Consider the following 130,054-nt stretch of genomic DNA (forward strand, 5'->3'; position numbering starts at 1 on the left):
CCTTCTTGTTTAGCTTCTTGGGATGATAGAGCGGGAAGATGTGATGTCGCATTGTTTTGTGACATTGTGGTCCAAATCCCTCTCTGCCCCAGTCTGACTCCAGGGCCAAATGTTGCAGATAAAAATGTCTTGAATAGGGTTGACATTATTCAATGTTCAGCTTGTTAGAGAGGCATGTTAGAGAGCTTGTTAGAGAGGCCGTGCTTCTACACCTGCATTGCTTGCTGTTTGGAGTTTTAGGCTGGGTTTCTGTACAGCACTTTGAGATATCAGCTGATGTAAGAAGGGCTATATAAATACATTTGATTTGATTTGCATGTTTGTTCTACATCACATATGAAATCGTTGAAGTGTTGACTGGTAGACTGGGTCAAATCAAATCAAAGATTATTTGCTGTGTACACAGATGTTATTAAGGCAGGTGCAGGGAATTGCTTTTGTGTCTAGCCCTAGCAGTGCAGTAAATACCTAACAGTACAATAATAATACACAAATAATCCCAAGAAGAAAAAGAAGAAACAAGAGATTAAGAAATATCAGAACGAGCAATGTCAGAGTCCTGATATAAATGTGGTTTGTATAGACAGTATGGACAATATATAAGTAGGAAAAGGTATGTACAGCTCTAGTTATATAGGATGATGGCTCACTGTTCTGCAATAGAAACCCGTTTTCTTTGCTAGCCTCAGCATCCCTCTAATCTCTTCTCTGTGTTCCCTCTCTCTATTATTTTTCCTCCTGAATGGATGGATTCCTCTCCTCTCTTTGAGACTGAGAAAGAGCTTTATTCTATATATATTTATTCATTTCTGTGCGGTTTCTCTCATTTCAGTGGCTCTTTGGGATTATTATTGTCACAAAAAGATTTCTGGCAACATGCCAGAAGAGCTGAACAACAATATGGTGACTATATCAATGTATAATCCCATTCTTCTCATTTAATTCCTTCTACCAGCTGCAATCTTTTTTTCTTCCTTGTTTCCTTGTGACCCTTCTATTCCCCTTATTCTCTTCCTGGTGATCAGAGCCTGTCTCTCTCTCTCTAGCTCGCTTGCTCTCTCTCTCTGTTTATCGCTCTCTTGCTCTCTGTCCTCTCTAGGCAAAGAGGATGATCTGTCTTTTGAAAGAGGCCCAACCCCCTCTGCACTTGTCCACAGTTAGTGAAAGTCTGGGGCCGGGGAAAGCTGTCCAAGGTATTATCCAGACACTCACACGCACACACGCGCTCTTGCTCTATTTCTCTCTCTCTCACACACACACAGTCGCTGCTGCCAGCCCTCCACTTACAGCTCCAGCCTTTCAAAGCTGTTTTTCTTCTGGAGATCAGCACACGGTTTAACACCACACAGCTGCCACCGACGAGACTGAGGGAAGGAGAGAAGCGTGAGTAGAGGAAGTAGGGAGCGAAAAGGAGAAGCAGAGCAAGAAAATCTGTGTTTTCAAATACTCCAGGTTTTTTGAGTTTACTCCTCGGGACCATTCAAAGAAGAGAAGCGAGTCTGAGTTCACATGATATTATCCAAGTGAATGGGTTGCCATGGTAACTGACACTGGCAGCCTGACACGAGAAAACTCGATGTTGAATGGAGGAAGATCCTTGGTGGTGGCAAGCAAGTGAAAGTAACAGGGATTTGAGGGAGGCGAGAGGGAACAAGAGAGGAGTCAGTGGAGGAGCGCGGTGGAAGTCCAGAATGGAGGACGGGTTTTCCAGCTACAGCAGCCTCTATGACACATCTTCGCTTCTGCAGTTTTGTAACGGTAAACTCATCCTCATCCCTGGTTATCATTATGTGTGCTTGACATGACATGTCACCACTGCCTGGTTAAACTTATCACCAAAGAAGTAGTCCCTGCCGGCAGGGCTGTTGCATGTAGACATGAGGCTATTTTGGAGCTCAAGCTGGACTTGATGAAAGTGAAAGTTTATCCTTTGTGCTGAAAAGATGCAATCTTATGTGACAGACACCGATGGGATCGTAGGCTATAAGCTACATGACCCTAATTTAGACATAGCAGGGAACAATATTCAAATGTAGAGTTTAACCATGCAGAGATGCAGAGATTTGTCTTTCAAAACCTCCTGAGGAAATGTTTCTGCCAAGAATCTCAGTTGAAGGTCTCTGCGGCTGTTGTGTTCTTATGAAGCATTGTGCCTAATAATAATATGCCATTTAGAAAATGCTTTTATCCAAAGCCACTTACATTGTACATGTGGGTGGCCCCAGAGGGAATCAAACCCACAACCCTTGGTGTTGAAAGCATCGTGCTCTTCTGACTGAGCCACACAGTCTTCTCCCTGGTGTGCTGATTGTCATCAGTATCTAGTGGACAGTTCAAGTGTGATTTAACCTTTTACTGCAGTGAGCTAAATCAGGGTCACACAGAGTGTTTCTCGGTCGTCTTAAACAAATCTACTTTGAAACAAAAGTACACACCTCACACACATGGTTATGGGCTTAAATAAAAGAAGATACCTGTACCATGTCAGATATAGAGTTGAAATGTATTCAATTTTGAGTTGCATCACAATATTTGATGTACGTCACACAGAAGACTGAAATATAACAAAACCGTTTGAAATAGAAACATCAGATTTTCTGCGTGAAAAGTTATGTAATGTTTATAAATTATAAAATGATGAAAAATATTCATGACATTCCACCTGTGACGCCACTAGAGGGCAATTTGGACATTTGACTGCAGAAAAGTGTTTTAAGGGTGGAAGTGGAAGTGGAGTTGGGGTTGCAGGTTATTAGTGGAGTGAGTGAAGGTGCAGCGTGACACATCACTTTGTCACAACTAATCAATCTATTATCAACAAAGCCTGATGTCTGCTCGGATACAGGAAACACTGTCTGACACTTTATTTATAGCTCTGCTGAGCCAAAGGAAGTAGGGTGAGATGCTGGTCTTGGGCCAGTTTTGCGTTTTCCCAACTAATGATTAAGGTTAGAATTTGGATAAGGGAAGCTGATCCTCGATCTGTACCCTGGAGCAAAACAAAGAGAATACTTAAATTGTCTAACGATGTGGCTGATTAGTGAGTTATAGAAGGTTGGCAGTATAAAACTTCATTTCCATGGTTGGGAAATGAGAAAATCAATGACATTTACAAAGTCATGTCCCTGAACATGAACTAATACTGAAGTGTGCTCTGTGGTGTGCAGACATGGTGATGATGTCAATGATGGTCACGGATATTCTCTGGGTCATGTTGGATTACCTGAAAAACAGGTGTAGGCTGAATGTCAGGTTGGATCAAAATAAATAAAGCTTCATTCTCCAAGGATGAGTTGACCTTTTAGAGTGTTACGAATGATACTGTAATTTAAAGACAGAAAAAAGCCTACTGCAACATGTCATATATTGTTTAATTGCTGTCAACCTCAAGGGTGTTAATTAAAGGATTCACACACATACAGGACTATTGGGTCAAATTAGTGCAAGGGTCAAGACAAAATCCCRTTTCCCACTGTGTTGTCAAACATAAAAAATATTGTCTAAAGTCTCTGGGTTTTGAATGTTCTGAAGTCCCCCAAATGGCACCTACATGCATGCCCTAATCTGACATGGTTGACATTTTCTAATCATGTAGCGGTTAATGACTTTTCTGTGCAAGCGAAAGGCCAGTGAGTGCTTCAAACTGTTTACACTGTTTGTTATTACTTCAGAAAGTCTGGTTAGCTCCTACAAGCCAGAAGACGAAACATGCCAATCTGTTGTGACTCTTGCCAGGGATTTTCAAATGTTCTCTCACTAGAATGACTAAGACTGTCATACTGACTGAGAGGCTTGGTTCATATCAAGCGAGAGGACCTCATTGTTCCAACATACAACTTAATTGTGTGTAGTCTGAAGGCTCTGAAATCACCCAATGGTGTATTGGCCAGCTGTAGCTCTGCCCGTAAAAGTGATGTCATTTGTTCTTGAACGCTTCATGTGTTAGTGATCAGCCAACCAGACTAATGGCAGGGGAGACTGGGTCAGCGACTCAGCAAACTGGAAAAGCATGCTTTTGTCCCGAGGAGATCGGCTACTAAGGGAAATTATCCCCATTAGTAGCCTAGTAGTCCAATTATCAGGGAGTTGCATCTTTAGAATAGGATCTACAGTATTGAATGTATCCACCACAACTTATGAGTGCCTTTAATGAAGAATTGATTAAAGGTGTTTTTTGTTTTTTTGCTGTCCCTATCACTAGGTGTCTGACTTAATACTGACAGTGGACAGTGGATGATCTGGTCGTATTCACTTAGTGTTGTTATGACTGATCAATAGATTATGAATCAAAACAAGGTGGTCAATCCAGAGAATTCACTGTTTTACCCTTCAGATTTAACCAGACATCCTTATCACTTCCCTACACCCCCTCTCCTCTAGGGCCTGCAGTGCTGGCACTACCCGCTACATCACCAATGTCACCACGAGATTGGTAGTTGGCACACAAACAGTGTGACACGGTTCCCTCTCCTCTTTGGTTTCTGTAAAGCCATTAATGGAAGCACATGCAAAGGGATTAAGTCCTGCTCGCGTTACCAACAAACCAACAAAAACAGACAAACAAAAGGTTGGGCCAGGTCGGGCCAGCCCATGCCTGCCTACAGTCAAGGAATACTGACCTGTACCCAAATGTGCTCTCTGAGATTTCTACAGTTTTTTAGTTTCTAAAAATTCCTGTTTTGTTGGCCTCTCCATGTTGGAGTAATGTTGACTAATCCAACAGCACTGATCCTACTCTATCTTCTAACCGATGTGGTTCAGTGACCACCCTCTTGTGATGAGTAACCTTGCCAGAGACCTGGGGCCTCATTTATAACCGTTGCATACATTTCACACTAAATATCCTTCACCACATTAAAAGGCTGAAGGACAGCTTTTTATTGTTGAGCGAGTATTTCAGTTCTGTGGGTAAGATAACTCGTCACTGCTGATCAATTTTAAGGTTGGCCATTGATTCCCTTTAGTTGCATTGGGCTCTCTTTCTGACTCTTCTGGTGATTTGTTCTCTCTGTTTGCTTAGTTGAAGCCAGACTACACTGAAGGATAAAAGTCATTTTCTCTCTTGAATGGAGAGATATTCACAGAGGCGGTTTGGGCTGTTGTGGCACCGCCATGCTGTACTCTTCTGCCAACTTATCTAACCCCCTTTCTCCTCCTCTTCGGAGATAAGAGATCGCCGTTAATGTCCTATGCTGTCGTTTCTGTTGTAGAATACAAAGCATAAACACTGGAACAGACAGTTTGAACTACTTTGCAGATATGAAACCAACAGACACACATAACAGTCAAAAATATCAAATTCCTAGTTTATGCTGCAAACGCAACTTTATAAGATGTTTTAAAAATAGGTTCTATTTGACTCAAAATTCCATTCCATTAAGTAAGGGATTGTTGGCTGAATAGATGGATGCAGTTCAATACATGATTGATATATAGTGAAAATAAAATCCAAGAAAGTTTCCACATGCACAAAAAGCCTATTTCTGTCAGATTTTGTGCACAAATTTGTTGACATCCCTGTTAGTGAGCATTTCTCCTTTGCCAAGATAATCCATCCACCCTGACAGGTGTGGCATATCAAGACGCTGATTAATAAACAGCATGATCATAACAGAGGTGCACCTTGTGCTGGGGACAATAAAAGGCCACTCTAAAATGTGCAGTTGTGTTACACAATGCCATAGATGGCTCAAGTTGAGGGGGCGTGCAACTGGCATGCTGACAGGAATGTCCACCAGAGCTGTTGCCAGAGAATTTTATATTAATTTCTCTACCATAAGCCGCCTGCAGCGTCATMTTAGAGAATTTGGGAGTTGGTCCAATCGGACCAGGTGTAACCATGCCAGCCCAGGACCTCCACATGCGGCTTCTTCACCTGCGGGATCATCTGAGACCAGCCACCTGATGAAACTGTGGGTTTGCAAAACCGAAGAATTTCTGCACAAAATGTCATAAAATGTCTCAGGGAAGCTCATATGCGTGCTCGTCGTCCTCACCAGGGTCTTGACTTGACTGCAGTTCGGCGTTGTAACCGACTTCAGTGGGCAAATGCTCACCTTCGATGGCCACTGACATGCTGGAGAAGTGTACTCTTCACAGATGAATCCCGGATTCAACTGTATCCGGCAGATGGCAGATGGCGTCGTGTGGGCGAGCGGCTGGCTGATGTGAACGTTGTGAACAGAGTGCCCCATGGTGGCGGTGGGGTTATGGTATGGGCAACGAACACATTTGCATTTTCTCAATGGCAGATACCGTGACAAGATCCTGAGCCCCATTGTCGTGCCATTCAGACACTGCCATCACCTCATGTTTCAGCATAATAATACACGGCCCAATGTCGCAAGGATCTGTACACAATTCTGCATACTCATGCCAATTTGTGCACACAATTTGAGAGAAAGAAGCTTTTTGTGCGTATGGAACATTTCTGGGATTTTTTGTTTCAGCTCATGAAACATGGAACGAACACTTGACATGTTTATCTGGGCACAAGGCGAGACCCAGATGCAGAGGCAGATGGTTGGAGTCTTAGATGTTTATTGATCCAAAAAGGGGTAGGCAAGAAAATGGTCATGGACAGGCAAAAGGTCAAAACCAGTTCAGAGTCCAGGAGGTACAGAGTGGCAGGCAGGCTCGAGGTCAAGGCAGGCAGGTACTGAAACAGGCAAMGGTCCAAACCGGGAGGACTAGCAAAAAGTGAAGAGAAAAGGCACGAGCACGGGAAAAACAAAACACACTGGTTGACTTGGACATACAAGACAAACTGGCACAGAGAGACAGGAAACACAGGGATACATTCACTGGTGAAAACAAGCGACACCAGGACAGATCAGGATGTGACAGTAACCCCCCACCTGCGCATACCTGGCTGACCGGGGTGAAAAATCAGGAGGCATCTCACCGTATACGCTGGCTGGCCATCGATGACCCGGAGGGGGAGGGATGTGCCTAGAAACAGAAGACAAAGGACTGAGGCACGGGCTTAATCCTGGAATGGAAGATACGGAGGGTACGGGGTAACACAAGACAGACAGCAGTGGAACTAAGGACTCTAGAGATGGGAAAGGGACCATTGAAACGGGGGGACAGTTTGTGGGACTCCACCCTAAGGGGCAGGTCCCTAGTGGAAAGCCATACCCTCTGCCCAATGCGGTCGCGGGGAGCTGGGGTCCAACGACAGTCCACTTGTCGACGATACCTGGAGTTGGTCTTGAGAAATGCCGCCCTGGCTCTTCTCCAGGTACGTTGACAGCAGTGGACAAACATCTGGGCCGAGGGTACGCTGACCTCCTGCTCTTGTTCTGGGAAGAGTGGAGGTTGATACCCCAAACACCACTCAAAAGAGAGTCCTGGGAAGGGTGTTCTGGGCATACTCCACCCAGACCAGTTGTCGGCTCCAGGTAGTGGGGTTGGTTGAGACCAGGCATCTCAGGGTGGTTTCTAGGTCCTGGTTGGCTGGACGTTGGATTAGGGATGAAATCCGGAGGAAAGGCTGGCCGACGACCTAATAAGGCTGCAGAACGCCTTCCAGAACTGAGACGAGAACTGAGGACCCCGGTCGGAGACSATGTCCACCGGGAGTCCATGGATCCGGAAGACGTGCTGCACCATAAGCTGGGCCGTCTCCTTGGCAGAGTTTAGTTTGGGGAGAGGGATGAAATGGGCAGCCTTGGAGAATCGATCCACTACCGTCACAAATAAATTGATTTTGTCCCCCCACACCAAACGCGATCACGACACGCAGGTTAAAATATCAAAACAAACTCTGAACCAATTACATTAATTTGGAGGCAGGTCGAAAAGCATTAAACATATATGGCAATTTAGCTAGTTAGCTTGCACTTGCTAACTAATTTGTCCTATTTAGCTAGCTTGCTGTTGCTACCTAATTTGTCCTGGGATATAAACATTGAGTTGTTATTTTACCTGAAATGCACAAGGTCCTCTACTCCGATAATTAATCCACACATAAAACTGTCAACCGAATCGTTTCTAGTCATCTCTCCTCCTCCCAGGCTTTTTCATCTTTGAACTTATACGGTGATTGGCATCTAAACTTTCATAGTATTACCACGACGACCGGCAAAACAGTTCGTCTTTCAATCATCCACGTCGGTATAACCAATGAGGAGATGGCACGTGGGTATCTGCTTCTATAAACCAATGAGGAGATGGGAGAGGCAGGACTTTCAGCGCGATCTGCGTCAGAAATAGAAAGCACTTCTATTTTAGCCTTTGGCATCTCAGACGCTCGTTGGCGCACGCGGACAGTGTGGGTGCAATAATTGAATAACATGAATATCTAAATTTATTTTTGCAAAGCTCGCGCACGCGACATGTCTGGTCTGGTCAGCATGTCAGATTGACAGTGTTGCCATCCGATGGACGGAGCCCAGTGACAAAGTCCAGAGAGATATGGGACCAGGGACGATGAGGGACAGGTAGTTGCTGAAGGAGGCCAGAAGGAGCTTGCCGTGGAGTCTTGTTCTGAGCACACACTGTGCACGCGGTGACGTAGGCAGAGACATCAGGAACCATTGTGGGTCACCAGAAACGTTGTCGGATGAAGGCTAGGCTACGACGGGAACCTGGATGAATGGGCTCATTTGAGGAATGAGCCCATTCCAGGACGGGACTGAGTTAGGAACAAATAACCGGTTAGCCAGGCCCCCTTCAGGTTCAGGCTGGGAACGTTGGGCCTTGCGAACCAAGTCTTCAATACCCCAATCCACTGAAGCAGCAAGGCATGAGGTAGGGAGAATGGTTTCGGAGACCGAGGGTTTGGCAGAGGAACTGTATATGTGGGAGAGGGCGTCTGGCTTCACATTTTTGGAGCGTGGGCAGTAGAAAATGGTGAAGTTGAATCTGGTGAACAATAAAGCCCACCGGGCCTGCCTGGAGTTAAGGCGCTTGGCTGTATGGAGATATTCCAAATTGTTATGGTCGGTCCAGACCACGAAGGGCTGTTCTGCTCCTTCCAGCCAATCCCTACACTCCTCCAGCGACAACTTGACATCCAGGAGTTCGCTGTTTCCAACGTCATAGTTCCTCTCAGTCGGACTGAGACGATGAGACAGGAAGGCACAAGGATGGAGCTTCTGGTCCTGTGCAGATCGCTGGGACAGAATGGCCCCCGCTCCAACATCAGAAGCATCAACCTCTACCACAAATTGACGGGATGGATCCGGATGTACGAGGATGGGTCTTAAAGTCCCATACTCCTCTGACACAATGCTCTTTTCAGTGTGCATGATTGGCTAACCTTTTCTTCCACAAACAAGGCCTTGTGCACAAATAACAAACAGCCAGTTGTTCAGACAAGTCACAGCATTGTTGTAAGAGTTAGGATTTACATATGGTGTGGAAACCAACTGAGAAGGGTAACACTGGACAATCAGGGATGTTCCGAGCCAGATACTGTGTATGGGGTAGACCATATGAATTTACAGTGAATTTGGCAGTCTTTTACAGGCAGCTCGGTGGTAAGTCACATTCTGTATTTCATATTACAGTACACTTACTGTAATATAGTTATGGTATCAAAGCAAGTACTGTGTAATGACACACAGTAAAATTGACTGTGTTATACTGTAAAAAAATCGGGATGAATGAATGAAAGAATGGATGAATGAAATTCATTGACGGGAGGGGTTTGATTTRATTCATGTAAGAAATGCAACCTTGTTGAAAAAACTATCCCTATGGGGGCACAAGGAATGCATAAAAGCTGAGTCAAACATACTATTCTTTGAAGAGAAAGACTGAACTGAGCTACTTAAATGCTTTTGAAAATTAATTTCATTGATCTCATTCTCTTTATTCCCTTACCTGTGATAGTGAATGTTTTCTATCTTGATAGATTTTTCCATCATGTGAATATACACACAATCTAATTAGGAATCATATCTCTTAGCCATCTGCTAAACTGGGCTTTTCCCCATTTCCCCCTTGTATTAACAGATTTCAAACAATCAGCTCAGGGTGATACTCTCATCAGTATAAGGTTAATTATATCTCGTGTGATTAGTACTGGGCATTGAAAACATGGCATTGAATTATACATTTAAGCCAGGCCTTGTGATGGGCCATGGCTTTGGGGTGGGGAAATATGCAATTACATATAATTACACTAGAATTAAATAATTCACCTTGTCATACTAATTTAATTCATCCCCTTGTCATAATATTTTCAGTGAAACATACATCACAATTGGCCTACTGGTCTAATCATTTGCATACTTGCATATTAAACCCAAATACCAGATTTGAATAATCCTGATAGCTCCAGATTTAGTTATAAAACACCTTTGATTGTACAACTCTTGTGAGTAGATTGGGTCTTTACGTGTCAAAAAAGATACATGTCAAATAACACTATTTGACGTGTTAAATAAGCTTTTAATTTGACACGTCAAATAACACAATTCTATTAGAATGTTGTGTGTGTTAAATGTGCATTTGTAAGCCAAGCGCCACCACTATCAGTAGCACTGTCAAAGCTGTACAAAAAAGTCTGCAAACAAGCACACACTGGCCATGAACGATGTGTTTACAATAGCGCAATGGTAATAAGGTATTATTTGTTTGACCGCAACTTCTGGGGTAGCTAGCTTTAGCTTGGTACCTAGCTAGCACCAATACAACCAGCCTGAAAACAATGACCAGTAGAAACTGCAGTCATTTTCATTATCCTTAACAATGATTTAGGAATCCTTGTGAGTAAGTATTTGCTATGTAGCCAATTGTTGTTCGCCTATTGAAATTGAACTTCAGTTTATGAAAATAAATAGCTAGCCAGCTACTTAACCTGTTATGGCTGCAGGGGGCGTATTGAATAACTGGAAAGAGGTGCCCATTTTCAAACGGCCTCGTACTCAATTCTTGCTCGTACAATATGCATATTATTATTACTATTGGATAGAAAACACTCTCTAGTTTCTAAAACCGTTTGAATTATTTCTCTAAGTGAAACAGAACTCTTTTTACAGCCCATATCTGAAGTAGATTCCAAAAGCGAGGTCTCTCTTCAAGAGCTTGTCTATAAAAGGGCATGTCACTTAGGACTGTAGAAACACGTCATACACCTTCCCCTGGTGTTCATGCGGAAGTGAGAGCAGAAATGACTTGATTATCTCGTTCTGGGATTGAATACAACCTCTTGGAGTGAGAGGTACGCCATTATTTATTTTTTGGAAGGCGCGAAGTTGGACCTGGAATCGCCTCCTGGAAAACCGTCGTTATAGGTGAATATGATCTCCGGCTTCGATTTTATTTGATACATGTCACAATATCATCCTAAAGTATGTTTTTTCAATATATTTTAATTATATTATTGAAATTTATTCGGGAGTTTAGACGTGATGCGTTGGAGGAATTTGTTCAAGAAGGAGAGGTTAGCGCCGCACGGCCAGTGTGCTTGCTAATTCAAGAGGGAAATAGTTCGTTCTGGATCCAAACAAAGACGGTTCTGAACAAAGGACCCCTTGTACAACATTCTGATGGAAGATCAACAAAGATAAGGACCCAAGGGATGCGATTTCATATATCTGTCGAACTGTGCTATCGCTACCGTTTGTCTTGAGTCAATGCTGCTGTGTGTTAGCTATTGTAGTAAGCTAATATAACGATATATTGTGTTTTCGCTGTAAAACACTTCAAAAATCGGAAATATTGGCTGTATTCACAAGATCTTTGTCTTTCATTAGCTATCCACCATATATTTTTCTGAAATGTTTTATGATGTGTAATTAGGTAGTTGACGTTGGTGTCTGTATTACTCTGGCTACTCCCGTGCTATTTCTGACTGTAGCTATGATGGTAGCAGTAATGTAAAACTGATTTATAGCTCAAATATGCACATTTTTTGAATAAAACATAGATTTATTGTGTAACATGTTATAGGACTGTCATCTGAGGGAGTTGTTTTCTAGTTAGTTAGGTTGGCTTTGTGCATGCTACCTGCATGCTACCGGTGCTGTGAAAAATGTCTGTCCTCTTTTGTATTTGGTGGTGAGCTAACATAAATATACGTTCTGTTTTTGCTGTAATACATTTAAAAAATCGGACATGTTGGCTGGATTCACAAGATGTTTATCTTTCAAATGCTGTATTGGACTTGTTAATGTGTGAAAGTTAAATATAAAATAAAAAAATAGTTTTGAATTTCGCGCCCTGCACTTGAGCTGGATGTTGTCATAAGTGTACCGACCTCGGGCTTGCAGCCTTGTTGCCCAAAGCTAACGTTATAAGCAGCCAGCTAGCTTCATCTGCTAGTGACGCTCGACCGGACCGGGTTATGTGTTGTGAAATTAGCCACAATAAGGACTAGGCACAATAGTGGAATTTGCGGTTTGCCTTCAAAATAAAAGTACCCTTTTAAAAGTGATGCAGAAGGTTACAATTGTTGAATTATTCCATGTTTAGACTAGAAAATGTTTAACAAGGTTGGAATGTGAAGCAATGAAATGGGTTACCAGTCTACTCGGTGACACACACAGAACACAACTGTGAAGAGTTTACACAAATATTAGGGTTGTAGCTCTTATCGCGGGACTGTTGACTGGGTGAAATCACCTTCCCAGTCAGCCTATTGTGTGTATTGACATTCATATTGCACTGTACAGCTTTACCTAAGGATTGGGGATCAATGAAATGGGATATCAGTCTACTCAATACCCAAGATATTTTTTCCCAACGTCCTCCTCAGAGTTATCAGACTCCAAAACATCCACGCAGTATTGTTTTTGCTRGGGAATGGTGTTCAATACACATGGGTTGATAATAAATGTGGCTCAATTCACAGTTGTTTCAGAGTCCCGCAATAAGAGCTACGATGCTAATGTTTCTCTGGGTGTCACTGAGTAGACTGATACCCTATGTCATTGATCCACAATCCATAGGTAACGGAACCCAAACCGGCTGCGCGCGTGCGCCATCGTGCCCCATCGTGCGCCATTGTGCATGAATGTATTTTGTCCCCCGACACCAAACGCGATCACAACACGCAGGTTAACATATCAAAACAAACTCTGAACCAATTATATTAATTTAGGGACAGGTCGAAAAGCATTAAACATTTATGGCAATTTAGCTAGCTAGCTTGCACTTGCTAGCTAATTTGTCCTATTTAGCTAGCTTGCTGTTGCATCTCTCCTCCTTCTAGGCTTTTTCTTCTCTTGACTTCATACTGCGATTGGCAACTTTCATAAATTAGGTGCATTACCGCCACTGACCTCATTCGTCTTTCAGTCACTCACGTGGGTATAACCAATGAGGAGATGGCACTGCTTCTATAAACCAATGAGGAGATGGGAGAGCCAGGACTTGCAGCGTGATCTGCGTCAGAATATAACTGACTTCTATTTTAGCCCTTGGCAACGCAGATGCTCGTTGGCGCGCGCAAGCAGTGTGGGTGCAATAATTGAATAATATAGATTTCAAAATGTATTTTGCACGTGATGCGAGCGCTGTAGTCAGCCTGTAAGGCCGTACAGTGAAATAAGCATGCCCCCAATGCAATTCGAAAGTCTAATACTTCCAGTGTGATTTCAACAGCTTTTTGTCAAATTAACAAATTGTTGTCTTTTGTTGATTTTATATAATAACATTTCAACCTCATTTAGCATGAACAATTCAATTATGACATAATTCTATTTGTATTAATTTGCATCACTGTCAATGACTTTTATTTTGAAGGCTAACCGCAAAGTCCACTATTGGTGGCTAGCTTCACATAGATGGGTCTGACCACCATTAATCAAATAAGAACTGTTTTATAAATGAGGGGTATTTTAGATGATGACACCTAGCTATATAGTTAGCTAGCTAACTATAGCTACTGAAACAGATTATGACATTTTGCTGTGTTTTTGGTGAAGAACATTGTTTGCATCCATGAGCTAGCTAGCTTTCTTTTATGACCAGCACTGTAGGTGCGCGAGACAACTTTACCAGCATCATAGCATGCGTATCGATGAATCGTTGTGACATATGAAATACGAGTGATAGTGTAATCAATGTGTAATAACTACGTAAAAAAATTATGAACACGTTCAATTATTATGTGACGTGCAGGTATATTCAGGTCCTGATTGGTCAACAAGCTTAATTGACACGTCAAATAGTGTTATTTGAAGTGTGTCTTTTTTGACACGCAAAAGACCCAAACGGCGTTCCATAGAGGAGAGAGTCGGGCCGACCATTAGTTATAGGACTGATGCTATGCCCCACTTCTTAAAAATCAAAGCGGTGTGTGTGCGTGTATCCTTCACAGTGTTGCCATCGGGATTGTGCTGTACCCTCCTCCCATAGAAACGAGTGATGTTGCCTAATTTCTATGCTGTGGTCTCTCTGTTCTGTCTGGGAGCCATGAGGGATTGAGTAATTTACCCTAAACTGTGGCCTGGGCAAGGCTTTGAGCAGGTCCTAGCGGATGCAAGGATGATGTACAGTATGTAGAAAGGAGGGAAGGAGTTCTTAATCTGGTTAGAGACAGGATCCCAATATTGTACAATGTTACCAATCCCAGAGTAGCAATTGTAATACATAGTATTAGCTGTGCCTATTTTTGTTWGTCTCCAGTTTTACTAGTAAACGGGACAATTTTTTCCTTGTTTAAATGGTTGGCATACAGATTCGTTTTTTTGTTGGTGGCTTTACACCAGTCTGATAAATGTCTCTTCTCAGATGAGTCCATATTGCTTTACACACAATGCCTATAAAACGTGTATTTACTCTTAATAGGCAAGGATAGTAAAATAATTGCATTATAATGTCCTAGCACAGATGTGATTTAGCTTGACCAGTAATCAAGCGAGAAAGCTAACATTTTGTAGCATCTTGCCACTGAATCTTAACCCTTCATAAAGATGGTGCTGCAGTTGATAGTGGCCGATTTATGGCTCCTGACCAATTCTGCTATTTTGTGTGTTTTTTTACGCTAATCTGAACTTTTTTGTACGTAATGTCTCTGCCATAATGTCCCATGGACGAACACAGCTTCTGGACATCAGAACATTCAGGAGGCTGAAGAAATTGGCTTGGCCTTTAGACCCTCACAAACTTCAACAGTTGCACCATCGAGAGCATCCTGTTGGGCTGTATCACCTCCTGGTACAGGAATTGCACCGTCCTCAACCTCAGGGCTCTCCAGAGGGTGGTGCGGTCAGCTCAACGCATCACCGGGGGAACACTGCCTGCCCTCCAGAACATCTACAGCACCCGGTGTCACATGAAGACCAGAGAATAACATCATGGACCTCAGCCAACCGAGCTACGGCCTGTTCACCCTAATACCATCCAGAAGGTGGACACAGAACAGGTGCATCAAAGCTGGGACCAAGAGACTGAAAAACATCTTCTATCTCCAGGCCATCAGACTGTTAAATAGTCACCACAAGCTGGCCTACACCCAGTACCCTGCCCTGAACGTAGTCACTGTTACTATCTGGCTACCAACCAGTACTCTACCCTGCGCCTTACAAGCAAGGTTTGAAATAAGTTCTACCCTCTTGTGGCTTTGAGTCAGTGATTCTTATCACAGCATTATTCTAAAATTGARTGAATTGTTGTTTTTCCTCGTCAATCTTCACACAATACCCCATAATGACAAAGCAAAAACTGGTTCAATTTTTTATTAATGACATTTACATAAGTATTCAGATCCTTAACTCAGTACTTTGTTGAAGCACCTTTAGCAGTGATTACAGCCTCGAGTCTTCTGAGGTATGATGCTACAAGCTTGGCACGCCTGTATTTGTGGAGTTTCTCCCATTCTTCTCTGCAGATCCTCTCAAGCTCTGTCAGGTTGGATGGGGAGTGTCGCTGCACAGCTATTTTCAGGTCTCCAGAGATGTTAGATCGGGTTTAAGTCTGGCTGGGCCAATCAAAGACATTTAGGGACTTGTCCTGAAGCCACTCTGTGGAGTGGTTGAAAAGCGAGTTATATTGACTCCAACCGAAGTGTATGTAAACTTCCGACTTCAACTGTTTACATACACTTCGGTTGGAGTCATTAAAACTCGTTTTTCAACCACTCCACACATTTCTTGTTAACAAACTATAGTTTTGGCAAGTCAGATAGGACATCTACTTTGTGCATGACACAAGTCATTTTTCCAACAATTGTTTACAGACAGATTATTTCACTTATAATTCACTGTATCGCAATTCCAGAAGATTATATACACTAAGTCGACTGTGCCTGTTAACAGCTTGGGAAATTCCAGACAATGATGTCATGGCTTTAGAAGCTTCTGATAGGCTAATTGACATACTTTGAGTCAATTGGAGGTGTACCTGTGGATGTATTTCAAGGGCTACCTTCAAACTCAGTGCCTCTTTGCTTGACATCATGGGAAAATCAAAAGAAATCAGACAAGACCTCAGAAAAAATTGTAGACCTCCACAAGTCTGGTTCATCCTTGGGAGCAATTTCCAAATGCCTGAAYGTACCACGTTCATCTGTACAAACAATAGTACGCAACTATAAACACAATGAGACCACCTAGCCGTCATACTGCTCAGGAAGGAGACCCGTTCTGTCTCCTAGAGATGAACGTATTTGGTGCGAAAAGTGCAAGTCAATCCAAGAACAACAGCAAAGGACCTTGTGAAGATGCTGGAGGAAACGGGTACAAAAGTATCTATATCCACAGTAAAACGAGTCCTATATCAACATAACCTGAAAGGCCGCTCAGCAAGGAAGAAGCCACTGCTCCAAAACTGCCCCAAAAAAGTTTGACTACGGTTTGTAACTGCAAATGGGGACAAAGATCGTACTTTTTGGAGAAATGTCCTCTGGTCTGATGAAACAAAAATAGAACTGTTTGGACATAATGACCATCGTTATGTTTGGAGGAGAAAGGGGGATGCTTGCAAGCCGAAGAACACCATCATAACCGTGAAGCACGGGGGTGGCAGCATCATGTTGTGGGGGTGCTTTGCTGCAGGAGGGACTGGTGCACTTCACAAAATAGATGGCATCTTGAGGATGGAAAATTATGTGGATATATTGAAGCAACATCTCAAGACATCAGTCAGAAAGTTAAAGCTTGGTGGGTCTTATGGGTCTTCCAAATGGACAATGACCCCAAGCATACTTCCAAAGTTGTGGCAAAATGGCTTAAGGACAATAAAGTCAAGGTATTGGAGTGGCCATCACAAAGCCCTGACCTCAATCCTATAGAAAATTTGTGGGCAGAACTGAAAAAGCGTGTGCGAGCAAGGAGGCCTACAAACCTGACTCAGTTACACCAGCTCTGTCAGGAGGAATCGGCCAAAATTCACCCAACTTATTGTGGGAAGCTTGCAGAAGGCTACCAGAAACGTTTGACCCAAGTTAAACAATTTAAAGGCAATGCTACCAAATACTAATTGAGTGTATGTAAACTTCTGACCCACTGGGAATGTGATGAAAGAAATAAAAGCTGAAATAAATTCTTCTCTCTACTATTTTTCTGACATTTCACATTCTTAAAATAAAGCGATGATCCTAACTGACCTAAAACAGGGAATTTTTACTAGGATTAAATGTCAGGAATGGTGAAAAACTGAGTTTAACTGTATTTGGCTAAGGTGTATGTAAACCTCCGACTTCAACTGTATTACCGCAACTAACCGGTACCCGCACAATTTTTATATTTTTGTATTTCATCTTTATTTAACCAGGTAGGCTAGTTGAGAACAAGTTCTCATTTGCAACTGCGACCTGGCCAAGATAAAGCAAAGCAGTGTGACACAGACAACAACACAGAGTTACAAATGGAGTAAACAATGAACAAGCCAATGACACAGTAGAAAAAAGAAAGTCTATATACAGTGTGTGCAAAAAGCATGAGGAGGTAGGCAAGAAATAGGCCATAGGAGCGAATAATTACAATTTAGCAGATTAACACTGGAGTGATAAATGAGCAGATGATGATGTGCAAGTAGAGATACTGGTGTGCAAAAGAGCAGAAAAGTAAATAAAATAAAAACAGTATGGGGATGAGGTAGGTAGATTGGGTGGGCTATTTACAGATGGACTATGTACAGCTGCAGCGATCGGTTAGCTGCTCAGATAGTTGATCTTCAAGGTTGGTGAGGGAAATAAAAGTGTCCAACTTCAGCGATTTTTGCAATTCGTTCCAGTCACTGGCAGCAGAGAACTGGAAGGAAAGGCGGCCAAATGAGGTGTTGGCTTTGGGGATAATCAGTGAGATATACCTGCTGGAACGTGTGCTACGGGTGGGTGTTGTTATCGTGACCAGAGTGCTGAGGTAAGGCGGAGCTTTACCTAGCATAGACTTATAGATGACCTGGAGCCAGTGGGTCTGGCAACGAGTATGTAGCGAGGGCCAGCCGACTAGAGCATACAGGTCYCAGTGGTGGGTGGTATAAGGTGATTTGGTAACAAAACGGATGGCACTGTGATAGACTGCATCCAGTTTGCTGAGTAGAGTGTTGGAAGCTATTTTGTAGATGACATCGCCGAAGTCGAGGATCGGTAGGATAGTCAGTTTTACTAGGGTAAGTTTGGCGGCGTGAGTGAAGGAGGCTTTGTTGCAAAATAGAAAGCCGATTCTAGATTTGATTTTGGATTGGAGATGTTTAATATGAGTCTGGAAGGAGAGTTTACAGTCTAGCCAGACACCTAGGTATTTATAGATGCCCACATATTCTAGGTCGGAACCGTCCAGGGTGGTGATGCTAGTCGGGCGGGCGGGTGCGGGCAGCGAACGGTTGAAAAGCATGCATTTGGTTTTACTAGCGTTTAAGAGCAGCTGGAGGCCACGGAAGGAGTGTTGTATGGCATTGAAGCTCGTTTGGAGGTTAGATAGCACAGTGTCCAAGGAAGGGCCAGAAGTATACAGAATGGTTGGAGTAGCCAGGAGGAAGGCATGGCCAGCCGTTGAGAAATGCTTATTGAAATTTTCGATTATCATGGATTTATCAGTGGTGACCGTGTTACCTAGCCTCAGTGCAGTGGGCAGCTGGGAGGAGGTGCTCTTGTTCTCCATGGACTTTACAGTGTCCAAAAACTTTCTGGAGTTAGAGCTACAGGATGCGAATTTCTGCTTGAAAAAGCTAGCCTTTGCTTTCCTTACTGACTGTGTGTATTGGTTCCTGAGTTCCCTGAACAGTTGCATATCGTGGGGACTATTCGATGCTATTGCAGTCCGCCACAGGATATTTTTGTGCTGGTCAAGGGCAGTCAGGTCTGGAGTGAACCAAGGGCTATATCTGTTCTCAGTTCTGCATTTTTTGAACAGGGCATGCTTGTCTAAGATGGTGAGGAAATTACTTTTAAAGAATGACCAGGAATTCTCGACTAACGGGATGAGGTCGATATCCTTCCAGGATACCCGGGCCAGGTCGATTAGAAAGGCCTGCTCGCAGAAGTGTTTTAGGYAGCGTTTGACAGTGATGAGGGGTGGTCGTTTGACCGCGGACCCATAGCGGATACAGGCAATGAGGCAGTGATTGCTGAGATCCTGATTGAAAACAGCGGAGGTGTATTTGGAGGGCAAGTTGGTCAGGATAATGTCTATGAGGGTGCCCATGTTTACGGATTTAGTGTTGTACCTGGTGGGTTCCTTGATGATTTGTGTGAGATTGAGGGCATCTAGCTTAGATTGTAGGACTGCTTACCACTACTGGGTGTTAAGCATATCCCAGTTTAGGTCACCTAACAGAACGAACTCTGAAGCTAGATGGGGGGCGATCAATTCACAAATGGTGTCCAGGGCACAGCTGGGAGCGGAGGGGGGTCGATAGCAGGCGGCAACAGTGAGAGACTTATTTCTGGAGAGGTTRATTTTTAAAATTAGAAGTTCAAACTGTTTGGGTATAGACCTGGAAAGTATGACAGAACTTTGCAGGCTATCTCTGCAGTAGATTGCAACTCCTCCCCCTTTGGCAGTTCTATCTTGACGGAAAATGTTGTAGCTGGGTATGGAAATCTCWGAATTGTTGGTGGCCTTCCTAAGCCAGGATTCAYACACGGCAAGGATATCAGGGTTGGCGGAGTGTGCTAAAGCAGTGAGTAAAGCAAACTTAGGGAGGAGGCTTCTGATGTTGACATTCATGAAGCCAAGGTTTTTTCTATCACAGAAGTCAACAAATGAGGGTGCCTGGGGACACGCAGGGCCTGGGTTTATGCAGGGCATTGAGTCTGTACCGTTACCCCACTGTATATAGTCTCACTATTGTTATTTTAATGCTGCTCTTTAATTACTTGTTAATTTATTTTCTTATTCTTATCCGTATTTTTATTTTATTTTTAACTGCATTGTTGGTTAGCGGCTCGTAAGTAAGCATTTCACTGTAAGCGCTACACATTTTGTATTCATGTGACTAATACAATTTGATTAATCCGTACACCTATATGAAATCCCGCTACGACGTCCAACGAGCCATCAAACAGGCAAAGCATCAACACAGGACTAAAATTGAATCCTACTACACAGGCTCTGATGCTCAACGGATGTGGCAGGGCTTGCAAACTATCACGGATTACAAAGGGAAACCCAGCGACGCGAGCCTACCAGATGAGCTAAATGCCTTCTGTGCTCGGCTTTGAGGCAAGCAACACTGAACCATGCATGAGAGCACCAGCTGTTCTGGACGACTYTGTGATCTCACTCTCTGTAGCCGATGTGAGTAAGACATTATAATACAGGTTAATTTTTGCAAGGCTGCAGGGCCACACGGAATACCAGGACGCGTACTCAAGGCAAGCGCTGACCAGCTGTCAGGTGTCTTCACTGACATCTTCAACCTATCACTGACCCGGTCTGTAATACCAATGTCACACCCTGATCTGTTTCACCTGTCTTTGTGATTGTCTCCACCCATCTCCAGGTGTTGCCCATTTCCCCCATTATCACCTGTGTATTTATACCTGTGTTCTCTATTTGTCTGTTGCCAGTTCGTCTTGTTTGTCACGTCAACCAGTGTTTTTGTTCTCAGCTCCTGCTTTTCCCAGTCTCTCTTTTTCTTGCACTCCTGGTTTTGACCCTTGCCTGTCCTGACTCTGAGCCCGCCTGCCTGACCACTCTGCCTGCCCCTGACCATGAGCCTGCCGACCTGTACCGTTGCCCCACCTCTGGTTTACTGACCCCTGCCTGCCTTGACCTGTCTATTGCCTGCCCCTGTTGGATTATTAAACCATTGTTAATTCAACGTTGGCTGCATCTGGGTCTTACCTTCATTCCTGATAACCAACTTATTTCAAGCAGACCACCATTGTCCCCTTGCCCAAGAATGCTAAGGTAACCTAGCACTGATATATATAGCCATGAACTGTTTTGAAAGGCTGGTCATGGCTCACATCAACACCATCATCCCAGACACCCTGGACCCACTCCAATTTGCATACCGCCCCAACAGATCCACAGATGACGCAATATCCATTGCACTCCACACTGCCCTCGCCCACATGGACAAAAGGAATACCTATGTAAGAGTGCTGTTCATTTACTACAGCTCAGCATTCAACATCATAGTCCCTCCAAGCCAATCACCAAGCTCAGTACCCTGGGACTGAACACCTCCCTTTGCAACTGGATCCTGAACTTCCTGAGGAGCCACCCCCAGGCYCTGAGGGTAGTAAACAACACATCTGCCGTGCTGACCATCAACACGGGGGCCGTCAACTGTATGTGCTTAGACCCTCCTGTACTCCCTGTTCAACCACGACTGCGTGGCTGCACACGACTCCAACACCATCATCAACTTTGCTGATGACACGATGATGATGAMGCAGCCTATAGSGAGGAGATCAGAGACCTGGCAATGTGGTGCCAGTACAACAACCTCTCTCTCAACATCAGCAAAACAAATGAGCTGATTATGGACTACATGAAATGGAGGGGTGAGCACACCCCCATCTACATCGATGGGGCTGTAGTGGAGCAGGTCGAGAGCTTCAAGTTCCTCTGTGTCCACATCACTATGGAATTAACATGGTCCACACCCACACAGTTGTGAAGAGGGCACGACAGAGCCTCTTCGTCCTCAGGAGGCTGAAAAGAATTGGCATGGGCCCTCAGATCCTCAAAACGTTTTACAGCTGCACCATTGAGAGCATCTCTTACTGGCTGCATCACCACTTTTTACAGCAACTGCAAGGCACCTGACGGTAAGGCGCTATAGAGGGGGGTGAGTACAGCCCAGTAGCAACGGTCATCAACATTTTTAAAAACAATTCTAATAAATGCAACAGTTGATGAAGATACTCCAATCTTTTTGAATTTAGAAAATCCATCAGATATTTACTGAATTATAGCACATAAAACATTTTACTGGCATGAACAATTAATGAATGGTGTTCAGGGATTTTGGTGGGAATTCATGTACATAAAGGGGTGAAACAGGCCTCAACCACCAAAAGGCCGCTCCAGTCATTACCACAAGCCCGTTCTCCCCAATTAAGGTGACATCAACCTCCTGCGGTCTAGGCCTACATGCACTCACCTGCGCTGTCTAGACTGCCTCATTAATTACTGTTGTCATGTTCTGTTGTGTGTCAATTGCAGGATACCCTCAGATAAAAAATCAAGACGCTTGGCTCTAGATTATACCTATCTAGTGTATATATACTCTACATTGTTTGCAAGATCAGACATATATCACTATAATCTGAGTGTTCATTTTCAGATGTTGCATTCATTTCAGTGCATCTAATTTGTAAACATTTCAACTGTGTTAAATTAACAAAAAATGTACCCTGATTAAATAAAGTTATCTTTCTTCTCTTTCTTGTGATGTAAGTGTTGAGACGATGTGTTAAATCGCAGACAAAGCTTCAGCATTGTTATAGATGCAACAGAAAGACAATGTATTCCATTGAGCCCATTTCAGCCATTACCGGGGTGTGTTTGACAGGTCATTACAAACATTTCCGCTGTGCTAACGTTAATGGGAATAAATGACAGACACAAGCAAGAGTATGAAAGAGTCATACATTTTTGGGCACTAACTCTCCTGCACTGACTCTATGCACATACACTGGACTCTACCCACTCACTCACACATACTTACACTAACACACACACACACACTCCCATACACGCTTTCACACTCACCACATGTTGCTACTGTCTATTATCTATCCTGTTGCCTAGTCACTTTACCCCTACCTACAGTGCCAACAGAAAGTATTCATACCTCTTGACTTATTCCAGATTTTGTTGTGTTACAGCCTGAATTCAAATGGATTAAATAATATTTTTTCACTCATCTACACACATTACCTCATAATGACAAAGTGAAAACATGTTTTTTGAAATGTTAGCACATTTATTGAGAATGAAATACAGTATCTAATTTACATAAGTATTCACACCCCTGAGTCAATACATGTTAGAATCACCTTTGGCAGCCATTACAGCTGTGAGTCTTTCTGGGTAAGTCTCTAAGAGCTTTGCACACCTGGATTGTACAATGTTTGCACATGATTCTTTTTTAAATTCTTCAGACTCTGTTAACTTTCTGAACCACCCATCCCGGTATCGGGATAATTGTCATCAGCAACGCTGAATAGCATAGCGCCACAGTAAAATAATATTACTAGAAAATATTCATATTCATGAAATCACAAGTGCAATATTGCAAAACACAGCTTAGCCTTTTGTTAATCCACCTGTCGTCTCAGATTTTGAAATTATGCTTTACAGCGAAAGCAATACAAGCGTTTGTGTAAGTTTATCGATCGCTCGACAAAACATTAAGTACACTTAGCATCAGGTAACTTGGTCACGAAAATCAGAAAAGCAATCAAATTAATCGTTTACCTTTGATGATCTTCGGATGTTTTCACTCCCAGTTAGACAACAAATGTTCCTTTTGTTCCATGAAGATATTTTTATATCCAAATACCTCCGTTCGTTTGGCGCGTTATGCTCAGAAATCCACAGGAAAAAGCGGTCACGACAACGCAGACAAAAATTCCAGATAATATCCATAATGTCCACAGAAACATGTCAAACGTTTTTTATAATCAATCCTCAGGTAGTTTTTCAAATATCTATTCGATAATATATCAACCGGGAGTGTTGGTTTTTCAATAGGACCGGGAGTAACAATGGCCGCCTTTCTCTGTTGCGCAAAACTCACTCTGAGAGCCCCCACCTATCCACTTACGCAATGTGATCGTTCTCGCTCATTTTTCAAAATCAAAGCCTGAAACTATGTCTAAAGGCTGTTGACACCTTAGGGAAGCCATAGAAAAAGGAATCTGGTTGATATCCCTTTAAATGGGTGATAGGGATGCATAAGAACAGAGAGGTTTCAAAAACAGAGGCACTTCCTGATTGGATTTTCCTCAGGTTTTAGCCTGCAATATCAGTTCTGTTAAACTCACAGACAAACTTTTGACAGTTTTGGAAACTTTAGAGTGTTTTCTATCCTAATCTGACAATTATATGCATATTCTAGTTTCGGGGGCTGAGAAAAAGGCAGTTTCAAATGGGTACGTTTTTTAGCCAAAAACGAAAATACTGCCCCCTATACTTAAGAGGTTTTAAGGTGGTTGTTGATCATTGCTAGACAGCCATTTTCAAGTCTTACCATAGATTTTCAAGCGCTTTTTAAGTCAAATCTGTAACTAGGCCGCTCAGGAACTCCAGTGTATTTGGCCTTGTGATTTAGGTTATTGGCCTGCTGAAAGGTGATTTCATCTCCCAGTATCTGGTGGAAAACAGACTGAACCAGGTTTTCATCTAGGATTTTGACTGTGCGTAGCTCCATTACATGTATTTTTTATCCTGAAAAACTCCCCAGTCCTTAACGATTACAAGCATACACATAACATGATGCAGCCACTACTATGCTTGAAAATATGGAGATTGGTATTCAGTAATGCATTGTATTGGATTTGCTCCAAACATAACACTTTGTATTTAGGACAAGAAGTTAATTGCTTTGCCACATTTTTTGCAGTATTACTTTACTGCCTTTTTACAAACAGGATGCATGTTTTGGCAGAGCTTGAGAGGATCTGCAGAGCTTGAGAGGATCTGCAGAGAAGAAATGGGAGAAACTCCCCAGAAACAGGTGTGCCAAGCTTGTAGCGTCATGCCCAAGAAGACTCGAGGCCGTAATCGTTGCCAAAGATGCTTCAACAAATTACTGAGTAAAGGGTCTGAACACTTTTGTAAATGTAATATTTCAGTTTTAATTTTGAATACATTTGCAAGAATTTCTATAAACCTTTTTTCGCTTTGTCATTATGGGGTATTGTGAGTAGATTTATGAGGGGGGAAAACTATTTAATCAATTTTAGAATAAGGCTAACGTAACAAAATGTGGAAAAAGTCAATGGGTCTGAATACTTTCAGAATGCACTGTATATTTATGTATTATTACATATTTTTTTACACTTATGGGAATTGGCCATATATACAGTATATACATATTAAGCTAAAGAGAGGCTCTGTAGTCATTTAAAAAAGTAACCTCTTTAATTGGAAAAACTAGTTTTATATGAATTTGAACATGTACTCTTTATGACAGGATGATACAATTTTGTGAAATCAAAAAATATATATATTCACCAATAGAATTTAAATTATATCACTGCCAAAGTTTTGGCTTGATGGCCCAAAAAACTATCTCCATTGATCAATATGTAAAGAGTCATTTAAGAGTCCTCTGAAGGGCCAAAGGATTTCTTATGCTGAATTAACCCCTTTGGCCACCCAGTAGACTAGATGAGCAAAGATACAAATGTACTTACTGTATGTACAGTACCATTCAAAAGTTAGGACGCCCCTACTCATTCCAAGGTTTTTTCTTTATTTTTACTATTTTCTATATTGTAGAATAATAGTGAAGACATCAAAACTATGAAATAACACATATGAAATCATGTAGTAACCACTTTTTTTTTTTTTTATCTAATTATATTTTATATTTGAGATTCTTCAAAGTAGCCACCTTGCCTTGATGACAGCTTTGCACAATCTTGGCATTCTCTCAATCAGCTTCATGGGGTAGTTAATTGGTATGCATTTCAATTAACAGCTGTGCCTTGTTAAAAGTTAATTTGTGGAATTTCTTTCCTTCTTTAATAAAGCCGCATWCAACCACGTTCTCTTTTTTTGTTTTCTTGAGTAAAGCAAATCCAAAATGCAGGTGTTTCAGCCTAGCTCAGGGCTTTCTGTGGTGGTGGGGCAAACCAGCAGAAAATAGGAGCATTGCGCCGTGATTGGCTCAGTATTCTGTCACTCATGAGGTCCTTGCACAATCGCCTAGCTTCAGTCCTTTAGTAACCCTTTGGGTCCTACCATACAGTTATATTACAAGTGCCCTCCCAAGAAGGCTAAAGGTCATTGGCCACAGAAATTATGTCAAATCACGTTATATTTACAGTAGCTTTGATTGGACTGATCATGTCAATATCTTACTTTCACAATCTTAGCTAGCAGTCATCATCGTGAATCAATTCTACTTGCAAATCTGTTTTAATCCTTGTCACATGAAGAGAAATAATGAAGAGAAAATATAGATAAAACGTATATCGGTGCTRGTCGGGCATTGGACATAAACATTACACAAATCGCAAATTCAACAATGAGTTGTTTGGAAGGAATCGGTGACAGTGGCTAACCGCAAGCATTGCAACTGGGAAAATACATTCTGAATGGTCATCAAACTCGGAATTGTAAATATTTTTCTTTGATGACAAAATTTGCCAACGAAGGGCCGACGCGCACAAGAAGGTGAGTCCAAACATATCTAATATGCTGCTGCATAAATGATTCAATATGCCAGGGAGATATGGTCAACCATAATAGCTCAGTTTTTTTTTTGAAGGCAGTTAACAAGGCTSAATGAATTGTTTCACTGCCAGACAAGGCTCCGCTGATAGCCAGGTGTAGCGGTGGTAAGGATTCACTCCATTGTGCTGGAAAGAAAGCTCTGCTGTTTGGACAGCTTTATGTAGGCCCAAAACATTTGTGGGCACCACTTGTCGCCGTTATAGTGCAATTAATGCATTGTTTAGTGTTGTGTTGTGTAGTGGCTTTGCTGGCATGCATCTAAAAAAATACTGGGGGGAGTTTGCCCCACCAAGATTTAAATGATACAATCACCACTGGTGGGAACTCCTTCAAGACAGTTGGAAAAGCATTCCAGGTGAAGCTGGTTGAGAGAATGCCAAGAGTGTGCAAAGCTGTCATCAAGGCAAAGGGTGGATACTTAGAAGAATATCAATTATAAAATAAATGTTGATTTGTTTAACCCTTTTTTGGTTCCATATGTGTTTTTTCATACTTTTGATATCTTCACTAATATTCTACAATGTAGAAAATATACAAAATAAAGAAAAACCCTTGAGTGAGTCGGTGTGTCCAAACTTTTGAATGGTACTGTACTTGAAATACATTTTACGGGAAGTTAAATATATTGCCATGTATTTTTTTCCGTATGGGTAGCACAAAGCCTGAGCTCTGATGTCCAATATAGGAGCTTATCAGTGCCCAAATCTGCCATTTTCAACCTGTATACGGGTACGAGTGCTACAACCCTTGTATCTAGCCATCCCCCACAATCACCCAACTGTTAGTGTTGTCCCAGAGAAGTAGAAGCTACAATGTCAGTTGAAGTAAACAACACCTGCATCAATGAGAACACAAATCCAGCCCCTCAACCCGACTTGAGCTTATAGGGATAACCAGTGATCAAGATCAGCTCAGTATCCCCCTACTTAATCCTTTTCCTGCAGTGTGGCCTCTTGCTCTTTGACAGAAGCTTTGGAGAGGAATGTTATTGTCTCCTGTGTTCCTCCTCTGGTCTTGTGCCACTGAGCCTGGTGGGAAAAGGAGGGTTGGGGTGTGTGTGTGTGTGTGTGTACGGGGAGAATTATTGTGTGTGCGTATATGTGTGTGTGGAGGTGCATATATATATATATATACAATGCCTTGCAAAAGTATTCATAACCCTTGGCGTTTTATATGAAGCCACTAAATAAGATCTGGTACAACCAATTACCTTCAGAAGTCACATAATTAGTTAAATAAAGTCCATCTGTGTGCAATCTAAGTATCACATGATCTGTCTCAGTATATATACACCTGTTCTGAAAGGCCCCAGAGTCTGCAACACAACTAAGCAAGGGGCACCACCAAGCGGCACCATGAAGACCAAGAAGCTCTCCAAACAGGTTAGGGAAAAGGGTTATAAAAATTATTGGAAACTTTTAACATCCCACGGAGCAGCATTAAATCCATTACTAAAAAATGGAAAGAATATGGCATCACAAAAAGCCTGCCAAGAGAGGGCCGCCCACCACACGGACCAGACAAGGAGGACATTAATCAGAGAGGCAACAAAGAGACCAAGGAGCTGCAAAGCTCCACAGCGGAGATTGGAGTATCTGTCCATAGGACCAGTTTAAGCCGCACACTCCACAGAGCTGGGCTTTTACGGAAGAGTGGCCAGAAAAAAGCCATTGCTTAAAGAAAAGAATAAGCAAACACGTTTAGTGTTCGCCAAAAGGTATGTGGGAGACTCCCCAAACATAAGGAAGAAGGTACTCTGGTCAGATGAGACWAAAATTTAGCATTTTGGCCATCAAGGAAAACGCCATGTCTGGCGCAAACCTCTCATCACCCTGAGAACACCATGTTTTTCATTGGCAGGGACTGGGAAACTGGTCAGAATTGAAGGAATGATGGATGGCGTTAATACAGGGAAATTCTTGAGGGAAACCTGTTTCAGTCTTCCAGAGATTTGAGACTGGGACGGAGGTTCACTTTCCAGCAGGACAATGACCCTAAGCATACTGCTAAAGCAACACTTGAGTGGTTTAAGGGGAAACATTTAAATGTCTTGGAATGGCCTAGTCAAAGTCCAGACCTCAATCTATTTGAGAATCTGTGGTATGACTTCTGGAAAGATTTCTGTACACCAGCAGAACCCATCCAACTTGAAGGAGCTGGAGCAGTTTTGCCTTGAAGAATGGGCAAAAATCCCAGTGGCTAGATGTGCCAAGCTTATAGAGACATACCCCAAGAGACTTGTAGCTGTAATTGTTGCAAAAGGTGGCTCTACAAAGTATTGACTTTGGGGGGGTGAATAGTTATGCACGCTCAAGTTTTCTGTTCTTTTTGTCTTATTTCTAGTTTGTTTCACAATAAAAAATATTTTGCATCTTCAAAGTGGTAGGCATGTTGTGTAAATCAAATTATACAAATCCGCAACATATCCATTTTAATTCCAGGTTGTCAGGCAACAAAATAGGAGAAATGCCAAGGGGGTGAATACTTTCGCAAAGCCACTGTATATTATCATGTTTGTGGTAGTGTGGGGAATAGGAGTCTGCTGTGGAGGGTTCTGCCTCACACATCTTTTGACTCCTCTGGCTGAGATTGGGGGATTAGCTTAATAGCCTATATACAGTAGCTTTAACAACAGTCCGCCAATCTCCCCTGTGCTTGCTACTGGCTCAGGTTTCTACCGGCTCCTTGTACAGACCGACAGAGTGTTTTGACAGAATGGGGGGGGGGGGGGGGACAATCCATTGTGCTCATGCAAGGTGCACTTTGCATGCTAATAGGGTTTCCTGGCTTTTGGCCTTTTGGCTTTAGCCGCTCTATGGGGGACAGGTGCCAAAATTAAGTGGTTCCAAGGACAGCCTGTCAGCCTCTCTTGGTTTTCATCATCAAACCGATTACCAGTTTGTTGTATCCCTTCAGCCAGACCTTTTAAACACCACATAATGGTTCCCTTATCTATTTCATCTCTCCAGACGCACCAATATTCATCTGTGAGGTAACCTAGCATTGAGTTCCCAGCTTCCTCACGTTGGTCTTGGGAGGTCAAAACCGACCTGTTCCTTATTAAACCCCCAAACCGGCAGGGTGGGAGAGGGGGTGTTCGCTAACGCTTTAACATGTTGACCGCTGTTTGACCTGAGGAAGGATGTGGCAGATGTCAGGAGGATGGTTGGGTAGTCCTCCAAGGACATGTAGTGGGGTCCCAGGAGGGTAGTTGGCCCCTCGATAATCTGGAATCTATACCTCTCTCTTCGTTTTCCTCCTTTCTTCCCTGCTTTCCTCTTTTACACAGGTCATCTCTGATCCACCCTGCACTATTTAAGCCAGGGAATTTGTTAACCAAATGGACAAACTGTATTCTGTCCAGCTCATTGGCTAATACACCTCTATAAGATGACCCACCTCCTCTCAATGACAGCCTGGTTAGTTTAGGATTTTTTTACCCCTACTACGGTATGTTTTTTTTTGTTGATATTCAATAAACAGAGAGTGTTTGTGCCTAACTTGTAATGGGACAGGGCAGATACAGTGCATTCAGAAAGTATTCAGACCCCTTGACTTTTTCCACATTTTGTTATGTTACTGCCTTATTCTAAAATGTATTAAATCATTTTTTCCCCTCATCAATCTACACATAATACCTCATAATGACAAAGCAAAAACAGATATTTAGACATTTTTGCACATTTAATKAAAATTAAAAACAGAAATACCAACCTGACAGAGCTTGAGAGTATCTGCAGAAAAGAATGGGAGAAACGTTCCAAAAACAGGTTTGCCAAGCTTGTAGCGTCATAGCCAAGAAGACTTGAGGCTGTAATTGCTGCCAAAGGTGCTTCAACAAAGTCACAGATTCTCAATCAGGGAGTGACCATTCAGACACTGAATCTGGAGGTTGCTGAACTTTAGGTGTCATCCTACAAGCCAGTCAATTAATTGTGTTCGTGGCCTTGAGGAAAAAAGGTTAGAGGATAGGTTGAGTGAGTTAAAACCCCTTACACTTGGCCTAAATGGATAGGGCGAAATTCAAATGTTTCTTAAAGAAAAAATATGGAAAGCATAACCATGGTAGCAATTAAAAGAGAAKAGTCTGGAGATTATGTGAAAATTATTATACTAAAGGTGAGGACATAACAATTCATCTGACGCAAGATTGAAACAAAATTTTACACTGTTTATTTTATGCGCATTTTACATTTACTGTACTTTGATGCAGGGAGGTGATGGTAGTGAATTGGATAATTATCGGCCCATCTCTAAGCTCTCCTGTTTGGCTAAAATTCTAGAGTCATTGGAGAATAGGCAACTACAATCTTTTTTACCTGTTAACAATACTCTTTCTAGTAATCAATCTGGCTTCAGACCTAAACACAATACTATTACGGCCACTGTAAGTGTTGTAAAGGATATTACTAATGCCCTAGATAATAGAAAGTACTGTCCTGCCTTGTTCATAGATTTGTCTAAAGCTTTTGACACTGTAGACCATGCAATACTTTTGGGTAAACTGTCGTCAATAGGACTGGGATTGGATGCCTGTAGTTGGTTTCATGACTATCTAAAGGATAGAAGTCAGGCTGTTAGAGTCGACGGCATCCAGTCGGAGCCATTGGAGTTGGTTAAAGGGGTCCCACAAGGTTCTATACTTGGTCCATTACTGTTCACTCTCTACATAAACAATATCGGTGATGAGATAAGAAAGTGTCAAATTAATTTATATGCTGATGACACTGTCATGTACTCTATCGCTTCAACGGCTGACCAAGCATTATCACTATTGGAGACACATTTTAAGATATTACAAGGGTCTTTTATACAGCTGAAACTTGTTTTAATGCAAAGAAAACACATTTTATGATTTTTAATAGGTTCAAAAAGTTGGTTGAAAATAGACTTGCACTTACGAGCTTAGATGGTTCTCAAATTAATCCGGTCTCTGCATATAAATACTTAGGGATATGGTTGGATGATAAACTGTCTTTTTAAATGCATATTGACGAACTTTGTAAACGGCTAAAAATCAAGCTAGGCTTCCTCCATATAAAAAGGACATGTTTGTCCTCTACAAATAGAAGACAAATTGTGCAAGCTACTTTTATGTGTGTTATAGATTATGGGGATATTATCTACATGCGTACTACGGCATCAACACTTACATCGCTGGATGCTACTTATCATTGCGCACTTAGGTTTATTACGGGTGCTAGCTACAGAATTCACCACTGTGTTTTATATCAAAATGTGGGTTGGACTTCGCTGTCCGTGAGACGAGAACAACATGCTCTCGTGTTTGTCTATAAAGCAGTTCTGAATAAACTACCTTCTTATTTATCATCACTCATCAACATTAGAATTATAATTCCTAAAACCAGGTCTCAAGCATGGATTACACTTGAGGCCCATGTGATTTCCACAGAGTTGGGTATGGCTGCCTTTTCCTGTTACACTCCTTGCCTATGGAATAGCCTGCAGACTAAACTTAAACTTGACTCTTGTCCCCCTTGCCCATTTTAAATATTTATTGGAGGATTTTTTTTTTTTGTATTGCTTGTAACTGTTTCGGGTAATGCAAGTTCTTGTGCTGTTAGGAGAATAATTTATGTGTAAATGTAATAATCTGCTGCTGTATTTTTTTGTGTTATCTGTGATCGTTTTGTTTGTCTTTAGTTTCTTAGTCATTGTACCTAAACTGTATGCGTAAACATGTATACGCAGGGCCCAGCTGTAAAAGAGACCTTGGTCTCAATCTGTGTTCCTTGTTGAAATAAAGGTATAATAATAATAATAACGAAATCGGAAAATCTCTGTGTACATTCAGTAAAATAAGACTATTCTTTCAAAATTTGGGGTAGGTGCAACATACAACAAAATAATGACAAAGGTTTGAGTGAGAGGTCTTACTGATGTTTCCAAGTGGTCACACACCTCTCCAAAGTGTGCACAGRTCCTAAGTAATTTCAATGCACTTTTATGACTCAAAGAAGAGTCTTCAACTATAAGATGCTCTTTTGAACTCTCCTAGCTGTGCCGTTGAGGAACTAGAGCAAGCATACTTGTAGTCGTTTTGTTTGGAACACAGCCCTGCTTCCCCTCCTTTACCCAAAAACGGTCCATTATAGATCGCAATCTGTGTCAGGTGGCAATAATTTGAAAGCTTGTTCTATTGCCAACATGACTAGCTAAATTCAAAAATATGATCATACAGTGTTAGGCTTTCACAAGGCAATTCAGAGAAGCGGATCGACATTTGGTGCGCATAGAATGGAGTCATAAGTCCATTCAGATGCGTTGTCTGCGGCCAAGTTTCTTCACAATACAACAGACATAGGCTCTGTATATTACTTGAGTTTATGATATGGAAATGTGAAGTGCGCATTTTGCTTGCTTGTATGTCATCAAAGCGGTATTTATTTGAATCCTCAATGTCTCATCTTTCAAAATACATAGAGTCCTCGTAATTTACAGCATTTCCCTCACTGAGACAAGAAAACATTTGCTAAAGTTGCCCACTTATTGGGAGAGATGGGGTCAACTTCTTCTCGCTTGCAGTGCTCAAGTTGTCGTCAGTCAAAACCAATACAAGGCTGTGAAGCGAAGACCCTGAGCTCTGACATCATGTATAGCATGTTACTGTACAGCCACTGCATTCCAATTTAGGCGCATGTCAGTGTCCACATCTGCCATTTCAACCCATATACGGGTACCAGTGTAAACAGTTCCAATTGTAGTCCTCAACACGAGGAGACTTGTGTCAGGGCCCAATTTGACTATTTTACATATGAGATCAAGAGTCTTAAGTTAAACGTACATTTAGAACGCACTTTGTGCTAATCTACTGGGTGTTGCTTCAGTGAAGCCAGGCCTCCAGATGGATTTTGTGTGGAAATGGTGTCTATATTGTGACTCACTGGTCCAGAGAGATGTGATAGTATAAAACCCCTGCTGGATGTCAGTGTTTACAGTCCGGTTTTCTTAGGTCAATTGAGCTGTATTGTTTGGCCTCTCCAGCCTGTTAAAGGGAAATGCAATGAACATCCATCACACAACTAGGATAATAATATTTTCGCCGAGAGAGGCAGCTGCRTAGAAATATAAGAACATTCGGAGACAGGGTTAAAATATAATCTTAGAAAGCAACACAGATGGGTCCTCTGTTGCAATTTAACTTTAATTTCCCTTGCAGTTCTCTCTCAGTTCTCGTTCATMTATCGTTCATTTCTCATCTCAACCTCACCTCAGATGCTGGGGAATAAAATGATAAGCAAAGTGAGTCAGCGAGATGGTGAGAGCATGCAGCCTAGCAGGCAGAGTAAGTGTATTATTAATGAGGTTACACTGGGATACAAAGAGAGTCCCCTTCTGCTTTCATCCACAGCCCTTTTTATTCCTGTCTCCTCTGCTATACCATTGACAGAAGCTGTGAATTGGACAGGGGGGAGCGGTTAAGGTGCTATGTTGTTGATCATTAATGGCCTCGGGGTCTGGCATTTAAAGAAGCAGGCCGGTGGCCTTTGTCACCCATCACGACATTGGTTATTTTTGGAGAAAGGTAATCAGGTTGAGGAATATAGAGGGAATGTAGAGGATGGTGATGGATGTGTTCTGTAATGGACTCTGACACTTCTTGGGACAGCATCTATCCTTAATGGATTGATATTGACACAGGCACTGAGGGTTAAAACTTCTTATGGCTGCGGGGCAGTATTGAGTAGCTTGGATGAAAAGGTGCCCAGAGTAAACTGCCTGCTCCTCAGTCCCAGTTGCTAATATATGCATATTATTATTCGTATTGGATATAAAACACTCTGAAGTTTCTAAAACTGGTTGAATGATGTCTGTGAGTATAACAGAACTCATATGGCAGGCAAAAACCTGAGAAAAAATCCAACCAGGAAGTGGGAAATCTGAGGTTTGTAGTTTTTCAACTCATCGCCTATCGAATACACAGTGGGATATGGGTCATTTTGCACTTCCTAAGGCTTCCACTAGATGTCAACAGTCTTTAGAACCTTGTCTGATGCTTCTACTGTGAAGTGGGGCCGAATGAGAGGGGATTGAGTAAGGTCTACCATGACCTGAACATGCGCGTTCATGTGAGAGCGAGCTCTGTTCTATCGCATTTCTGAAGACAAAGGAATTCTCCGGTTGGAACATTATTGAAGATTTATGTTAAAAACATCCTAAAGATTGATTCAATACATCGTTTGACCAGTCAAAAGTTTGGAAATTCAAGGGTTTTTCTTAATTTTTACTATTTTCTAGAATAATAGTGAAGACATCAAAACTATGAAATAACACACATGGAATCATGTAGTAAGCAGTTTATTTATTTAGAATTCAAGGCACACTTAACCAGCATGGCTACCACAGCATTCTGCAGCAATACGCCATCCAATCTGGTTTGCGCTTAGTGGGAATATAATTTGCTTTTCAACAGGACAATGACCCAAAATACACCTCCAGGCTGTGTAAGGGCTATTTGACCAAGAAGGAGAGTGATGGAGTGCTGCGTCAGATGACCTGGCCTCCACAATCACCAGACCTCAAACCAATTGAGATGGTTTGGGGTGAGTTGGACTGCAGAGTGAAGGAAAAGCAGATAACAAGTTCTCAGCATATGTGGGAACTCCTTCAAGACTGTTGTAAAAGCATTCCAGGTGAAGCTGGTTGAGAGAATGCCAAGAGTGTGCAAAGCAGTCATCAAGGATAAGAATCTGAAATATAAAATATATTTTGATTTGTTTAACACTTTTGGTTACTACATGATTCCATATGTGTTYTTTCATAGTGTTGATGTCTTCACTATTATTCTACAATGTAGAAAATATACAAAATAAAGAAAAACAGTTGAATGAGTAGGTGTGTCCAAACTTTTGACTGGTACTGTATATATATTTTGTATTCATATAAAAAATAAAWAAATKCTACTTCCTGCAGCTATGGCTACAGCGGTGTTTGTCAGACCGAAAAATCGGTCTTCTCAAGAGAATGTCTGTAGTGTCCGAATGGTTTGGCCTGCAAACTAACATGACCCCTCTATGGAAAGATGAGACTCTCACGAACACTATGGTGTTATTTTGCTCTACGACCCACACAAGCACCACAGGAGTTGTTGCAAGTTGGTACCGCTGATCTGCCAACTTCTGTCTGTAGTGTCCAAACAGTTTCGGCTACACACTAATATGACCCTGCCAACYAAAGGTGAGACTCTCACAAAAACATACATCTCGGTTGTTTTGCTCTAGGACACCCACAAGCTTCACAAGACTCTGAAGACTCTGAAGGTAGCCCGGTGTCAGTTAAAACAAATTATGAAAGTACAGTGGGGCAAAAAAGTATTTAATCAGCCACCTATTGTGCAAGTTCTCCCACTTAAAAAGATGAGAGAGGCCTGTAATTTTCATCATAGGTACACTTCAACTATGACAGACAAAATGAGAAAAAAAATCCAGAAAATCACATTGTAGGATTTTTTATGAATTTATTTTCAAAATATGGTGGCAAATAAGTATTTGGTCACCTACAAACAAGCAAGATTTCTGGCTCTCACAGACCTGTAACTTCTTCTTTAAGAGGCTCCTCTGTCCTCCACTCGTTACTTGTATTAATGGCACCTGTTTGAACTTGTTTTCAGTATAAAAGACACCTGTCCTATTTTGATGATTAACAAAAAGTTTAACTTTTTGTTAATCATCAAAATAGGCACACAAGCCTTATTTTGATGTATTACACTTGTGATTTTCTGAAAGTTAAATATTTATAATTCTGTAYTTTGAATTTCGCACTCTGCATATTTCACCGGATGTTGYCCAGGTGGGACGCTACCGTCCCACCTGCCCATAAGAAGCACTGGCAAGCTATAGTCTTTCTAGTAGCAGGAATTTACAAGCAATGGTCCTTCCTCCTTGGGGACAGCTTACATTACAAATATCACTTGAGAACAGCCTAAATCAGTGTCAGCTAACCTTCTCAGGAACTGGTCAGCATCATCACAGGGAACGGTATCGGTCCATGGGCTGGATATTGAGAAACAATGAATGTACTGTCATCTTTCACGGAGGAGAACACTATGAGGTATATCACCAAGGTGTGTTTACTCTGACTCAATTGCCTTTATTCTCTCTGTTATTCAGCAGCCTGTTGTGTGTATAAGGAATTGTCAATTCCAGTGAGAGCCCAGGTGACATGAGTGAGCGGTACAATCGGCTAACCAATCGCAGTGGTATCAGGGCAGGCAGTCATTGTATCCATGCTCGTACCAAGCCCTAAGCAGCTGCTAGCACTGAGACTAGGGCTTTGTACTCCTTAGAGAACATCGCTGTCGTAGCAGCTCCGGCTTTACAGATTAATCTAAAAAAGGTCTATCAAATGAATCATTTATAACCTTAACAAAAAGCCTTCACATTGGGTTAGGCGACCATTTGTTTGAGTACTGTATGTTTAAAGGCCCAGTAAGTAAGATAGGCTTCTTCCTCTGTAAATATTTGTCATTGTGATTGATTCAGCATGCAGAATCTAACCTAGCTACTCAGTGGATGACAGTAGTACAAATCCAATTGAAATGGACAAGCCATGAAAGAAGACCACACCATCTTGATCTTGATGTTAATTCCCAGAATGTAGTCAAGGCTATCTGGCAGAATGGGCCAGTATGAAGTGGTATTGCATTAAGTGGTTTAGCCTGGCCTATCTCTCCAATGGAGCATTAATCAAGAGGGTACTGTAATGGCTGCAATCATTACTGTAGGGATGCCAAGTGAATTTAAAGTGGGGTGGCTGGAGGCCACGGGAGGGCATTGGTGCGGGGTTGGGAGGATGGGGGGGTGACTTTGTGTGTGGAGGGGGGGTGACTGTGTGTGTGTGTGCGCAGGAAAAGTGCTGGAGTATTTGGTCATTAGCAACCCGCTCATTTAGATATATTGAGTCCAGATTAAAAATGCACAAAACCGTATGACCGAACATATATCTCTACACTGTCTATATGCTTAACTGGTAATGCTGTCCTTGATGCGTGCACCTATTCTATTTACCATTACATTACCAGCCATATTAGATTGAGACTGAGATTTAACATGTTTCCATATTTTGTTTATTTATAAGAATCTATGCCTCTGTCTCAACTTAATTCAACACAGATAAAAACACTGTTTTGATTGCCTTATTACCAGCTGCTTCCTCCCTCTGCATAATTCATAGGGCGGTTGTTATCAATCTCCAGGGGAACACAACACTGATTCCCATTAATATTTCATCTCACTGACTTCAAAGTCTCAGCAGAGCAGACCCCTGGACTAGGCCAATATATTGGACATGGTTACTATGGTGGTGTTAAGCTCATTTGAACAGACAGATGGACAGACAGACAGACAAACGGGCCGGGAGGATAATAGATGGACTTACAGAGGTACGGACATGTACTGTAGGCAGAAAGACAGACAGACATGACAGAGAGCTCATGAATAAAAATGTCTTGTACCAAAAAAGCCTTTGCCCATTGTGTTTGAGGAGCGACGCTATAACCAAAACCATTCAAGGACGCAGAGAGAAAGCCATAATCAATATTTCTACAGATACCACTGCAAATTGTACATATTGCAACACTGTAGGTGTTCCACATCCATTGAGCCTGTGAGATACATGASAGCTCAGGCGAGACCACCAGTGTATTTGTGTGCGTTCAACCCATGCTATGTGTGCTCATTCCATGCTACATTTGTGTCCAACCCATATTAATTGTGTCTTTCTCTACCATCCCCAGATGACAGTGCGTCGGCAGCCAGCAGCATGGAGGTCATGGACCGCATTGCCTCCCTGGAGCAGCGTGTCCAGATGCAGGAGGACGAGATCCAGCTGCTCAAGTCAGCGCTGGCCGACGTGGTGCGCCGCCTCAACATCTCTGAGGAGCAAAACGCCACGATTAACAGGAGGGGACCCACTAAAGGTAACTGATGTGTCACACAAACGGGCACAGACAGATACACACACACATGTACATGTGTATGCGCACACGCATGCACACACATACAGGTATACACACATCCCAGGGAGGTTTAATTAACGTTTTGAGAATGGAAATGGTCGTTTATTTGAAGGTAATTAAATCATGTTCTGAGAACGTTTCAATAAAACACTGCTGGCTCAGGTTAACTTTTGAAAAACTCCAAGCACAGATAGGACACGTGGAAATTAATTTGCTTAGGCATTAATCATGCAAACACATTTCTTTTTTTTGTGGCACGGCATCAGTGCGATCCAAACCTATCATCTTCTATCCATGGAATTATTCCACTGGCCACCAGGATGGAGCTAGCATGACTTTTTTTTTTACTCATACAAAACTGTTCATTTTAGTGTATTCAATTAGTGGGTGTGGCCAACACACCTGAACACACTTAACAAGATAGACAGTAGAGAGAGTTTAGTTGACGCTTTTTTTTGTGTTCTATGTTTTTAAATAACATTTTTATAATGTTCTTTAAACGTTACTAATGTTTTCTTAATGTTCTGATAACATGACGTTTAAACAACCCAGAGAAAACCTGCAGTACTGAACTTCCCACAGAAGAACATTCATTCTTAACATTCTCTGAACTATTTGAGAACATTCCCAATGTCAAACCAGTTGGAGAACGCTCATAGGATATTACCAATAATTTTATTAAACGTAACCATGTCTGAACTTTTAGGAAACGTTCTTTTAAAGTAATGAAATACCAAGAAAATATGTTTTTTTGTCAAGTTCCTTAAATGTGCTGAGAATGTTCCAAAGCTAAGCAACTATTCTGCACCATTCCCAGAATGCTGTGGGAAGGTTGTATGCAAAAATAACCATAGGACAACCACACTCTCACCAAGCTCTAAGAAACATGTGGTTCTCAGAACATTATGTGCTAGCTGGGATAGAACATATGGATCTCACACAGCCACACACACGTGTAACCTTTTGGTTCCCTCCCATTCCAGTCCCATCTTCTCCTATTGTGTTTCTCCATCTATGGTATCTCACTGTTTACGCTACTTTCATCTTCCTGTCATCCTTTCCTGGACTCTATTGTTGTGGTATGTGTATGTACGGCTGTAGACCCAGCTTTGATGAAAAGGTCCCCATCGAAAGACAGCAATGATGGAAAGCCAGGTAGGCTCTGTCCCTTCTAACATGGCCTGTCAGGTAGGCTCTGTCCCTTCTAACATGGCCTGTCAGGTAGGCTCTGTCCCTTCTAACATGGCCTYTCAGGTAGGCTCTGTCCCTTCTAACATGGCCTGCTTTGTGCAACTCTACTGAGCGCTACTGTGTCTACTGTGTCTTTTTAGTACGGTTTACATTTTAGGACATCCCTACTCCCTATGACAAAATTCCATAGTCTCTATGACAAAAGTCCATAGTCCCTATGACAAAAATCCATAGTCTCTATGACAAAAGGGAGTATGGATGTCCTAAAATGTACATTGTACTACTGTGCACTAATGTCTACTAAGCACTACTGTGTATACTGTCTGAGCACTAGTGTCTACTGACATTGAGCACATTGTCAATGAAGGACATTCTGATGTTGTTGCACTAGACTGCATGCCACTCAAGTCCCCTTAACTCAGAGTGGGTGAGAGGTGGTATGCTGTGGAAACACTTGCATGGTTTTTCCTTAATTCTAGCATGTCCTGATACCCACACTAAATATCACATTATGTGTCTACAATTCACAGACAAACTTTGAGATGCTAGTTACTCGGGTCAATTTTGTCACAGAATGTATATTTTGACTGTATCTCAGTGAGATACAGGGTAAGTAATCGCTCCTCTGCTCTACACAGAGCCGAGCCATGGCACGCAAACACAGTGGTTCGTTTGAAATACACAGTCCCCACTCACTCTCTGACTGGTGCCCCTGTTTGATCTAATTCTGCTGTATCACACACACATACACACCACACACACACGCCAGCTGGCAATGCAAGCATAACAAAACTCACCAGCTTCTCTGCAGTGATAAATATTTCCAAGCCAATTTTAGGGCGTTCCTCTGACACCGCCTGGTATAGAGGTTCTGGATGGCTGGGAGKGCGGCCCCAGTGACATACTGGGCTGTACGCACTACCATCTGTAGCGGCTTGCTGTCAGAGGCCAAGCAGTTGACATACCAAGCGGTGATGCAGCCAGTCAAGATGGTCTCAATGGTGCAGCTATAGAACTTTTTGACGATCCGAGGGCCCATGCCGAATCTTTTCTGCCTCCTGAGGGGGATGAGACGTTGTCATGCCTTCTTCATGACTTTGTTGGTGTGTGTGGACCATGATAAATATTCAGTGATGTGGACACCGAGGACCATGAAGCTCTCTACCTGCTCCACTACAGCCCCGTTGATGTGGTTGGGGGCGTGCTTCGTCCTCCATTTCCTTGAGTCAGCTCCTTTGTCTTGCTGACATTGAGGGAGAGATTGTTGTCCTGGCACCACACTCCCAGGTCACTGACCTCCTCCCTGTCTAATCGTCGTCGGTGATCAGGCCTACCACCGTCCAGTCGTCGGCAAACTTAATGATGGTGTTTGAGTCATGCGCGGCCACGCAGTCGAAGGGTGAACAGGGAGTACAGGAGGGGACTAAGCACACACCCCTGAGGGGCCCCCATGTTAAGGGTCAGCGTGGCGGCCGTCAAGAAGTACAGGATCCATTTGCAGAGGGAAGTGTTGATTCCTAAGGTCTTTAGTTTAGTGATGAGCTTGGAGGGCACTATGGTGTTGAACGCTGAGCTGTAGTCAATGAACAGAATTATCACGTAGGTGTTCCTTTTGTCCCGATGGGATAGGGCAGTGTGGAGTGCAATAGAGATTGCGTCATCTGTGGATCTGGGCGGTATGCGAATTGGAGTAGYTCCAGGTGTTTGGGATGATGGTGTTGATGTGAGCCATGGCCAGCCTTTCAAGGAATTTCATGGCTACAGATGTGAGTGCTACGGGGCGATAGTCATTTAGACATGTTACCTTGGCATTCTTGGACACAGGGACTATGGTGGTTTGTTTGAAACATGTATGTATTACAGACGGGTTCAGGGAAAATCTATGTGGTCTCTTAAGTTCTAATCAAGAAACAAAAGCCTTCACACGGTATATGCAGCTGGAAGGGTAACGAACGCCATAGCAGCTGAAAYGTTGTATATGTGGGTGCAGTTATGAATTGACAATTTCTGAAGGCGATGTTCAATACAGTTCGTCGAATGCTTCAGCTCAGTCCCATGAATCTTCCATAAGTTCATTACTCATACACCTCTTGTGGAGGGCAGATATCCATATATTTTCAAGATTATAGAGGGCATCTGAAGAGTTACAAAATGTTGGACACTTTTCCAAAGTTCCCAGGTTTTTCAGAAGAACCCAGGATTTCAGAAAAACCCAGGAACTTTGGGAAAGTTTCTAGTATTTTGCAACCCTATATCTGAATTTGAAAATTCCCAATAGCTGACCACTGTGAAAAGTGTATTTTCTGCATGTTCCAGCTAGTTCAATGCAAAGCACCATTCACCCTGTGGTGCTGTGTGTGTTTGTCTTACAGCCAGACCCATGATGGCTGCCCTGCCTCTAAGACACACTGTCAGCAACGGCACTGTCCTGCCCAAGAAAAGCTGTGGCACGCTACCGTCCCCCACCGGCTCCAGGAAGGATGCTGCTGCACCAGCAACCAAAAGGTAAACACAGCTCAAATGCTCCCCATTACCTTCCCTTACGAAAAAAGATTGCAGTCAGAGAGCAGTATAACTCCAGTACACTGCAGTATAAATACAGCATGRTGCAAATAGTGCGACCAAAATAACAGTTTTTTTTACGACAGTAATTTTGCAGTGTAACTGCAGTTTTGTAAGGGTTATGGTAGAGGCCTAAGGCCAGGAGTTTTCCTGACCATGTGACCTGACCAGTAGGGCTAGTTTATGAGATATCTCTCAACATTATTTTTATGTTCTGAGTAAAACCAACTCTGTTTTAGTTTGGGTTTATTAAACCTAGGGGCTTTAAATAACTGGAGCAGTAATGACTGTGTTTTCTAGATTTTGTGTATTAATATTGTAATATAGTCAGAGTAAATTGTACCCTAAAGCTCAATAAGTGCACACTATTTAAATACACATTTCTTCCTCAACTAAAAATTCATACAACATACACACCGTTGGTGTGTTTATTTTTTTAGTCTGCACAAAGTCAACACATTATTTGATTCCTGCAAACAGGAATCTGTGTGTCTTTCACTGTATTACTACTATCTCCTCTGTGGCCTGTCTGCCTGTGCTCATTTTCCCCTCGCATAAGTGTACCCTCCTCTGAAGGGAGAGCCATTGACATGTCACATGAATAATAAACACAGGTACAGTGCTGTCACAGGCATCCCCATTTACACCACGGTGGCATTCAGAGACGCCATTGATTTACTGATTGGGGCTGACTGGGGCCAAGGGAGTGCAGGTAATAAATCACAACTGGCAAGGGAACAATAGGCACTCTTCCAATGATGTTCATGCCTGGAGTCAAATTATCATAATCCAGGACTGAGGAATGGATGGTATATGGATGAGACTATAGAGTAAATAGATATGAAGGGGAGGAGATGGAGGGTGGGAGGGATGGAGTTCCTAACATGGATGCAGTATAGGTGAACCTTCTCCAGACTGAAGCAATAGATATAGAGTGATATGGAGCCGACCAGGCTAGACTCGGTAACACACTAAGGCACAGGGGAAATGTCAAAGGTCTGTTGTGTATTAATAGGACTCGAAGTGTAAATGGTTTGTCCATGCATGAAGGATAACAATGAATCCCTGCACATAGAGGGCCACGTTGATTCGGCCTCCTTCAGCTCTTGACTCCTGAACTTTAAGTCTTTGCACAAAGGATAGCTCACCCACCCACACTTCCTAACTCTGTGTTATTTTAGGATGAGAAGGAAGGAAGTCTGCAGGAAGCAGAATTGTGTACATTGGAGACTATTGTTTGTATTTGTGCGGTGTTTCCCGATGTTTCCACAAGAGATCCCTTCATACAGGTAGACACACGCATATACTCATATTTGATAATAGACATACGGTATGTATTCCTATTCGTCACAAAACCGTTTTCACCATACCTCCATTCATGCCAGTTGATCTCTATCTCATTTATATGGCACTTTTGCAGTCTTAATCTGTAAAGATAATATCTATCAAACTGACAATTTGGTCCAAAACAAGACATGAGACATCCTCTTTGAACAAACTGGTATTGGCAGTTTGTGTCCACTAGCCACAATACTGAACTTGATTCAAATGGATGCAAATGTRATAGTCAACTACTGTATCTACACATCAATTATCTTAAAAATCACAGAGCGTGATACTGTTAAATCCCCAGTCTTTTTTGTCTTACCACCCATTCACTGTCTCCTTTTCCACTTCCCTGTTTCCCTTCTCGGTCATGCATGCCCCCTGTCTGTCCAGTCTCTCCAGTTTGTCTGGCATACCCACCAGACTTATCTACATCACTTCTCCTTACAGGTGAGAGTGTGGCCAAACTGTGACACCTAGACCATCCTCAAAGCTCATAATGTTACCTCAATGTTATCCATCCGTCATAGATCCATGAGTCATTGAATTAACAGATCATTTCTATGAACAATGAATAACAACATTCATCACAAAAACATCTCTCTCCCTGGAAAGCAGTGGCAAATGTTATTGTTACTGAGTGGACTATCCTGGTTAAATATTGACTACTGCGTTGTTGGGTTTAGAGCTTGGAAGACGTGAAACTTGAAACTTAATGAAATGAATGAATATCTCTCTCTCTCTCTCTCTGTCTTTTCTCTCTCTCTTTCTCTCTGTGTGTGGTGGGATTTAGATCAAATACAGAAGGTGCTGCTCCCATGCCAACCAAAGTTGGCAAAGAGACCAAAGGTTTCAATAAATCCCCCATGGCCTAATTAACTCCATTCCTGATCTAGGTATGCCTGCTGCCTGGCATATATCAACTAACAAAGGTCCCCTCACAAACACACGCAAGCACACACGCACACACACACAAACACAAACACACCAAGCAACACACACACACACCACACCACACACACACACAACACACACACACACACACACACACACACACACACACACACACACACACCACACACACACACACACACACACACACACACACACACACACACACACACACACACACACAACACACACAAAGATACACACCCGACCTGTGTTCAGGGGGATAACATCAGCTACAAACGGGAGGATTGAATGGACTTTGGTCTCACAGGCTGGATTAGACCTGGTAGGCCATTAGGCCATTCCAGCCAATGAACTGCTGATTGGGCCGTTCTTTTGTGAAGGCATTTTAATGGCCCGCTTTTTAACATGTTTCAACCATCTCCTCTAATACCATCATAAATGTGGCCATGAACGAGTCACAGGGAAGAGAGAGGGAAAAATCTCTCTCTGTCATGGATCAGTAATCTGGTTTCCTAGTATAGGGCCTTCTTTGGTGTATTATGATGGTCTGTACTTCCAGGGTCATATGAGGACTTGTAGTAGATAGTGTTATTTATAGGTTGCTGGTCTGATCTTTGCTTGACCTTACCCCTATACTCAAAATCAAGTTTGAAGTCTTTGATAGTTCCGATGATAGATTATATTTATTATAAGGATTTGCAACTGAAAATTCTCTGAGGGGATACAGCTAAATAACAGCCTATTTTAACACTATTCCCCGGACAATTAAGGCTATACTTCTTTCTTTCACCATTAGGTAATTGCATCATCCATTTTACTATCTCTCCCACTATCTCTCCCACAGAGAGATAAATCTTGGGTACTTATTTCATGAGATTACAAGTAAATAATCAGAATTCCTCAGACAATTTCTTTTAAGCACCTTTATTTATTCAAAATACACCATTAGGTAGATTTTTCATCCATTTTACCATCTATTCCTCCAGCACTATGAGGAGAACCAACTCCAACGAAACGATGGGTACACTGACGCGTAAAGACAGCGGCGACTCCAAGAGCAACCGCACCCGCACCGGCTCTACCGGGAGCAACTCCAGCGGCAAGAGAGCCAGCGAAAGGTACAGCCAGCCTAATAACAATAACTTATCCTCAACACCCAGACTTGGGTAGTGTTCAGTAGGCCACACCGTAGCAAAATGTTTTAAAACAGAAAACGAAAACAAGCATTTCTTATTGGAAACCTACCGGTTATAGTCAGTTCCATAATGATTCACCCTAATGCACATGACCCTGGGATCAAGTAGTGTTTGCTTTCTTTCAAATACTTCATCTGCACTTGATTAAACCTATCTGGCACATTGCCTGGTTTAGTGTTGACATTTTTTTTTTTTTACTCACTCCGCAGCAAACTTAAGGAGCCTGTTTTCAATGCAGGTAAGAGCCAACTATATCAGTGATGCCATGCACTCAGTGGCTCCCTGTAAATTTGAGATTTAAAGCTTTTGAGAGACATACCGTAACACAACCCTTGAAAATGTCCTTGCTTTTGTTTTGCATGATCTATAGACACATGATAGATGTTATCAACTGACCATTTGAGCCATTGTTCTGTTAAATGGTTGGATTCGTACAATTTGTCAGCATTGTTTGTCAGACGTGCACAATAAATGCAAGGTATGTTACAGGTTAAAGCCAGGCTAAAGCCAGGGCCTGTGTCCCAGCAGGCAAAACTGGTTGCAATGATGTCTTAGTCACATCATTTTGGGTTATAATGATGCGGAAATGAAATCATTTAAACCACTTTTGCCCACTTGGTCAATTCCCAGCTCACGGAGTGCCACTCAAGGATGTTCCGTGATGTGCTGTGATAGTATAGTGGTGACGTTTGTCTTGTAACGTGTTAAAAACGTTCATCCTTCAACCAATAATCATCCATCCCTCCATAATCACTTCCATCCTCCCATAAATTCTTACGAAGTATTTCAACCTCCGTTGTCATCTATGATTTCCTTACGAGTCATGCACATGTGCTATTTATTTATTTTACTGTATGAGTTTGTATACTGCAGTAGTAACAATTAAACACCACGAGATAAGATTAATTGTGATGAGAAAGAAGCGACTCCGGAATGGTATTGATTGCTGGGCAAATTAGACTGCTGTAGCCCATTAGGCTGATTTACCTGGTGTAATTCTCCATGATCGATCATCACCCCTCTGAACCTTACTTTGGCTGGGGGTTACTTTGGCTTGAGTGCTGATGAGCAGAGAAGATGTACCGGAACCACGATTAACGTAGTCTTGTTGAAGATTTTAATTCCTTATTGTCCTATAATAACCCGATCAAACCAGCATAGTCCCAGGGTAGTGTCATGAACGTTCAACCCGAAAGAGAAGTCATTCAGTCAATGTAAATAACTGATTAGACATAACAGCTATTGAGATGATACCTAAACAGTACTCACATATAATACGTGAAATTGTTGACTGTTTTTTAGAATCTCTCTATAGCCCATCATAAGCTAAWCTTCCAATAATCCTTAAAGAAACAAACAAGGGACACAAACAGTACATGCTTAGCCTATGGGAAATCATTAGCTGCTCCTGTTCAGACTGGTAGATCAGATAGATAGATAGATCGATACAGAAATAGATAGATACAGAAAAGACCTTAACCACAATAGCCTAAGTGTTGCCAAGAAGAGGCTGAGACAAGGCGCTTGCATAAAACGGAGGCGACACGAAAAATGTAATGGAAAAAGTCACAATGCTGAGTAAGTCCAGGTCAGGAACCAATGCAAAACCTCACCTGGTCCTTCTGTCCCCTTCTCTGTGAACTCACAAGGGATGCGACGAGTGACACACTGCAAAGGTAGGCCTTGGTCCTCAAGCCCCCTTACCTTAGCAGCTCTCTGGACATTGTGTTCTCCTAAGGCCTTAGAAGAAAACGTTAATATACACATAAATTTGCCATATGTGGCATGGAGGGGTTTTAGCCGACAGACTATCTCACCATCATGGGAATTGCGCCCAAGGATATTGTCTGGTAGCTAAAATCTCACCATGCGTAGTCGGACAGATATTACGTTGCACATATCTGCTGCTATTAGAGTTAGACTACCAGCTATTGTTCTTTTCTCATGCGAGAACGTATAGTAAAGGCTACTGACTCCTTTTGCCTTAGTGATTCATAGGCCCAATTCACAGAGAGCTGCCCCATGGTAGGGGTGGGGTTGGGTTGACAGTGAGTAACACTGAGAGTTTGAACTGTGTGTGGTTGATTGCAGTGCTGCTGTTACACTAGCTGTCAACCGTATTGTGGAATTGTCACTTTCTAGATGTGTTTGCTCACAGCCATGCAGCGCTCTTTTGTCCTTGTCACCATAGAAACCCCACCAAATATTTCCTGCAGTGCACACTAATCTTCTAAGAGGCCCTTTTCAGAYCACAAAGAGACGATTTTATTGTGCTTGTATTATGTATCTTCAAAAGGGCTGTTTGCATTACCAGCCGATGCAATGTCTTTACTTTATAGCTTTTGAAATCTTTAGCCATCTCTTGCATGGCCTTCAGTATGGGGTTTTGATGCATAGCTTGCGGATAATTTCAATAAGCCTGGCTAAAGAAAGATGAATTGAGAAAGAGACACGTTTGGAAGCAGTGTTGTGAAACTCATGGTCCTTTAGCCAGGCGGTGGAAAAAGAAAGAGAAAAAGAAAAGAAATGGCAGGTCCATGGTAAATGCTGGGTCAAGTAAAGTGAACATGTTTAAATAATTCATGCTGTTCACCTTGACGCCAGCAAAAGTAGACCAAAAAGAGTCACTTCGTTATGTCAGATTTATCATAGACAATAGTTATATGTTGAGCTGATGATGCACTCTTTTAGTAAAAGTCTGAAACGTGACTTGAAGAGTGAGAGCCCCAGTAGTTTAGCCCACCTGCGGTTGTTACCCAGTAGATACTGAAGCTTGTCTCGTACCAGTCCCGTGTTTTGTGGTCGTATGGTAGCATTTGTGGTAGCATAGCAGCCAGTTGTCGATCACATCTAACTTGGGTATATTCTACCAACCCCTCCTACCCATTCCTTCTGATCCCTCTCCAATTCTACCACCTCACCTACCTAGTAACCGTGCAGATATATCTGGCCCATCCGTCAAAAAGGACTGGAACCGCTGAGGCGCCCAAATCCACCTCAGCAGCCGTGTCTGGCCGCTCCTCCGCTCCCCCCGCTGCGCCTGACTCGAGGAGCGCGTCTGACAAGTCTGTCAAGTCCAATGGAGTCAGGAAGACCCCGACGTTTGCTCTCCCCCTGAGAAAGTCAGTCAGCCAGTCGTCCTACACCCCCTACTCCCCCTTAGACAAGCCAAGCTACAGGAGCCCCGTCAAATCCCCCAGCCAGTACTTCCAAATCTGTTACTAAGCTAGACCTATACCAGCTTTTGGAATTAGMTTGGAAGAGGTAACCGTCGATGTAAAAATGGATTTAAAAAAACATTCCTCTCATGACTGTCATGTTTCAGGGTTTTTTGTGTGTTTTTGGGATCTTTTTTGTTGTTTTTGGTCACACATTGACATGGTTTTGACTCTTATTTGTGTGTCCTCTGGTTGGTTTGTTCAGATTCTGTTTCTCATTCCCCTGCTGTGGCACCATAAGCCTATGTTTTTGCTTGTTTTGTCTTCTCGTGTTTACTTGCGTGTTGTACTGTATGTTAAACAAATGCTATGATGCTACGTAACAATGCAAACTGCCTGCTTTTCATTTTGCACCATTCATTGTTATTATCTGAATGTATTTGAAATTACTAATAAAAGGGAATCAAAAGCCTATCCATCTCTGTGTTTGCTAATCTATACTTTTCCTTACTAAATTAATTTACTCCTTTGCAACAACAAAAAAATGTGTTGCACATCAACATCTCATCACCATAACTGTTGATACTTCCTTTCTCGTTGCATCCTCCTCTCACGCATGAGTCTCCAAACCAAACTTTCATTTTCACTCCTCTCACACACTGTTCCCACCATCACCAACACTCCTCCTCGTTACCAATGAGTCATAACAAATTGTCCACTGAAAATGTCTGTTGCTTTTTTTAGAGGAAGGGTATGTGAAAATGTATTTGAAGGGACGACCCATCACCATGTACATGCCCAAAGACCTTGTGGAGACCTACTGCCTGGAAGCCAAATCGGACCTGCCAAACAAAAAGCTCAAACTGGACTGGGTGTATCCTTTTTCACTGTTGTAGGTTCAGACAGCTAGGTGTATTTCAATAGATAAGAAACTGTTTGTTACGTGGCATTACAACATTTGAGTTATGTTTATAACAATAGGCTTGAAAGTCCATGCTTTCAGGACAGAGATGTATTGTGACTCGCAAGATGTATCCCCCTATGTATTGTGAGGTTACACATTCGACAAAGTTATATTCTTACTGCGTTCTATTGCACAGGTGTGAAAGTCACATCTGGATGTTCCAATAAATCTTTTTCCCTAATCATGTCACGCCCTTGGGGTTCTCTATGGTGCAGTAGGTCAGAGCGTGACTAGGGGGTGTTCTAGTATTATATTTCTATGTTGGTGTGAGTATGGTTCCCAATTGGAGGCAGCTGATTATCGTTGCCTCTAATTGGGGATCATATTTAATGTGGTCCTTTTCTCACCTGCGTTTGTGGGATATTGTTTTGTGTGAGTGCATTCAGCACCACGTAGTTCACGTTCGTTGTATGTTTATTGTTTTTGTTTAAGTTTTCACTGCATATAAATATGTGGAACCCAACTCACGCTACGCCTTGGTCCGTCAATTATCACGACCATGACAAATCAATAAAATTGAATCAATCAAATGTATTGTTACGGCTGATTTCCTCCTCTTCGTCTGAAGAGGAGGTGTAGGGATCGGACCAAGACGCAGAGTGGAAAGTGTCCATGTTTTATTACGAAATAAACTGAACACTACACGAAACAAAATAACAAAGAGAATCTAACAAGAAAACAGTCCCGTGTGGCACGAACACTGACACGAAATACAAACACCCACAAACACACACGTGAACCCCGGCTGCCTAAGTATGATTCTCAATCAGGGACAACGATTGACAGCTGCCTCTGATTGAGAATCATACCAGGCCGAACGCACAAAACCCCAACATAGAAAACAACACATAGACAACCCACCCAACTCACGCCCTGACCATACTAAATAAATACAAAACAAGAGAAACCAGGTCAGGAACGTGAACAGAACCCCCCCCTTAAGGTGCGAACTCCGAACGCACCAGCTAAAACTCTAGGGGAGGGTCTGGGTGGGCGTCTGTCCGCGATGGCGGCTCTGGCGCGGGACGTGGACCCCACTTTAACAATGTCTTTGTCCCGCTCCATAATCGCCCCCGTGGCCTTCTATGAGGCGATCCTCGCCGCCGACCTTGGCCTGGGACCCTAGCCATGGGTCCCGAATGCACGGGGAATTCCGGCAGCACCGGACAGGCGGGAGACTCCGGCAGCGCTGGAGTGAAGGGCGCCTCTGGCAGATCCTGGCTGGCGGATCCTGGCTGGCTGGCGGATCCTGGCTGGCTGGCTTGGCGGATCCTGGCTGGCTGGCTCTGGCGATCCTGGCTGGCTGGCTCTGGCGGATCCTGGCTGGCTGGCTCTGGCTGCTCCTGGCTGGCTGGCTCTGGCAGCTCCTGGCTGGCTGGCTCTGGCAGCTCCTGGCTGGCTGGCTCTGGCTGCTCCTGTCTGGCGGACGGCTCTGGCTGCTCCTGTCTGGCGGACGGCTCTCGCTGCTCCTGTCTGGCGGACGGCTCTGGCTGCTCCTGTCTGGCGGACGGCTCTGACGGCTCGGGACAGACGAGCAGCTCTGACGGCTCGGGACAGACGGACAGCTCTGACGGCTCGGGAAAGACGGACAGTTCTGACGGCTCGGGACAGACGGACAGCTCTGACGGCTCGGGACAGACGGACAGCTCTGACGGCTCGGACACAGGACGGACCGCGCTGGGCAGGCAGGCAGCTCAGACAGCGTTGGGCAGGCAGGCAGTTCAGACAGCGCTGGGCAGGCAGGCAGTTTCAGATACAGCGCTGGGCAGGCAGGCAGTTCAGACAGCGCTGGGCAGGCAGGCAGTTCAGACTCTGGCTGCGCTGGAGAGGAGGAAGGCTCTGACAGCGCTGGACAGGTGGGAGCAACTGGCCCGAGGAGACGCACTGGAGACCAGATGCGTTGGGCCGGCTTCATGACACCCGGCTCGATGCCCAACCTAGCCCTACCAGTGCGGCAAGGTGGAATAGCCCGCACTGGGCTAAGCACACGTACTGGGGACACCGTGCGCTCCACCGCATAACACGGTGTCTGACCAGTACGACGCCCTCTCACTCCACGGTAAGCACGGGGAGTTGGCTCAGGTCTCCTACCCGGCTTTGCCACACTCCGCGTGTGCAATGCAGATGTAGAAGTACGGTGGCTAGGAAAAACTCTCTAGAAAGGCAGGAACCTAGGAAGAAACCTAGAGAGAAACCAGTGGCCCTGTGGCCCTGTCCGACGAAACCCACAGACAGTGCCAACCAGGCAGGATATAACCCCACCCACTTTGCAAAAGCACAGCCCCCACACCACTAGAGGGATATCAACAGATCACCAACTTACTACCCTGAGACAAGGCTGAGTATAGCCCACGATGATCTTCTCCACCGCACGTAAGTGACTCAACCCACTCAAGTCGAGTATAGCGAGAAAAAAAAGCCTTGCACAAAGTGATGCACACCTCCTAGGGACAGCATGGGAGAGCACTAGTAAGCCAGTGGCTCAGCCCCCGTAATAGGGTCAGAGGCAGAGAATCCCAGTGGAGAGAGGTGAGCCGGCCAGGTAGAGACCGCAAGGGCAGTTCATCACTCCAGTGCCTTGCCGTTCACCTTCGCATCCCTGGGCCAGACTACACTCAATCATAGGACCTACTGAAGAGATGAGTCTTCAGTAAAGACTTAAAGGTCGAGACTGAGTTGGCATCTCACATGGTTAGGCAGACCATTCCATAAAAATTCAGCTCTAAAGGAGAAAGCCCTGCTTGTGACCGTAGCGTACGTGTAGGTATGTACGGCAGGACCAAATCGGAAAGATAAGTAGGAGCAAGTCCATGTAATGCTTTGTGGGTTAGCAGTAAAACCTTGAAATCAGCCCTAGCCTTAACAGAAAGCCYGTGTAGAGAGGCTAGCACTGGAGTAAAATGATCACATTTTTGGGTTCTAGTCAAGATTCTAGCAGCCGTATTTAGCACTAACTGAAGTTTATTTAGTGCTTTATTCAGGTAGCCGGAGAGTAGAGCATTGCAGTTGTCTAATCTAGAAGTGACAAAAGCATTGATTAGCTTTACTGGATAATTTGTGTACAGAAAGTTTCAGATTTTTGCAATGTTTCTAGGATGGAAGAAAGCTGCCCTTGAAATATACTTGATATGTTCGTCAAAAGAGAGATCAGGGTCCAGAGTAACGCCAAGGTCCTTCACAGTTTTATTTGAGACAACTTCTTCCGAGTTTAAAAGGAAAAAATGGGCCGCCATCACCTCCTTATGTCTGAAACACAGGCTTCCAAGGTAGGCAATTTTGGGGCTTCACCATGTTTCATCGAAATGTAGATCTGTGTGTCGTCCGCATAGCAGTGAAAGTTGTCATTGTGTTTCCGAATGACATCACCAAGAAGTAGAATATATAGTGAAAACAATAGTGGTCCTAAAACGGAACCTTAAGGAACACCGAAACTTACCATTGATATGTCAGAGGGCAAACCATCCACTGAAACCATCCTAATCATTCCTAATGCACACTACAGTACCAACCCAACTCCCTGCATACAGCAATTGCTCAAGTCCAGAAGCCAGCAGGCTGAGCTGAAAATGTAGTCAGCTCCCTCTTTTCTCCTCTCTTTCCCTGATGGAATCAACCCCCATTTCAGCAAACAGAGGAGATTATAATGGGTATAAAAAAATAWATATTTTTGAATCACCAGGATCAGGATGAAATTATGAGTTTTCTGTGCTGTCTAGTGTTTCACTTGAGTTGACTGTGGATTTTCCAACAAAGGACAGATAAATAGAACTGACTTTCAAATGACGCCACCGTAGTCTATATTTACAACCTATCATACAGGCAAACGATACGATTGGTATCTTACTGAATTTTCCATTTGGAACTCAGAAAGATCTGTATGATAGGTTGTAAATATAGACTACGGTGACGTGAGGGGCCAAGCAGCTTTTATTTAAGTGCCTCATTGAATTCAATCAAACTATATTGGTTAATATGTAAGCTAAAGTTGATGTCCTATTGAAGTTATGTGGATCTTGACCTAGATGCCCAGTTATGGGTACAGGGGACGTGACTGTCGCTCTAACCTGTACCTGTTACCCACGGGAGAGACGGTGTACTTCATTGCATCAGTTGTGGTGCTGTACAACGTGGACGAGCAGCTCCAGAGACACTACACCGGGCACACTGATGACATCAAGTGGTGAGAAGAAACAGAATGTGACAACACTTTATTTCTCCTGTACTGTACAACCTTTATCTGTGAAAGAATTTTGACCTGAGCTGGACGTGTGATTCTGTCCTAAGATGGACACTGTACTCATCAAACACTGCTTTATTTCACCTAGCTACAGTATAAATCATTTTCACCATCATCCATGTATCGAGAAATGTATTAAGCAATTTAAAAAAAAATGGATCTACAGTATGTTTCTAGTATCCAAAGTTTGAAGGGCTTTGCAACCCACCTTGTTGCACAACTGTGTCACGCTACCTTTGATATAAAATACTCCCTATTTCGGTACAGCCAGAGCTACCGTGACACCACTGCTTTAATCAGTATTCTCGTATAGTCCCACGGAATAACCCCTTCATCACAAGGCAGGCTAGGATAAACAGGTGGCTGGTCTGCGGCTGCTTTGTCCTCAGTGATAGCGTTGGCCAGGTAATTATCTCAGACAGAAAAGGGGTGGTCCGTGATATAATAAGCTGAAACTGGAGGGGTCGCCCTGGGGTCATGCTCATAATGAATAATTAGAGTTGAGTCAAGACTGGGCATAGAAAGATGTTAGCTTCCTTTTCACTGTAGTACTGATATTCTTGACTTTCATTTAGGCATAGTGCCCTTCTGTTGTGCCCTTCTATCAGAAGCTGTCAGTAACAGAAGGGGAAGAAGGGGATAGTCTTGTCAACATCAGTAAGAATCAATCACACATGACTTAGGCTACTGTAACTGAATCCCATAAGCTTCAGTCTGACAGACTAGAACAACATCGATGCTATACTAGCAACTCATAGATTCATACTACACAAAACACTTCTCTTTGATATGCTTTGAGGTCTCTGTGGGTTTTCATCATCGTTCAAACCGGCCTTCAGATGTTCAAAGTGTTTGCCGTCTCTCTGTTCCTCTGTTTGTGTTCTATAGTCTGGCTGTCCATCCTGATAAAATCACCATAGCAACGGGACAGGTGGCAGGCACCTCTTCTGAAGGCAAAGTAAGTGACCTCTCACCCTTACATAACTTTGAACCTATGAACAGTTCACTTATTTAATAATACGAAATAATGTGTGTGTACGTGTGTGTGTGTGTGTGTGTGTACTGACAGCAGTTGGCTCCTCATGTGCGGGTCTGGGACTCAGTGAGTCTCAACACCCTCCACGTTCTGGGAACAGGCTTCTTTGACCGCGCCCTGGTTTGCCTCGCCTTCTCAAAATCGGTAAGCTATGGACCCTTTATGAAAACAATCGTAGCTGATATATGAACCAGATGTTGAGTGTGCTTTGACTGGTCAGAAAAGCTTTCTTAAATAACTGAGGACAGGGCTGATCCCTCTCTCTGTTGGTCTGTGCAGAACGGAGGCAACACTCTGTGTGTAGTAGACGACTCCAACGACCATGTGCTCTCTGTGTGGGACTGGCAGAGAGAGGAAAGACTGGCTGATGTCAAGGTGAGTGTCTGTGTGTCCGACTGGGGTTTGAACCTGTGCGCATCAAGACTTTGTTAGCCCTCTAAACTAATGCCTAGGCATTAGCTCGGGGATTCAACGCGAGTCTTCAGGTCTCGGGAAYGCTTACCTGGCTTTGGAGTTGCTCTATTGATCCTCATAAACGTTTGACACGTGTAACGATGATTGTTTCTGTCCCATTACAGTGTTCCAACGAGGCAGTGTTCGCTGCCGACTTCCACCCCACTGACACCAACATTATAGTCACGTGTGGGAAGTCACACCTCTACTTCTGGACACTGGAGAGGGGTACCCTTACCAAGAAGCAAGGCTTGTTTGAGGTATGACATGAGATTTCTCATTTATACTGCCTCATGTTCGCTTGCTTGATTATCTGAGTTTTTAGAGGAAATGTATTTGCCAAAATCAATATAATTTATGCCATTTTGCAGAATGTTTTATCTAAACTCAATGTAGCTTGAACAGGCTGTGTTGCTTTTGCTCTTTAGTTCTTCAGCCAATGTTAGAGAATGTCATATTTTCAGGTTTTCAATAGTTAGTTTCTCTGTAGTGTTGTTGAAGCTGCATGTCTGTTTTCTGACAATACAACTCTGTTTTATCTCTGCCCCCCAAGTAAATAAAGCCATATTTATGTTCCTTGCAGAAACAAGAGAAGCCCAAGTTTGTCTTGTGTGTGACTTTTTCAGAAAATGGAGACACTATAACTGGAGACTCAAGTGGAAATATACTGGTGTGGGGAAAAGGTAAAACTGTCATTCGATAGAATGAGCCATCAAACTCAAAAGGGTTCTACCTGGAACCAAAAAGGCTTCTTCAAAGGGTGGGGGACAGCCAAAGAACCCCTTTAAGTTCCTTTTTTCTCAGAATGCAGGTCCCTGTCCAGTTGTGTTTATTACATTTACATTTTAGTCATTTAGCAGACACTCTTATCCAGATAGACTTACAGGAGCAATTGGTGTTAAGTGCTCAACGGGGCACATGGACAGATTTTTCAGCTAGTTGGCTTGGTCATTCAAACTAGCGACCTTTCGGTTACTGGCCCATTGTTTTCCCCCATTTTGGCTCATCAAAAGACTCTTTATTATGAGAGAGTTGTCAGGTGGCTGGGGTCAGAATATGGTCATGCCTAGGATAGAACAACAAGGCCTGTCTTGTGAGTGAACCGCTCCTGACCATGTGTTGTAGAACAAACAGCTAGCTATCTTCTGCCTTCTCCAATGGTGTTTTGTCTTTCTCTCTGTTTTACAGGCACTAATCGAATTAGCCACGCTATTCAGGGTGCACACGAGGGGAGCATCTTTGCACTGTGTATGTTGAGGAACAGCACACTGGTGTCAGGGGGAAAAGATCGGAAACTCCTCTCTTGGGATGGGAGCTACCAGCAGATCCAATCGGTTGAGGTGAGACACATTAGGATTCGTGTACATACACCCAAAAAAGTAGTCCCGTGATATAGGCCATTTCCATAGTACACTTTTTATGAATACACCTACAGTATAAGTGCTTCCGAAGGAGACTGATTCTGCATACTGCAGCCCTGGCAAAAGATGATGCTAGCTTTTTCAGAAATATGGGGGTTTTGGTTGATGCATGTACACAGTAAGTATTTATGTAAACAGTAATACCAATGATTTGTACAAGGAAAACAATGTTCTCTTTTACAATTTCCCTTCTCCGTACCCCCCACCCAGCCATCTGTAAAAATCAAACATGGATAAAATAAAGAAAACAACCCTCACATTTACGGTGGGAGGAAGCTTACCACAATAATATTTATTTTCCCACCTTTCCCAGGTTCCTGAGTTATTTGGCCCCATCCGCACTGTTGCCGAGGGCAAAAGGGAGAGTGTGCTTATTGGGACCACCAGGAACTATGTTCTACAAGGCAGTTTATATGGCGAATTTACCCCCATCACACAAGTGGGTAAAATCAGAGCCATATATATATATATATGGCTGCTGGTATAATTATCTGACATTCTAGTTCATGCAGACCTAGGGTGTTTGGTTATTTAGTAATGTCCAGCATCTCCTGGATAGCATGTTTGGTGCATGTATCAATGCTAATGGGAACAGATGGACCCAGTTAGAGGAAAGTACAGAATGGGACTACATTAAGCAAGTATTTGACTCTTTCTAGCAACTGATTGCCAACGATGCTAACTATGCTCCCTAACTCTTCCAGGGTCACACCGATGAGCTGTGGGGGTTGGCCYTGCACCCTTGGAAACCCCACTTCCTCACCTGTGGCCACGACAAGCATGTCAGCCTGTGGGACGCCTCCTCGCACCAGCCTGTCTGGACCAAGACTATGGAGGTAGAGAGGCAGGCAGTGCTCCCTGGGGACAACTCTGAGCCTCACACGTTATACTCAGTTAACATGAAATGTATGAGTAGAAGGGCCACAAGCTCAGCTTGTTGACTGATATGTTTGTGCTGTACAGCCAACAACTGTCACTGTCTATGCATTCGTAAATCAAGTCCTTTCAACCATCGAGCATCTGAGCTTATGATTGATTGTGGGGGAAAGGGATTGGGTGAGTGAGTGAGTGAGTGAGTGTGTATCCCACATCTATTGCTAGGGGGTAAGGATGTTAGCGACAATATAGGATGAATCCCAAGTGTTTGCAAAAATAATAATTGCTTCACAAAAATGTAATGCAATGGCAATCCAGGTTATAGGTAACAATCCTTTAAACTGTCAAAATTATTGCGCATATTAATTGTTAAAGATGGAAATTAAGATACGCAACATTTTTGAATATACTGTAGTTTTTTAGTAGTTATATACAGTTGAAGTCGGAAGTTTACATACACTTAGGTTGGAGTCATTAAAACTCGTTTTTCAACCACTCCACAAATGTCTTGTTAAGAAACTATAGTTTTGACAAGTCGGTTAGGACATCTACTTTGTGCATGACACAAGTCACTTTTCCAAAAATTGTTTACAGACAGATTATTTCACTTATTATTCACTGTTCCAGTGGGTCAGGAGTTTACAAGTTTACACCCTGGAGTTGAATGTGCCTTTAAACAGCTTGGAAAATTCCAGAAAATGATGTCATGGCTTTAGAAGATTCTGATAGGCTGGTGTACCTGTGGATGTATTTCAAGGCCTAACTTCAAACTCAGTGCCTCTTTGCTTGACATCATGGGAAAATCAAAAGATTCAGCCAAGACCACAGAAAAAAAATTGTAGACCTCCACAAGTCCGGTTCATCCTTGGGAGCAATTTCCAAACGCCTGAAGGTACCACGTTCATCTGTACAAACAATAGTATGCAAGCATAAACACCACTGGACAATGCAGCTGTCATAACCATCAGGAAGGAGACGCGCTCTGTCTCCTAGAGATGAACGTACTTTGGTGCGAAAAATGCAAATAAATCCCAGAACAACAGCAAAGACCTTGTGAAGATTCTGGAGGAAACAGGTACAAAAGTATCTATATCCACATTAAAATCTAATAAATCAAGTTTATTTTATATAGCCCTTCGTACATCAGCTAATATCTCGAAGTGCTGTACAGAAACCAGCCTAAAACCCAAACAGCAAGCAATGCAGGTGTAGAAGCACGGCGGCTAGGAAAAACTCCCTAGAAAGGCCAAAACCTAGGAAGAAGCCTAGAGAGGAACCAGGCTATGAGGGGTGGCCAGTCCTCTTCTGGCTGTGCCGGGTGGATATTATAACAGAACATGGCCAAGATGTTCAAATGTTCATAAATGACCAGCATGGTCAAATAATAATCAGGAGTAAATGTCAGTTGCTTTCATAGCCGATCATTAAGAGTATCTCTACCGCTCCTGCGGTCTCTAGAGAGAGAAGCAGGTCTGGGACAGGTAGCACGTCCGGTGGACAGGTCAGGGTTCCATAGCCGCAGGCAGAACAGTTGAAACTGGAACAGCAGTTCCAAAAAAAAGAGTCCTATATCGACATAACCTGAAAGGAAGGAAGAAGCAACTGCTCAGCAAGGAAGCAAGGAAGAAGCCACTGCTCCAAAACCCCCCCAAAAAATCCAGACTATGGTTTGCAACTGCACATGGGGACAAAGAGCGTACTTTTTGGTCTGATGAAACAAAAACAGAACTGTTTGGCCGTAATGACCATCGTTATGTTTGGAGGAAAAAGGCGGAGGATTGCAAGCTGAAGAACACCATCCCAACCGTGAAGCACGGGGGTGGCAGCATCATGTTGTGGGGGTGCTTTGCTGCAGGAGGGACTGGTGCACTTCACAAAATAGATGGCATCATGAGAACGGAAAATTCTGTGGATATATGAACAACATCTCAAGACATCAGTCAGGAAGTTAAAGCTTGGTGGCAAATGGGTCTTCTAAATGGACAATGACCCCAAGCATACTTCCAAAGTTGTGGCAAAATGGCTTAAGGACAACAAAGATCTCACCTCGTGGGGCATCAATGATCATGAGGAAGGTGAGGGATCAGCCCAGAACTACACGGCAGGACCTGGTCAATGACCTGAGAGAGCTGGGACCAACAGTCTCAAAGAAAACCATTAGTAACACACTACGCCGTCATGGATTAAAATCCGCAAGGTCCCCCTGCTCAAGCCAGCGCATGTCCAGGCCCATCTGAAGTTTGCCAATGACCACTTGGATGATCCAGAGGAGGAATGGGAGAAGGTCATGTGGTCTGATGAGACAAAAATAGAGCTTTTTGGTCTAAACTCCACTCGCCGTGTTTGGAGGAAGAAGTAGGATGAGTACAACCCCAAGAACACCATCCCAACCGTGAAGCATGGAGGTGGAAACATAATTCTTTGGGGATGCTTTTCTGCAAAGGGGACAGGACGACTGCACCGTATTGAGGGGAGGATGGATGGGGCATGTATCGCGAGATCCTTCCCTCAAGTAGAGCATTGAAGATGGGTGTGGCTGGGTCTTCCAGCATGACAACGACCCGAAACACACAGCCAGGGCAACTAAGGAGTGGCTCCGTAAGAAGCATCTTAAGGTCCTGGAGTGGCCTAGCCAGTCTCCAGACCTGAACCCAATAGAAAATCTTTGGAGGGAGCTGAAAGTCCGTATTGCCCAGCGACAACCCCGAAACCTGAAGGATCTGGAGAAGGTCTGTATGGAGGAGTGGGCCAAAATCCCTGCTGCAGTGTGTGCAAACCTGGTCAAGAACTACAGGAAACGTATGATCTCTGTAATTGCAAACAAAGGTTTCTGTACCAAATATTAAGTTCTACTTTTCTGATGTATCAAATACTTATGTCATGCAATAAAATGCAAATTATTTACTTAAAAATCATACAATCTGATTTCCTGGATTTTTGTGTGACCTATGATAAAATTACAGACCTCTACATGCTTTGTAAGTAGGAAAACTGCAAAATCGGCAGTGAATCAAATACTTGTTCTCCCCACTGTAATTGCAAAGAAATATATGGGGGACTGGAAGTGATGCAGACAATTAAAAAAACAAGGCAGAGTTCATCTCAGCCTATGCTTCCCTCCAGTCCCTCGACTTCTTGGCACTGACGGAAACATGGATTACCACTGATAACACTGCTACTCCTACTGCCTCTCTCTCGTCTGCCCACGTGTTCTCGCACACCCCGAGAGCTTCTGGTCAGCGGGTGGTGGCACTGGGATCCTCATCTCTCCCAAGTGGACATTCTCTCTTTCTCCCTGACCCATCTGTCTTCGCCTCGCTCCTTTGAAATCCATGCTGTCACAGTTACCAGCCCTTTCAAGCTTAACATCCTTATCATTTATCGCCCTCCAGGTTCCTTGGAGAGTTCATCAATGAGCTTGACGCCCTGATAAGTTCCTTTCCTGAGGATGGCTCACCTCTCACAGTTCTGGGTGACTTTAACCTCCCACGTCTACCTTTGACTCATTCCTCTCTGCCTCCTTCTTTCCACTCCTCTCCTCTTTTGACCTCACCCTCTCACTTCCCCCTACTCACAAGGCAGGCAATACGCTTGACCTCATCTTTACTAGATGCTGTTCTTCCACTAATCTCATTGCAACTCCCTCCAAGTCTCCGACCACTACCTTGTATCTTTTCCCTCTCGCTCTCATCTAACACTTCCCACACTGCCCCTACTCGGATGGTATCGCGCCGTCCCAACCTTCGTCTCTCTCCCGCTACTCTCTCCTCTTCCATCCTATCATCTCTTCCCTCTGCTCAAACCTTCTCAACCTATCTCCTGATTCTGCTCCTCAACCCTCCTCTCCTCCCTTTCTGCATCCTTTGACTCTCTATGTCCCCTATCCTCCAGGCCGGCTCGGTCCTCCCCTCCTGCTCCGTGGCTCGACGACTCATTGCGAGGCTCACAGAACAGGGCTCCGGGCAGCCGAGCGGAAATGGAGGAAAACTCCCTCCCTGCGGACCTGGCATCCTTTCACTCCTCCTCTCTACATTCTCCTCTTCTGTCTCTGCTGCTAAAGCCAATTTCTACCACTCTAAATTCCAAGCATCTGCCTCTAACCCTAGGAAGCTCTTTGCCACCTTCTCCTCCCTCCTGAATCCTCCTCCCCTCCTCCCCCCTCCTCCTCTCTGCTGATGACTTCGTCAACCATTTTGAAAAGAAGGTCGACGACATCCGATCCTCGTTTGCTAAGTCAAACGACACCGCTGGTTCTGCTCACACTGCCCTACCCTGTGCTTTGACCTCTTTCTCCCCTCTCTCTCCAGATGAAATCTCGAGTCTTTGACGGCCGGCCGCCCAACAACCTGCCCGCTTGACCCTATCCCCTCCTCTCTTTCCCAGACCATTTCCGGAGACCTTCTCCCTTACCTCACCTCGCTCATCAACTCATCCTTGACCGCTGGCTACGTCCCTTCCGTCTTCAAGAGAGCGAGAGTTGCACCCCTTCTGAAAAAACCTACACTCGATCCCTCCGATGTCAACAACTACAGACCAGTATCCCTTCTTTCTTTTCTCTCAAAACTCTTGAACGTGCCGTCCTTGGCCAGCTCTCCTGCTATCTCTCTCAGAATGACCTTCTTGATCCAAATCAGTCAGGTTTCAAGACTAGTCATTCAACTGAGACTGCTCTTCTCTGTGTCACGGAGGCGCTCCGCACTGCTAAAGCTAACTCTCTCTCCTCTGCTCTCATCCTTCTAGACCTATCGGCTGCCTTTGATACTGTGAACCATCAGATCCTCCTCTCCACCTCTCCGAGCTGGGCATCTCCGGCGCGGCCCACGCTTGGATTGCGTCCTACCTGACAGGTCGCTCCTACCAGGTGGCGTGGCGAGAATCTGTCTCGCACCACGTGCTCTCACCACTGGTGTCCCCCAGGGCTCTGTTCTAGGCCCTCTCCTATTCTCGCTATACACCAAGTCACTTGGCTCTGTCATATCCTCACATGGTCTCTCCTATCATTGCTATGCAGACGACACACAATTAATCTTCTCCTTTCCCCCCTCTGATAACCAGGTGGTGAATCGCATCTCTGCATGTCTCTGGCAGCATATAGTGTGGATGACGGATCACCACCTCAAGCTGAACTCGGCAAGACGGAGCTGCTCTTCCTCCCGGGGAAGGACTGCCCGTTCCATGATCTCGCCATCACGGTTGACAACTCCATTGTGTCCTCCTCCCAGAGTGCTAAGAACCTTGGCGTGATCCTGGACAACACCCTGTCGTTCTCAACTAACATCAAGGCGGTGACCCGTTCCTGTAGGTTCATGCTCTACAACATTCGCAGAGTACGACCCTGCCTCACGCAGGAAGCGGCGCAGGTCCTAATCCAGGCACTTGTCATCTCCGTCTGGATTACTGCAACTCGCTGTTGGCTGGGCTCCCTGCCTGTGCCATTAAACCCCTACAACTCATCCAGAACGCCGCAGCACGTCTGGTGTTCAACTTTCCCAAGTTCTCTCACGTCACCCGCTCCTCCGCTCTCCACTGGCTTCCAGTTGAAGCTCGCATCCGCTACAAGACCATGGTGCTTGCCTACGGAGCTGTGAGGGGAACGGCACCTCCGTACCTTCAGGCTCTGATCAGGCCCTACACCCAAACAAGGGCACTGCGTTCATCCACCTCTGGCCTGCTCGCCTCCCTACCTCTGAGGAAGTACAGTTCCCGCTCAGCCCAGTCAAAACTGTTCGCTGCTCTGGCACCCCAATGGTGGAACAAACTCCCTCACGACGCCAGGTCAGCGGAGTCAATCACCACCTTCCGGAGACACCTGAAACCCCACCTCTTTAAGGAATACCTAGGATAGGATAAAGTAATCCTTCTAACCCCCCCCCCCTTAAAAGATTTAGATGCACTATTGTAAAGTGGTTGTCCACTGGATATCATAAGGTGAATGCACCAATTTGTAAGTGCTCTGGATAAGAGCGTCTGCTAAATGACTTAAATGTAAATGTAATTACATCGATGGAAGTTACAATCTATCTGCAATATTAAAGCCGATCTACCCCCTAAATAAATTAAAAAATAATAAATAAAACTGTCATGCCAAGTATGTTGGCTATACAGCACAAACATATCTGGGACCAGGCTACCACAAGCTTTTGCTGACCACATGATCTGATTCAGAACAACTCTGTTTTTGCCCTAGTTATAATAGTGGAGAAATGCGTAGGGTACTATCTAAACCCTTTGTGTTAATAAATCTCTCAAAAAGCTTCAGTCTCTCTGTGTTGTAATAGATCTTCACTGAGGCTGGTTATTTGGGTGCGGTAAAATGTATTAGGATGCAGTACTGAAATTAGACATCCTTTGTTTCTTTCATTTACAGGACGCAGCTCAGTCTGCTGGATTCCATCCCTCTGGAGCAGTGGTTGCTATAGGAACGCAGACCGGCAGGTGAGAAAGTACTGCTCGAGGAGAATATTGTTATGACAATTAAATCACAAAAGCTATAGAGATCTGCCAGTAATAATAATAACACATGTAATTTGTATAGTGCTTTTCATTACAATATGAATCTTAAAGGGGTGTTGTGAAACTACAGGAGAGATGTGATGTGGATAATCATGAGAGGATGGATAACTTTCATCATACAGGTGGCTGGTGCTGGATACTGACTCTAAGGATCTAGTCACAGTGCACACAGATGGGAATGAACAGCTGTGTGTTATACGCTTTGCACCGGGTAAGTGTTCTTAAGGCTCTTATATTGCTGTATTACTTGTTCTAAGCATTCATGAGGCTTTATTATGACTTATAAAAATGATTATAATAGGTTACGTCTCTCTATGTAGCAAATCTTGTAAATGAAAATAGCTGTAATTTAGTCAGGATCAGATGATAGTTTAAATTAACGTGTTGTGAAATTTATGAAGATGTTAATCTCATCTCTATTTCTTCACCGCATAGACCCTTTTTAAGCGCATGTGTTTCCGCATGGACCCTATTCCTGGGGGGGGGTCTACTAAGCTAACGTATCTTATTGTTTTAAGATGCTCATACCAACAATAATTTAGCTATTTAATTTTGCATTTTAAGGACCCCTTTGGGTATCAAAATATACATAAAAATTATGTATATATATATATTATTTGCTAAAACATGTAATTTTATGTTAGCCCATAGAAACACATTGAATAACAGATTCATACAGTAAAAAACGAATCTAAATTAAGTTTGTTTTGAASTGTCTGTCCTATATTTGAAAGATCAGGGGGAATTTTTTTGTTGTTGTTTTTTTACACATATTTAACATATTTAACACATATTTTAGGCACTAAACTACTTCCATATGAACTGAGTGTATAAAACACATAAAACACTTTTTCCATGACCAGGTGAATCCAGTAAAAAAATAAATAGGGAAGTATACTCTGAGTCTAGAAAACTTTAGGCACACCTTCCTAATATTGACTTGAACCTCCTTTTGCCCTCAGAACAGCGTCAATTCGTCAGGGCATGGAAGTGTTCCACAGGCATGCTGGGCCATGTTGACTCCAACCTTTATTTAACTGGGCAAGTCAGCTAAGAACAAATTCTTATTGTCAATGACGGCCTAGGAACAGTGGGTTAACTGCCTGTTCAAGGGCAGAATGACAGATTGTACCTTGTCAGCTCGGGGATTRGAACTTGCAACCTGTCAGTTACTAGTCCAGCTACCCTGCCGCCCCAATGCTTCCCACAGTTGTGCCAGCAACATTCACCCTCGGAATGGCACACAATCACAATCCATGTCTCATCTGTCTCAAGGTTTAAACATCCTTATTTAACCTGTCTCCTCCCCTTCATCTACACCGATTGAAGTGGATTCAACAAGTGACATCAATAAAGGATCATAGCTTTCACCTGGATTCACCTGGTCAGTCTATGTCATGGAAAGAGCAGGTGTTCTTAATGTTTTGTACACTCAGTGTAGATTGACTGTGATACGGATACATGCAGTTTTATTTATGTCGGGGACATTATCTGTTCTAACCTACATTTCCTGTCCCTATTCCTAGATGGCCATTTCCTGGCGATCGGCTCTCATGACAACTACATCTATATCTACGCAGTGGGGGAGAGCGGCAGGAAGTACAGTCGAGTGGGAAAGTGCTCGGTGAGCACCTTTTTATTTTTAGTACACCCCTCTTCTCCTCAGCATCACATCAGGAGGGCGTGCTAAATTATGAGCATTCACAGCATAGTGTATTATGGTTTAAATAGGCATTCAAAGTCAGGGTCGAGGGGGAATTGCAGTGAGATTGCCAAAATATATATATTTTTTTAAGTTCATCCCAAAAATGTTTTGGGGGAACAAAACATGTATTATTCTATAATAATATTAATTATTGTATGGGACAATATACAACGTTTTTGAGAAAGATAATTTTAGTAAATTGAGTAAATGTATTTCTTGGTTCTCTTCATTTTTATGAGAGATGAAAATGTAATGGATGATTATTTGTTGATATTATTACGTTTATTTGAACAAGGACAATGTACAACAGAACATACTTCTTAGTACACTTGAGAAAAGATGCATTGTACCCAGTGGCAATTTTAGCATGTAAACCTTGGTGGGGCAAGCTCCACAAAAAATTGTAGATGCATGCCAGGAAAGCCACTACACAACACGACACAACAATAAAGAATACATGATTTGGACTAACGGTGACTAACGGTGCCAACAAACTGTTATTGGGGGTCAATGTAAATAATCCGGCTGGCCATTTGATTAATTGTTCAGCAGTCTTATGGCTTGGGGTAGAAGCTGTTAAGGAGCCTTTTGGACCTAGACTTGGCACTCCGGTACCGCTTGCCTAGTATATAGTTCCTGGATGGCAGGAAGCTTGGCCCCAGTATGTACTGGGCTGTATGTACTACCCTCTGTAGAGACTTACGGTCGGATGCCGAGCAGTTGCAAAACCAGGTGGCGATGCAACCGATCAGGATGCTCTTGATGGTGCAGCTGTAGACATTTTTGAGCATCTGGGGACCCATGCCAAATCTTGAGGGGGTCTCCTGAGGGGGAAAAGAGGTTGTCGTGCCCACTTCACAACTTTCTTGGTGTGTTTGGACCATGATAGTTTGTTGGTGATGTGGACACCAAGGAACTTGAAACTCTCGACCCGCTCCACTACAGCCCTGACGATGTGAATGGGGGTGAGTTCGGCCCTCCTTTTCCGAACAACTCATTTGTCTTGCACACATTGAGGCAGAGGTTGTTGTCCTGGCAACACACTGCAAGGTCCTAACCTCCTACCTATAGGCTGTCTCATCGTTGTCGGTGATCAGGCCTACACACTGTTGTGTCGTCAGCAAACTAATGATTGTGTTGGAGTCTTGCTTGGCCACGCAGTGTGGGTAAACAAGGAGTACAGGAGGAGACTAAGCATGCACCCCTGAGGGCCCCTGTGTATGATCAGCGTGGCAGATGTGTTGTGGCCTACTTTGCCACCTGGGGGCGGCCCGTCAGGAAGTCCAGGATCCAGTTGTTGAGGGAGGTGTTTAGTCCCAGGGTCTTAGCTTAGTGATGAGCTTGTGTGCACTATGGTGTTGAACGCGTGAGCTGTAGTCAAAGAACAGCATTTTTACACAGGTGTTCATTTTGTCCAGTGGGAGAAGGGCAGTGTGGAGTGCGGATTGAGATTGCGTCATCTGTGGATCTGTTGGGCGGTTATGCGAATTGGAGTGTGTCTAGGGGTTTCCCGGGATGATGGTGTTGATGTGAGCCATGAACAGCCTTCATAAAGCTGTCCAACAGCGGAGTCCCAATAGCAGTCCCTACCCCTTACCACTGTTACACCTGGCTATCAGCAGAGCCTTGTCTGGCTGTGAACAGTTTCATTCAGCCTCATTTACTGCATTTAAAAAAAACATAGCTGATATGGCTGACTTGCTACACAAATGTGGTTTCAACTATTGAGATGTACAAAACTATGGCATAAGGGAACGATGAGGGGATAAAAAGGCAATCCGTAATTTCGATTAAGACATTAATGAGCGAGCTAGGACGGACTAGTCAATGAAATGTTACAGCAGACAGAATTCAGAAACATGGCCGTTCTTACAATATCTCCCTGTACAACAAGTCAGAACCTTAGCATAAATAAAGGGGGCATATAGGCAGACAATGAAAGCTCTTAAGATATTCGATGATGACATTTCTCTGAAAACAGGCTTATAGGCTACATGTGCACCACCAAGTCAGTTGGGCTAAATTATGAGGGGAAAAGGGACCACATTGTTAGGGTGAGGCACATGGCGACTAACAGCTTCTTACAAAAACATACACTTAGTATTACTTTCTTAGCTACAGTATTACATATCTCCCTGGCATATTACGTAATTTATGCTGCAGCATACAATACATTTTTGGACTCACCTGTTGTGTTGTGCTCACTTAGACAGGAAGGAGGAGCGGCGGTCCTTCGTGGGCAAATTTTGTCATCAAACTTTGTTATCAAAGACTGGCATTCTTTGGATTTATGGTGCTTTCAAGACAACTGGGAACTTGAAATCAAACTCAGTGAACTTCAGGTCGGAACTCTAGAAAGAGGCCCGAGTTCCTGACTTGGATTTCCGAGTTGGATGACCGTTCAAAATGTATTGAGGAGAGTTCCCAGTTGTCTTGAACTCACTGAAGTCTGAGATTTACTAGTTCTGAGTTTCCAGTTATTTTGAAAGCGGCAGAAGTCATGCTGGATTGACAGCATTGATAATGTTGAATGTTTCTCCTTTTAAGCTTGGAAAAGAGACCCTTAAACCCAGACTTGGACCACACATCCACTCCACTGAGTAGCAGGCTAGTGATTGCTTTGCAATGCTTGCAGTTAGCCACTGATTCCTTCCAAACCACTCATTGTTAAATTTGCGATTTCCAACTTGTTGTGTAATGTTTATGTCCAATGGCCGATGAGCACCGATACCTTTGATCTGTATTTTCTCTACATATGACAAGGATTGAAATGAATTTGCCAGTAATTTGCTGACTTGATTCATGATGATGACTGCTACCTTGCTAGCTCAGTCCAATCAAAGCTACTGTAGATATAACGTGATTTGATGTAATTTTATCTGTGGCCAATGACATTGAGCCTTCTTCTAATGTAACTCCATGGCAGCATCCAAGGGGCTTGAATTTTTTAGCTCTCCCCGTAGATTTTGTGGGGATGTATTGTCCCCATGAGTGACAGAACACTGAGCCAATCACGGCGCAACTAGAGAACATTACCAACCTCTACGCTAATTATTTTCCGCTGGCTGCCCGAACACCACAGAAAGCACTGAGCTAGGCTAAAACATTTTTTACATTGTTTGCAAACTGATATGTGACACGTATTAATGCTAAAATAACATGCAAAACAGGCACCACATTTATTTATTATCACTCATGCCCTGTGGATGGGGGCATTGTCATCAAATGGGGCATAGCCATGGTAGCCAAAATAATAGCCAAAATAATGCATTTTTATACATGACCCTAAGCATGATGGGATGTTAATTGCTTAATTAACTCAGGAACCACACCGGTGTGGAAGCACCTGCTTTCATTAAACTTTGTATCCCTGATTTACTCAAGTGTTTCCATTGTTTTAGCAGTTTCCTGCACTGTATATTCAGACACAATAAAGAGGTCAGGAATGGTGACATGCTTTTTCCTTATGGAAAAATGCATACCAACAGTTTTGTTCACATTTAAACTAAGACATAACTGCTGTGATACATGATACATGACTGTGATACATGAGCCAAAGCTTCAGTTAGCTTAGATGCAACTTCTTCTGCAGTTGTGGCATGTGTGTATATAACAGTATAATCTGCATATATGTGTATATCAACACCATGACACACATGAGGCATGTCATTTATATATAAACTAAAGCGTAAAGGCCAGTTGCCAGACAATGAGACGTTCTGTTTGATTCTAACACACTATTCTGTCAGATAAATAATAATCTATCCATTTTAAAGCATTGGGGGAGAAATTACATTCAGCTAGTTTAGAGAGTAGAATTCTATGATTTACAGTATCAAATGCTTTTTGCAAATCTAAAAACACAGATCCTACCACTCCKTCTTTGTCAAGTTTAACCTTCTCCCAAAAATAACAGTTTTCTGACTGTAATGAGAAWTCACTAGTATTCAAGTGATCAGTCAATTACTCAGTAACTACCCTCTTTCCAGCCTTTGAAGTGATTGGCAAAATACTTATAGGTCTATAATTATTGACCATAAAACAATCAGCAGACTTGAATACAGGGGTAACAACAGCTGACTTCCATTCCCTTGGGAATTTATGGGAAATGAATCAAATCTGTTATTGGCAGGGGCGCAACATTCTGAAATTGCATTCTGAATCCCCCCCCCCCCCCCGACCCCGCCCACACACACAGTTTTATAATTGGAATGTGATACAAACGAGGAAACTGAGTGCTTTAGGACCATGCGGGTGTCTCAGAGCGGTCGGGTAGGCTGTTTGGAGTGTTTATCCGACTGGAGAGAAAAAAGAAACAAAAAATATATATCAAAAATATGCCCCTCCACTTCTAAAACCAACGATGTGCCCCTTGTTATTGATGATGTTAAAATATCTTTATGTGTTTTAAAGAACGCATTATCAAAACCATAGACATCTTTGGCTTTAGAGGTTTTCAAGCTGCTTAAGAGTTTGTTTACTTTCACCTCAATAGTTGGAATCGTATCAAACATTTTGAGGGAGTCATCACACCGGGTGATACATAACTCGCTCACTGTAAACTTTTGCCCCAGATCTTGTACAGACTGAATAAAGAAATTGTTAAAAGTAGTGGCTATAGAGTAGCTATCCTCGATTAATCTTCCATTAACTTTCAGTTTTATACCTCCTTTAATTTGTCTCGCCTCTTGCCTGTTAAACTGTCTATTTTTATCAAAATTTGTTTACAATCACCTTTCGCCTCATTTATGATGTTAATGAAAAAGTTGGCTTTGAATTTCTTAACTCGGAGATTAACTTGTTCCTCAGCACTCTGAATATCATTCTGTCGCCATCTAGTCCAGTTTTGGGCTTTCTTTAGTGCAGCATACATTTTTTTAGTTAACTGCCACAGGGTGTCATTTAACCAAGGCTATTATTTATATTTTTCTTTCATGTAATTGTCTTAGTATAATATGTTTTCAAATTAGTGAGCGTTATTTTATTATATCACAATTATTTTCTAGGTCCTTGGATGTCAAGACATCATCCCACTTGATTCTCTTTAAGTCATTTTGAAAATGGACCGAGTCTCTTTTTGGTGTACAGTAGACAGAGGTTTGCCTTCTTGAGGGGTTTAAATTTAATCTCTGTTTTGAAAGCTTTCTTGCAATCAAAGTTAAATTATGATCTGATAGCCTAGTTGTCAAATTGTATTTAGAGTAGCTGCTCTTAGCAACATCAATGTATTTACATACACTAGTGTTGCTTTCAATTGTATTCGGTTGCACAAAAACAGTCTGCGGGAAGCCAGAAGTTAAATACAATTCCATTTCAACTTACTGTGCCAGTCTGCAGGAAGCCAGAAGTTAAATACAATTCCATTTGAACTTACTGTGCCAGTGGGCAGGAAGGTTGGTCATTATGACGAAGGTAATTTTAGACAAAATATCTAAAGGATCGTATTATTAAACTGACTTTCCAAACGTGGGTCTGTAGTAGACCTACTTCCTCTCTGCTTACCTCATGTCAATATAGAGGGACGTACATTTTCTCCTTTCCTTCACTCTTGATTGCATGTGCTGCCATAGAAAAAGAATGATTGAGCTATATCTATCTTAATCCACTAAATCCTGGCATTGTATAAATACTAGCAGGAGTTGTAGATTGTTTTTTCAGAAAGAAAAAGAAAATTCAGATTGGAATCTACCAGAAGTTGTTCGAATTGGCCACGTTATGGTGTAAGACTTCTGATGTTCAGGTGCCCTCCAAAAATGCCATTCGGTTTTAATTTAGGGTCCCACAGGACCTTAGCATGGTTCACTGTTTGAAAGGTGTTAAAGGGCGACTGCACCTCCTGATTTGGCATTGTTTTGAAGATTGCTCATTACGAAAAACTAGTGGCCATGACTGAAGCCAAACAAGTCGTCTTGGGGTGTGGTTTGGTGTGGGTGTGATATGTTCGCATATCGTACCCTGGCAGGCACTGTTGTTTGTCCCTCCAGAGTCACTGTAGCAACAACATAGCCACTTCCTCAAAATAGTAATTTCTTTAAAATAGTCAGAATTAATGTAATACAAATCAAGAAATCTGTAATTAATTTAAAATGTTTTTTCAGAGAAGGTTTTAGTAGTGCAATTTTACATCTAGCTAAGGTGTTTGGGGCAGTATTTCTCAAGTAAAAAAATMTGCATGAAAAATGAGTCAGTGCACTGCATACAGTCTATCGAGTTGGCAAAGTCTGGCTGCGTGCTCTGGCCTGATTTCTGAGAACAATAACATGCCTACAACTTCATCGTCTGCAAGCTGTCAAACTATCGTGAATAAAGCACAAACTACATGCTGTTTATCAGTGCCCGAAATCAGTAAGTTCCAACTCTGTGTTTTTCAATGAAGCTAGCAAGTAGTAGCTGGTAGGCACATTGAGCAGCCAGGCCACAATCAGCTTATCAAGTCACTGAGTGGCTACATGTGTGCTTCAGTGCCGTTTAGACTACATCGGAGAGTGGATAAACCACCTCTGCCCTCCGTTCTATTGGCGAAAGTGCAATCACTGGAGAATAAACTGGAAGAGCTCCGTTTGAGACTATCCTATCAATGTGATCTGAAGAAGTGTAATATCCTATGTTTCTCCTATGTTTCTCTGAGTTGTGGCTGAACAACGACATGGAAAATATACAGTTGAAGTGGGAAGTTTACATACACTTAGGTTGAGTCATTAAAACTCGTTTTCCACAAATTTCTTGTTAACCATCTATAGCTTTGGCAAGTCGGTTAGGACATCTACTTTGTGCATGACACAAGTAATTTTTCCAACAATTGTTTACAGACAGATTATTTCACTTATAATTCACTGGATCACAATTCCAGTGGGTCAGAAGGTCACATACACTAAGTTGGCTGTGCCTTTAAACAGCTTGGAAAATTCCCCAAAATTATGTCATGGCTTTAGAAGCTTCTGATCGACMAATTGACATAATTTGAGTGAATTGGAGTGTGGATGTGGTAGTTCAAGGCCTACCTTCAAACTCAGTACCTATTTGTTTGACATTGTGGGAAAATCAAAAGAAATCAGCCAAGACCTCATAAAAAAATTGTAGACCTCCACAAGTCTGGTTCATCCTTGAGAGCAARTTCCAAACACCTGAAGGTACCACGTTCATCTGTACAAACAATAGTACACTATTATAAACACCATGGGACCACGCAGCCGTTATACCGCTCAGGAAGGAGACGTGTTCTGTTTCCTAGAGATGAACGTACTTTGGTGTGAAAAGTGCAAATCAATCCCAGAACAACAGCAAAGGACCATGTGAAGATGCTGGAGGAAACAGGGACAAAAGTATCTATATCCATAGTAAAACGAGTCCTATATCGACATACAGTGGGGAGAACAAGTATTTGATACACTGCCGATTTTGCAGGTTTTCCTACTTACAAAGCATGTAGAGGTCTGTAATTTTTATCATAGTACATTATATGAGAGACGGAATCTAAAACAAAAATCCAGAAAATCACATGTATGATTTTAGAATTTCATTTGCTTTTATTGCATGACATAAGTATTTGATACATCAGAAAAGCAGAACTAATATTGGATTCAGAAACTTTGTTTGCAATTACAGAGATCATACGTTTCTGTAGTTTCTTCTAGGTTTGCACACACTGCAGCAGGGATTTTTGCCCATCCTCCCTACAGATCTTCCAGATCCTTCAGGTTTCGGGCTGCTTCCGGCAATACGGATCTTCAGCTCCCTCCAAAGATTTCTATTGGGTTCTGGTCTGGGGACTGGCTAGGCCACTCCAGGACCTTGAGATGCTTCTTACGGACCCACTCCTTAGTTGCCATGGCTGTGTGTTTTGTGTCGTTGTCATGCTGGAAGGCCCAGCCACGACCCATCTTCAATGCTCTTTCTGAGGAAGGAGGTTGTTGCCAAGATCTCGCGATAATGGCCCCATCCATCCTCCCTCATACAATAGGTGCAGTCGTCCTGTCTTTGCAGAAAAGCATCCCCAAAGATGATGTTCCACCTCCATGCTTCACGGTTGGGATGGTGTTCTTGGGGTTGTACTCATATTCTTCTTTCCTCACAACCCGGCGAGTGGAGTTAGACCAAAAAGCTCTATTTTTCGTTCATCAGACACTGACCTTCTCCCATCCTTCTCTGGATCATCCAGATGGTCATTGGCAAACTTCAGACAGGCCGGACATGCACTGCTTAAGCAGGGGGACCTTGCGTGCGCTGCAGGATTTTAATCCATGCAGCAAGTAGTTGTACTAATGGTTTCTTTGAGACTGTGGTCCCACTTCTCTTAGGTCATTGACCAGGTCCTGCCGTGTAGTTCTGGGTGATCCTCACCTTTCCTCATGATCATTGATGCCCCCGAGGTGAAATCTTCATGAGCCCCAGACCGAGGGTGATTGACCGTCATCTTGAACTTCTTCCATTTTCTAATAATTGCGCACAGTGTTTCTTTCCCACAAGCTGCTTGCCTATTGTCCTGTAGCCATCCCCTTGTGCAGGTCTACAATTTTATCCTGATGTCCTTACACAGCTCTCTGGTCTTGGCCATTGTGGAGAGGTTGGGATCTGTTGATTGAGTGTGTGGACAGGTGTCTTTAACTAGGTAACGAGTTTCATATAATTTTTTAATTTTTTTATTCACCTTTATTTAACCAGGTAGGCTAGTTGAGAACAAGTTCTCATTTGCAACTGCGCCTGCCAAGATAAGCATAGCAGTGTGAACAGACAAACAGAGTTACACATGGAGTAAACAATAAACAAGTCAGTAACATGGTAGAAAAAAAGAGAATCTATATACAATGTGTGCAAAAGGCATGAGGTAGCAATAAATCGAATAATTACAATTAGCAGATTAACACATGGAGTGATAAATCATCAGATGATCATGTAGAAGAGTACTGGTGTGCAAAAGAGCAGAAAAGTAAATAAATAAAAGCAGTATGGGGGTGAGGTAGGTTAAATTGGGGTAGTTTACAGATGACTTGTACAGCTGCAGCGATCGGTTAGCTGCTCGGATAGCAGATTTTTAAAGTTTGGAGGATAAAAGTCTCCAACTTCAGAGATTTTTGCAATTCGTTCCAGTCGCAGGCAGCAGAGAACTGGAAGAAAGCGTCCAAATGAGGTTTAGCTTTAGGGATGATCAGTTGATACACCTGCTGGAGCGCGTGCTGCGGTGGGTGTAGCCATCGTACCAGGGAACTGAGATAAGGCGGCACTTTACCTGCATGCCTTGTAGAGACCTGGAGCCAGTGGGTCTGACGCGGACATGTACGGCCGGCCGACTAGGGCATACAGGTCGCGGGTGGGGTCGTATAGGTGCTTTAAACAAACGAATGGCACTGTGATAAACTGCATCCAGTTGGTGAGTAGAGTGTTGGAAGCTATTTTGTAGATGACATCGCCGAAGTCGAGGATCCGTAGGATAGTCAGTTTTATAGGGTAAGTTTGGCGGCGGTGAGTGAAGGAGGCTTTGTTGCGGATAGAAAGCCGATTCTTGATTTGATTTTGGATTGGAGATGTTTGATATGAGTCTGAAGGAGAGTTTGCAGTCTAGCCAGACACCTAGGTACTTATAGTGTCACATATTCTAAGTCGGAACCGCTGCCAGGGTGTGATGCTAGTCGGGCGTCGCGGTGCAGGCAGCGAACGGTTGAAAAGCATGCATTTGTTTTTACTAGCGTTTAAGAGCAGTGAGGCCACGGAAGGAGTGTTGTATGGCATTGAAGCTCGTTTGGAGGTTAGATAGCACAGTGTCCAAGAAGGGCCGGAAGTATATAGAATGGTGTCGTCTGCGTAGAGGTGGATCAGGGAATCGCCCGCAGCAAGAGCAACATCAATTGTATACAGAAAAAAGAGTCGGCCCGAGAATTGAACCCTGTGGTACCCCCTAGAGACTGCCAGAGACCGGACAACATGCCCTCCGATTTGCACACTGAACTCTGTCTGCAAAGTAGTTGTGAGCCAGGCAAGGCAGTCATTAGAAAAACCGAGGCTACTGAGGCTGCCGATAAGAATATGGTGATTGACAGAGTCGAAAGCCTTGCGCAGGTCGATGAAGACGGCTGCACAGTAATGTCTTTTATCGATGGCGTTATGATGTCGTTTAGTACCTTGAGCGTGGCTGAGTGCACCGTGACCGGTCGGAAACCGGATTGCACAGCGGAGAAGTACGGTGGGATTCGAGATGGTCAGTGATTCGTTTGGGACTTGGCTTTCGAAGACCTTAGATAGGCGGCAGGATGGATATAGGTCTGTAACAGTTTGGGTCAGGTGTCTCCCCTTTGAGAGGGGGATGACCGCGGCAGCTTTCCAATCCTTGGGGATCTCAGATGTACGAGAGAGAGGTTGAACAGGCTGGTAATAGGGGGTGCGACAATGGCGGCGGACAGTTTCAGAGATAGGGGTCCAGATTGTCAAGCCCAGCTGATTTGTATGGTCCAGGTTTTCCAGCTCTTTCAGAACATTGCTATCTGGATTTGGGGATAAGGAGAAGCTGGGGAGGCTGGGCGAGTAGCAGCGGGGTGCTTGGCCAAGAGTTGGAGTCCCAGGAGGAAGGCATGGCCAGCCATTGAGAAATGCTTGTTGAAGTCTTCGATTATCACGATTTATCGGTGGTGACCGTGTTACCTAGCCTCAGTGCAGTGGGCAGCTGGGAGAGGTGCTCTTGTTCTCCATGGACTTAAAGTATCCAGAACTTTTTGGTTTAGAGCTACAGGATGCGAATTTTGAAAAAGCTGGGCTTTGCTTTCCTGACTGACTGCGTGTGTATTGGTTCTGACTTCCTGAACAGTTGCATATCCCGGGGGTCTTCGATGCTATTGCAGTTCCGCACAGGATGTTTTGTGTGGTCGAGGCAGTCAGGTCTGGAGTGAACCAAGGGCTATATCTGTTCTTGTTCTGCATTTTTTGAACGGAGCATGCTTGTCTATAATGTGAGAGAGTAACATTTAAAGAATGACCAGGCATCCTCAACTGACGGGATGAGGTCAATATCCTTCCAGGGTACCGGGCCAGGTCGATTAGAAAGGCCTGCTCGCAGAAGTGTTTTTAGGGAGCGTTTGACAGTGATGAGGGTGGTCGTTTGACCGCGGAGTGGCGGATACAGGCAATGAGGCAGTGATCGCTGAGATCTTTATTGAAACAGCAGAGGTGTATTTGGAGGCGCGTTGGTGCAGGATATGTCTATTAGGGTGCCCATGTTTACGCGATTTAGGGTTGGACCGGTGGGTTCCTTGATGATTTGTGTGAGATTGAGGGCATCAAGCTTGGATTTGAGTAATCAGGTAATGAGTGGAGAACAGGGGCTTCTTAAAGAAAAAGAAAGTTGTGGGCGGATTTTCTACTGGTTGGTAGGTGATCAAATACTTATGTCATGCAATAAAATGCAAATTAATTATTTAAAAATCATACAATGTGATTTTCTGGATTTTTTTTAGATTCCGTCTCTCACAGTTGAAGTGTACCTATGATAAAAATTACAGACCTCTACATGCTTTGTAAGTAGGAAAACCTGCAAAATCGGCAGTGTATCAAATACTTGTTCTCCCCACTGTAACCTGAAASGCCGCTCTTTGCCTCTCCTGAGTCCGTATGGGAGATACAGCGACAAGACTGTAACTACCAATTGGATACCATGAAATTGGGGAGAAAAAAACAACAACAAAAAACAACAACAAAAAACATAGAGATCCATACAAAGCTCTCCCTCCCTCTCCCTTCATTTGGCAAATCTGACCATAACTCTATCCTCCTGATTCCTGCTTACAAGCAAAAACTCTAACAGGAAGTACCAATGACGCTCTCAATATGGAAGTGGTCTGAGGAAGCAGATGGTAAGCTACAGGACTGTTTCAGTAGCTCAGACTGGAATATGTTCCGGTATTCATCCGATGACATTGAGGAATTTGCATCAGTCACCGGCTTTATTAATAAGTGTGTGTGCAGTGTCCGTACGTACATATCCCAACCAGAAGCCATGGATTACAGGAAACATCTTAACCTATCCTAAAGGAGTGAAACACTAATCCGGACTAAACAAACAGGCTAAACGAGTGAAACACCAAACAAACAGGCAAAACATCAATGCAGGACCAAGATCGAATCTTATTACACCAGCTCTGACGCTCTTCGGATGTGGCAGGACTTGCAAACTATCACGGATTACAAAGGGACACCCAGCCGCGAGCTGTCCAGTGATGCGAGCCATGTGGACAAGGAAAGCAACACTGAACCATGAATGAGAGCACCAGTTGTTCCGGACGKCTGTGTGATCACGCTCTCTGTAGCTGATAAGACCTTTAAACAGGTTAACATTCACAAGGTCACAGGGCCAAACGGATTTCCAGGACACGTACTCAGGGCATGAAAGCACGCCCCCATTCATATCGACGGGGGTTTTGGTGGAGCGAGTTGAGAGCTTCAAGTTTCTCTGTGTCTACATCACTAAGGACCCATCATGGTCCAAACACAATCGTAAAAAGGGCACGACAACGCCTCTTTCCCCTCAGGWGGCTGAAAACATTTGGCATTTCCCCTCAGATCTTCAAAAAGTTCTACAGCTGCACCATTTAGAGCATCTTAATTGGCTGCATCACCACTTGGTATAGCAACTGCTTGGCATCTGACTGCAGGCGCCACAGAGGGTAGTGCGTACGGCCCACTATATCACTGGTGCTGAGCTCCCTGCCATTCAAGACCTCTTTACCAGGCGCTGTCAGAGAAAGGCCCTAAAAATGTTACCTTACTGTGATTGTTTTCAATAAAAATATTCAACAACAAAAATTGCTTCTTAGCAAAGAGCAATTTCTCAAACAATAATTTTTATAGTACTGTCAGGGAGTTGGGAGGGGAAAAACTGCAAAGTAGCTGTTATTGGCAGAGAGGTTTGGAAGTCTCTTTCTTATTTGTCTATTAACACATTTAATAGACCACCCAACCAAAACAGGTTGACATTTCAGCCGGTCTTTTCAAACAGCTCTTACACTCAAAGTGCATTATCATAATTTTCACAATTTCACAGTATTATTCTTACCTCATAGCGTGGAAATATATACAGTACCAGTCAAAAGTTTGGACACACCTACTCATTCCATGTTTTTTCTTTATTTTTACTATTTTCTACATTGTAGAATAATAGTGAAGACATCAAAACTATGAAATATCACATATGGAATCATGTAGTAACCAAACAAGTGTTAAATAAATCAAAACATATTTTATATTTGAGATCCTTCAAAGTAGCCACCCTTTGCCTTGATGACAGCTTTGCATACTCTTGGCATTCTCTCAACCAGCTTCATGAGATATTCACCTGGAATGCATTTCAAATAACAGGTGTGCCTTGTTAAAAGTTAATACAGTATGTGGAATTTCTTTCCTTCTTAATGCGTTTGAGCCAATCAGTTGTGTTGTGACAAGGTAGGGGTGGTATACAGAAGATAGCCCTATTTGCTAAAAGAACAAGTCCATATTGTGGCAAGAACAGCTCAAATAAGCAAAGTGAAACGACAGTCCATCATTACTTTAAGACATGAAGGTCAGTCATTGCGCAAAATGTCAAGAAATCTTTGAAAGTTTCTTCAAGTGCAGTCGCAAAAACCATCAAAAACCATGATGAAACTGGCCCTCATGAGGACCGCCACAGGAAAGGAAGATCCAGAGTGACCTCTGCTGCGGAGGATAAGTTAATTAGAGTTAACTGCACCTCAGATTGCAGCCCACACAAATGCTTCACAGAGTTCAAGTAACAGACACATCTCAACATCAACTGTTCAGAGGAGACTGTGTGATCGATTGCTGCAAAGAAACCACTACTAAAGGACACCAATAAGAAGAAGAGACTTGCTTGGGCCAAGAAACATGAGCAATGGACATTAGACCGGTGGAAATCTGTCCTTTGGTCTGATGAGTCCAAATTGGAAAATTTTGGATCCAATCGCCGTGTCTTTGTGAGACACAGAGTAGGTGAACGGATGATCTCTGCATATGTGGTTCCCACCATGAAGTATGGAGGAGGAGGTGTGATGGTGTGGGGGTGCTTTGCTGGTGACACTGTCTGTGATTTATTTAGAATTCAAGGTACACTTAACCAGCATGGCTACCACAGCATTCTGCAGCAATATGCCATCCCATCTGGTTTGCGCTTAGTGGGACTATCATTTGTTTTTCAACAGGATAATGACCCAACACACCTCCAAGCTGTGTAAGGGCTATTTGACCAAGAAGGGGAGTGACGGAGTGCTGCATCAGATGACCTGGCCTCCACATTCACCCGACCTCAACCCATTTGAGATGGTTTGGGATGAGTTGGACCGCAGAGTGAAGGAAAAGCAGCCAACAGATGCTCAGCATATGTGGGAACTCCTTCAAGACTGTTGTAAAAGCATTAGAGGTGAAGCTGGTTGAGAGAATGCCAAGAGTGTGCAAAGCAGTCATCAACGCAAATTGTGGCTTTAAAAAAAATGTGTTTAGACTTTTTTTGTTTACTACACGATTCCATATGTGTTATTTCATAGTTTGATGTCTTCACTATTATTTTACAATGTAGAAAACAGTAAAAATGTAAGAAAATTACTTGAATAAGTAGGTGTGTCCAAACTTTTGACTGGTACTGTATAAAACACAAGAAAATAACTGTTTTGAATGCACTGGTTCTTTAACGGTTCACTGTTTCAAAACTGCAGGGTTTTTTCACATATTTGTTATACTTTTTATGTTCCAAAAATTAAAGGTTTTCACGTTTTGAACAAATAATGTTCAGCAAATGTCTTATCTAGTGAAGTTCTTCTGCAGCAGGGTTCTCTTGCCTTTGTACTACAGCTGCATACTATCTCTCTCTGTCTCTCACTCTCTCTTTTTCTGTRTCTCAGGGCCACTCCAGCTTCATCACCCATCTGGACTGGTCAGTGGACTCTCAGTACCTGGTGTCCAACTCAGGAGACTATGAGATACTCTATTGTAAGTATGGTCATGTTCAGTAAAGCAAACTGTAGCAAACTGTTTTGCAACTGAAAATGAAAATCTGTGTTCTTATTGGAAAAGTTCAGATAGCACCTCCACATTTCAATCCGCTGTGTGTCGTTCCAGGGATCCCATTAGTGTGTAAACAGGTGGTGAGTGTGGAGACCACACGGGACATCCCCTGGGCCACATCCAACTGCACTCTGGGCTTCCAAGTCTTTGGTGAGCAATGCAGCTGGATTTGTATTTGCTGGACACATACTATATAATGTCTCGGGGACAGATGGACGTAACATAGGATGGTATCGTAGCGTCTGTCAACAGACTGTGGGATGTGACAACTAATGAGGAACTTCAACGTGCACATATTTTTTTGTCACTGGTCATTTGGACTAATCACGATTTTGCATCTTTCAAATTTCTGAAGGGAAGGGGCCATTTGACCCATACTTTGGCTGAGAGATTCATTTATGGGGGTGGAGACTTTGTTTGTCTTGTCAGTACTTCTCCCCCCAGAACCTAATCGAGCATATGATGCAATTACAGTACGCAACATTTTTGTTCTGGGTTTCCAAGATTACATACTGTATGACCATTCACTTTGAACATTTTGTGTAGGGTATAACATAATGAGATAGATACTGTAACTCTGGTCCTGATCCACAGGGTTATGGCCTGACGGCTCCGACGGGACTGACATCAACGCCGTCTCCAGATCCAATGAGAAAAGGCTGCTCGTCACAGGAGACGACTTCGGAAAAGTCCACCTTTTCTCATTCCCCTGCTCTCAATTCCGGGTYAGATTGAAAATCTATTGAATATTTTGATGAGAAGAGACTGTGAAGATGATGTGAGGCCATTGATTGCAGTTTGATTGATTGATTGATTCTCTTCTTCTTCCAGGCTCCCAGTCATGTTTATGGCGGACACAGCAGTCATGTGACCAACGTGAAATTCCTGTTTGATGATAGTTGCCTGGTTTCCACTGGGGGCAAGGACATGAGCGTCATGCAGTGGCGGGTAGTGTGAGGCGGCCATTTTGGGGCAACAGACAGACAGTTTCTTTATGGATCAGGGTAGGGTGGGTAGGGGAAGGGTAGGGTGGGTAGGGGAAGGGTTGTACTCTTAGAGGCTTCCCTGTACAATGAGCTTATGATGAAGTTGCCCCTAGAAGCTGATCTTGGATCAGTTTTGTATTTACCCCATTAATGGGTTAGGATTTGGGGAGGGCTGATTCTAGATCTGTTCCTAGGGTTGACTTCACTACAGAGTTGAGATTTTTGGTGGGTGGGATGGGTCGTGTGTGGGTTGGGGACGAAGAGCATCGCAACAAAAGGATGATACAACAGGGAGTACCTATTGTTTCGTTTTTTATCGTTCCGTCTGTCTCCTTTATTTTGTATATTTCACACCTCAGGAAACCAATAGAAAATTAGGAGTTTAATTTTTTCCCTTTGCCATATCAATGGTAGCCTCTCTGGCCTGGTAGAGATAGCACTCCACATTGGAAAGTTGGTGGCAGGTAGCCTAGTGCTTAAGAGTGTTGAGCCAGTGAGCAAAAGGTTGCTGGTTTGAATCCCCAAGCTGATTAGGTGAAAAATCTGTTGAGCAAGGCACTTTAGCCAAATTGCTCTGGGTAAGAGTGGCTGCATAATGGAAGTTTTAATTTGTACTATGTGCATTTGATCTACACTGAAAGCACATACATTTGGTTCAAACTGACGCTGACAGAGAGTAAATGACCAATATCCCAATGATTACACTCTTTCATCATATGATGTGTGTTTTATAATGAATACATCAGCTTTACCCCCAGGCAGTTTGTTACTAGGCCAAGTGTGCGGTTGAATAGATGTGAATTCTGTGAGGCTACATGGGAATATGAAGATATTATCTCTCTGCTGCCACTGTCTGGCTTCCTGAGGTATTGAATGGTGTCATAATGACTACTTCACTAATGCTCTGCAAACTATAATACTTGATAAAGTATAACACTGGCATTTCAAAGAGCTCTTTGAAAACAAATGAATAATTATTTAAATGAATAATCAATGATTATTTACACCTGTTGAAAAGCATCATTTTGGGACCCAAATGACTGAAGTTGAACTACATTTCAAACATATTTGGATTACACTGCCGATGTCACTTCCTTCCTGTGCCTCCCTTATCTTCCTGTATAGTCCCCAAACTAGTTCTGTAAATAAGAGGTTTGTACTAATCAGACCATTGCACTGTAATTGTTTTCTCTCCAATACCCTTTTCACACTATAGTGCCGAACCAATCCGCACCGCGCTGACTAAATATTTTATTTTCACATTGTCCTTTTCAGCACAGCTCCAGTAACTACGATGGAAGCGTAACCAGACTAGCTCAGTACAGCTTGTTTTTCTCGTTTTGGCTCGGTTTGGCTCAGTAGTGTGAAAAGCGCTAATGTGTGCTCCCCTATTGTGCACTGTTTACCATAGGCAAGTAATCACTACTCCAAGGCTTAAGGCCCACTCTTGATATTTACAGCTGTTTTTGATCTCTCCAAGGCTTAAAAGAACCTATGACTTAGCTACCATACTGACCTTGTCACCTTGACTCATGCCTCTTGTTTACTAGGCATATCCATGAACAAAACCTGTAATTCATATTGAAAGCTTTCCCCAAAGCCATGAAAAAGTAATCGCACCAAGAGTTATCTGTACCACACTGCTAATGTCTGAAATGGACTGGTCATTCATCTGGCGTTTGCTTTATAGTGATAAAAAGTTCTGAAAAGTATCCAGAGCATGCATTACATTGGTTATACCTGGGCTGCCTTCAGAAGGGCACAACATTGTGGAACGTTCATATAGAAATATACTACGAAGAGCAAACATGCCTTTCTGACATGTAGGATGAAGATTCGCGTCAGCTCTATTCATGTAATTTCCTCAATTTCTGGGGGGCACTGAGCAAATTCCATGTCTGCTAAGCACAAACTTGAACATTGTGAACATTTGGTGCAACTTCCAGCGTGTGTTTACTGTGAACACTGAGGCTGTACCCACTTTAAGTTACAGTTTTAACAGTGTCCAAGTAGGCTAGTGGCTATTTGATCATAATATAGGCTTACRAGAGTGGCCTACCATCAAAAACAATGGAGAAAGTGCATCCCATAACATTTTAACAAAGAAATAGCTGTTTTATCATTCAGTCTACAGTAGCAGCCAATGTGTGGTGTTCCATCCAGGGCTTGACATTAACCTGTTTATCCACTTGCCCTTCAGACAAGGAGGTGACTGAACATTTTGTTGTGTTGTTTGATGCAAGAAACCACTTTACAAAATAAAATGCATTTTTATTCACATACCATTATTACAGAGAATCAGACAAATTATACTACCCTCTACCTATTGGCTACTTGGCTTATTCAAAATACAACACTGCTCTTTACCTGATTCACTTTTCAAAGATGTCTAGAAATGTACACGTTTTGTGCTCTTGTAGGAAGCAATCACTCCCCTATTGCTGACTACAAATGATTTATAACTGGGCTTATAACTCACTAACTAACAAAGGATATGAACAAAATGTGCACACGTGGCTACATGCAGCTTTCGCTTTGATCTCAAAACAAGTGCATCCACTCACGACCGCCCATGCTGTAAACACAGTCCAGTTCAAAGTAAATGGCACAGATCCATATATGGCAATGGTATATTTGCATATAGATGTTTATGCCGGACCAGGATGAGTAGTGTGTGTCAATGCAATAGAATCCTACTCTGATGTGTTCTGCCTACAACAACATGTCTTGCATAATTGGTTTTGTTTCGGTATATTGCATTGAAAGTGGCTAATATTGAATTAATTAGATCACAATTGCCACATTGAAGAGATAGTGTTGACAGGGAAAACTCTAAAACAGTTGTCACCAACCTTTTCTGAGTCAGGATCACTTTCTGAGTCAAAATGCAAGCCGAGATTTACTGCTCAGATTTTTTTTAACATGACTTAAAAAACATAAGCCTATGCAACATTAACCAATTAAAAACAGTATTGTAGCAAGGAGGTTTGTGCAGTAAGTTATAGGCCCAATACATTATCACCTCATATTGGCTTTTCTCGAATTGCCCTGCTAATACATTGTTGTTCGGGCCATTTTTTAAAATTAGATTAAAACATTTGAGGTAGGCTATATAATCACTGGTAAATGATCCGTTGATTTATTACTTGTGAGGCACAGCTGAGTGAGCATACCTTTAAATAATTCGCTTTTCATTTTACTGGGCTGATGTTGCCTGCATCTGATGGTCAGTCTCAGCGGAGGGAGAGAGCAGCACGGGTATGATACCACGGGCATGATACACTAGCACAGGATGCCGCGTGGTGAAACACCGCTTCCCATTAATTTCAATGGAAGGAAAGCTGTGAGAAAGGGAGAGGGTGGGGGACCTTTGGGCGGTGCGAATGTGGCGTGGGAGTCGGTGAAAAATATAAACTTTTACCAACTTCATGCAAATCACCAGCGGCGACCGCTGGGCGATGACCAATCATATCGAGTGGTTCCCATGACGAATGTGACGCGATGCAACCCAAGGCTGGAGACTTTCTTCAAATYKTGGYATGGAAGCAAATGTGATTATAACGTCATAAGGAATCATGCAAAAAATTTACAGTTGGCAGGAATATGTTAGTTAATGTAGAGACAAACGATTAAGCATATTTTTTATCATAAAGTTAATTTACGAAAATCGGGATTTAGCATGCTAGCTGACTAGCTAACATTAGCTAGCTGGCTAGCTTTATGGGTGTTGTGACATGAGTATGAAATTGTAATTCTGGTTGTTTAATGTTTTAGGGACTCCTGAAACAACCAGCAAACCAGGCTATCGTCTTGTGAAACAGTGGAATTAAAGAATCTAGCTAGCTAAAGAATTTACTGCAAATTGAATGTACAATTTTGTAAGCTTGCCTTGCTGATATTTGCCATGCAATGCAGATAGATGAAATAGCGTAGCTAGCTATGTTCTTGCTTATTTTGCAGTGGAGGATAAAAACACCTGTATGCCTATGGATGTGTAGCTAGCTATCTAGCCGATCTGTGTATGGACCCAAACGTTTGGTATACATATTAGTTCAGAACCTAGCTATGAACCTCAGCTATCATAGCCAGGTGTATCAACTTCAAAACAGTCTGAATGACATTAATGAAGCCTAAGGATTGAGTAGAARATAATATAACTTTGTGCCAAGGATGCAAGTCATATATACATATAGTTATTACCCTGCATGAGATCCCCACATTGTTGCCTGTACATTTAATATATTCACTGATCATGTACTCTACCTTGGCAAATAAAGGCGCAGTTCAGGTCTTTGAGATTATTTTTCAGTCATATCCTTTACCAGGAGTATCAAATTCCAGTCTTTGAATGATGCTGTATCTGCATGTATGTATTACAATTATACACTTCAACAGTGTTTACCAATCTTGGTCCTGGGACATCATTGTAACTAATAGACTAGAAACAGGATTTAATTAAAGGCTGATTTGCAATTCATATATACAGAAATAGAATTWAAAAAACAGTACACTACACTTCCTATGCATCATGTAAATACTCTAAAACAGGTTCACCTCAATATCTAATGCCCTTCATCTGCATTGATCTGATGAAAAGGATAGGCGTAGTATTTCATCAAATGAGAGGTTTAATTTCAACCAGTAAAGAATCTGAAATGCTTTATTGAAAGAAGTTCATTATCCAACTGTTATAAATACATGCATTATAAATATTATAATATTAGAAATACAAGTTCAATCTGTACTTCAATGCACATCTGTTGTGCATTATAAAAACAGAGGAAAAGAGAGAGAGGTGTAAAAGACAGAAAGGGAAAGAGGTAAGAAAATAGGAGCAGGGAAGGCAGCATTTGATTAACGAATCACAGTGCAACCCAATTATTCTCTAATTTCATCACAATTACATAATAGTGTCTCTAGTCGGCCCGAAGATTATCTGAAAAGCGTGTGAGGTGGCGATGATGGGAGTGGGGGTTGGCATCCTCTCTCACCTCAAAACATATCTGCAGACGAGAGACAAATTGAGAGAGATAGCATGTTGAAGCCTTGTGTTTTTATTTTTATTCTAACATTGTTAGTCATCATAATAATCAGGAGGTGAAATGCAAAACTGACCATGGATCATTAACTCTGGGATTACTGCATCTCTATTTCAATGTAAAGCATCTCATTAATAATACTTCCTGTTGACCTGACCATGTGCCCTCAATGTATCCATTTCAGATGCGGGAGGGGTTCACCGACACAGCTGATATAACCTAGAGCAGGGCTGCCCAATCCTCTTCCTGGAGATCTAGTGTCCTGTAGGTTTTCAGTCCAACCCTAATTTAGCATATCTGATTCAGCTAGTTCAAGTCTTGTTGAGCAGCTAATTAGTAGAAGCAGGTGTGTTAAATTAAGGTTGGACTGTAGATCTCCAGGAAGAGTGTTGGACAGCCCTGACCTAGAGGATTTAGGGAGAAGAGGAGAGAGGGATGAAGTGAAGGAGAGAGACTGCTATTGAGAAAATAAGGTATTTCAAGTGACAGTGTTCAAAAGGAATCTGTGTGTGGCCTCACCTGGTGTCCACACCACACTAAGTGGCTGCAGAGTACTTTATGCTGAAAAACATGAACGGACACACGAGGACAAACAATATAGAGTAGTTATAGAAATAATGAAGTGTCTTATTATTCTCCATGGTTGGCTCTCTAAAAAACATGACTAGAAAAATAACGTCAATCTAATGGTGACCTGAGCCTGCTTACTGCACAACACAATCCATCAATCAGATTGATACATGAGTGTGTAGGTGTGGGTTATAGGGTGTCTGATTGTTCTATATTTGTTCAATATGGGTGATTTAAAATAGCCTGTTTTGTTTTTGTACAGACATCACACCCTTACCTAAACAGCACCTTCACCTGAAAAGTAGAAATCAAAGGGAGAGACACTGGGAATTGAGTAATTGCAGTTGACATAGCTAAGTAAATGGAAGAATACTCTTATTGCAATGTGAATGGCTCTTAAAAGAGCCTTTGGTTGTGTAGTCTATAGTGTAGTCTATGGTGTTGCCAGGGAACAGCACCCTCTTCGAAGAAGTAGGAGGTGAAGATCTCCCGCACACGGATTGCCTCTCTTGCTGCGTTGTTGGACTCCATCCTTGAAACCTCCTGCAGAGCAGCAGACTTCTCTGGCACATGGCGGCYAGCTGCAGATCCCCTCCTGGTCCTCATGTCCATCCTCATGAAGTTATGCAGGGCACAGGTAGCCTTCACAAACCTGAATTCCTCCAGGAGGCAGTCCCAAATGGCCCTGGTCACACAACCTTGCAGTGCCCTACATGTTAACTGTAGGCAATCGTTCTCCAGTTACAAGGTATCTGTAGGAATATGGAAGACAATGTAATTATTCGACTTTTACATCACCAGGTCATTGTGGATTACTAAGGTATAATATCCCTGATAACAAATCATGATAACATTGGATTGATAGATGCATGAGCACACATATGTGCATGTGTAGCATGTGATAATAACAGGACCATATCAAGGATAGCATCATAAATGAATACATAAATACCACTTGAAGCTTGATGACGAGTTGATCATTTGAATCAGCTGTGCAGTGCTAAGGCAAAAACATGCACCCCTTTGAGTCCCCAGGACCAGGACTGAGAACCACTGCTCTTCATTGGGACCTCTTCATATYTAGACAGGCTTTCATAGCTCTCTTTATCTGAGGACAGAAAACCTCACAAGAAACATACTTCATTATGTTCAAATTACACAGGAACTACAGAAAAGTACCTGCCCTATCCAGAATAGCCTACTCTCTTACTGACAGTTGGGGCTGCTATCCTATCACCCTCCTCCATGGCTGTTAGCTAGCTACCTACAAATTAATTTGGAGTATGTTTTTTACAGTGATAAATACATCAAGATAGCTAGCTAATATGAAGTTAGGTAGATGGTGATATTTCATTCACTTAGCTATCTATCTATCTATACAGTATGTGAAGTTGGCCAGATAGCTAGCCAACTAGCTAGCTCATTTGAGTTAGCCTGCACTGTAGCTAGTTAGCTAATAATACATTTTTTTWAACATTTTCGAAATCTATTTACTTACTTGAATAGGTTCTCCCAGCCATGTGGACAATTGTTAACAGGGGCAGCAAAGTTTGTTTGTCACCAGAGCGTTTCTGTACAGCACTTTGAGATATCAGCTGATGTAAGAAGGGCTTTATAAATAAATTAGATTTTAGAGGATATTACTATTGAACTAGACCTTCATACAAACTTGCTATGCTGAATTATTGACGCACAATCGAACACGCTGCCAGCACGTCCAACAGCGAGTCACAGTGGGCGGCCTAAGCAGCACGGCATTTTACCGCCATATAGTGTACAGTACATTCACCGCGAGACTGACCAAAAAGGGTTACTGTCGTCCAGCTGATGGCGAAACTCGAGTCGCACCGCATTATTTCTTCCTCATGCACAAATTCATGTTGTTACTCCTATAAACAGAGAAAGGGAAATAGTATTTGATATTAAAAAAGACCCAAGCCACTAATAACGCAAGCCTATAGATACACTTTCCTACTAATTCATTACTGCTGCAGTGTAGCGCTGTGTGAAAATAGGAAGAACGTGCATTTTATGGCTTATAAAAGTGTTGAATATACAGTAGTGGCATTGCTGAGTAAGAACTTAAACAGGAACTCACTCAAAAACAGCAGCTCTTTGCTGTATTCATTGACAGTCACTCGCTAGTCATGGTTTTAAACGTTTTGTAATCTCACAGTATCAAATTTACTGTAGCTTTCATTTATGCCTGCTACAGCACGCAGGGCAGCGGAATCGGGTGCACCTACCACCAACAGCACGTTGGGTTTTTACATAAATGTTTGGCAATCGGCTAGGAATGCCTTGGAGATCGACATGTTGAGCGTGATCGACCAGTTGGTGACAACTGCTCTAGAAAGTTGAGTGAAGTTCTGAGCAATGTTCCACAATGTTTGCCTTCTGAACGAAGCCCTGTTTTTGCAGATCTAAACATAATTGGACATATGCAGATGTGACATGTTACCATAACAAAGTAAACAAGATGGAATTATTTCATTTGAGGGGTTTCTCCCTATGAGCACAAGAGATTGAAAAGACATTGAAAAACATTTTTGGTTGAAAAGACATTGAAAATATGTATTTTCAACATCTTGTGCTCACTGGGCTGGTCTTATCAAGGCACAAGGCAAGACCCAAATGCAGAAACAGGAGGCAGATGGTTAGAGTCTTACAATGTTTATTTATCCAAAAGGGAAGGCAGGAGAATGGTCGTGGACAGGCAAATAGGTCAAAACCAGATCAGAGTCCAGGTGGTACAGAGTGTCAGACAGGCTCGAGGTCAAGGCATGCAGAATGGTCAGGCAGACGGCTACAAAGTCCAGAAACAGGCAAGGGTCAAAACCGGGAGGCCTAGAAAAAGGAGAATGCAAAAAGCAGGAGAATGGGAAAACCACTGGTTGACTTGGAAACATACAAGACGAACTGGAACAYAGAGACGGGAAACACAGGGATAAATACACTGGGGAAAACAAGCAACACCTGGAGGGAGTGGAGACAATAACGAGGACAGGTGAAACTGATCAGGGTGTGACAGGTCTTCTCTTTTGTATATCATTATTAGAGAAGATGGTTTGTTTAGAGTGGGTGTGGAACGTTAAAGACATTGGAAGCCTTGCAGGGTTGGTTGTTGTCCTTGTTTGGGTGCATGGAAACTGATGCGGAACACTACCATTCAGAGTGAATGTAAAATGGTTTATGAATACACATATGAATACAGTAAACACATTATGAAAATCCTTCACGTTTTTGTGACTGATTTTTTGTCCTCTTGATTTACATTTTGAAATTCCAAAGTTTATTTTAGGTTTGTTGAAATTATGAAATGACTGGGAAAGGAAAGGTCTGATATTTGCAATTGATGCAGGGTATAATATTTATTATGAGTGATTATATTAAAATCTAATTATATTGTAGTGAGAGAGAGAGAGAGAGAGAGAAAGAGAGAGAGAGATGATGAGGAGGAAGATGAAGAGGATGCTGTTCTAGGTGGTCGTCGCAAGTGGGCAGCAATGGACCGGTCGCATGCTGATGTCGGCTATTTTATGAAATCTCCACTTTCCAAAACACCAGAAATACGGGGAAAATATGGCAACTCAGAGGCTGCAGTCAGCCACAATCCCCCCCGTCTTCTAATTGAGACAACAGCGACCATCTTTTGATCATGGAATTAAGGATTCAAGAGAATAAACGGAGTGCAAAGCTTTTGAGAGAGAAAGAGAACGTTCGTAACCTCACGTTGCATTTCAGCAACAGACTGACATTTCATTGCCAACAGGCATACATAATTGGTGTAGCCTARATTGGTGAATTATCTTTTAGTTATAGTGAATTAGAACGTTCTGCTTTGCAAACGGTCTGACAGGTAAACATCCATATACGTKAATTTTTTCCATGTCGTCGTCTCATTGAATAGGAGAGAAAAATGAGGTAAGCAATTGCGCATGTGTTGGGTTTGCATTGTGGCATCATTTGTCAGAACGCGACATGTTCCTTTATAGTAACGTGTATGTGAAGGTTTCCACTATATATTGTATATCAGTCATCACAACATGGTAGGCTACATTTTCAAAGTAGCCAATTCATACATTAGATAATTTAAACAATAGACAAATTCATTATTTGTGAAGGATCACTGGTAAAATGAAGCGGGTATTCTACAAACCCCTTTCTGCGTTGGCAAACATTGCTACACGAGGGCCATGCGCGCAAATTGGTGGAAGAACAAGGGGGCTGTTCTTATAGAACGCCAGCAAAAAATAAAAAATATTTACATGTTGCTTAGGAGTGCATTACCTTTGAGGCTCGTAAGAATGTCCTGCTTAATATGTTTGTGTCATCGCAAATCAACATTACTGGTTGAAGTTTTTTTTTAAGTATAAAAGTATGGCCATTTTACTGGTCTAACTAACAATTGCTGCATCCAAAATAGTTATTTTGTAAAGATCCCAAGCAAATAGTCTGAGCAATTGTTCAAGAAAGAAGCAAAACATCACTGTAAGCATAACCCAAAAATGTTTTTGTTTCGAAGTAGCCTATCACCACAGATGGTGATGGCTTTCTTACTGCTGCCAATAGTCGCGCGCGCACCTGTGCGTGAAGTCAGTGTGTCCTAGGAAAGGGGTCTAGAGTAGCCTACAGAACTATGGAATCAACCTTTTTTCCTATTCTAGTCCATAGCATACTATTCCATTCATCTTTCTTCTGTACACACCTATCCATTTCCTTTATTGGATTGTCTGCATGAAATAGCAATGTTGTCATTGAAAGGAGACCACACAAACTGTTTTATTGACTGGTTTAGCTGCATGTATTTATTTTTCTTTAGGGGGTAGATCAGCTTTAATATTGCATCATTTCCAATCCCCCATATTTTTTTGTAAATGTATAAAATGCAGTGCCTACGGAAAGTATTCAAACCCCTTGACGTTCCACATTTTGTTACGTTACAGCCCTGTTCTAAAGTGAATTAAATAGTTTGTCCCTCAATCTACACACAATACCCCATAATGGAAAGCAAAAACAGGTTTTTAGAAATTATTGCATTTATTTTATTTTATATATATACAAAAACTGTATTCAGACCCTTAACTCAGTATTTTGTTAACACCTTTGGTAGGGATTACAGCCTCGAGTCTTCTTGGGTATGACGCTACAAGCTTGGCACATCTGTATTTGGGGAGTTTCTCCCATTCTTCTCTGCAGATCRTCTCAAGCTCTGTCAGGTTGGATTGGMACCGTCGTTGCACAGCAATTTAAGTCTCTCCAGAGACGTTCGTTCGGATTCAATTCCGGGCTCTGGCGAGGCCACTCAGACTTGTCCCGAAGCRACTCCTGCGTTGTCTTGGCTGTGTGCTTAGGGTCGTTTTCCTGTTGGAAGGTGTACATTCTCCCCAGTCTGAGGTCCTGATTGCTATGGAGCATGTTTTCATCAAGGATCTCTCTGTACTTTGCTCCGTTCATCTTTCTTTCGATCCTGACTAGTCTCCCAATCCCTGCCGCTGAAAAACATCCCCACAGCATGATGCTACCACCATAGAGATGGTGTCAGGTTTCCTCCAGACGTGACATTTGGCATTCAGTTCAATCTTGGTTTCATCAGACCAGATAATCTTGTTTCTCATGGTCTGAGTCCATTAGGGGCCTTTTTGGCAAATTTCAAGCTGGCTGTCATGTGCCTTTTACTGAGAAGTGGCTTCCATCTGGCCACTCTACCATAAAGGCCTGATTGGTGGTGTGCTGCAGAGATGGTTGTCCTTCTGGAAGGTTCTCCCATCTCCACAGAAGAGGTCTGGAGCGCTGTCAGAGTGACAATCGGGTTCTTGGTCKCCTCCCTGAGGCCCTTCTCCCCTGATTGCTCAGTTTGGCCGGGCAGCCAGCTCTCGGAAGAGTCTTGGTGGTTCCAAACATCTTCCATTTAAGAATGACGGAGGTCACTGTGTTCTTGGGGACCTTCAATGTTTTTGTACCCTTTCCCAGATTTGTGCCTCGACACAATCCTGTCTGAGCTCTACGGACAATTCCTTCGACCTCATGGCTTGGTTTTTGCTCTGACATGCACTGTAAACTGTGGGACCTTATATAGACAGGTGTGTGCCTTTCCAAATCATGTCTAATCAATTGAATTTACCACAGGTGGACTCCAAGTTGTAGAAACATCTCAAGGATGATCAATGGAAACATGATGCACCTGAGCTCAATTTTGAGCAAAAATTGCAAAAGGTCTGAATACTTATGTAAATAAGCTATTTCAATTTTTAATACGTTTGCAAAAATTTCTAAAACCTGTTTTTGTTTTGTCATTATAGGTTGTGAGTAGATTGATGAAAACATGTCATTTAATATATTTTAGAATAAGGCTGTGACTTAAACTTAAAAATGTGGGAAAAGTCAAGGGGTCTGAAGACTTTCCGACTTATTTTCCCCAAACCCTARCATCCCTCCCCTCATTGGAGTAAACAAATGGACAACAATACTCAGGCTTCTACTTCTAGCTTATACATACTATATACATTTTCCAGTCACAGTATATTTTAAAATAGTTATGTTTTGTTTTTAGTCCCATCCTTCAGCTCCACTCAACCCCTCCTATCTATCTCTGAACAACATCCAGTTTTGATTTCTATGTGTCATATTTTTCAACTGTGCTGTGATGTTTCACAAAAGTTCTGAACCTTAGTATTCTCATAGATTCTACATATTGTAAATTAAAGATAAACATTTTTGCCAAGAGTATTATTATAATATTGATCGATTGACTATGTCTTTTTAAAATCACCCAGCAGTGCTATATGCACAGTTAACTCCAGGTAAATGTTGCAATTCTTCAGCCATTCCTGAACCTGCGAGCAAAAACAAGCTACATATGGACAGTACCAAAACAAATTATAAAATTATTCTGTCTATAACGTGTGTGATGGGAGTCGGGAAGCAAGTTCAGGGAGTGAATCAATAAACTAAACGTATTACAAAACACGAACAACACACAGACATGAAACAGAAACAATAATGCCTGGGGAAAGAACCAAAGGGAGTGACATAAATAGGGCAGGTAATCAAGGAYGTGATGTAGTCCAGGTGAGTGTCATGATGCGCGTGACGATGGGGACAGGTGTGCGCAATCAGCAGCCGGTAACCTAGAGGCTGGAGAGGGAGCACACGTGACACTGTCTCTTCTAGAGGTCGACCGATTATGATGTTTCAACGCCGATACCGATTATTGGAGGACAAGAAAAGCCGATACGATTAATCGGCCGATTTAAAAATAAAAAAATAATAATGTTTTATATGTATTTTTATATATATATATATATATATATATATACAGTGGGGAGAACAAGTATTTGATACACTGACAATTTTGCAGGTTTTCCTACTTACAAAGCATGTAGAGGTCTGTAATTTTTTATCATAGGTACACTTCAACTGTGAGAGAAGGAATCCAGAAAATCCCAAAAATCCAGAAAATCACATTGTATGATTTTTAATTAATTAATTTGCATTTTATTGCATGACATAAGTATTTGATACATCAGAAAAGCAGAACTGAATATTTGGTACAGAAACCTTAGTTTGCAATTACAAGATCATACGTTTCCTGTGTTCTTGACCAGGTTTGCACACACTGCAGCAGGGATTTTGGCCCACTCCTCCATACAGACCTTCTCCAGATCCTTCAGGTTTCGGGGCTGTCGCTGGCAATACGGACTTTCGGCTCCCTCCAAAGATTTTCTATTGGTTCAGGTCTGGAGACTGGCTAGGCCACTCCAGGACCTTGAGATGCTTCTTACGGAGCCACTCCTTAGTTGCCCTGGCTGTGTGTTTCGGTCGTTGTCATGCTGGAAGACCCAGCCACGACCCATCTTCAATGCTCTTACTGAGGGAGGAGGTTGTTGGTCAAGATCTCGCGATACATGGCCCCATCCATCCTCCTTCAATACGGTGCAGTCGTCCTGTCCCCTTTGCAGAAAAGCATCCCAAAGAATGATGTTTCCACCTCCATGCTTCACGGTTGGGATGGTGTTCTTGGGGTTGTACTCATCCTTCTATTCCTCCAAACACGGCGAGTGGAGTTTAGAGCAAAAAGCTCTATTTTTGTCTCATCAGACCACATGACCTTTCTCCCATTCCTCCTCTGGATCATCCAGATGGTCATTGGCAAACTTCAGACGGGCCTGGACATGCGCTGGCTTGAGCAGGGGACCTTGCGTGCGCTGCAGGATTTTAATCCATGACGGCGTAGTGTGTTACTAATGGTTTTCTTTGAGACTGTGGTCCCAGCTCTCTTCAGGTCATTGACCAGGTCCTGCCGTGTAGTTCTGGGCTGATCCCTCACATTCCTCATGATCATTGATGCCCACGAGGTGAGATCTTGCATGGAGCCCCAGACCGAGGGTGATTGACCGTCATCTTGAACTTCTTCATTTTCTAATAATTGTGCCAACAGTTGTTGCCTTCTCACCAAGCTGCTTGGCTATTGTCCTGTAGCCCATCCCAGCCTTGTACAGGTCTACAATTTATCCCTGATGTCCTTACACAGCTCTCTGGTCTTGGCCATTGTGGAGAGGTTGGAGTCTGTTTGATTGAGTGTGTGGACAGGTGTCTTTTATACAGGTAACGAGTTCAAACAGGTGCAGTTAATACAGGTAATGAGTGGAGAACAGGGGGCTTCTTAAAGAAAAACTAACAGGTCTGTGAGAGCCGGAATTCTTACTGGTTGGTAGGTGATCAAATACTTATGTCATGCAATAAAATGCAAATTAATTACTTAAAAATCATACAATGTGATTTTCTGGATTTTTGTTTTAGATTCCGTCTCTCACAGTTGAAGTGACTATGATAAAAATGACAGACCTCTACATGCTTTGTAAGTAGGAAAACCTGCAAAATCGGCAGTGTATCAAATACTTGTTCTCCCACTGTTATATATATATATATATATTATATATATATATATCAATACACACCCACACATTTTTGTAATAATGACAATTGCAACAATACTGAATGAACAATGAACACTTTTATTTTAACTTAATATAATACATAAATAAAATCAATTTAGTCTCAAATAACATGAGAACATATGTTAAAACGAACCACCAACTTTCATGGGTCTTCAATATTCCCAGTTAAGAAGTTTTAGGTTGTAGTGCAGAAAGCAGAGCTTGTCTGCATGGTCCCCTGTCAGTCTGCTCCTCCGCGAAACACAGACCTTATTTGAAGTAGATCAAGACATTCTCTATGGAAGACATGAACGGTAGAAGAAACCCCTTTCAAGTTCAGCCGCAAGTTATTACAGGAATTATAACGCGTCGACTATTTCTCTCTAAACTATATACCTTTGACTAATCCGGAAACTATCACCTCGAAAACAAAACCTTTATTCCGTTCCGTATTTTATTTAACGGGTGGCATCCATGAGTCTAAATATTCCTGTTACATTGCACAACCTTCAATGTTATGTCATAATTACGTAAAATTCTGGCAAATTAGTTCGCAAAGAGCCAGGTGGCCCAAACTGTTGCATATACCCTGACTCTGCGTGCAATGAACGCAAGAGAAATGACACAATTTCACCTGGTTAATATTGCCTGCTAACCTGGATTTATTTTAGGTAAATATGCAGGTTTCAAAATATATACTTGTGTATTGATTTTAAGAAAGGCATTTATGTTTATGGTTAAGTACACAGTGGAGCAATGACAGTCATTGATTGATTGTTTTTTATAAGATAAGTTTAATGCTAGCTAGCAACTTACCTTAGCTTACTGCATTTGCGTAACAGGCAGGCTCCTCGTGGAGTGCAATGTAATCAGGTGTTAGAGCATTGGACAAGTTAACTGTAAGCTTGCAAGATTGGATCCCCCAAGCTGACAAGGTTAAAAATCTGAGGTGGAACGTTCCTAGGCCGTCATTGAAGATAAGAATGTGTTCTTAACTGACTGGCCTAGTTAAATAAAGATTAAATAAAGGTGTAAAAAAAWWAAAAAAAATAATAATAATCGGCGCCCAAAAATACCGATTTCCGATTGTTATGAAAACTTGAAATCGGCCCTAATTAATCGGCAATTCCGATTAATCGGTCGACCTCTAGTCTCTTCYCAGCAAAATCTGCAGAGTTGGGATGGTTGTATCTCCCATAAATATAACATACAATGGGGTTGCAAGAATTTTGGATAATAATTGAAATTAAAATTGAAAAAAAGTTTTGAATCCAGCGTTGTTTGTGTATCAGTTCATAAACTTTTTTGCYATCTATATGGCACAACTGTACATTGTTTGGTCCTTAAATGAAACTGGTATACTGTTTTATTTAGCACCATTTTCTTTAGCCAACTTTGGTCTTTAATGCAGGGCCGACAGACAAGTTCCTTACTTTCTCCCCCTTCTACTTGCCTCTTCCATTTTTGAGGWAATGCTGCAATTAGTTGCATGTAATTTTGAATAGAGCAGACATTTCTATATATTTTTGTTAGCTGCATGTGTGACAACTCCACCAGCCCTATTTATGATATKATTTACAAAGATTAGACGTTTTTTAATCATTATTTCCCCCCCAATTAAAAAAAAATCTATTAGTATATTTGAGTTTAACCATAATATCTGTTGTAATATATTTTCATGTGGATTAAACTGAAATTACAACCAACCTTCTATTGCTTGTTTTAAAAACAGTGATATTTTGGAGATTATCTCATTTTCAAATAACCGAAAGTGAGAGATTGTAATCTGAATAAAGGGAAAAAGGCCATTCTTGAACATGGGGTGAGACATTCTTACCAATCTGCTAGAGAACCAGTTTGGAACTAAGTATAACTTTTATATGACTAAAGCCTTTAGTGAGGTCTAATGCTCTAATTTCTCTCCCTCCGAATTCATATTCATTATAAAAATAGGCCTGTTGTATTTTTTCTGGCTTGCCGTTGCAAATAAAATTTCAATATTTTTGCTCATATAATAAAAAAAAAACAAGTCGCTAGGTTTAGGCAAGGCCATAAGCAAATAGGTAAAATGGGATATTACTACAGAGATAATCAGGGTGATTTTTTTCTCACAAAAAAACAGGTATTTTCTTTTCCACAGTAGCAAGATCTTATCTATTTTTTCCAACTGTCTATTAAAATTTATTGTAGTAAGATCATTTATTTATTTTGGGACATAAATACCGAGTATGTCCACTTRACCYTCACACCATTTATTGGTAAACTACACAGTAAATGTAAAAGTTGTATTTTTAAGTGATTGAATATCTAGCTGCATCATTATGGTAGATCTGCTCAGTCAACAAACAACAACACACCTAAAGATTAGCAGAGACAATAGAATGATTGGGAGCTCTGACACAAATTACAGTTCTCAGCTCTCTGGGTGGAGAAATAATATTTGTAAGGCTACGGCCTTCAAGTGTCAAATAAATCCTGTGCCCTGTGGGTCAATTGTATTTTGGGAACTTCGGTTATGTTGGTATGCAGCAGGCTATACAGTCACCAAGACCTGAATAGCCTACCTGAATACTCTATGGAAAAATAGAGTAGGGAGTCTCTGTAAATCTATCTGTGCAATCTCTTTATCTGCTTGTGTCTAGATGTCAAAACCAAAGCAATAATTCAAGAGCATTTCTTTGATTTAACTAGGCATATCAGTTAAGAACAAATTATTATTTACAATGATGCCTTACCAGGGAACAGTGGGTTAACTTCCTTGTTCAGAACAACAGATTTTTACCTTGTCAGCTCTGGGAATCGATCCAGCAACCTTTTGGTTATCGGACCAATGCTCTAACCACTAGGCTACCTGCTGCCCCAGATTTGGAGCTTTGGATATTCTCTGACAGCTGGACACAGGTYTAGGTCCTTGTCCTATACTCTTTGTTTTTAGATATTCGGTCATCAGCATGTGCAGGGCACTCTTTTGTGTGGGAACTATTTGTGGTTGCACATGTGATTGTCTTCATGGTGACAGTGATGGCACGTATGGCTGTGTATGCGCTCGTAGAGCTGTATAGAGCGAAGAGTTATGGCTTTATATTAACACAGTCGAATGCGCTACAGCGGTCAAATGTTACGTTCTCAGAAAGTACATCAGACTAATATTAAACACTGGTAGCTATCAGACTAACCCTAGTGTACACACACACGCACACACCACGTGTGGTCATGCTTTCTTTGTAGCCATTTAGCACCACTGTGACGTTGTTATAGGCCTAAGGCACAGTTTTCCATTTACCCCAAATGATGAAAGATAGATAGTTACGTATATCCTGATAAACACTACACAGAAAAATMTCACATTGTGCTAAGGATACCCATGCTTCCAAATCTGCTGGAGTGTAACATCACTGAAACGCAGTTGATACATGTTTGACAAGTTGATGCATCTCATTTAACACCATAGTATACATGTATTATATGACTCATATATTGTCTCATTGTATAGACGGATGAATGTGTGTAAGTGTCTTATATCATGCTTTTTGAAGCTCTCCATGTGTCCTGTAGCCTATGTCTGGCCAGAGGCTGTTCTTTCAGTCAGGAAGCCAAAGGGAAGTCTTACATCTTCAGAAGGACACAAGGTGACTGGAAATATTTAATTAAATGATTTATTCAACCTCAGTGCTTCCATTGCATCCACTGCACTCCACTGCTGTCCTATGCYCGGCTATTTATAGCTTTAGCATTAGTGTTTTATCATGCTATGATGACTTTGTATTCTCCCTGCCAGCCATACTCAGTCATTGCGTATGGGGAAAATCTCCCGGGAAACGTTAATGCCGAATGATTTTTGAGCGCGGTCGCCGCGGTGACTCATCTGCCGGAAAAAAGGTAGCTGGCGATGTGAAAACGCTGAGTTTTGCGTTTTCCTGCGGGCTTTTCAGATCAGTGGCTTTTCGTGTGATCCAGCTCGACGAGCTCTAACCTTATCACATGCGTCGTATTCTACTGAAGATGATGTCCTCTGCAGTTTATTGATGAAGATCCAGATTCTGCTTCTTGTATTCCCACTCCATGTAGAAACCAACCATACATGTAGAAGAGTCCTTATTTTGCATGTTGTTTTCAGTGTGTGTGTGTGTGTGTGTGTGTGTGTCAGGATCATCATCAGAACAGACCCAATACACCCTGGTTCGACTGTCTGTTGGACTATAGATTCCCACTAGCATATTGTTTCATTGTAGTAGCAATTAACCCTATATATGGCTCCTTGAAGGCTCCTTGAAGCAATGAACCTAAACCCTCCTTTGCAGGGCTGAGAGAATGCTCTTTGTTTTCCACACTTTGCTTTGTTGCATAGCAGTTTGTTGATCTATGTTTGCATCAGCCTGATGGAATCTCGTTGAGGAAGAATCCCCCTAATTAACAATGCCATAAATAACTGCAGTAACACTAGSTGTAGAAGCTGTGCAGTGGCAAATAGGTCAAGTGAAAGTCATGAAAAACCTGCTTATCCATATTAGGCTAGATCTGACTAAAAATTAGGRTAAATGACCAGAGTTTTAATTTATTTGGCAACAGAATGAAATTAATAAAATGTTCATGTGAAATTGTGTCGGTATTTTAGTCGAAATACTAAATCTAAGATAGGTGCATGTGTGACAGTGTTGCCAAGAGACATTTTGACAAARTCCTATCATGTCGTTAGACTGGTCCCTGATCTGCTGTTTGGCATTGACAACGACTATAGTCGTTGYCTATACAACACAAACAGATCTGGGACCAGGCTATCATGCCGTGCTTATATACTGGTTACAGGGATCATGTGGCTCTTTCAGTGCTTTCAATGGGCGAGACTCCTCAGAAGCAGATAGGCTATACAGACCTCCAATCCTTTGAGTGGATGTGGGTATAGGCAAGGTGACTGGGCTGGCGTGATCACATGTTCTCTGTTCTCTCTCTCTCCTTCTCTCTCTGACTCTCTTCCTGACTCTCTCTGACTTTCTCGCACTCACTCGCTATCGCCTTCTCTCTCTTTCCCTTCCTCTCTCACTCTCACACAAACACACTGTCACGCTCACTCCTTCCATTTCTCTTCACTCACTCAGTTTAATGTGGATTCTTGTGCTTCTGGAATGATTGTTTATTTTTGACCCGTCTGAAGAAGATAGAAGATGAGGTGTGCGTTCCACATGCTCTCCGGCCTCACTAATGCTTTCCTTTCCATGTAATCTCCGCCACTTTTCATTTTATGCAAAAGGGTTTCACTTCTACCTCCTCCATTGACACCATCTGCCAACCATGTATTCCTTTGATGACTTCGGGTAAGGATAATTGCCTTTCCCACTGTGTTGCTTTTGCCTTGTCCATCTGCCTCAGAATTTTTCTGTTTATAGTATATGTATCAGGAATAGGCTTGACTTTCTCATCCTAGATGAGAAATGGTTTTGGTAGCTAGTTATTAGATATAAAACTGAAGTTGCTCTRTGCCACAGGGCGGCAGGTAGCCTAGTGGTTAGAGTGTTGGGCCAGTAACCAAAAGGTTGTTAGATKAAATCCCCAAGCTGACGAGGTAAAAAGTTGTAATTCTGCCCCTGAAGAAGTCAGTTAACCAACTGTCTTTGTAAATACAAATTTGTTCTTAACTGACTTGCTTAGTTAAATAATAATAKATTGTTGGACATTTTACTATTCAGGTGTGAAGTGTATTGATCAGAGATGTGATTGGACAATGATGTAAATACAGTAATATCAAATGTTTATGGCCTAGAGGAAAATGGTTTTGGTAGGTAGTTCCTATACAAAACGGAGTCTCTCTTTTCAGCTCGGTAAGAAACCATAGAGCTGTTGGCTGTTTGTGTCAGTAAAAGCACTTAATAGTTCCAGGGAGTGTTTCCTTCAATCCACTGAGCTGAGACTGCAGCCAGCTGTTCAGAGGAATGAGTTTGATAAATCTCTCCATTCTTCACGGAGGAAAAGGAGATGAGTTTCAATCAGTGTGTCAGTTTTGCCTCAGAGAGGATTGATCCCATCTTACGCTGGTGTACAGGCTGTCCATGCTTAGGAATGCTAAGCTAATGCTAATTTGTGTAGTATGGTGGGATTCCCACCACAAGCTAGCTGGGTCTCAAAAACAAAGGAGATTAGAAAGACTGGGACCAGGGTTGGGGTGTGCGATTTGTGAGGATTGGATTTTCAGGGTTGTGTTCATTAAGTGCCAAACTGAGAGAGAAAAAACTGAGTTAAACAGGGAAGGACAACCTGGAGATTTCGCTACAGAGTGCCCTATTGAACACAACCCAGGTGATGTAGTCAGTATGCGYGAAGAATAACCTAGGGATGCTTTACATGACATCACTGGGATTTTACAACCTCGTTGTGTTTGTGCATAGTTTCTTGATTTGAAGGAGGGGAATGTAGCTGTTTTATGACTTTCTTGCTAAGGCCCAATACCATGTTTCACACATAGGACTGTGGACAAATCCTTTCTGTCAATGTGTGGGGCTTACAACTGACTGTAGGCGCAATGATGACATAACTCATCTTCGGAAGGAGTAACAGCTTTAGGAACATTGTCACTTGACAAAACTGAAAGCATTTACTGCCAAAGAGACCGCTGAACATTTTAATGGTATAATAACAAGCGTATCATATATATTATGCTTATGAGCTTGTGAAAATGACATTTGGTCTGGGAAATAACAGTCCAGATAGAATGACAAGCGTATAGATTTCACTCTGGTCAGAGATCTGCATTTGGGAGGCACAACAGGGCCCTGACAACCCTGGGGAGCTTTGCTGTTGCTGAACCTGCAGTTATTGGCTTTTAAACTACCTCACCCTCTCCCCCCCCCCCCCCCCCATCTCTAACCCTAACTCCCCCTGCTCTCGTTCTCTCTCTCTGACATTCTCTCCCCCTTCTGCTATCTTCCTTACCTTTCAGTTGACGACTGACCCATAACATCAAACAGATAAATTGTGCTAGCCGCTAGCCTAACTCCCCAGTGGTAGTGCTTCCTCAGGCCCATAACTAGCTAGTCGCTACAGTACCAAATTGGCTGCATTTCCCTTTAAGGATAATGATTAGTGACAGATAGGGACCTGCCTTTACAGAGGGCTTGGGGTGGGGGGAAGGGCTGTATCCAGTAGCCATGTGTCTACGACTTACTTACCCCCTTTCTTATCCTTGGTGATCAAACACCATGTCATTACTGCAATTCCTTTTTTCCGTTTGGAAGACTTGTAGTCTACTGGGATGACCCACCCATCTCTGATGTGTCTCTCTCCAAGGTGTGATACCAACAATATCTTTGCCACATGCTATATGTTAGCATCATGCCAAATTTCTTTTGATTCCTGGAATGACAGAGTCACTTATAGTAATTCAGGTTGACAATGGCCTATGTTCAGCCTAGTTTGTCCCAATGCTCTGCCCACCAATCCTAACTGAGGAGGACTAATTTAACCAATCCAAAACAGTGGTGCTCTCACCCTCAGCGACTCCTTGTCAACTAGTCAGAGTGTAGCGTAGCTATCATATTGACATTTGAGATTGTTCCGCCTTTTTTCTGACACAACAAGAAATTGTGTTATTGAGTGTGTACAGGGTTGGAGGACGAAGCATGGGACGGCTCATCCACACAGTGTAGTTTAGAGACTGCCCTCTGGCTCATATGTCAACCACCCACCATTACTCAAATCACAACAGTCCATTTCCAATTAAGTTGTATGTGTCATGGTACTTTATGTCTGCTGAGATGCGTGTATGTGCTTGTGCATGTGTGCTTGCGTGTACAGTGCATTCAAAAAGTTTTCAGACCCCTTGACTTTTTCCACATTTTGTTATGTTACAGCCTTATTCTGGAATGGATTAAACTGTTATTTTTACACATCAATCTACACACAATAACCAATAATGACAAAGCTATTGTCATGCAATAAAATGCAAATTAATTACTTAAAAATCATACAATGTGATTTTCTGGATTATTGTTTTAGATTCCGTCTCTCACAGTTGAAGTGTACCTATGATAAAAATTACAGACCTCTACATGCTTTGTAAGTAGGAAAACCTGCAAAATCGGCAGTGTATCAAATACTTGTTCTCCCCACTGTAAGTATTCAGACCCTTTACTCAGTACTTTGTTAAAGCACCTTTGGCAGCGATTACAGCCTCGAGTCTTCTTGGGTATGACGCTACAAGCTTGGCACACCTGTATTTGGGGAGTTTCTCCCATTCTTTCTGCAGTTCCTCTCAAGCTCTGTCAGGTTGGATGGAGCGCGTCGCTGCACAGCTATTTTCAAGTCTCTCCAGAGATGTTAGATCGGGTTCAAGTCTGGGCTCTGGTTGGGGCCCTGAAGGACATTCAGAGACTTGTCCCGAAGCCACTCCTGCGTTGTTTTGGCTATGTGCTTAGGATCATTGTCCTGTTGGAAGGTGAATCTTTGCCCCCAGTCTGAGGTTCTGAGCGCTCTCAAGCAGGTTTTCATCAAGGATGTCACTGTACTTTGCTCTGTTCATTTTCCCCTCGATCCTGACTAGTCTCCCAATCCCTGCTACTGAAAAACATCCCCACAGCATGATGCTACCACCACCATGCTTCACCGTAGGGACTGTGCCAGGTTTCCTCCAGACGTGACACCTGGCAGTCAGGCCAAAGAGTTCAATCTTGGTTTCATCAGACCAGAGAATCTTGTTTCGCATGGTCTGAGTCCTTCAGGTACCTTTTGGAAAACTCCAAGCGGGCTGTCAAGTGGCTTCCYTTTGTCCACTCGACCATAAAGGCCTGATTGGTGGAGTGATGCAGAGATGTCCGTCTGGACAACTGGATAACTGGATAACTCTGTTGTTCTGTCAGAGTGACCATCGGGTTCTTGGTCACCCGATGGCCCTTCTCCTCCGATTGCTCAGTTTTGGCTGGGTAGCCAGCTCTAGGAAGAGTCTTGGTGGTTCCAAACTTCTTCCATTTAAGAATGATGGAGTCCAATGTGTTCTTGGGGACCTTCAATGCTGCAGAAATGTTTTTGTACCCTTTCCCAGATTTGTGCCTCAACACAATCCTGTCTCAGAGCTCTATGGACAATTCCMTCGACCTCATGGCTTGATTTTTGCTCAGACATGCACTGTCAACTGTGGGACCTTATATAAACAGGTGTGGGCCTTTCCAAATCAAGTCCAATCAATTGAATTTACCACAGGTGGACCCCAATACGGTTGTAGAAACATCTCAAGGATGATCAAAGGATACATGATGCACCTGAGCTCAATTTCGAGTCTCATAGCAAAAGGTCTGAATACTTATGTAAYTAAGGTATTTCTGTTTTTTATTTGTAATAAATTTGCTAACATTTCTCAAAACCTTTTTTTGTTTTGGCATTATGGGGTATTGTGTGTAGATTGATGAGGATTTGTATTGATTTAATCCATTTTAGATTAAGGCTGTTACATAACAAAATGTGGAAAAAGTCAAGGGGTCCGAATACTTTCCGAATGCACTGTATATGATTGTCTCTATGTAGACTAATTGACTTGCGTGCCGGACAGATCAACTATATGTATTTGACCTTATTCAGACGGCCCCCTTCCACAAGGTGACAAGTGCAAAGTGCAAACACATATCACTCCATCATTGTCCCATTGTCTTCAGTGTAAATCCAGTGCTGGATGGCACAGCAAGGGGCATCCCAATTAAAACAGACTATACGAACAGGCCCCTGCATGCTGGGTGGCCATGGCGACAGCTGGCTGGTTTAAGGGAAGGGTGTGTGTGTGCGCGCGCATGCGCATGCGCATGCAATCTGTAAGTTCTCAGTGTGTGTATGTTTGGTCTGCACCCTGTCACAGCTGGGTGGGGGGTTGGGGTTGATATGGGCTAATATCCCAGAGGCAAACAGAAGAACAACAGGAGGACAACAGCACTCAGGGGGTGTTGCCTACAGGATCAGCACCACTAGGAGCATCAGCCGTCTGTAATATGATCACAAGCCGTCTGCAGCAGGCCCTACCACAGGCCTTTTAGTGACCTCATCGTCGCTAATCTCTTTGTTGCTGGATTTGTGTTTTACTAGAAAAAAGGGGGCATTTATGGGGGGGGGGTTGGGAGAGTCCCCTCTTAATAAAAAAAAACMGTTTTATGACTACTGTCAAGTTGTTCCCTGGTGGGTTTGAATAATCTTTTGAGGATAATAAAACATCTGATCTGTAGAGTTACATTTTAAAGCGTGGTATGGCATTCTGGAAGCAAGCCCAGTAATGTGACAGTTTTGCCTCAAAAACAAAGAGGGTGTTTTTCAAAAAGAAGTGTTTTTTTGTAATCAATATGGATAGCCACCAGCTCCAAGCACTACGGTTCTACATGCCTCAGAGTGTCAGTGATTCTGGACTCTTCTACAGCAACTACTCAGCCAGGTTGGTTGTGCATTCATTTGGCAACACTTCATGATCATTAATGAATAAGCATTAATACATGTTTTTTTGAACAGTTTGCAAGTTGTTAATAAGCATTTATACATATGCATGAGCATTTATAATGTCTAATTCATTAATGTTTTTATGAAGAGTAACCAACATATTTTACTATGGCCAATTGGCAACTGTTAGGGAGGTTAATGAGAGTGACTTAGTTACTCTAAACAAAAAACTAAAACATTGTAAACTTCTAATGCTAATGTCACTATAGATTCTAATGCATACAGCAGCAAATCCACTGGTGTTAAAATGTTAAATGGACCTTAAATATTCTGGATTCATCTCTGAATATTCTCCCATTTAAAAACAGTATTTTATTATTGATTGAAAGGAATTTATTTCACTGGAATTGTAATGCAATGTCACGACATCCGCCGAAGTCGGTTCCTCTCCTTGTTCGGGCGGCGTTCGGCGGTCGACGTCACCGGTCTTCTAGCCATCACCGATCCACCTTTCATCTTCCATTTGTCTTGTTTCCCCACACACCTGGTTTACATTCCCTCATTACTTGTCGTGTATATAACCCTCTGTTCCCCCCATGTCTGTGTGTGAAATGGTTTGTTGGAAAGTGTTTGTGCACTCTGACTGGTTCGCTTCGGGTTATTTTGTACCCATATTTTGTTGTTCTGGCTGCCGTTGGTTTTGCACATTAAACTGCTCCGGTTATTACCCAGTTCTGCTCTCCTGCACCTGACTTCCCTGCAGCCAGTCACGCACCTCTTACATGCAAACACAAATGTTTTGCAGATGTAAGTGGTTGACAGAACTTTTGAACATTTCTATTTTGACCTACTGAGTACTAACAAAGGTAGCTTCTTCATCCAGGGAATGACAGATGGACTTGACTGAAATGACATGGAAAATGACTGAAATGACATTGTGACTGAAATGACCACGTGACTGAAATGACACATCCAAAGGAATACTTCGAATATAGTCTCTAATCGTTCTAATTTATTAACCCCCTGGTGTTAACGTTATATGTTAAAGCAACCAACAACACCCACTGATCATGATAAGAATAGAACAGCATGTGAATGCTACACTGAACAATCTTTTTTTCAGGGTGCACTATATTCTCTGAATCTCTGAATAGACACTGTATAAGGAACCATGTTTTAATTTACACTCGTATTGAAGAACGGCTACAGGCTAAACTCCACATTGGGTTTCGCTCCAATGCCCTTCTTTATGTTCCTCCTGAAAAGATGGATGGAATGTTTTGTTGCTGTCCCAGATGGAGACGGCTGGATACAGTGAAGACTACTGTTCACTTCGTTTCAGATCTGTGTGTGCTGTCTATAATAGGAGCTGGCTATACAGCACAACTGATCATGAATACAGTACAACTGATTTGGGACCAGGCTTATAGTAGCCTTCACTTTCCTTTTAAACATGCGTTGTGCATATGACATCATGCTGGTTGCTTAGTGAGTACTGCTTCCTCCTGATTTGGCTCACACCAAGGCTCGAACCCAGGACCCATCTGCCTTTCTAGCACACATGACCACCCTCCAAAAGCATCTTACCAGTCAGTACCACTTGAAAAGCTAGCTTTTCGCCAGTGCAAGTTGGGACTCTTCAGGCTGAGGAGTGAGTWTCACACATCCCCACGTGCTACACATACATTAGAGACTGGGAAGAAACCAATGTGATTTAACCTGATTAAGTCGAGAATATGTTTTTGTAGCGTCAAATGGAAATTTGCTCGACTTTTGTCTAGTTTGCGTGACACTAGTTTGGACACCATTCGATAGTTCTTCATTTAGGACAGAGGCACACACAATTTGCACAAACTGTCTACCATTAAAATGTTCATTGAATGTTCTTGCTGAATAGCATGGATGTATACCTTCATCATTTGTTGCCGAAAATCAACCCAGCAATATGGTACTCTGTTTCACTTCAGCTGAAGTCAGRGTCACTCATGCCAAACACTAATGTGCCAGCCATTGACCTACATACAAAGTGGTCCAAGTCAGCTTTAGCTGTTTCTGTTAGTTTGAGTGGGAGTTATAGTTTATAGAACATGATATCACAGTGGTGAACACTGGACAGCAACAGTATCTGAGTGTTATTGAACATCATTGGTTTTAGACACTGCAATTTGGGTGGTACTTTGGCTGGTGGGTTGTGGTGGAGGAGGCTTAGAACTGTGTGTGTCGTTTTTTCACAAGCAAGGACATTTAGCTAAGAAGATAAGCACATTAATGGAGCAGGAGGAAAAGACCATTAAGGGCCACATCCCTCTCTCCTGTATATGGCTTATTTCTCATCCATTCAACGTGCTATACTTTCATATGTAAGAGTGGTGGGGGCAGGGTAAAACATTGAGCTCATCCTGTCACGTTCCTGACCTGTTTTCCCTTGTTTTGTATTTATTTAGTTGGTCAGGGCGTGAGTTGGGTGGGTTGTCTATGTGTGATTTTCTATGTTGGGATTTTGTGTTCGGCCTGGTATGATTCTCAATCAGAGGCAGCTGTCAATCGTTGTCCCTGATTGAGAATCATACTTAGGCAGCCTGGGTTTCACGTGTGTTTTGTGGGTGTTTGTTTTCTGTGTCAGTAGTTGTGCCACACGGGACTGTTTGTCGGTTKGATTCTCTTTTGTTATTTTGTTTCGTGTAGTGTTCAGTTTATTTGATAATAAAACATAGACACTTTCCACTCTGCGTCTTGGTCCGATCCCTACACCTCCTCTTCAGACGAAGAGGAGGAAATCAGCCGTAACACGTCCATCATGTGGTGTCCATCAAAGTGATTCCTAGGGATTGAAGTTGGAGTTTGGTGACATAGAGTTTTATGTATTGTTGGCTGGAAAAAAATGCAGTGCATTAATGAGCACAAAGAGGTTTATTTTTTATTTATCTTTTCTTTTAATGCTCAGTTTACAGCTATGTAAATCCTCGTACTTTATGGCATTATTGTGCAATATTTGAAATAGTCTCCAAGAAGTTTACTATTGTCTGAAAATGGTCTTGGCAGTCTGTTCCTTATATAACCACACTTGCCACCAGGTCTTCCAACAGAGTGGAGTTCAATAGGTTACACCGTAACAAAACATTTTGGAATGAAAAAACAAGTGTTTATTTTTGGACAAAATCATGTAGATCCTGTTTCTGTCCATTTTCTACCGTTTGGTGCCTAATGAATACCACCCAGGCCTTCTGGGAAGTTGCCCCACACAATTACTGAAGGCCTCTGTCCTCGCAGAACTCCCTTCCAGTGGGACTTTCTCTGTGCTGAGATTACAGCCCGGTGCCTAAATGAGAGTTAAGCCCTAGTTAATTTAGCCTTAAAACGGGAGTGAGGTAACGATCTCCTCGGAAGTCGCTTGTAATCCCGCCACTGAGTTGCTCTCTGTCAGCTGGTGCGTGTGTGTGGTGGAGCTGCCCAAAAATGATTATACTGCACTGCACTCTGGGAAAAACACTAGAGTGTATAATCCACTCTATCCCCTCCCTGCTGCCCTCTCTTTAATAACAGGGAAGGAACCACTTCTCCTTTTTTAATTCATTCCCCAAAATGTGCATGCTGCTGTTTTTATTCATCGTCGGTGTGTGGAGCAAGGAGTCAGGGAGGGTACAGAATACAGACTGAATGGGAGAGGAAACGTGAACTGCTTAGAACTGCTGTTCTAATGGGAGTCCCCCGCTACTGCTGATGGTTTCATTCTCACTGGTCTCTCTACTACACCTGAGGATGAGTCTACCTGTCTGTGTAAGACGAGAGACAATGCTGCACTCCACAGCATGCATGTGTGGGACCTGTATTGAGAGACTCTTATTTTGACAGCGTAGACTCTGGCTCTGAAGTATGGAGCAGGGGTTGCTGGGAGATCTCCAGCTTAGATTTTAGTGCCACTGCAGGTGCACGATCTCTGCTTTTATTCTTTGTATTTTATTTCTCCCCTTTAGGCTGGATAGTCTCTAATTAAACCTTGAAGTCTAATACTGAAGTCAGTGTCCCTGGATCTTCATTTTTTCTATCATCAGCCTTACATTTGGAGGCATCTGTGGGATTTCTTAATCTGCCTTACACATTTTTCATTACAGGTCTCGTACTTTATTTTCGGCTTTGCACTTGATGTGACTGAAATGTGAACTACAATTAGCAGACTAGCAGACATAGCATTGTTGCCCAGTAAACAGGGAGTGAGAGAGAAAGGCCTTACCAATCAAATACTGTAGCTCACATGATGCAGCAGACAGCGAGAGTGATGCCGTGTCGTGTTCTCTTATTTGGGTCTGTTCGGGTACGTTCCACTGAACCAGCAGCATTAAACAATTACCCTGCCTGGCAACAAACAAAGTGTTTGCCCACTGGCTGGCTGGTCACCACCTAGGGTTGTTGTCCTCTCACCGATTGATGCCCCCTCTGCCTCCAGGGTTCCCATGGAAAGCCTGAATTGTTCCCAGGCAAAATGTTATTTATTGGTCACGATGGGGAAATTAGGCCAACAACTTCTGTGCCAAACCGGCATCCTGCTTTTAGAAAAAACGCTGCCCCTTACCTTACTATTCATTTAACCCATCCCCAATTTGAGTATTCCTGGACAAAGCCGGTAAACCAGGAGTGTGCACACTGTAGTAAAAACGTTTTGCAACGAAAAATAGCGTTTCTTATTGGACAAGTTCAGGTTAGTACATCCCTGTTTCTGCCATTTGCTTCCGTTTGCTTCCTAGTGAATACATCCCAGAACTGTACTACCAGAAAGTACTCAGCTACTGGATGGGGTACATACAGTACATTACACCGAAACCCAACATCCATGTTACATGAAAGACCCTGTGTATGTACAGCAGAGGCTTGCTTAATGTGTGTGTGTGTGTGTGTGTGTGTGTGTGTGTAGGGGCAGAGCTTGCTTAATTCCAAAGGCTAGAAACATGGTGGCCTCCTTTATCCAGCTCACCCATGAGGCTTATTTGACATGGTTAAGCACTCAATGTAGCAGAAGCCTCCATCCAGCATCTCACTCCCACTCGTCTAGCTAGAACATGTCTGGAGGCTAGCATTATCACAACTTCTGCCTCAAGGTCCTTATAAGCCATCGTAATGGATGTTGTACTACCTCTGTGTAATAGCTATTTCAAGGTATCCCCAAAGAAAAAGCAAATACCGTATTATGATAGTGATGTGTCTGAGCACTCCTGTCCAATCCCAGTAAGCAAAACTGGTTGTAAAGATGTCATTTCAACAGCAAAACTGGTTGAAAGTACGTTTTTCTCAGTGGGATAGGCCTATACACTTACACAGGTACAGGGGTGATTTTAATTGTATTTAACTACATTGTTATTGACTGGCTATATTGTTTTGAGTGTTATTGTCACGTTCCTGACCTGTTTTCCCTTGTTTTGTATTTATTTAGTTGGTCAGGGCGTGAGTTGGGTGGGTTGTTTATGTGTGATTTTCTATGTTGGGATTTTGTGTTCGGCCTGGTATGATTCTCAATCAGAGGCAGCTGTCAATCGTTGTCCTTGATTGAGAATCATACTTAGGCAGCCTGGGTTTCACGTGTGTTTTGTGGGTGTTTGTTTTCCGTGTCAGTAGTTGTGCCACACGGGACTGGTTTGTCGGTTAGATTCTCTTTTGTTATTTTGTTTCGTTGTAGTGTTCAGTTTATTTGATCATAAACGGACACTTTCCACTCTGCGTCTTGGTCCGATCCCTACACCTCTTCTTCAGACAAAGAGGAGGAAATCAGCCGTAACAGAAATACCCACCAACAAAGGACCAAGCAGAGTGGAAAAGGGCAGCGACAGCAGCAGCAGCAGCGGAAAAAAACCCAGGACTCATGGACGTGGYAGGAGATTCTGGARGGCAAGGGACCCTGGGCTCAGCCAGGGGAATATCGCCGTCCTAAAGCCGAGTTGGAGGCAGCGAAGGCAGAGAGGCGCTGGTATGAGGAGGCAGCGCGGCGATGCGATGCGGTTGGGAGCCCGAGAGTCAGACCCAAACATTTCTTGGGGGGGGCACACGCGGAGTGTGGCAAAGCTGGGTAGGAGACCTGAGCCAACTCCCCGTGCTTACCGTGGAGTGAGAGGGCGTCGTACTGGTCAGACACCGTGTTATGCGGTGGAGCGCAAGGTGTCCCCAGTACGCGTACTTAGCCCAGTGCGGGCTATTCCACCTCGCCGCCCTGGTAGTGCTAGGTTGGGCATCGAGCCGGGTGTCATGAAGCCGGCCCAACGCATCTGGTCTCCAGTGCGTCTCCTCGGGCCGGCGTACATGGCACCAGCCTTACAAATGGTGTCCCCGGTTCGCCAGCATAGCCCAGTGCGGGCTATTCCACCTCGCCGCACTGGCAGGGCTACGGGGACCATTCAACCAGGTAAGGTTGGGCAGGCTCGCTGCTCAAGAGCTCGTGTATTCCTTCACGGTCCGGTATATCCGGTGCCACCTCCACGTACCAGTCCTCCGGTGGCAGCCCCCCGCACCAGGCTGTCTCTCCGTCTCCTCCCTACAGGTGTACCTGCCTGCCCAGCGCCGTCTGAGCTGCCTGCCTGCCCAGCGCCGTCTGAGCTACCTGCCTGCCCAGCGCCGTCTGGGCTGCCTGCCTGCCCAGCGCCGTCTGGGCTGCCTGCCTGCCCAGCGCCGTCTGGGGCTGTTCCTGGCCTGCCCAGCGCGGTCTGGGCTGGTGCCCGCCTGCCGGCGCCGTCTGATGGCCGCCCTGTTCTGTCCCGAGCCGTAGAGCGCCCGTCAGTCAAGGGTAGCCCGCTAGACGCCAGCAGTCCAGGAGCTCGCAGAGCCGCAGCGCCAGCCAGGACTGCGAGTCCATGCCAGCCAGCCATGACCAGCCAGAGCCGTCAGCCAGCCATGACCAGGCCAGGAGCCGTCAGTCCAGCCGGAGCTGCCCTCAGTCCGGAGCTGCCCTCAGTCCGGAGCTGCCCCCTCAGTGCCGGAGCTGCCCCTCAGTCCGGAGCTGCCTCAGTCCGGAGTCTGCCCCTGCAGTCCGGGCTGCGCCTAGTCGGTGCGCCCTCAGTCCGTGTGCTGCCTGTCTCTCGGTGCGCCCCTTGGTCCAGTGGGTTGATATGGAGGGTGGTTGTTAGGAGGAGGCCACGGGGGCGATTAAGGAGGCGGACAAAGACATTGTTAAAGTGGGGTCCACGTCCGAGCCAGAGCGGCCACCGCGGACAGAGCGCCACCCAGACCCTCCCCTAGAGTTTTAGGTGGTGCGCCCGGAGTTCGCACCTTGAGGGGGGGTGTTCTGTCACGTTCCTGACCTGTTTTCTCCTTGTTTTGTATTTATTTAGTTGGTCAGGGCGTGAGTTGGGTTGTTCTATGTGTGATTTTCTATTTGTGGAATTTGTGTTAGGCCTGGTATGATTCTCATTCAGAGGCAGCTGTCAATCGTTGTCCCTGATTGAGAATCATACTTAGGCACCCTGGGTTTCACGTGTGTTTGGTGGGTGTTTGTTTTCCGTGTCAGTAGTTGTGCCACACGGGACTGTTTGTCGGTTAGATTTCTTTTGTTATTTTGTTTCGTTAGTGTTCAGTTATTTGATAATAAACGTGGACACTTTCCACTCTGCGTCTTGGTCCGATCCTAAACCTCCTCTTCAGACGAAGAGGAGGAAATCAGCGTAACAGTTATCGAATGGATGTTTGTAACGTCCTGACCAGAGTTATTATGTGTTTTGCTTGTTTAGTGTTGGTCAGGACGTGAGCTGGGTGGGAATTCTATGTTGTGTGTCTAGTTTGTCTGTTTCTGTGTCCAGCCTAATATGGTTCTCAATCAGAGGCAGCTGGTAATGGTTGTCCCTGATTGAGATCATATATAGGAGGCTTGTTTGGTGTTGGGATTTTGTGGGTGATTGTTTCCTGTCTCGTGTTTGTGTTTCTGCACCAGATAGGACTGTCTCGGCTTTCACGTTTGTTATTTTGTTATTTGTTAATGTTCACCGTTTATCATCTTATTAAACATGTTGAACAATAACCGCGCTGCATTTTGGTCCTCTCCTTCATCCCAGGAGGAAAGCCGTTACAGAATCACCCACCAAACCGGACCAAGCAGCGTGGAAACGGGCAGCAGCAACAGCAGCAGTGGTACAAGGAGGAATGTACATGGGAGGAGATTCTAGACGGAGAAGGACCCTGGGCAGAGCCAGAGGAGTGTCCGCGCCCAAAGCGGAGCTGGAGGCATCAAAAGCGGAGAGGCGGCATTATGAGGCGCTTGCAAGGCAGAGCGGCTGGAAACCCGAGAGGTCACCCAAAAATGTATTGGGGGGGGTTAAGGGTAGTGTGGCGAGGGCAGGTAGGAAACCTGCGCCCACTTCCCATGCTTACCGTGGAGAGGGGGAGTACGGGCAGACACCGTGTTATGCGGAAGAGCGCACGGTGTCTCCTGTACGTGTGCATGAGCCCGGGTGCGGGTTATTCCACCCTCCGCACTGGACGGAATACGGGAGCATTCAACCAGTAAAGTTGGGGCAGTCTCATTGCTCAAGGGAGCAGTACGCCTGCACGGTCCGGTATATCCGGCGCCACCTTCCCGCCCCACGCCAGTACCATCAGTGCCGCACACGCACCAGGCTTCCAGTGCGTCTCCAGAGCCCTGTTCTCCTCCACGCACTCTCCCTGTGGTGCCGTGTCTCCAGCCCAGTGCCTCCAGTTCCGGCACCACGCATCAAGCCTCCTGTGCGTCTCCAGAGCCCTGTACGCACTGTTCCTTCTCCCCCGACTCGCCCTGAGGTGCGTGCCCTCAGTCCGCGTACCACCAGTTCCGGTCACCACGCACCAGGCCTATAGTGCGCTTTGAGAAACCAGTGTGCCCTGTTCCTTCTCCCCGCACTCGCCCTGAGGTGCGTGTCTCCAGTCCGGTACCACCAGTTCCGGCACCACGCACAGGCCTACTGTGCGCCTCAGCAGGTCAGAGTCGGCGCGTCTGCCCAACGCCGCCTGCACTGCTCGTCTGCCCAGCACCGTCTGTACTGCCTGCCTGCCTAACACCGCCTGCACTGCTCGTCTGCCCAGCGCCGTCTGAGCTGCCTGCACTGCTCGTCTGCCCAGCGCCGTCTGAGCCATCTGTCTGCCCAGCGCCGTCTGAGCCATCTGTCTGCCCAGCGCCGTCTGAGCCATCGTCTGCCAGCGCCGTCTGAGCCATCCGTCTGCCCAGCGCCATCTGAGCCATCCGTCTGCCCAGCGCCATCTGAGCCATCCGTCTGCCCAGCGCCATCTGAGCCATCCGTCTGCCCAGCGCCATCTGAGCCATCAGTCTGCCACGAGCCTTCAGAGCCGCCCGTCTGCCACGAGCCATTAGAGCCGTCGCGTCAGTCAGGAGCCGCTAGAGCCGTCCGTCAGTCAGGAGCCGCCAGTCAGTCAGGAGCCGCCAGAGCGCGCAGCCAGTCAGGAGCCGCCCAGAGCCGCCAGCCAGTAAGGAGCTGCCAGAGCCGCCAGCCAGTCAGGAGCTGCCAGAGCCGCCAGCCAGTCAGGAGCTGCCAGAGCGCGCCAGCCAGTCAGGAGCTGCCAGAAGCCGGCCCGCCAGTCATGAGCTGCCCTACAGTCATGAGCTGCCCTCCAGTCATGAGCTGCCCTCCAGTCATGAGCTGCCCTCCAGTCATGAGCTGCCCTCCAGTCATGAGCTGCCCTCCAGTCCGGAGCTGCCATTAGTCCAGAGCTGTCTCTCTGTCCGGAGTTGCCCCTCTGTCCTGAGCTACCTCTCTGTCCTGAGCTACCTCTCTGTCTTGAGCTACCTCTCTGTCCTGAGCTACCTCCTAAATCATGTGGGGGCCTTGGGGAGGATTCTTAGGCCAAGGTCGTGGGCGAGAGTCGCCACTCAAAGGACGCTAAGGAGGGGGACAAAGACAGTGGTGGAGTGGTGTCCTCGTCCTGCGCCGGAGCCGCCACCGCGGACAGATGCCCACCCAGACCCTCCTCTTGAGTTTTAGGGGTGCGTTCGGAGTCCGCACCTCAGGAGGGGGGTACTGTAACGTCCTGACCAGAGTATTTATGTGTTTTGCTTGTTTAGTGTTGGTCAGGACGTGAGCTGGGTGGGAATTCTATGTTGTGTGTCTAGTTTGTCTGTTTCTGTGTCCAGCCTAATATGGTTCTCAATCAGAGGCAGCTGGTAATCGTATATAGAATCATATATAGGAGGCTTGTTTGGTGTTGGGATTTTGTGGGTGATTGTTTCCTGTCTCTCTGTTTGTGTTCTGCACCAGATAGGACTGTCTCGGCTTTCACGTTTGTTATTTTGTTATTTGTTAATGTTCACCGTTTATCATCTTATTAAACATGTTGAACAATAACCGCGCTGCATTTTGGTCCTCTCCTTCATCCCAGGAGGAAAGCCGTTACAATGTTCCTTAAAACGAAATAAGTCACACAAGTCTCCTATAGATATTACACACACATAGCCTGTCAATGTCCATTTAATTATTCAGGGATGTTTAGAAACAAAGACCCCATATTATTGTCTGTTTTGTTCCCCTGATAATTCTGTTGATTTGTGTTTTTTTATCAATATTTTGACTAGAGGTCGACCGATTTTATGATTTTTCAACGCCGGTACCGATTATTGGGGGGCCAAAAAAGGCCGATACCAATTAATCGGACGATTTTTTRAAATGTATTTGTAATAATGACAATTACAACTATACTGAATGAACACTTTTCTTTTATGTTAATATAATACATCAATAAAATCWATTTAGCCTCAAATAAATAATGAAACATGTTCTATTTGGTTTAAATAATGCAAAAACAAAGTGTTGGAGAAGAAAGTAAAAGTGCAATATGTGCCATGTAAAAAAGCTAACGTTTAAGTTCCTTGCTCAGAACATGAGAACATATGAAAGCTGGTGGTTCCTTTTAACATGATTCTTCAATATTCCCAGGAGAAGGAGAAGTTTTAGGTTGTAGTTATTATAGGAATTATAGGACTTATTTCTCTCTATTTTCTATCTATTTATACCATTTGTATTTCATATACCTTTGACTATTGGATGCTCTTATAGGCACTTTAGTATTGCCAGTGTAACAGTATAGCTTCCGTGCCCCTCCTCGCCCCCACCTGGGCTCGAACCAGGAACACATCGACAGCCACCCTCGAAGCATCGTTACCCATCGCTCCACAAAAGCCACGGCCCTTGCAGAGCAAGGGGAACAACTACTCCAAATCTCAGAGCGAGTGACGTCACCGATTGAAACGCTATTAGCGCGCACCCCGCTAACTAGCTATCCATTTCACATCGGTTACACCAGCCTAATCTCGGGAGTTGAAAGGCTTGAAGTCATAAACAGCTCAATGCTTGAAGCACAGCGAAGAGCTGCTGGCAAACGCACGAAAGTGCTATTTGAATGAATGCTTACGAGCCTGCTGCTGCCTAGCAACGTTCAGTCAGACTGCTCTATCAAATATCAAATCATAGACTTAATTATAACATAATAACACACAGAAATACGAGCCTTTGGTCATTGGTCGAATCCGGAAGCTATCATTTCGAAAACAAAACGTTTATTCTTTCAGTGAAATACGGAACCGTTCCGTATTTTATCTAACGGGTGGCATCCCTAAGTCTAAATATTGCTGTTACATTGTACAACGTTCAATGTTATGTCATAATTATGTACAATTCTGGCAAATTAATTACGGTCTTTGTTAGGAATAAATGGACTTCACACAGTTCGCAACGAGCCAGGCGGCCCAAACTGCTGCATATACCCTGCATATAACCTGAGAAGTGACACAATTTCCCTAATTATAAGAAATTCATGTTAGCAGGCAATATTAACTAAATTTGCAGGTTTAAAAAATATATACTTGTGTATTGATTTTAAAGAAAGGCATTGATGTTTATGGTTAGGTTTGGTGCAACGACAGTGCTAAATCATCACCCGTTTGGCGAAGTAGGCTGTGATTCGCTGAGAAATTAACAGGCACTGCATCGATTATATGCAACGCAGGACACGCTAGATAAACTAGTAATATCATCAACCATGTGTAGTTAACTAGTGATTATGTTAAGATTGATTGTTTTTTATAAGATAAGTTTAATGCTAGCTAGCAACTTACAACTTACAGCTTCTTGCTGCCCTCGCGTAACAGGTAGTCAGCCTGCCATGCAGGCTCCTCGTGGAGTGCAATGTAAGGCAGGTGGTTAGAGTGTTGGACTAGTAACCGGAAGGTTGCAAAAACGAATCCCCGAGCTGACAAGGTAAAAAGTCGTTCTGCCCCTGAACAAGGCAGTTAACCCACCGTTCCTAGGCCGTCATTGAAAATAAGAATGTGTTCTTAACTGACTTGCCTAGTTAAATAAAGGTGTAAAAAATAAACACAGATTTCCGATTGTTATGAAAACTTGAAATCGGCCCTAATTAATCGGCCATTCCGATTAATCAGTCAACCTCTAATTTTGACTTTTATTCATGACTTGGACATGAAAAGTGCTTATCCTTTTTTAAAAGGTGTAGTCTTGAGTATAAGGCAGACCGACAGGGTTTAAGCCCATAGTGACTGACAAGGAGAGCCACAGTCGCCACTTACGTCCTCACTTAACTTCTACATTAATGTGGATGCAACCATGATATTTCTGCATCTGTAACTTTCTCACTCATCATTATTCACGATTCATTCAGGATTATCCGTAATCATGGTAGCATCCACATTAATGAAGAAGTGTTTAGAAACATATTCTATTTTTATTTACAAGCTCTTTACAAGCTCTGACGAAGGCCGTGGGGCCGATACGTAAGCTTATTAAATATCGGTGATACTATCAAGAGCAGTGTGCGGTTTCCTTTTTCCTTCATTTTTATTTACAATAAAAGTGACTCCAAAATGACACAATACATTATTTTTTATTCATTTCTATTGGGCACAAAATAATCTGAAACACAACCAAAACAAACAGCAAATGCATCCAACACACAAGCTTGATGTAGTTGGTGTGTGCTATGAATGTGGGACCAAATACTTAACTTTTTACTACTTTAATACACAAGTGAATTTGTCCCAATACTTTTGGTCCCCTAGAATGGGAGAACTATGTACAAAAAGTGCTGTAATTTCTAAACGGTTCACCCGATATGGAAGAAACTACCCTCCGCTGACAGTCTGCACCTTAACCTCATAGCCATTGTATCATTTCAAATCCAAAGTGCTGGAGTACAGAGACAAAACAAACCAAAAATGTGTCACTGTCTCCAATACTTTGAGCTCGTTGTATACTGTTTATGATTTGGAGGTGCAGTGCAGTATGCGACCTACGAGAACCGGTCATGGATCAGGAAGCTGTTGGTGTTTGTATACACAGCCACTACCACCAAGTGCTAATATTAGCATTCTCTAACCACAAACCAGTCAGTGTAGAGTAAAGGATGTTATCAGGAAGCAAGGTAAGACCCAAGTGCAGATGTTGTGAACTAACAATGTTTATTGTAACCGGTGCAGGCAAACGACAGGTCAAGGCAGGCAGGGGTCGATAATCCAGAGTAGGAGCAAAGGTACAGGACGGCAGGCAAGCTCAGGGACAGGCAGAGTGGTCGGGCGGGTGGGTACAGGGTCAGGACAGGCAAGGGTCAAAAACCAAGAGGACGAGAAAAAGCGAGGCTGGCGAAAGACAGGAGCTGACAGGAACAAGCACTGGTAAGCTTGGCAAACAAGACGAACTAGCACAGACAGACAGAAAACACAGGTATAAATACCCAGAGGATAAGTGGGGAAGATGGGCGACACCTGGAGGGGGTGGAAAGGAGCACAAGGACAGGTGAAACAGATCAGTGCGTGACACATGTGGTTGTTGTACAGCAAGTATCCTCATTAAGAGTGGTCATAACCCAAAATTATATTCACAGCTGTGTATTCATAGCTGTAATGTGGTTACAAAAGCACTATCTTCTGTAGGGGTGTAAGTCTGTGGTAGAAGACAGGAATCTGAATTGAGAGTGACTAGCCTACATAAAATAAATAAAGAAAAAATACGAAAAACGTAACATTTGCACCCCCATTTTTTTTATTTTTAAATGCAATAAAATAACAATAACGAGGCTATACAAGGAGTACTGGTACCGATTTAATGTGCTGGGGTTACGAGGTAGTTGAGGTGATTGAGGTAATATCTACATGTAGGTAGGGGTAAAAGTCACTAAGCAATCAGGATAGATAATAAACAGAGTAGCAACAGCGTGTGTGTGTGTATGTGTGTGTGTGGGGTCAATATGTGTGTGTGTATGTATGTGTGTGAGTGTGTGTTGGAGTGTCAATGTAGCAGTAGTGTGTGTGCGCATAGAGTCAGTGCAACAAAAAAAGTCTGGGTAGGTATTTGATTACCTGTTCAGCAGTCTTATGGCTTGTGGGTCGAAGCTGTTCAGGAGCCTTTTGGTCCCAGACTTGGACGCTCCGGTACAGCTTGTCGTGCGGTAGCAGAGAGAACAGTCTATGACTTGGGTGGCTGGAGTCTGACAATTGTTGGGGCCTTCCTCTGACACCGCCTGGTAAGAGGTCCTGGATGGCAGGGAGCTCGGCCCCAGTGACATTCGAGGAGCCTACAGTCGTTAAGCTTTAAGTTGCATCACATGCGATGATTGAGCAATGTCAGTCAGACAAATTGACGGCGCTATGCTTTATTTCTGACTTAGCCTGGTAGGGTACTGAAACCAATGCTTCACAGAGAAGGCATATAAACCCTCGACCCCAAATGACTCCAGAAATAGGGCTTGTTTTTGTAAGGGGATCTGTCAGACACTAAAGAACTGAGTATCTCCTCAGGGACATGGGTGGTCTCTGTACTGTGTAGAAGCGCCTGTTATGTGGTTAGATTGAGCCCAACTCAATTTAGAACCAGATAGACCATAAAGATATATTCTAAGTCCCAGTAATGTCTTTGAAAGCTTTGAGTAAGGAAATCCATCATGTGTAGACTCGGGATATCCTCCATTGCTAAGTCCTACTTGACTGAGGAAGATGACTGGTGAACTATGCCCACAGTTGAGTCTAAAACATGTTGGGGTCTACCTGTGGTTGCCAGGATACCAGAGAGGCATAAGCTTGTTTTCTATAAGGTTTTGCTTATTTTGGATTTATTTGAATGGCTTTTATTGATCCCATATTGATTGAGTTATTGAATCAATTGAGCCCAAGACTTCCCTATTTTGAATGTGGTAAATGAAGATGCTCTCAAACCTTCTCCTCCATGTATTGCTGTTAGCCTTTAGTTATTAGCTGTTAGTTATTTAGTTATTAGCTTTTGCTGAGATATTATTTCACCTACTGTGTCAAACTAAACCTCACTCAAAACCTAAAATGAAGCACGGCACTGTTGTCTGCTGCTCTAACTGGCTGAGATGTCACATAAAGGGTAAACCAAACTTGCTATATCCGATTGCATGTTCAATGTCTCCTCAAGGACGTAATTACTGTGCAATGATTGGATTTTTAGATTATCTGTAATTGATTGATTACCACGCTGCGCTTCAATTTAATTTGAAAAGCACTGGCAAGGATAGTGATGGTGACTGGTTGTGTGATGACTGTCTGATGGTTGTGTTATGGTTGATACTGAAGAGTAGTGAGGATGTGTTAGTAATCAAGGAGGGACAGCTGTCAGTCCCTGTCCTGCGGCATTCTTTCAGAGCCTGAACATCTAATATTGTTGTAGTGTATTGCGCTGGCCTGATTACACATCTGCCATAGTTGCTGGAACGGACAGTGTGAAAACAAACTATCTGAGCTGTTCGGGTCGGGGTGGCACAATAGTGTGAAAACGGTAGTAGATGTTGGTACGAGAGGTTCTGAATCCTGCACTCATACTGCCTCACCCATTCGCTGTGCTGAGACATGGCTGAAGTGTCAGTCTCCATGTTCTTCACCTCCTAGGGAGGAAGGAGATCACAGAGGAAGGCCACATGCCGGCATTTGAACACTAGTGATGTCCTAGGGGCCTTAGAGTCAGATGACCCATTGTCTGTCTCTGTGGTGGAATCTTGATTTAGCTGCGATATTTTAAATACTTTATTTTGGATATCGAAAAGGCTTTCTATGTTGAGGCACCCACTTTGCAAAATATTTCCTTTAAGAATTGGTGTCTTGAAATGACAGCTGTGAATGCAGTGCTAATTTGCCAGTCTGTACAATAAAGACTAAGAATGTTGGGTCGCCTGAAGTAACTGAGTAAGATAATTATTTAAAGCAGTTAGCTCAAATAGCAGAGCTTCGCTGTCCCTTTGGTATTCAAGGTGAACATTTTAAAACTTTTTGTCACTTCACAGTCCCCTGAGGGCATAAGCCAATCTCACCTTTTAGAGCTCTATGTGTGAAACATCAATACCCTGTCATGCTGTCAGGAATATCACACCATATTGTTATTCACACTCTTAAATCAGAGTTTTCCTGATCAGGGTTTCAAGATCAGCAACACACACCCTTCCGCCCACGTCTCCAAACATTCTGGCATATCCCAACTAGCACATGTTCCGAGAACCATTACATTTTAGTCATTTAGCAGACACTCTTATCCAGAGCGACTTACAGTAGTGAGTGCATACTTTTTCCTGTTGGTCCCCCGTGGGAATCGAACCCACAACCCTGGCACTGCAAGCATTTCTTAGAGCTTGGTGAGAGCATGGTTGTCCTATGGTTATTTTGAATACAACCTTCCCACAACTTTCTGGGATAGCTGCTTGGCTTTGGAACATCCTCAGCGTATTTGAGAAGCTTTTAATCCTGGTATTTCATTACAGAACGTGTCAGAGCAGTTCAAATATGGTTACATTTCATTTCAATTTTGGAAATGTTCTAGGAACATTTTCTAACTGGTTTGACATTGGGAATGTTCTCAAATAGTCCAGAGAACGTGAAGAAAAACTTCTCCTGTGGGAAAGCAAAACGTTTCCTCGTGGTTCTACTGAAAGTTCTTAAATTGTTTTGAGAACGATAAGAAAACTTTCCATACGCCTCCCGAGTGGTGCAGCAGTCTAAGGCACTGCATCGGAGTGCTTGAGGCATCACTACAGACACGGGTTCGATTCCAGGCTGTGTCACAACCGGCTGTGACTTAAGTCCCATAGGGGGGCGCACATTGGCCCAGCGTCGTCCGGGTTAGGGGAGGGTTTGGCCCGGGGGGGCTTTACTTGGCTCATCGTGCTCTAGCGACTACTTATGGCGAGCTGGGTGCCTGCAGACTGACTTGTCGTCATCAGTGGAACAGTGTTTCCTCCGACACATTGGTGCAGCTGGCTTCCAGGTTAAGCGGGCAGGCGTTAAGAAGCGCGGTTAGACGGGTCATGTTTCGGAGGACGCACGATTCGACCTTCGCCTCTCCTGAGGTGGTTGGGGGGGTTACAGCGATGAGACAAGATTGTAATTGGATATCACGAAATTGGGGCGAAAAAAGGGGTTTAAACAACAAAGAAACATATACATTCCGTTCTCAGCATTCGGTTCTCGCCAATTAAACTGAACAGCTTTGTATGCGTATAAAACATGGCATGGTAGTTCCATCCTGGTGGCCCAGTGGACTAATTCCATAGACAGAGAACATAAGATAATAGGTTTGATTCTCACTGATGCCGTGTCACAATAAAAAGAAACGTGTTTGCATGATTAATGGCTAAGGAAAGGAATTTGCATGTGTTCTATCTGTGCTTGTAGTTCAAAAACGTGAACCCAAAATAAGCTAGCAGTGTTATTAAAAGTATTATTGAAACATTCAGTGAAAGATTTAAGGAAGTTATACAAAAACCTCCAAATAACCCATCATTTCTGTTCCCATAGTGTTAATAAAACCTCCCAGGGAAACTTTCAAGGAACCAGAGTAAAACGTTCTCAGAACGAAATTGAGGATTTTTTTTTTTTTTTTTTACATTAACCCTATGTCTTTGTTGTTGACCTCTAACCCTTGTGTCTTCCTCCCCCACAGTGAACAGAGTATCTGCCAAGCCCGCGCRTCGGTCATGGTGTACGATGACGCCAGTAAGAAGTGGGTGCCAATCAAGCCGGGACAGCAGGGCTTCAGCCGCATCAACATCTACCACAACACGGCCAACAACACCTTCCGCGTGGTCGGGGTCAAACTACAGGACCAGCAGGTACACACACACACACACACATTTCTATGGTGAATTTGTCTGTTCTAGTCATTTCTATGGACCTACATATGTGACGTAGATATGGGGGAAGACATGTCACACTGCAAGCCTATTCATCTTCATCACACACACTGGCTTAAGGATAATAATAGAGATAGAGTCCATCTCTTATGCAATCTCTTTCAAATTCAGCACTGTGATAAAAATAAAAAAGCAAACAATGTTTTTTAAATGTACCAGTAATCTCTATGGCACTATTGATGGGATTCAATCTTGTACACTGATCTAAGCTGACAATAGTATTTGACAAGTAATGAATGAATGATGAGTACTTGGCTGTCTCTCTCTCAGGTAGTGATCAACTACTCCATAGTAAAGGGGCTGAAGTATAATCAGGCCACACCCACCTTCCACCAGTGGCGTGATGCCAGGCAGGTGTACGGTCTCAACTTCGCCAGCAAGGAGGAGGCCACCACCTTCTCCACCGCCATGATGTTTGCCCTCAATATGCTCAGCTCGCAAGACGGAGGTGGGACCCTTTCCAGTGTGGCAGTAACCTGCATGTCAGTCTGTTTATGTCACAGTCAAAGGGTTTAGCCGTAGCTGAAACTGATGAATGTTAATTGTCAGTTGTACTCAACACAAAATGCAAATCTTTTTATCCAGTCATTTGTGGCCAGTTTAACTCCACTATCATCCCAGGATTGTTGGATCAACAAAATATTTTGTTGAACATGTTTAGGTTGTTGTAAGATATAATATATGTTAAATGACCAGGTATAAGATATCTTATAGATATAATCTATTTTCAGAAAGGATTTCAACCTTTTCAGTTTACACTTGGTTCAGCCAATGACATTAGGGCTGTAGGTGCTAGTCAGTCTGGTTGCTGGATTGATCTCAACTGAGTTATTTTTTCTTTCTAGGCAAGTCTTTCTAGGCAAGTAATTTAAGAACAAATGTTTATTTACAATGACGGCCTAGGAACAGTGGGTTAACTGCCTTGTTCAGGGGCAGAACAACATATTTTTACCTTGGCAGCTCGAGGATTTGATCTAGCAACCTTTTGGTTACTGGCCCAACACTCTAACCATGAGGCTACCTGCCGCCGTTCTACCTCCCTCTGCTGGATATCAAGCTCTAAGGTGAAAACAGAGCCATAACTAGTATATCTCTATGGCTCAGGGTGAAATCTTTCAGCAGTGTGTGGGAAATTGGTAATACAAAACAAACCATAGAACCCTGCTAGACTATAAACTCAGTGACCTATGTCGTGTTCAGTAGGGCACATTGTAGCAAAACGTTTAAAAATGTTATGCAACGGAAAATTATTTAAAAGGCCTTATTGGACAAGTTCAAATAGTACATCCCCATTTCACTTAGTTTCAAAATGTTTTTCCCTACTGAACACAACCCAGGCTAGGGCCCAGGCTGCCAAACTTAGATATGTTCAGTAGCCTGGTCATTGGTCATTTAAGCATAAAGTATGAGGGCCGATTGCAGACAGTTGTGACAATAATACATGCCTAATGCAACACTATCCAAACTAACCATTACAACTATGAACACTATCACGCCAGGAAAGACACTTGCACACATCAATGTAAAGACCTGTAGTTAGAGGAGATCCTGTCTAGTTTATGACAACAGAAATGTAGTGAGGTCTTTATATGAAGCCTGCCTGACTCTACCCATACTTAACAAATAGCACATGTGCCTCTCCTGTTACAGGCTGCTACTTATATGCTGTTGGGAGGGGAAGTCCGGTGACGGCTCCATTCCGTCCCCTAGCCTTCCTATTGGTGCACAGCCTGGCTAAAATACCCATGGAGCCAAACTGTCTTAGACCGCCAAATCTCACATGGCACTCTCCTTTTTTGGGGGAACCTTTGAGGTGACCGGAGTGGGCCACGTTGGAGGTGAGCTGAGCTATGGGGCTCCTCAAGCAAACCCAAGGTGCTTCTTCGGTCCAGGGAACGCAGTCGCAGGCATTCTCCTGCTTTATACATGCTACTGGGGTCCCATGTTGGATCACCCGACTCGTGGCTAATGCTATTCGAGTAGTCTGGCCAYCTGCCTGACTAGAAGCCATAGTTAGTACGTATACTGCATACAGTAATAGCTTGCTAAAGACATTGTAAGAACAGCAGAGAGGGTTTCACGATTATTCTTACTCCAGAGATGTCACCAGCCACTATCAGAAGGTGCACTTCTGCGAAGATCACCCTCAGTAAGTAGAGTAGGTGATAGAGGGAGGGGTGGAATCAGGGTGATCTATTGCATGATGGTGCTGCTGGCAATGTGAGGCTGATGGAATTGGCAACATCTCTCTGGGTGGCATTGTAGGGCTAAAATAGGGAGGTGATGTTCTGGAAATCACTATGCAGATGTAGATGTGTTGTATCTACTATGTCATCTACTATGTAGATGTGTTGTATAGCGTTCATAATAACCCTTGATTGTGTTAATGGTTGGCTATTGTGTACTAATCTAAAAGCATTTCATTGTGCAGTCGCTAGGCTGTGAGGCTGCAGTTGCCAAGTGATATTGACTAGAGTGGTCCACATTGTTGTATTTGTAATATCAGGCAACTCTTTACCAGCCTAATACCAACGTATCTTATGTTTAGTTACTTTGTTGTGTCTGGATCTGAAAGTAAGTGGCTAATAGTGATGTACCGATATTACATTTTTGTCCGATACCCAATATTTTCCTTGCCAAAACACCCGATACCGATAACCGATATTTAAAATGTTAGGGGCCTTAAGCATTCTAGTACAGTTAAATAGTTAACACACACACGGACGCAGCGGTCTAAGGCAGTGCATGAGGCGTCACCACAGTCCCTGGTTTGAATCCAGGCTGTATCACATCCGGCCGGGATTGGGAGTACCCATAGGGCAGCGCACAATTGGCCCAGCGTTGTCCGGGTTTGGCCGCCATTGTAAATAAATAAGAATTTGTTCTTAACTGACTTGCATAGTTAAATAAAGGTTACACACACACACAGACCAAAAAGTTATTTTGTTGGCATTTACGTATGTCCCCATTACCACTAAAACATAATCAAAACCTATTTCTTTCACTTACTTGCTGTGCTGTTTCGTTGTTTATTTGTTCTGTTGTTTTATTCTCAACCAGGATGTCACGTTCCTGACCTGTTTTCTGTTTATTTTGTATGTGTTAGTCGGTCAGGGCATGAGTTTGGGTGGGCAGTCTATGTTATGTGTTTCTATGTTGGTTAATGGGTGWCCTGATATGGTTCTCAATTAGAGGCAGGTGGTTTACGTTTCCTCTGATTGAGAGCCATATTAAGGTAGGTGGTTTCACATTGTTTGTTGTGGGTGGTTGTCTCCTGTGTCTGTGTCTATGTTGCGCCACACGGGACTGTTTCGGTCTGTTTGTCCGTTCGTTCGTTTTGTGTAGTCATTTTTCCTGTTCGTGCGTTCTTCGTTACATGTAAGTTCTTACGTCCAGGTCTGTCTACATCGTTTTGTTATTTTGTTTAGTATCAAGTATAGTTCGTTTTTTGTCTTGTTTAAATAAATATAATGTCATTTCACAACGCTGCGTTTTGGTCGAATCCCTGCTCCTCCTCTTCGGATGAAGAGGAGGAGGAAAATCGTTACAGAACCACCCACCAAACCAGGACCAAGCAGCGTGAGTTCGAGCAGTGGCCTACGAAACAGGAATCCTGGACATGGGAAGAAGTATTGGAGGGAAAAGGACACTGGGCTCATATTGGGGAATATCGCCACGCTCGTGAGGAGATGGAGGCAGCGAGAGCCCAAGAACGGTGGTATGAGGAGGCAGCAAGGAGACGTGGCTGGAAGCCCGTGAAGAAACCCCAAAAATTTCTTGGGGGGAGGCTAAGAGGTAGTGGGCCGAGGGCAGGTAGGAGACCTGCGCCCACTTCCCAGGCTAACCGTGGAGAGCGGGAGTACGGGCAGACACCGTGTTACGCAGTAGAGCGCACGGTGTCTCCTGTACGTGTTCATAGCTCGGTGCGGGTTATTCCACCTCCCCGCACTGGTAGGGCTAGATTGGGCATTGAGCCAGGTGCCATGAAGCCGGCTCAACGCGTCTGGTCTCCAGTGCGTCTCCTCGGGCCGGCATACATGGCACCAGCCTTACGCATGGTGTCCCCGGTTCGCCTACATAGCCCGGTGCGGGTTATTCCACCTCCCCGCACTGGTCGGGCGACGGGGAGCATTCAACCAGGTAAGGTTGGGCAGGCTCAATGCTCAAGGGAGCCAGTAGGCCTGCACGGTCCGGTATTTCCGGCGCTACCTCCCCGCCCCAGCCCAGTACCACCAGTGCCTACACCACGCACCAGGCTTCCAGTGCGTTTCCAGAGCCCTGTTTCTCCTCCACGCACTCTCCCTATGGTGCGTGTCTCCAGCCCAGTGCCTCCAGTTCCGGCACCACGCACCAGGCCTACAGTGCGCCTCATCCGGCCAGAGCTGCCCGTCTGCCCAGTGCCACCTGAGCCATCCGTCTGCCCAGTGCCATCTGAGCCATCCGTCTGCCCAGTGCCATCTGAGCCATCCGTCTACCAGCGCCATCTGAGCCATCCGTCTAACCAGCGCCATCTGAGCCATCCGTCTACCCACGCCATCTGAGCCATCCGTCTACCCAGCGCCATCCGTCTGTCCCGAGCCATTAGAGCCGCCCGTTCTGTCCCGAGCCGTCTGAGCCGTTCGTCAGTCA

General features: G+C 43.3%; 2 protein-coding genes across 7 annotated transcripts; both read left to right on the forward strand.

Moving 5' to 3' along the window:
• Positions 1-1,162: 1,162 nt before the first annotated feature.
• LOC112068216 (echinoderm microtubule-associated protein-like 1) lies at positions 1,163-84,605 on the forward strand. 6 transcript variants are annotated; one of them, XM_024135308.2, is made up of 24 exons: positions 1,163-1,758; positions 38,521-38,703; positions 42,306-42,438; positions 44,215-44,271; positions 45,723-45,854; positions 46,142-46,170; positions 47,582-47,608; positions 49,835-49,964; positions 54,085-54,234; positions 55,180-55,249; positions 55,361-55,471; positions 55,607-55,702; positions 55,906-56,040; positions 56,364-56,463; positions 56,969-57,120; positions 57,515-57,640; positions 57,906-58,037; positions 64,445-64,512; positions 64,713-64,801; positions 66,117-66,214; positions 81,169-81,256; positions 81,386-81,481; positions 81,926-82,056; positions 82,163-84,605. In XM_024135308.2, the coding sequence occupies exons 1-24, from the start codon at positions 1,584-1,586 to the stop codon at positions 82,286-82,288; spliced, it is 2,634 nt and encodes an 877-aa protein (XP_023991076.1). In that variant the 5' UTR covers positions 1,163-1,583; the 3' UTR covers positions 82,289-84,605. The 6 variants fall into 6 exon arrangements, with proteins under 6 accessions (XP_023991076.1, XP_023991077.1, XP_023991078.1 ...); XM_024135309.2 differs by having other exon boundaries at positions 55,364-55,471; XM_024135310.2 differs by having other exon boundaries at positions 54,097-54,234.
• Positions 84,606-101,904: 17,299 nt separating this feature from the next.
• On the forward strand, positions 101,905-125,873 carry LOC112068222 (ena/VASP-like protein; the record flags this gene model as incomplete). Its single annotated transcript, XM_024135316.2, has 3 exons — positions 101,905-102,177; positions 125,176-125,344; positions 125,696-125,873. Coding segments are annotated over exons 1-3 (370 nt in total), but the record flags the coding sequence as incomplete, so codon positions are not given.
• Between the last annotated feature and the right edge of the window lie 4,181 nt (positions 125,874-130,054).

The sequence above is a fragment of the Salvelinus sp. IW2-2015 genome, unplaced genomic scaffold (assembly GCF_002910315.2).
Source record: "Salvelinus sp. IW2-2015 unplaced genomic scaffold, ASM291031v2 Un_scaffold245, whole genome shotgun sequence".
Classification (NCBI taxonomy): domain Eukaryota; kingdom Metazoa; phylum Chordata; class Actinopteri; order Salmoniformes; family Salmonidae; genus Salvelinus; species Salvelinus sp. IW2-2015.